Genomic DNA, 144,179 nt, shown 5'->3' with positions numbered 1-144,179 from the left:
CCGGGAACCTATGAATGTTACCTCACACGGCCAAAAAAAGGATCTTTGCAAATGCGATTAAGGGTTTTGAGATGGGGAATTATCCTGGATTATCTGGGGGGGGGGGCATAAAGGCCATCACCCGTACCCTCAGGAAGGGGAGGCAGAAGGGGATTTGACACAGACAGAAGAGGGGAAGACAGAGAGAAAAGGAGGAGGCAATGTGACCGTGGAGGCAGAGTTTGCAGCGATGTGACCACAAGTCAAAGAAAACCCACAGCTGCCAGAACTGAAAGAGGCAAGAACAGATTCTCCGCTAGAGCCTCCAGAGGGAGCACAGCCCTGTGACACCAGGGATATTCATCTCAGAATTCTGGCCTCCAGAACTGGGAGAGAGAGACTACATTTCTGTTGTTTTCAATCGTCCAGTTTGTGGTAATTTGTTGCAGCAGCCGTAGGAAACGAGGGGCAAATCTAGACAAAAGAAGAGAGGACAAACTGTCTAGATCACAGCCTGACCGTTGCTCTCCGATTTCTGATGAAGGTTTCTGGCTTTCTTTTCATTTTCAACCCCAAATATTTCTTTCGGAATCCAAGTAAACCTTCCTCTCTCACCTTGACACTTGTATTTTCAAGCTCCGCTGTTCTATACACACAGACCGATTTTGATTTACTAAGTATAAAATCCCATTTTGTTTGTTTTGCCTCCTTCCCCTTCAGTTTATATTCCCTGCCTCCAGATAATCACTTATCACTTTGGAAGAGTCCATCACTCCCTCTCTGTCTCCCTCTTCTCCCCTCCCCACTCCTCTCCTATTGTGCTGGATCTTAAAATAAAAGTTACTTACAATAAACAGCCTCTTCTTTCTTTTCTGGTTATTTCCTCCACTCAGCGGTGCAGAACTGTAGGGCTGCTTGCCCCCAAGTGTTTGAAGCCACCCACACACTTCAAAGCACAGTCCCCAGCAGCTGACGACTGCACACAGTCAAATGACAGTCACAACGCCTTCACCATTAGTTTGTCAAATGCGCTATGAAAACGGCTCTGTAGGATGTAAGGAGAAAAGAAAAATGACATTTCATGACCGAAATAACAAGTGGTTGAGAGTGAGAACTAAAAGCAAATCTACATATCAGACGATTTGAAAAACCCAAACAAGCCATATCAAGCCTTTTTGCATGAAGACCTCCCAGACCTTCAGGAAGAAATGGTACAGAGAAAACTCTATGAAAACTGCCAAGAGTTGGGGCACCAGGATCTCGGGTGAACATCATAGTGCAGGGGTCAGCAAACTATGATCCATAGGTCAAACCTGGCCCATCACTTGCTTTTGTGAATAAAGTTTTATTGGAACACAGTCACGTCCATTTGTTTACATATTGTCTGTGGCTACTTTTGCACTGTGAGAGCAGAGTCAAGTAACTATGACAGAGACTGTGTGGCATGCAAAGACTAAAATATTTAGTGGTTTTGCCCTTTACATTAAAAAATGCCAACTGCTGTTATAATAAAATTGTAGCAGCAGTACTGGGTACAGAGAGTAAACTCTAGCCACGAGGAATAGCAGAAATGACAAGTGCATTCATTTCATCAGGATGCCACAACAAATCATTATAAACTGGGTGGCTTAAACAACAGAACTTTATTCTCTCAGAGTTCAGGAGGCCACAGATCCAAAATCAAGGTATTTGTAAGGACCGATTTCTCTGGAGACTCTTTTATTTATTTATGAAAAAAAAATTTTTTTAATGTTTACTTATTTTTGAGAGAGAGAGATAGCAGGAGAGGGACAGAGAGGGAGAGGGAGACATAGAATCTGAAGCAAGCTCCAGGCTTCAAGCTGTCAGTACACAGCCTAATATGGAGCTCAAACCCATGAACTGCGAGATCAAGACCTGAGCCAAAGTGGGACCCTTAACTGACTGAGCCACCCAGGCGCCCCTCCCTGGAGGTTCTTTTTTTTTTTTTTTTTAAGTTTTTTTTTTTTTTTAATGTTTATTTATTTTTGAGACAGAGAGAGACAGAGCATGAATGGGGGAGGGTCACAGAGAGAAGGAGACACAGAATCTGAAACAGGCTCCAGGCTCTGAGCTGTCAGCACAGAGCCTGACGCGGGGCTCGAACCCATGAACCGTGAGATCATGACCTGAGCCGAAGCCGGACGCTTAACCGACTGAGCCACCCAGGCGCCCCCTTCCCTGGAAGTTCTGAAGGAGAATTGATTCCATGGTGGCTGCCTGCAGTCCATGCTATTCCTTTGCTTGTAGACTCATCATTTCAGTCTCTGCCTCCATTTTCTCATTGCCTTCTCTCTGCCTTCTCCATTTCTATCTCTTGTAGGGACACATCATTGACTTTAGAGCCCATTTTAAATCCATGATGATCTGATCTTGAGGTTTCTAACTTAATCACATCCGCCGAGACTCTTTTTCCAGATAAAGTCACACGTTCACAGGTACCGGGGGTTAGGAGTTGGACATAACTTCTGGGTGTACACAATTCAACTTACTGCACCACCACCCATAAAAAATGTTAGCCACCTTGGGGAAGAAGAGCTTGAGGGACTCGGAGATTGCTGTGAATATCACCCACCCACTCTTGAATGTGGCCTTAGGAGACAGTGATTACATAAATATTTAATTTTGACATATAGTTTTTTACATTTTGTGAACTATATTAAATCCACAGACAACTCTGACTCAGTTTGATGGTCTACATGTGGGAAATATGGGGGATGTACGCAACTCTGGCCCTAAAAGCAGCAAAGTGAACAAAAGACAGACAAGGAGGAGGAGGAGGAGGGGAAGGAGGAGGAGGAGCCCCGGAGCAGGAATGGGTTCCTGCAGCCTCTGTTGTTGACTCTGACAAGAAAGGCATCATCTTGTTGGAGCTGTTAGCAGCGCAGAGTGAATTCAGTGAAGTCCTTTCAAGTCTGCAAAAGTCTCTTTTGTCAGACAGCTTTAGTTTTTCATCCCAACTTGAGAATCAGGAGGTGTTGCTGCGCTCTGTGTGTCTCATCTTGTCCTTTGTTTCATTCTCTTCACCAGATTTGAGACTAACATTTAGCAGACAGAACCAGCGGGGGTGGGGGGTGGGGGGGTGGGGTGCAGCTCATATCTCCTTCCCTTTTCCCTCTACTCAAAATATGTAGTGTTCTGGCCAGAATTCACAAGCAGTGGGGAGAAAGAAGTCAAGTCAGCACACTTTTGGGGAAAAGACTGAGTAGAAAGGACACTTTTCTTATAAGGATTGTGCCTGAATGGCACTAAAACCAAACCAGAGAGAGTTAGGAAATCTGGACTCTTCTCCCGAGAATGGGCAACAGCATTACCTTGAGGATGTCTCAGGGCAGCCCCAGGGCAGTGAGAGACGAGACAGTCACAATAGGTGTCAAACTAGTAATTCTCTGTATTGATGTCTTTCTTCTCCATATACCTGGAACAAGTTTGATTTTCCTGTGTGAACATCTCTATTACCTTTATGAGCTAGGACAAATCAAGGCCCCGCGCTCTCTTTGAAATCCATATCACCCTGACTTCTTTCTTCATTCCTCATTCAAGACAAAATTTCCTGCGTTCATTAAATGTAACCTGCATTTGCTGAGTACCCAAAGCCTAGTTAAAAAGAGGCGCATAAATGAATAAGTCGTGAGGGAAAAAGGCACAGCATGAAGAGTACGTATAGTCAATGATATTATAATAACGATGTAATGGGGCAGATTGTAGCTACGTTTGTGGTGAACACAGCATGATGTATGAACTTGTCAAATCACTGAGTTGTGCACCTGAGACTAATGTAACTCTACTCAATTTTTTAAAAAGGTCCATAATAGTGATTTTTTTCTTTAAAGAAAAAAAAGCAATTTTTTCTCTGAACGTACGCTAAGGGAGGTAAAATTTTTCTTCTACCCTCTTAAGTTTCTTAAGTTTCTGGCTGGGACTAACCTAAGATAGGTTTAACAGGAGAAAAGCAAACACATTTTATTTACATGTACGTGAAAACCCTCATCAAAAAAAAATGAAGACCCCAAGAAACGAGGAGACCTAAGTGCTTACATACCAGATTGAACAAAGGGTAGCAATTGTGGAAAAGTAATTAAAATATATGAGGAGATGAAAGGAAGCTAAGTTATTTTAGCTGCCTAGACACCCTTCTCTGGTGATCAAGAATGTTTCTTCCTCCTGGCACAAGGAGGGCGCCTTTCTCTTGGGAATTTTCTCTCGAGCTTTCAGGGAAAAGAAAGGCAGGTCAGAGTGTTCTTCTTCCAACTGCTGTTTTCAAAGGCCTTTAACTTCAAATAATTGATACGTCAAAGCAGCATATTTTGGGGCGGCATGCCCTGAACTTTTCAGCACCCACCTGATCTGCCGGAACAATGGTCCCTTTCACGTTTCTTGTATAAAATTCCAGCGTACTGTGAATCACAGGCTAATGCACAGGCCTGGGAGGCAGGGACCCGAGTTGGGTCTCATTTCCACCACTTACGAGCTAAGCAGTTGGTTTTCCTAAGCCTCCTTTTCTCCACTGATAAGGTGGGGGTAAGAACATTCTTAAGGTACGGAAAAGAGTTCTAGGAAGCCTGAGACGGCTGTCATCAGAAAGACTTGACTGCGAGGTTGACTCTTGCCTGGCGTCTGGGAACTTGTCTGGTGTTTGGGAAGGTTCCCACTGTTCCCTAAATGATAAGTGCGGTTCATTGTGCCTACACTGTCTGTAAAATAATGTGGTTTAGGCCAAACCTCTGCTTTTCTTCCAGGAGTCTGGAATTATGTATGGAATATGATGGGCAGAGGGTGCCTACATGACCAGCCCCCCGATAAAAACACTGAGACTGAGTCTCTAATGAGATTCCCTCACACTTCACATGTATAGTCACAATTCAGTGCTGGAGGAATTAAGCACAGCCTGTGTGACTTTTGGAAGCTTACCCATGGTTTTCTCCACATTTACCCCCGGGTCTTTTCTCTTTACTGATTTTGCTTTGTATCCTTTTACTGTAATAAAGCTGAGCCTTGACTAAGATTGTATGCTGAGTCCTGTTGTCCTCCTAGTGAATCACTGAAACAGGGTGTGTCGGAGGGAGGGTGGATTTGAGGACTCCTGTCTTTGTTCAGGCTGCTATAAGAAAATACCAGAGAGGGACACCTGGGTGTCTCAATGGGTTGAGCACTGGACTCTTGATGTTGGCTTAGGTCATGGTCTCACAGTTCTTGAGTTCAAGCCCCATGTGGGGCTCTGTGCTGACAGTGCAGAGCCTGCTTGGAATTCTCTCTTTCTCCTCAATCTCTCTGCCCCAAACCCCGCTCATGCTCTCTCTCTCTAAATAAATAAATAAACTAAGAGAAAGAAAGAAAGAAAGAAAGAAAGAAAGAAAGAAAGAAAAAGGAAGAAGAAAGGAAGGAAGGGAGAGAGAGAGAAAGAAAGAAGGAAGAAAGAAAGAAAGAAAGAAAGAGAAAATACCACAGACTGGGTGGTTTATAAACAACGAGGATTTATTCCTCACAATTCTGGAGGCTGGGATGTCCAAGATCAAAGTGCCACTATGGTTATGCTCTGGTGAAGGTGCCCTTCCTGGTTCATAGCTGGTACCTTCTCTCTGTGTCCTCACATGGTGGAATGGATTAGGGATCTCTGGGGTCTCTTTTATAAGGCACTATTCCATAGGCCCTAACTAACCAACGGGCTACTTATAACCAGGCCCAGTAACCAAAAAAGGGAAAATTGCATACCCACCTCAAAATGTCCGTAGGCTCCTTTATAAGGCACTAATCTCATTCATGAGGGTTCCTTCATGACTTGAGCACATCCCTCAGGCCCCACCTGCTAACACTATCACCTTCAGGGGTTAGGACTCCCTTTTAGCAAACTCCTGGGAAAACTCCCGGGCTCCTGTTTCTCTCCTCTTCTCTCCCCTTCTCTTCCTGCTCATCAGAAAGGTCCAGGACCTGCCTCGGGGGAGGGTCAGGAAGCCAAACCCATCAGGTGAGAATTCTCTGTGATGCAGGGGGAAAGGAAGTAACAGGGATCTTCCAAACATTATTTTTGTTCTGACACACACCCGAATTAGTGTTGTCCATTTCAAAGTTGTTGACTTGAGACTCTCCCCCTGTTTATTACCAATGTCCCAAACACTTTGGGATATTCACTTTTGGAACTGGCTTACAAACCACTGAGATGGAAATCTGTATCCCTTTCTGGTCACATTCCATAGACTAGAGCTCCCACCTGGCACCCCTGCAGCTGTCAGGATTTACCTCTTTAATTGTCACTGCTCTGAGATGAGAGAACTGACTGGCTCAGGGCTGGCCTTAGGCCTACTGGTGACAGTCAACAATGCTCAGGGGTCCCTGGCTGTTGACATAGGTAGGTACAGGAGAAGAGTGAAAGAGGAAGAAAGAAAAAGAAAAAACACAGAGAGAAGAGGAAAACAAAATGGAAGAGAGGGAGGAATAAAAAAAGTAAATGCTTCTTGAAAGTGGAGGAACAGTTTATGACTCAGATTCTCCAACCTCTGAATGCAGTCAAGTCTGTTATTTTGGTTTATAGCAGGTTCCCAGCCACCTGGTGGAAGGGGCTGGGGGCAGGTGGGAGGACGAGGTGGGAGGGTGTGAAGAGGGACTGCCCAGAGACACTAGCTTTGAGTTTTATTATCCACTAAGCAGGTGCTCTGTTGAGGATTAAACTTTGCTCTCAGAAAGTGAGGCTATCAAGCAAGCTACTCAATCTATCAATAGAGAAATCAACGTGTCCTTTCTTTTCAAAGTTCTGAAGCCATTATCTGTGGTGTGACAGATGACTACAATAGAATTCATTGTCATAACACAAATGGTGGGTTAAGGGATGAATGAGGGAACTGAGTGGGTGGACAGGCCTATTATAACTAAGAATACAGTTTGATTAATAGAAGGAAAGGCTGAAGAGCAAAAAAAAAAAAAAAAAAAAAGAAAAGAAAAGAAAGAAAAGAAAAAAAAAGGAGTAGGGAGAGTACTTAAAAATAGGGAGAAAAATTGATGTAGAGAACTTTAAGAAATAGGTTAACAATGTGCATAATGATATAAAAAGGGAAAAAATTCATGCTCACTCCTTTTCTCACCCCCACTTCTAAATTTCACTGATGGAATAGGCAAAAATCCTGCCTACATGTGGCTGCAGTGTGTGTGTGTGTGTGTGTGTGTGTATGTGTGCATGTGTGTATAAAAACAATTTAGGGGTGCCTAGGTGGCTCAGTCGGTTAAGTGTCTGACTTCAACTCAGGTCATGATCTCGGGATTAGTGAGTTCAAGCCCCACATTAGGCTCTCTGCTGTCAGTGCGTAGCCGGCTTTGGATCCTCTGTCTCCATCTCTCTCTGCCCCTCCCCTGCTCTCTCTCTCTCACACTCTCTCTCAAAAAAAAAAAAAAAAAAAAAAAATTAAGTTACTGAGTTAAATATCCAGTGCTATTTCACACCATACCTTTGCCTCCAGAGTGTAAAATAAGTTAGGTGCTAATGACAGACCTCAAAGTTACTACTGAATAACTTTTGCCTTTACCTTTAATAAAAGTTTTGAAAACAAAAACATATAGTGCACCTGTATAAAATCTTGTTGGAATTTTTTTCATCTTTTCGTTCCATAACTGACCCCCAGAAGTAAGCTGTCTGAGGAATTAATGTGAATATTTTGACATCTTGCATGTTATTATTTGAGTTTTTTAAAGATAGTTTTGTTGGGGCACCTGGGTGGCTCAGTTGAGTGGCTGACTCTTGATTTTCCTTAGGTCGTGATCCCATGGTTATGGGCTTGCTGAGTGTAGAGGCTGCTTGAGATTCTCTCTTCCTCTCTCTGTCTCTGTCTCTCTCTCTCTCTCTCTCTCTCTCCCCTCCCCCCACCCTTCTCCTCTGCTCACACACACTCTTTAAAAAGTAAAATAAATAAAAAATAAAGATAGTCTTTGCTATTGAATCAGGGATGTTGAAATCCCTAGGAAAAATCAAGAGATTACTTATTATTTATAAATAGATGTGTCCTATTATTATTATATGCAACATTTTAATATAGGAGATTTGTTTTTATAGAATAGTTTGAAACCAGGGTCACTTGGCAAAAATAGATTTTACAAAAGAGTAAGAAGTGGTAATCTAATGATAATTGAAAAACAAATTGTTCTTGGTGGATATAACATGCTTGCGTTTTTTAAAATTAATCAACTAGATATCTTAAGAGGGATACAAAAGATTGCAAAAGGCTCATACATACATTAAAATGTTTATCACTGGCTTTCATTTCATAAAATTAAAATTTCTTTTTTTAATGTTTATTTTATTTTTTTTAATTTTTTTTTAACGTTTATTTATTTTTGAGACAGAGAGAGACAGAGCATGAACGGGGGAGGGTCAGAGAAAGAGGGAGACACAGAATCCGAAACAGGCTCCAGGCTCTGTGGTCAGCACAGAGCCCGACGCGGGGCTCAAACTCACGGACCGCGAGATTGTGACCTGAGCTGAAGTCGGACGCTTAGCCGACTGAGCCACCCAGGCACCCCTGTTTATTTTATTTTTGAGAGAGAGAGAGAGACAGAGAGACAGAGACAGAGACAGAGCATGAGTGGGGGAGGGGCAGAGAGAAGAGGGAGACCCAGAATTCGAAAGGAGGCTTCAGCACAGAGCCCAACTAGGGGCTTGAACCCACGAACCACGAGATCATGACCTGAGGTGAAGTCAGACGCTTGACCTACTGAGGCACCCAGGTGTCCCGAAATTAAAATTTCTAATAGAACTATTAATATGAAAATAAAATTTTAATACTTATTATCTTGGTACCATTATACAGATGGTTCTCTACTTATGTTGGTTCAACTTAATGATTTTTCAACTTTACGGTGGTGCAAAAGCAATACACATTCTGTAGAAACCATACTTTGAATTTTGATCTTTGCCCAAGCCAGCAATACTGTCTATACTATCTCATGATGCTGGACAGAGGCAGCGAGCCATACCTCCCAGTCAGATTCATGGTCATCAGGGTCAACAATTCACAACCATTCTGTCCTTATACAACCATTCTATTTTTCACTTTCAGAACAGTATTCGCTAAATTACATGAGATATCCAACACTTTATGATAAAAATGGCTTTGTGTGAGATGATTTTGCTCAACTGTAGGCTAATGTAAGAGTTCTGAGCATGTTTAAGGCAGGGTAGGCTAAGCTGTGATGTTCAGTAGGTTAAGTGCATTAAATGCATTTTTGACATATGATATTTTCAACTTATGATGGATTTATTGGGACACCAAAGAAGATCTGTACTTAGTTTTGTTATGTTTACCTATAGTATATTACAATTCTGGCTGCATATTAGAATTCTCTGGGGAGTTGTTTTTGTCTTTTGGGTTTAAAAAAAAAATCCTGATGCCCAGGCAGCGGCCCAGACCAATAAATCAAAATCTCCCAAGGATGGAACATGGTAGATTGATTTAATATTTATTTATTTTGAGAGAGAGAGAGAGAACACACAAGTAGGGAAGGGGCAGAGAGAGAGGAAGAGAGAGAGAATCCCAAGCAGGCTTTGTGTTGACAGTGGGGCTCAATCCCATGAACCTTGAGATCATGACCTGATCAGAAATCAAGAGTCTGAGACTTAACTGACGGAGCCACCCTGGCGCCCCATAAACATGCTAGTTTTAAAACATCCCAGGTGATTCCAATGTTCCAGCAAAGTTGTGATCCACTCCCTTAAGTAGTCCCTGACCAACCTCATTTTAATCATCGCCTTTGTTAAAATCATTCCCTCTACTGCACTAAAAGGAGAACACATAGCAAATTGTATCATTGCCAGTTAGGTCCTTGTTTCACAGTTTTTTAATCTTCAGTACCTGACAGGTGTTCAATAATGCAATGACAGAATGAACACACAAATTCCCAACCAGGGCTGTGGAGCCAGGTCATCACCATTTTAAAGATAGCAGATTCCTCCAGGGCCTATAGAAGGATGAGGTGACTCATTTAGTTACACTGCACAGCTTTGAGTCATCTGGCACTTGGCCAATCAAAAGTTTCGGAACCTGATGTTTCAGATTCTTATCCAATAGATATTTTTATCCTGGGAACCCGAGTGAGGATACAGCTGACAGAATCAGCCCAGGACTTCTCTTTGGGAAACAGTGGGGAGCCACTGCTGCTCCCTGCTTATGTAACCATATATCGCACAAGGCTGACCCATGGAATGCGATCTGAACATTATTTTTGTCTCCCTCCATCACTATAAACTAAATTCAGTGGAGATAAATTTCTCTTGTCCATGAATCAAGTCTTTCTTGCATCACTCTTGGTGTTAGTCACTTTTAGTTGTAAAGCAGTCTCGTTTTAGAAATTTAATACATTCAGTCTCACATAATAATGAAAAATCCAAAGTTGAAGCCGAGATTAAACCATCACCCTTGTCCAGCCCTGGCCTGCTTCACAAGCCTGCAGTGAGGCAGGGTGGGTTGTCCTTCTGGTCTCTCCTTTCTCCTAGTTCACCTGAGCTACCTGTGACTGGGGTCAAAGCAGGGAGTTCACTTGGCTGAACCTGGCACTAGTTAAGGCTGGAATCCCTGGATGGGGCTGGCAGGTGGTCACAGTTGATTCTTTACTCCTGTGGGGATTTTGTGGGTTCTTCACAGGTTTCTTGTTGAGTTCTTTGCTCTTGCAGCTCCCTTGACCTGAGATGTTTGATCTCCATTCCTGGTGACCACCACACCTGAAAAGAAGAGGCTGTTTTAGCTGAGGTCTCTGTGACCCTCCAGACAGCCTTATTGGACCAAGAAGACCCCCATACTAGTCTCCTTCGTGACCCACAGTGATCCATTCTGCCTTCATGTGGTCCTGGCCTGCCCACCATCTGGGGTCAGAACATCTCTGTACAGCAACACCCTCCTGGCTCCATTGAGTTGGTTGCCTTTAGATCTCCAAGGTGAGAGTCAGATACCATTCACAGGCCACTTGGAATTTCTCAGAGTTTAGCGAGGGACCAGTTCTCCTTGTCTCTAGATCACAGGGAACACTTCAAAGCTGTCCAAGTAGTTGCCCTGAAGGTTTCATCTTCAAAACCCACCCCCACTGTCTAGGAGGTACACCTCTGCTATCCTAGATCAATCTTTCTAGAAGCTGAGCCTGAAATGGGGATTCTTGTTCAAGTGATTTACTGAAACCTTGTTCTCATTACAAGAGGAACAAGAAAAACAGGATGAAGCTGGGGGAAGGGTGAAGGTAAGCAAGAACGTGACTCCAGCTGGAGACTAGTTTAGATCTGATCCCAGAGGAAAAACCCAAAACTATAGCTCAAAGTGTGTCACAAAGATAATCCCCCTTGAGGCAAGGAGTTCAGTTTCCATCCTCCTAGTTAGGCCAAAGTTTGCTGAGGTGCTCAGGGTGGGAGTGTACAGGCTGCAGGTGTTGTCTGGCTGAGGGCCATTCTCCAGGGAAAGAGGCAGCTGGATGTTGTTATGCGTGGGGAAGCACGGTGGGCCAGTGGCCAAGGGCATTAATAATATCCTCTACACCTACCCTAGTCCCTCTGTCTAAAGGTATTTTCCTCCTCAATCTTCATCTCCTGGAGCAGTTCAAGGATTACGGAACAGACTCTTGGAGACCTTTCCTTTTATTTTTTTTTTTTTAACTTTTTAATGTTTATTTATTTATTTTGAGAGAAAGAAAGAGTAGGCGAGGGGCAGGGAGAGGGGGAGAATCGCAAGCAGCCTCGGGCGTTATAAGCACAGAACCTACCCAGGGCTTGAACTCCCTGAGCCACTCAGGTGCCCTGAGACATTTCCTTTGAAATGTACTAATTGGGAGGGGGAGTGCCTGTTTCATTCACTTTGATATCTGATACCTACCATCTTGGCTCTCAGCTGAAATAGAACCAAGGAAAAGTTCCATTCTAACATTCTCTCCCTCCGAAGAGTGTTCAGGTGTGTGTTTTATACCAGAGACCACAGAGCTCAACACCTTCATTCTAGACGACGGGGCCCAGAATGGTGAGTGAACTCAGAACCATGTATAGCAGCTTTCCTGGTAGCTACGATGGAGTTGTGTTCTTCATATTCTTCCTCTTCACAGACCCCACTTGAGAGATGGCCGGTGAGAGTAGGGTTCTGTCCTTGAAGTAGAATACAGTCAGCTGGAACAAACCCATGACTTTCTCACAAAAGAGCAAGCACATTAAGTAAACTGGACTTACAAGCCACAGAGAACAGCTTTTAGGGTATCCATGACTATCCTGGGGCAAGAACAGTTTTTTGGAAATCTTACCGAGGCATTCAGGGACCGCAGTGAGAGTAACAGAGAGGAGAAACCTTGATCCAGGGTGGCAGTATATCACCCATATCCTGAAGAAGCCCCGGGGATAGAAAACACTCACTGCAGAGAAGCCACAAAATGGCTGAAGTTAATCAGGGGTGAGGAGAAATGTGTGGAGCTGACAGAATCAGCTGGCTTCCCATGCCCATTTCTTCCCTTTCCCCCTATTTTACAAAGAAGAGCCCCATAGTCTAGCCTGGGAATAACCAACCAGGACTGAGTGATGCTGGCAATCTAGTCCCACAGCCAGCCAGTTTGATCAATCTCACCCCCCTGGTTGGTCCCCTATAGGTAACTAACTGGATTTGTGACTTCTCAGTTATGATATTTATCCGGAGTCATATAGCTCATGACAGATTTGGGTAGAGGCCCATGTCAAAATTAAAACTTAGTAGGCACAGACAGGAAAATTATAGAGGGGCCGGGACTATACATTCCCCCACCCCCTGCCCCGGTCCATCAGTAGTGTTTGATGTTGAACTGAATTGGGATATGTATTTAGCCAGGCTGGAAAAACACAATTCCAGTGAATGTAATGAAGGGACATGAGATGGATAGTAATCCAAACTGGTCTGCAAGATGTGAGTTCAGAGTCTTGTGGCTAAACCATTGGTTGGCATTAGAACCATTTGGCATGAATTAGCAAGGCCCCAGGGCTGGTCATGAGGAGTAGGATCCATTCCCAGTTTGGAAGCATGAGGCATTGGTCAGAACAAGGCAGAACTCAATCCTGGAAGAAGAGCTGTGAGGTCAGGAAGATCGAAGGTCAGGATAATAATATGAGGACATTGCTAAGCCTGGGACCTAAAGTCAGAGAGCACCTCAGAGGTGGCTGACCTTTGTCAGAGCCACCTGAGCTCTGCAAGTTCTTCCTTGCTGAGGTCCTAGAGCTTGGGGTGGGGGCTGGAGGGGTCCACTGAGAGCTTAGCAAGGAGACAGGAGTGTTTCAGGGTCAGGCAACCAAGCCAGTGACACTCTTCCTGCCAACCTCTTTGGCATCTCACCTGCTATTTTTCATTCACCTGCAAACTCAACCTTCACAGGATTAGAAAACTGCCCTGAACCTTCACTAGGTCTCTTCTCATATTTATAAATACCACAGTCGGAACAAAACAAAGGGCGAATCCTGAGAATTCTTCAGCCTGGCAGCAGGTGGAAAAATGAGCTCTCAATGCTGTCAAATACCATGTGAAACCACAATGGCGCTTGGCAGCTGTTGCTTTCAGTGGGCACTAAATTTGATGAAATGACCCAGTTGGACAAAAAGGGGAGAAAATAAGTGACAGCTGTGGAGACTGATGGTGAAAGACTGATGGTGACACAGAGTTTTACTGAAATGCCTTTGAAGGTGACCTTCTTAGATAATCGTTTCTCACTCTGAGCTGGCGTTAGCTTCTAGGGCGTGTTTCTTTTTGTTAAGTTGTGGAAAAGACAAGTCCTTTAATCTGGGCACAAAACCCACAATAAAACACTTACAAGGTTATCCAGGCATAATAATTACCTATATTTTCTGGGTCCCTGCTACTGGCCAGGGGTCATGCTAGCCGCTTGATGTCTCACTTAATTCTCACAACCCCAGGAGCCAAGCACTATTATTATTTCTATTTGCATGTGAGGAAACTGGAAGCTTAGAAAAGTGAAGGGAGTTACCCACAGACACAGCGCAGGTGAGAAGTAGAGCCCGATTCAAAGAAGCTTGGCTTGTCCCTAGAGGCAAAGTGTGTAAGCCCTCCCCAGTGGTACAAGCCCTGATGTGGCCACGTTACTAGTTGACCCCCCCCCCCCCCCCCGGCATCCACCTCACAAGAATCTCACATTTATTCAGGGTGGCAACGCTAAAGAACTTTATCTACCAGTGTAGCTGATACATTGTATTGATGGCCCCAACTGACTGACTTCCCCGTGCCCACCCGCCTCTGCAGAGACTTGTAATAATAACCATGAAGATGGCCATGCACAATAGTAAGTAACATTCAGTCATTGCTTACTGTGTTAGGTACTATTCCAATGTGGGTTCTGACATTTAGTTGATTATCCAGTTCATTATTTATTAATAAACTGTTTACATAGAATTAATATTTTTTCCATGTAAACCAAATTATATATATAGGCACATATATATGAAATATTTCATATAAATACATCTAAAAAGCTGAAGTACCCAGCTCATCTATTAAAGCACTATTTGGAGTGCCTGGGTGACTCAGGCAGTTAAGCAACTGACTTTGGTTCACGTCATGATCTCGCTGTTCGTGAGCTCGAGCCCTGTGTCGGGCTCTGTGCTGACCGCTCAGAGCCTGGAGCCTGCTTTGGATTCTGTGTCTCCCCGCCTCTCTCTGCCCCTCCCCTGCTCATGCTCTGCCTCTCTTGCTCTCAAAAATAAATAAACATTAAAACAAACAAACAAACAACTAAAGCACTATTTAATCCCAAATATCATGAAACCAATGTGCTAGTTTGAGTCTGAGGCCTTGTGAGTAGAGAGTCCTTTGATAAAGTTGGAATAAGAGGATAGGGAATACTTTACCCTGGACAATTTTGAAATAAGCATATTAGGGGTCTTGACGGTCTTATTATCCCTCTCTGTGTCTCAGTGTTCTCTGCTGCCCCCCTTTCTCCCCCTGCACCACCCCCTCACCATCGTCTTCATGTGGAGCAGGTCTTTGGTATGGCGCAGGCCCCTGGGGGCCATACGCCACAAAAATCTATCAAACTCCTCCCACGTGCCTCACAATCCAAACCCAACTTCAATCAAAACTTGCCTTTCTCACTGTAGAAATTTTAGATTTTTTGGAGGAATATAATCTCTAAGTAGGAATTTATGGAGAGAAGCAGGAAAGCCCAAGCAGCTGGGAGAGAGATGTCACCTTGCGAATGTGAAAGCTGGAGAGAGCCGTCACCTCAGGAGTCTGGCTTCTGCCTCTCCCACATCCTCCCTGCTGACAACAGGGCTTCCCTGTCTACTTTTCCATCCAAGAACCCTCTAAATCTTCCACCCACAGTTTCTACAGTAGCATCAGTGCGAACTTGGGAGATAGGAAATCGTGGTGGTTGTTCTTCGTATTTATGAGCCAGTTTGTGTGACAGGTAGCAAAAGCTTGAAAAGCTTGAAACATTTGTCCACCCCGCAATTCCACATTTTGGAATTGTTTTTAAGCAATAAGTGAATAAACACACTAAAATGTTTGTCCAAGTGCTTTTTGAGATATGGAAAACAGGCAACAACCTAATTTTCCAAAATACAGGATCATTGGAGATGTGTCATTATTTCCTAAATTGTTATCTCAATAGAAAATTAATTTCTAGAAATTATCCTTAGAGGCTAGAGGGGAAGTTGGGGAACCTTCCATTTCTTAAATAACATATAATATTTTTGATGGGATTGATTGTTTCTTTAATTATTTGCAGTTAGAATCACAGCTTACCAAGGGCAGGTGCACGGGCAGCCTCTTTAGGTGAAGACACTAAAGTGATATGTTTTCTGCAAAGGATTTGTAAAAATAATAACTTGAATAATAAATTCAAAAGGTTGGTCTGCCCTTTGTTATCATGTGCTGGCAATTCTAAGCAATGTCAGTGATAATGTTTCCCCCACCCCCAAAATCATTTTAAGTTTTAAACAATTGCTGTGGTTACTGTGGAGTTTAAGTAAATATATGTAAGCTTCAAAGTAGCATATCTTGGTCTTATTCTTTAATAAGCCTTGTATTTTATATGGGAGTTAATTTGAAGAACTCACAATTATTCTGTCCTCCCCTGAGCCTACATCCCCATGCAGATTCAACCATAAAGAGTCTTGTGAGCATACAGTCCGAATTGTTCAGAATCCTGTGAACTCACTTCACGTGCATTTTTGTGTCTCCAAATCCTGTGGTACTACATGTATTTATTTCCTCATTTTAACAAGTAGACTTGAAATAAACAATCACAGCATGGTGACTTTAAAAACAAACAAACTGACTAAAGTTGCCTCACTTTAATTCTGACATTCTCTGTGACCACGCTGAGGTTTTTTTTTATTTGTATTTAAATTTTAAAAAGTGATAATGAGCGGAAAATGTGAAGTATGATGCTTTTGTTTAATAAGTGCAAATTTTACTTCATGCATGAGATACTTTGCTGAATTTAAAGTTTTTTTAAACTGTAAGTTATTCTTCTTTTTAAATTATTTGTTTTAAACCTTAAAAAATCAAGAAAGGAATTAACATTCCTGGTTATTACATGACTATTGCTAAAAATAACCATGTTTTATAAAACAGGAGGGTGTTAAACACTCATCTACTTTTAAGAGTCAAATATGCTAGGTGTGCCATTGCTCGGGGCAGGGAAAACTTACTAAGAACCAAGCATTACTAAGATTTCCCTGAGACTTGTGAACATTGTCAGTGGGAAAGCCATTTGCCACTATGAGTGTTAGTTCTTCCAGAAAACAAGTCCAGGGCACATTGATATGCAATAATAAACTCCTTCCTCTTGCATATTTTGTCCCCAATAGCCCACAATGACATCCATCTACCATCATGAAAGATAGAACTCCTTAGCAGTTTTCCAAACTTTCAGAAGTAATGGATATTTCAGAAGCTGAGTTAAGGATAGCAAAAGCACGGAGGGAGACATCTAACATCTACCATGGTTCATGAGTGGATAAGACTTGAAGCAAACTGTTGAGGTAGTAATATGACATCCTGGAAGAAGCACAAGTTTTGGAGAAGACCTGGACTTTGGTTGTGGCCCTACCAAAATTATTTGCTATTAATTCATTCAAGATACATACTGATTCTCTGCTGGGGAAGTGCTGGGAATACAATGATATACAAGACAGGTATGGTCCTGTCCCAAAGGAAGGGTACTCCCCACCCACCCACCAAAAAAAAAAAAAAAAAAAAAAAAAGTAAATAGACAAATGGATGAAATATTTTTTTGTTCTTGTAAGTGCCATGAAGGAAACAAACAAATGGCTTCCCATTCCTCCTAAGATAAAGACTGAAATTCTTAATATGGCCCCCACCATCCTCTCCAAATGCATCTACCACTTCTCCCTTGCTGAGTCTGTCTCCTTCAGCCACAGCCTCCTTATAGTTCTTTAAACTCACCAAAGCCTTCCTGTTTCAGGCCCTTGACACATATTGTCCACCTACACCCCTGCTTTGCCTCAGTTAATTCCTAATAATACATCCTTGGATCTCAGAACAAATATGTTGGCAGAAAAAACTCCCCTGGTGTCCACCTACCTATATATCCACTCCACATCACCCATCCCCAGTGTACACAGAATCAATCACCAGTTCATATAGTCCCCACAGCACCCTGGGCTTTTTCTTCATAACTCCATAAGTATTGATTTGTCTGTGTAATCATTTGTTTAGTATCTATGTTCTCTCCCACCACAATATACTAAGCTTCATGGGGACAAAGTTCTTCTCTGCTTGACTTGCACCATTGAATTCCCAGGTTGTGGGAAATAAGTTCGTGTGGAATGAATGAATGAATGAATGGAGGTAGGCATAGGTGCATACATAACCATACTGAAAAACCTGCCCCCAGGGATGCGCCTCAAGAGAATTCCTTTATGAGGAAAGCCTGGCTGTCCAAAGAACTTCCTTTCTATTTTCCCTTGACTAGCCTGGATGGTCAGGTTATTGTAGTTTAGAGTTTTTGTTTTTATGAGTCCCCCCAACTTTTTTTTTTACTTTCTTCTACTTCTTAAATTACATTTACCCTACTTCTTTTTCTTTTTATCATTTGGGATTTAGCCCCATCTTAATTTTATGGCTTTTCATTCCAAAACTTTAATCTCTATTTCACTAGCCATTAATCTTTTTGAAAGTTGTAAGTATGTATTTTATTGCACTTTTATCAACTAATCTTAATTTGGAATATTTGCCTCTGGTCTTAACTCTTGTTTGTTTCACCACCTTCAGTTTTTTCTATATCCCATTTCAAATCTAATTTTAAAATAGTTATTCTTTCTCTCCTAATCTGTTTTTAATTTGTTAATTTGCTTATTGCTAATTTAGTTGATTGATTGAAACATTATTTAACTAAGCTATCTTTTTTTTAAATTTTTTAAAAATCTTTGTTTATTTTTGAGAGAGAGGGACACACAATGCAAGCAACGGAGGAACAGAGAGAGAAGGAGACAGAATCCGAAGCAGGTTCCAGGCTCTGAGCTGTCAGCACAGAGCCCAATGTGGGGCTGGATCTCATGAACCTTGAGATCATGACCTGAGACAAAATCAAGAGTTGGACGGTTGACCGACTGAGCCACCCAGGGGCCCCTAACCTATCTTTTATTTGGAGTTTTACCCCATTTGTTCTCACTTCCTTCTTTCTCTCCCTTCCTCTCCTTCAACCCACTGCTTCCTTCATGCCCACCATCCTGCTTCTACTTCCCCACTTGTATTTGCTGTGACTAGAAAGTTGAAAGTCAAAGGAATATAAACAATGGAGAGAGTTTGCTTTATGAACATGGAAGGATAAAAGATATATTTTCCCTATCACCTTTCCCTGCATCAGCCTCTCAAGGCTATCTCATCAGGTTATTCCTCAGACTTGCTAAGGATGATTCTCCCAAGAACCCCATTGTGGAAGAGTTGGTGAACTCGGCTAATTCTCTTTAGAGAAACAAAACTCATTTGTAGTTGGAATATCTGATTTCCTGGAACAGTGTTGCATATTAATATCCCTTACCATCTAGTCCTTACATGAGGAATTTAGGGGGAACGGTGCCAGTTCCATGCCCAGGAGAAATTCAACCCTGGAGGGGATTCTCTAGGTAGACATTCTCCAGGCCTCATCCTGGTGAGATGCTGACAAATCTCTCAATAAATGTTCCAAAGTGGATGTTCCCAAATGGAGAATCCACAGCTTTGGTACCACTGTAAACCAGCTTGCATTCATGAGTCTACCAGGGATGTTTGCCTTCCCTTCTTGGCAGGTGGAAAGGAGGATCTTCCTGGGTTATGACTGGTCTCAACTCTCTTCCTCATCCTGAGGGCAAGAAGAAGCTAAAGAGTGTGGGCTAAGGGTAGTCTCACAAACAGAGTTTTAGCTAAAAGAGGAACACTCATTCCTTTGCTTCAGGGTTAGTTTACATTTTAAATCTTGTACCTATTAATTGAGGCATGCTTAGACGAGTGGATTTCTAGGAGGTAACAGAGAACCCCCTCACAATCTGCTCACAGGACATGGGTTCTTCCACCATTCTAAAACAAGTCCTCACACCAGGGATTAGGCAGAATTAATAGGATCTTCTGAGTTAAGAGGAGAGTTAGATGGTACTCTGGGAGATCAGGATCCCTGAAGGACATCTTGACCATGCATTCACATCCCATCCTCCCTCCTCAAATCTAACACTGGTTTCCTTTGTAGGCTTCTATTCTCTTTTTCTCACTGAGATCTGCTTCACTCCACACTAGTTGAATAGACTAAATCCCTTCCTACTCAGTTTCAGGAAGAGAAGCACTTCTATGGTGTAGACACTCATGTTCTCACTGTCTTGTGATTCTTAAGAACTTTCCTTTGAAAATCTTCCTTTGACCAACTTACCAGCCAGTCCCATTCCAACACCAGTGATCTGGAACCACAGAATCACCTGAGTTTCCTCAATTGTAAAATGGGGATAAGATCTACCTCTTAAGGGTTCTCCTAAGGACTGTATGATATATTTATACAAAACAGCTGATGTGTATATATGCCAGTGTCTGGCACATATGAGAGGTGGTTAATAAAAGTTAGCTATTTTTATTATTGGATTTATCTTCTTTCCTTTTAGAAATAGATCTGATTCATCAAATCCATAGATCTATAGTTTCTGGCACAGAAAAATACATTCAATACCTCAATCTAGACTCTTTCCAGGAGACCGAGCCCTGTCTTAAAATAATTTGTTGGGTTAGTCCTGAATTTTATTTTTTAAAGAATTGAGTTTTAATCCCAGTTTGAGCAAATAGGAATTGCTCTTACTTCCCACTTCTTGAGTCTACGTTGGGATAGTGTATCCATTGGCTCTCAGACCATCCAAATGCTATGATAGGACTTGGGTTATAAACACAAAGCACTCCCCATGAGAAAAATGAGTTAATATTTGTATCATGGGCACATTTGTATATGCAAAATTAACCCATCATCTGATTTACTCCAGAAGATACCCCCAGTTTCTTCCTCAACCTAAAATCAGATCAATCATTACAAAAATCTATAACTTTAATTTGACAGAATTTTATTTTAATAGGGAAGTAGACATTTAGTGTTTTGGGGTATGGATTAGATGCATACTTTTAGAGAACAAATCACAGGGAAGCTCACAACCACTTATCTTGATGTAAGTCTAAAACCAATTCAGGTCAGTTTGAATAGAGTAGGCCTGGGAGAAAAGGTCATTTCTAGAAGACTGAGATGGCTTTAGAATTAGGGTTATTACTATTTTTTATTATTTATAGTAAACTTTATTTTCATTGGTATTTCATTTGACATAATTCCAAAGTAGGTCTGTGCTCTAAGATGAACCAAAGAACAGAGCGTCTAAGCTCTACAAAGAGTTTTTCACACTGTTCTGAGTAGAACATGGGGTTTCAGGGGCCCCCAATGTTGATGCTTAACATTTTACCCCTTGACACTTTACCTATAGATACAGAAAGAAGAGATGACATCAACATACAAGAATCAAACTGTATGAGCGTATAATCAAAAGCTCTTGGGTTATACACTGCCCATCTCTTTAAGGTTGTAATGATAATAACTGATTTCTTTTCCTGGGAAGTTCAATGTCATTTGTCTTGTTTTGTTGTGTTTTAAGTAAAATGTCAGAATATGTGAAAATGCTGAACTTCTTTCTCTTAATACAGTAAAAATAGTGGAAGTTTTTAAATTCTTCATGAATTCAAGCTGGGACATGACAAGTACTGATGGGGTCTATTCAACATACTAATCCCAAGTTTGGTGACAGTCGGCAAACTGGTACATGTGACTAAGCCTGTAGGCATAAATTTTCCAGAGTGATAGAAGCTCATTCCCAAAATGCCGGCTAAGGTTCCGGATGTAGCTAGGAAAACCCAAATGCTCCTCGGATCCTCAGGCAGCTGATGAGCACCCAGGCCGGCTAAACTACCAAAAAGAACCCAGCAACCAGTGACCAGATTCTACCTGCTTTTGCCTAGCAATGATCCCACCAGAAGTGACAAGCACTTCATAGTAAAAGCCAGTCCAGTGTATAGGCTCAAGTGGGCCAGAGACCTTCTGCACTGTTCTCTTTTACTCTGACCAGACAGAAAAGTACATCAGGCCTGCCCTGAAGCACTTTGCCATAGGTCTTCTCTGGTCAACAGGGCACACCTAGAATTATGGCTATTAATTATGTTGGTTATTACAGTGATAGCAACAGATACATTTACGAGAACTTACTCAGCACCAGTTCAGTTGCTTCCTGGTTAGCTAAGCTGACAGTTTTGGAATTGTGAGTTTAGGAGATTATGGAAAATGATTCCATTTTATCAAATATTATCTGGGCACAGTGAAAGAAACAGATTTCAAAACCCAGTTCCTTGCTCTGAGCTGACCAAATGTTTGGGAAGGCTCAGGCAGATACACTTTTGCTATAAGGGCTTAGGCCACTTAAAAAGTGGACTTTTAAAGACAAGGCCCTAATCCACATATGTAGGATCACTGATTTATGACAAGTATGACACCTAGTTCAGTGGGGAAAGGATAAACTTCTCAGTAAGTAGTCTGGTCAACTAACCATTCGTGTGGAAATAATGAATGTTGGCTCCTACGTCACACCATATATAAAAGTCATTTGGGTTGTAGATCTAAATATGAAAGGTGAAACACTAATGATCTTAGAAGAAAACATAAGATGTCATTACAGCCTTGGGGCAAACTAGCACTTTATAAACATGACACAAAAATGTTAACCATAAGAGGACAAAATGAATGAATTAGGTTTTATTAAAATTTAATGAACTTTTGGTTCATTAACAGACACCATTAAGAGAGCGAAAGGCGGGTCACATACTGGGAGAAAGTATTTGCTATACTTACATCCTGCAAATGACTAGTGAAGAACTACCAACAAGCAGATAATCCAATAGAAAATGGGGAAAAGATTTGGACAGATATTCACAAAAGAAAGCAATCAATTGTTCAATAGGCATAAGAGAAGACATTAGAGAAAAGCAATTTGCACTGTGATGAAATACATCTCACCTGAATTGTTAAAGAGCTAAGAAATATTAAGTGCTGGGGAGGCTGTGGGGAAGTTGGAATTCTCTTGGGAATGTAAACTGGTACAACTACTATGGAAAACTATTTGGCAGGATCTACTAAACACTGAACATAGACATACTCTGTAACTCAGCAATGCTACTCGTAGGCATAAACCCAACAAAAATGCATATGTATGTGCACTAAAAACATGGTCAGGAATACTCACAACAACACTATTTATAATAGTCAAAAGTTGGAAACAACCCAAATGTCCATCAATAGTACAGTGGATTAACACATTGTAGTATATTCATAAAATCTGATGCCACCTGAGAACAAACTCTTTACAAGTATCTGCAGCAACATGACTGAATCTCATAAACTTACTATTGAGTGGGGGCACCTGGGTGGCTCAGTCAGTTGAGCGTCCAACTTCGGCTCAGGTCATGATCTCACGGTTCATGGGTTCGGGCCCCACATCGGACTCTGTGCTGAATGCTTGCCCAGAGCCTGTTTCAGATTCTGTGTCTCCTTCTCTGCCTGCCCCTCCTCTGCTCGCACTCTGTCTCACTCTGTCTCTCAAAAATAAATAAATGTAAAAAAAACAAAAAACAAAAAAAACCTTACTATTGAGTGAAAGACCAGCATACAAAAAAGTGCATACTGGATGCTTACATCTATGTAGAGTTCCAAAACAGGCAAAACATAATCTAGTGTGAGAAGTAGGCGTGGTGGTTGCCTTTGGGGGAAGAGTAATAACTAGAACAGGGCCCAAAGGGGGCTTCTAGGGCATTGGTAAAAAAACTATTTTTTGCTGGTTGCATGGGTGTGTTTATATTGTAGAAACTCATCAAGCTGTACCCTTGATTCATGTGTGAATTTCCCTGTATACATGCTACACTGCAATAAAAACTTAACTAAGAAAAGGCAAGGGCCAATGAGTTTGGCTGAGGTGACCTCAGGAATAAATAGAAACAAAATGTATGTAGACACATACATTCAAAACAAAACACAAAGATATTCACTTAATGTCAATAAAGGTTATCACTGGATAATTGGATCGAGGGTAATTTTTTCCCCCTGTTTTCTAGCCTTTCCAAATCCTCTTCAAGGTGTCTGTATTCGTCTTGCCACTGAGGGAAAAGCAGAACCCTGGAAGACGTTGTTTCATCTGTAAGGCATTGGATCAAACTGTTCATAGTCCTCTCTTCCCTCTTTGTTGCAAGAAATTAGTCCTCTCCTCTTTCCTAATTGCAAGAAGTGTGGATTTCACTCAAGACCTCTACATGCCTTCCAGGACTATTAGGTAAGATGGTTTAGAGTTAACTATATTTAGAAATATAGATATAACTATAAATATAACTATATTTAGAAATTGGAGAGTTATAACAAATAAATAGATATTAACCTTCAAAGAAGTAGTGTGGGAAAATCCAGAAAGGCTTCCTGATGACATTTGTTCTGGGTGTAAAAGAATGGGCAAGGATTTGTAAAGTATAATGGGAGAAGATGGATGAAGGATAGGAGGGTCATCGTAGACCAAGGAGATAGCACATGCAAGGCATGGAAAACAATGACGTGTTTGCAGAGCAAGAACAAGTTTGGCATCTTTGGGGAAGCATGGAGGGCTAGGAAACAGGGAAGGAATTGGAGCCCCAACCTTTGTGTCCTTGTACGTATGCCATACATTGTGTTTATAGATATAGTTGTAATAGATGCCAAGCCTGGAGTGCCTGGGTGGCTCAGTTGGTTGAGCACCTGACTCTTGATTCCGGATCAGGTCATGATCCCAGGGTCACGGTATTGAGCCCCATGTCGCATCTGTACTGAGTATCAAGCCTGCACTGAGTGTCAAGTCTCCCTCTGCCCTTCACCCCACTCACACACACACACACTCTCTCTCTTTCTAAAATAACAAAAAATAAAAAACAAAAACCACAACAGATGCCAAGCACGGTTCATTGCATCAGACCATGAAAATGCATTATACAAGTCCTAAATTCTTAAATTGTTTTTTAAAAATATGTTTTGTATCAATAACTTAATAACAAAAATAATGGTTCCTGCATTAGCATTTATATTGGAAGCCCTGAAGTAGTCAGCTGGAATGAAACCAGTCTTTATAGCATATTCTTGAACTTTAAATTATTTAAGTTGATGAAAATCCAAGCATGAATATAACAGGTGTTATGCCAAGTACAGAGGATTCTCAAAACCTCTTCCCCTAGAATTATAGAATAACTTGGTACTAATATCAGCATCCCCGCATGAAATGAATTTTCAAGGGGATGATGTTACGTTTGGGCATATCGATACTGTGGGAATGCCTATTACGATTATGAATGGCTGCAGACACGATGTCTGTGGCCTGTCATAGAACACCTCTCCAGTTTGCCAAAGAACCACTTTAAAATGCATAAATGCGCTCTTCATGCTAATGGAACAGACCTCTTTAGCGATTTCCAAAGAGGAGAGAGAAGGGACAGAGAGAGGGTGGCCCTTCCCCCACTTCCCATGGTTCCACAGCAACATAACCAAAGGAGGAAAGGCAGCTTGCTCTCTGGGCGACACCAAGCTAGGAGGGAAGACTCAGACCAGCCTCCACTCTTCCATCTCACTTTTAAATTACACCAGAAAAGCAGAGGCAATGAGGTCTGCATTCAAACGCGCCAGCTTGGGATCGCGATGCTCCAGGGATGAATTGAGCAGAATAGGCGGTGGCTGTGTCCACCTGGTTCCCACACTCCGCTAACTGACCACTGGCAACTGTGATACCAAGGCTGCCCCAAACACTGTGGGGCAACAGGCAGTCTCTGCTTTCAGATTTCATTCCTGGTAAAGAAGTCGCCAAATGAACCACCTTGGAGCGCGTTCCCGACTGCACAACAGCTATAAACTGAACGGTACAACACTTTGCTGCTTTCACTGGCTCTGACATTAGCAGAAACGTCAGAGTAATCAGACAATAGGCATTGGAGAAAGAAAAGGAAAGGAAACTAATCTTGTACATCTGCCCTGTGCCAGGCATAAACTAGGAGTCTTCACATGTGTTATGGAGGCAGCACAGGGTTATGATTCTGTGTTTACCACTTGCTGGCTGTGTGAACTTGGACAAGCTCCTTAACCTCTGTGAACCTGTTTCCTCATATCTACCTCCCAAGGCTGTGTGGGAAGGAAAAGAGAATCCACGTTCACATGGTACACAGTATGTGCCCTGAAAAAGTAGGTATTTGGGGTTGTTGTTTTCACTATCATTGTCATTTAATCCTCAAACCAGCATCCTTACCCATTTTACAGATGTGGACACTAAGGCTCAGAGAGGTGAAAGACTTACCTGGGAGATACAACCTTGCTACTGTGATTCCAACCCAATCTCACACCAGAGTTCATACTCCTTATCCCTCTAGATCACACTATATTATTCAACTTTGACTAAATGCATTACAGAAATGAGAAGCAGCAAAAATAGGCTTATTTGCAAATATCCATGAGCCAAAAGAAGGTATGGTGTATTAGGGTTCTCTAGAGAAAAAGAACCAATAGGGTGTGTGTGTGTGTGAGAGAGAGAGAGAGAGAGAGAGAGAGAGAGAGAGAGATCACCTATCTATTGAGAGAGTTTAAGAATTTGGCTCACACGCTTATGGAGGTTGACAAGTCTGAAATCTGCAAGGAAGGCCAGTATGCTGGAAGGCTGGAGACTGGGGCAGAGCTGATGTCACAGCTGTGAATCTGAAGGCTCTGGAGGCGATGTTCATTCTTTCTCAGGCCACCTTGGTCTTTTTCTCTTAAGGCTTTCAACTGATTGGGTGAGGCCCACCCACATCATGGAGGGTTATCTGTTTTACTTGAAGTTTACTGATTTTAATATTAATCTTACCTAAAAAATACCTGCATGTTGACATCTAGACTGGTCTTTAACCAAATATTTGAGTATTGTGGCCTAGCCATGTTGGCACATAAAATTAATCATCATAGGTGGTGAGGAAGGATCTGTGGAAAATATGAACCCAGAACCAAAATATTTGAGCTGAAGTACTATCCTTAACTGACCTGAGCTATTTGACTGCTTAGGTTTTGACCATATTTTGTTTATAATTTCTTAAAACCCACATATCCTTTAGGCAGGTTGACTAGTCGTATGAACTAAGATTATTAAAACAAAACAAAACCATAGTGAAAAATGTAGCCTGTGGTTTCTTAGCAGCTTAGAAGCAAACAGCTTCAGGAAGTGAGATCCTTTTGCCTGAGTGACTATTTCACCTAATCCAAGCTCAAGGGTGAGCTATTATTTTAAAAATAAAGAAAAGCTTTGTATGTTTCCCTTCTGTTCCCTGTTGCTAACTGTGGAACTTACTCATAGCAAGAACAGAGTTATTTAAAACAGTTGTTGGGATATTTTTTGGAAGGTGGAAATTAACTTACTTCCTAAACAAAATTGGAAATCACTTTTATTATAATAAATCAAAAATATCAATTTCCCCAAGAGGCATCTGCAATAGAATAAATTTGCTGTCTTTCACCTGTGAAAATAGTCCTCCCAGATCCTCAATCAGGAAGACATGTCTCCCTGCCCAGGTTCATCTCATAGTTTTAAGGCATTGGAAAACAGAGAGGTTTGTTTAGAACCCTGGACCTCACCCACCAGGCCTGGTATTTGAGGGAAAGCTGTGCTAGGCTGAGGAGATGATGTTTAGTTAAGGAATCCAGCAGAGATATTTGCCTGTGACAGAGCCTGCCGGTTGGTCCCCTTTCTCCTTAGTAACAGGACCCCAATTTTATTTGGGGCGGCAAAGTGCTCAGCTAAAGAACAACACTTTTAGTCAAAAGATGAGCTCTCCTTTTTCTATTTCCTCTTGCCCCTGGAATGTAGATATAATGGTTGGCATCCTAGCAGCCATATTATATTAGGAGGTAATCTTCAGGTTAGCAGTCACATACAATGGAACTTCTTCATAAAATTTCTTCATAAGGTCACAACACCTGCTGTGGATTTCCTACCTCCCAGGTCTTCTTTGTCAGAGAAGAAACTTTTGTGTTTTTAAACCACAGAAGGCAGATCTGTTTCTTGCAGCACGATTTTTTTTTTAAATTTTTTAAATGTGTATTTATCTTTGAGAAAGAGAGAGTGACAGAGTGCAAGCAGGGCAGGGGCAGACAGAGACAAACACACAGAATCTGAAGCAGGCTCCAGGCACTCAGCTGTCAGCCCAATGTGGGGCTTGAACTCATAGACTGCGAGATCATGACCTGAGCTGAAGTCAGATGCTTAACCGACTGAGACACCCAGGCACCCCGTGATTTTGTCTTTTTTAAATCACTAGTCCTGCAAGCGATCAAACACTCAGCTTCCTTAACATGCTTCATTGAGGGTTAGAGACCACAGAATCAATATAATTTTTTTAAAGATTTTATTTTTAACTAATCTCTGTGCCCAACATGGGGCTTAAATTTACAACACTGAGATCAAGAGTCAACATGCTCCACTGACAGAGCCAGCCAGGCACCCCAGAATCAATATAATTTAAAAATCCATTGGAATTTGATATATAGGACAATTTAAATAACCCAAAGAAAGAAAGATGTTGGTCCTTATTACCTTTAGCTATAAAAATAAGAAGCTGTTAGAACTGAAAAGTACTTTAGAAAGCTTAATCTCGCTTTCTACTCCACTATTTATTTCACAGATGAGGAAACAGAGACCCAAAGTTTAATCCAGCAAAGATACCCAATAACTGGGCCAGAACCTGAACATGGATCTCCTTACTCCAGTCCATTGCCCCATGGTTATCTTCCGCTCTTGATCTATAAATGGAGGCATAATCTGGCAGAAACTGGATGTTTTACATAATAGTGAAAGAAACTAGAAGCCATTGCACACAGTAGAGTAGTGTTCATCTGGATACCATTTTGCCTACTTTGTAACATGGCTTTGCCCAATTTACTGATAAAATAATCTGATCTCACACCACAGTGATCACTCCCCATTTGAGCAACACGGAACAGTCCTCACCCAGTGTCTAAAGCCTTTTGATGGCCCACTTTTGGCTTTTAGCGCTAGTTCTTGTTAGCTGGAGACAAATTATCTACAGGCCCAGCAAAGAAAGGGGCCCATTTGGCAACGATTCAGCCTTGTCAGATTCGAAGCCATTCCACGAAGGCATTTTAATTAGGCAGTGGGAGAACTGCCACATTTAGAAGCAGCTCCTAGATGGGAAGCAGAAAATTTCAAGACCAACTGAAGTTCTTGGTGCTTGTGTTGCTTACCATTTACAAGACAAATCCAGTGATCCTTTTCCACCCCTCCTTTCGTACTCAAGGCTTTGTAAGATTCAGAACGGTTCAGCGATTTCTTGAGGCTCATTCCTTAGCAGTTCTCGTGCATGGTTTTCAGACAGAACATAGGTCCTTTGATCATGCTTTAATGAACTCAAGCTATGTACCGTATAAATGGCGATTGTTTTGATTATTACCTTTGGTTCTTTCAAAAGTGCTAAGAGACAATGCATTTTAATAGAGGCCTTTACAATTCATGAATTTTTAAATGGTTTTTGTTCAAGGAAAGCATCAAACCAATATCAACAATGTTGTACATTAGCTATCTGCTTGCTTACAAAAAGCTGAACAGTAGCTCAGTTGTTGAGCATTATTATCTCTATTTCACAGTGAGGAAGCTGCAAGAGAGAAAGATTAAGTCACCCAGCTTGTGAAAGGCAGAGTAAGAACTCAAAGCCAGAACCCCGGTCATATTGTAGCAATTGTTCAAATGAGAGATAGCAATTCTCTTCGGATTGATATCAAACATTTTGGCAGTATTTGTGGTAGCTTGTGAGTGAGCATCTATCGAAAAGAAGTTGCTTGACTTAGACAAGGAGAAGTGGAAGATGGCCAGTGATAGAACAAAGAACAGTGGACTAGAAATCGGGACTTGATTTCTGCCCTGAGCTCTGCACCTGACAACAAGCTGTGACCTTGAGCAAGTCGCCCCCCGTCCCTGGGCCTCTAGTTCCTCACCCACAAAATGAGGTCTTATCAGAAGAAATATTTTGCAAATCCCAATGTACAAAACCCATAAGAGCAGAGTGCTCTGGTGGAGGAGGGGCCGAGGGCCTCATGTCCGAAGCTCTTGGTCATGCTTTTCCTGGGCGGGGGTTGGGGGGGGGGGGACAATAGCTCACAAGGGCCCCTTTCAAAGCCTAGGAAATTGATCTGCATAACTGTAAATTCCCTTCCAATACTATATTTTACTGTTTATTTCCTCTCTACCAGACTTTTCTGAAACCAGAGGAAAACAGAGATATATGGAAAATTCAGGCAACACTGTTATTTGCCCATCACTTAAACCTTGCTTTGTTTCAAAAGACAAGAAGAAAGCCAAATCTGGTTGCATGTCAGAAAGGGAAATACATCTTCAATGCCCATCTGGGGGCCTTTACCAAGAGTAAAGAGTGTTGACAGCTGACAGCTAATGTCTATTTTCACTTCAATGGCTTATGGCAAGAGATAACTTTGTGAGCAGGCCATGTGGGGAAGAACCATAATCCCTAGAACCTGTTTGTGGGTGAGATGGGGATGGGGAGGGAGAGAAGATCCCAAGTACAACCTGATTCTCCCTCATTATAAACAAGGAACCTAAAAAGGCCATGTCGCAGTGATGCCCAGGCTAAGAGAATTACCACCTTCCTCAGATAGAAGGGTTCTCAGACATCACATGGAGCACGAGCCCACCTTTGCTCCTGGAGTTTTTGTTTCACTTTCTGTCTCTCACCTAGGGACAGAGTCATGGTTAAATGTCCTTTCTTTCAGTCACCAGGTGTGCTCCCTCACTAAATCATGTGCACATATATTTTGCCCAGTGAGGCCACATCTATTGGCTCTCGTCAGACAATAGCGATATTACTATTTTCCTCCATTTCTGTCACCTTTTAGTCCATGGAGGCCTCATGGAAGGTGAAAGGCTTACCTGACTACCTTGAGACACCTACTCTGACAGAACATGGGCAGGTTTTCTTCACCACACACGTCAACCATATCACCACACTTCTGTCCAACTGCAGCTGCTGTGTGTAGCAGCTAGTTCCACAGGTAATTGGAAAACTAACGTTGTGAAAGAGAAGTAGTGATTGGTATTGCTGAATGGGATTTTTTTTTTCTGGACTTGCCTGACTTGCAACTCAATCAGAACAAAAGGCTCAAATAAGATATAAACGACAGCCATTTAACCATGGCAGATGACTTACCTACATTTTTTAGACGTTCAGCTTTCTACAAAACGAGGCACTTGTGCTGGATTGCAAAATGGCCACAATTCTTCCCATCGCTGTAGCCACATCCCTTTATAATGTGAATTCGAAGTTTCTTCCATCAAGCGGTAGATTCCATTTCACCATACCTTGAATCTGGGCTTGGCCCTGTGACTTGATTTAGACAATGAGAGTAGCAAGTATGAAGCAAGCAAGGAGAGACTTGTGCATTAGGCCTGGTTATCTTTTCCTGTGGTTAGAACGCTGAGCTCATCGCTTAAAGGAGTCTAAGCTGGCCTGCTGCAAGACGAAGGGCACAAGGAAATTTGAAGTATCCTAGGCAGCCAGGCCCCAGTGCCCGAGATGGGAGTGAGGCCATCTTAGACCAGCCAGCCTCTGGTTAAACTGCCAGCTGACCACAGACAATATAAGTAAGCCCGGCAAAGGACGGCAAAACCAGCCGAGGGAGAACCAAAGCCCACAGGATTATGGGCTAAGTAAGTGTGGGCTGCCTCCCCGCCCTGGTGCCCCATGCAAGCCAGGAGAATACTAGCAAACTCTTGTTCGGAAGGAATCCAGGGCTCCTAGGATGACATAGGAAGGACAAGGAATTATTGCCTTGTTAGAAACAAGTTAGAAACAGTTAGAAACAGCCTCAATGGCTTCTGCATTAATATGGAGCAGGAGGGAAGTATGTTTAGGAAAGGGGATATGCTGGAACTGCAGCCAGGGATAGAAACTTGAGAAAGCTGTGGGTGGGTTCAGGAAGTATGGGGAGTGGTATGTGTGAATTTCAAACACGTTCCTATTTTTAATGTTGGGGAGGCAATCTCTATATTTTAGTCTGTTCAAAGAGTATACCTTCTCAGGAAACGGTGAGGGTATAAACATAGGTATAGCATTTGCATCCCAAATTGCAACCTTCCCTAAAGATTTGACTTTTCCAGCATCCTGTCTGCTAACAGTTTACGGTGGACAGCCAGGCAAACGATGTGATGTAATGGTTTTGCTGCGAGTAAAATGTTTTACTTATTTGAAAAGATTTCTCAAGTCAGAAAAGCTTAGAAAATAAATGGGTGCTTTTATACATTTTCATAACTCAAAACTGGAATTTTTTGGAAAAAAAATAGTCAATGTTTTTCTCCCCAAATCGGATTTCATTGTTAAATATCCCTTTAGTGTGTACCAGTAGGACCCAAACTCTTTGATCATCAGGGTTCCTAAAGTCTTTTCCAAAATACAGAAACCTCGATCTCACTCACAGATGTTCTGAACCAGTGGGACCTAGGATTGTGTATTTCACAAAAGATGACTCCCTAGATAAGCCAGAAATCACTATGAGAAAAGGCAACTAAAGGATGTAATCATTTGATTTCTGTATAGCTATCATAAAGAGATGCATCTCAAAACAGCATTTTTTTTACAGTCTTACGTGAGTATCTACTCACTGTTAGCAACTGAACTGTTTCTAAAGCAAAAATACTGCTTCTTTGCTGAAAAATAAGAATAAACATCTGTTGCAGAAGGGAGTTTTTGGGGCAAATGCTTTCTGTGTCTACTTGCACCTTGTAGCAGACACAATCACTTGAGCTCACACACACAGATCAATTCTTAACTGCATATCTAACTTCTAATGTTACCCATTGACGTTTTTATGCCCCTGGCCTTTCCACCACCTGGCTTTTCTCCCCAGGGAAGGGGGAATGGCTAAGACTGATTAAGATTTTGGATGGGGGAAACTGGGTGTGCTGAGCCCCACCCCTTCCTTGCATCTTCCCCTTGAAAGAAAGTTTCCTGGCTGACTCGCTTGTTATTCCTCTGTGCTCTCAGGCCTCACCTGGGTAGTGCGTCCTGTAGTGTAAATCTACTTATTCTGGAATTCGGTATTGTAAACCACTTGACTGAAGGTAAAAGTCATGTGGTTCTTTATAGGTTTTAGCAGTCTAATGGAAATGCTTCGGCAAGGGAAAGAATATTAGCTATGAGATCCTTTTCAAACATACCAACATGTCCCTGCAAAATCATTATTTTTATTATTTCCATTTCAGAGATGAGTAAAGATTCTATAGACCATTTGAGTCATAAAAGCTTAGGTAGCCCTGAGTCTTGCACATAGTTCTGCTGATTCTCAATAATGTACCTGGAAAAAAAAAGATTACATGTGTACTTTAGTTAATAATGAGTCAGTATTGGTTCATTGATTATTTTTAAGATTTTATTTTTTAAAGTAATCTCTACACACAACGTGAGGCTTGAACTCACAACCCTGAGATCAAGAGTCTCATGTTCTACTGGCTGAGCCAGCCAGGCACCCCAATTGGTTCATTAATAGTAATAAATATACCATAATGTTAGATGTTAATAATAGAAGAAATTGGGTATCGGGTATATGGGAGTTCTCTGTACTATGTTCACAATTTTTCTGAAAATCTAAAAACTGTTCTAAAAATGAAAGTTTATTTTTTAAAAAGATCACATATGAAATGAATAACATCATAAGAAAGGATACTATTTCTGAATTTTTTCTGGGTGCCAAACAAAAATAATACAACTTCTAGTTTGAGAGTATCTGCATTGCCTCACTTCCAGATCTGGCAGAGTGCAGTGGTTAAGAAGGTTCCAGAAGCAGACCTTGTTTTGATTCACAACTTTCTGACTTGCTGCCAGTTACTTAACCTCTCAGAACTTCAGCTTCCTTACCTGTAAAAAGGGACTGACACCTGACTAATGAGATGGCTGAATGAATTAAATAATATTATAATGTCTATTCTAATAGTGCCTAAAATAATAAATGAAAAGAACAGTGCTTGGCAGAGAGTAAGCACCCCATCCTTTATCCACCCACGCCCATTCTGATTCAGGGTACCTGGGGTGGAACCAAGAGTCTCCTTTTTTTTTTTTTTTAAAGAAAAATTATATTTGTATTAGTTAACATCTGACTCACCTCCATAATGTTTTTCTTCTACAAAGCAACTAGGTATTTTTTGCCTCTTGCATGACAGTTACTCTGTAATATCACTTTTCTATAGAGAGATAAGAAAAATTATTCCAATTTTTCCCTTAGGAACACTCTTCACGTTTGACTTTATTATTATTAGTTTAGGAAAATACATTTCAGCATACACATTTATTAATGGTTTTGTACTGAAAATATTTTAGAATTGCTATCAAATTTGGAAAAAGGGCTAATAATTTTATATCAGCTGTGATCTGAGATCAAGTCTTTACCACAAGTCTGCTTTCTAAATGCTCCCCAGGTGATTCTGATGGTTCGGGAACTATGAGTGAAGCTACAGTAGTTTACCTGACTTCCTGGACTATCAAATGTCAGCTCACTGACTAGATTTCAAAACTCCCTCTCCTCCTGTTTTCTCCCAAGTTCCTCTGTGGGGTCCTCATCTGGCACCATTCCCTTTTCAAACTAGGGATGCTGGCCAGAGCTTAAGAAAGAGTTTATCAGCTCAGATTACTTCCTTATTCTCTTCTCTCTGTTCTCTTTGAACTCTGATTCCTGAAAAATTCTAGAGAGACAAGAATTCTTTCCATAGTACTGAGATTACATACTTGCAGCATATACTATTTTCAATATTATGACCATACAACAAGTAATTTCTAGCAAACGCATAGAGAGCTATGCCATTACCAAAGAAAATAATAGACATTCCAAATACACCAATATTCTCCTTCCTTGAATTCTACCCATATCCTATGGCTTCTCCTGGTCTAAGGGTGCTTAAGAATCCATTATTTCAGGGGTGCCTGGGTGGCTCAGTCGGTTAAGCATTTGACTTTGGCTCAGGTCATGATCTCACGGTTCCTGGGGGTTTGAGCCCCACATCCGGCTCTGTGCTGACAGCTCAGAGCCTGGAGTCTGTTTCAGATTCTGTGTCCCTTGCTCTTTGCCCTTCCCCCACTCATGCTCTCTCTCAAAAATAAATAAACATTAAAAAAATTGTTAAAAGAATCTATTATTTCATAGAAACTTCTGCCATGGTGACTATCTTTTCTCCATGACAGCTTTTTTTTTCCCCAAAGATTTTATTTTTAAGTAATCTCTACACCCAACATGGGGCTCACACAAACCCAAAATCAAGAGTCACATTCTCTACTGACTGAGCCAGCCAGGCACCCCTTCCATGAGACCCTTCTTATCACACATTGAATATATCAGAGTCTTGGGAAAATAGATGGAGATATGAGGAGTAAAGATAAGAAGTTAAGAAAAAAAAAAAGAGATCTATGCTTCAGAGGGAGAAAATTCTGTCAGCTGCCTTGAAAAATATTTATGCTTCATTTGGAGAGACTTTAAAAAAAATCTTCCTATTATAATAGCATAAATAAAAATAAATACAAAGGTAAAACACAAAACAGGAAATGCTGAAGAAACCTAGAAAAATATTCATTATAATGATGGATATAATTGGCTAGGTTTCGATGGTATATTGATACATCTTCTCTTTAAGATTATCATGAAATAGATAGCTATGTAATGCTCATTACAAAGTGCCTTTCACAACATTGTGGGTCAAATCCTATTTTTTATGTACTTGTGGTTCATAAAGGCTTTTGTATCCTTGTCATTGTCCTCTAACACCAGTGTCATCCAGGGATTTTGTAGATGTCTGTGTTTTGCCTATATAGTATCTATTTCCCATTTTTCTGCTGTAACATTCTAATTTTTTATAGGGTCACCCCCCTTCCACACTCACGTATTATGGATGAGTCACCTCACTGTAGTTCTAGGGGTGGGCATGTGTCCCAGGCTTTGCCAGTTAGAGTATTCCACTGTTCTAGCCCATGAGTTGGTTTAGTGATATGTATATGACTCATTCAGAGCCAATGAGGCTCAAATTTGGGACTTTAGTGAGAACCATTAGGAGAAGGTCTCTGTCTCTTCAGTATGAAGTTTGGGCAAGCTAAGCCTGATAGTTGCAGTGATCGCCACATGAAGAGGGTCAGCCTGATGCCAAATCCAACAGAGGATAACAGAACTGAGAGATGATAAAATAGAGATTATTGACAGTTTTTAGTTCATGGATCCAATCAGATTGAAGGCTCCTGGTCTTTTTACTTATTAGGACCAATAAATTTCCTTTTCTACTTAAGGCTGTTTAAGTTGGGCTTTCTGTTACTTGCAACCCAAAGAGTCCTGACTAATAAAATGTTGGACAATAGTTGTCTATCATATAAAACTATATTTTTAATAAAAAAGTAATTCTTCTTTTTTTGATAGTGTGAATATCTACACAAAAGGGCCCTTCCAATGTTTCAGGACTGGATCAAAAGAGTATTTCTCATGAGCTCATTTAAAGCGATAATAATGATTTCCATTATTGAACTACCTTGCACCAAACACATGCTCAGTGCTGAGCTTAGAGTCTCTCATTCCACCTTCACAAGTATTCCACATATTGTGGATGAGGAAACTGAGGCCAAGAACCAGAATTTGAAAGTCTGTTTCAATTCAAAGTCCATGCCCTCATTACCTCTTCTCTTGGATATTTTCATATTAAAAACATGCATAGTTTAGATACAATTTAAGAGTAATCTGTTAAAAATTTAATAATTCATTCTAAAACATAAGCAGAAATATTTCAAAGGGTTCCTGTTCCTTGTAAATATTAATATTAATGTTGTCAAATAAACCCGATTCTCAGCCCTCCCTCCCCTGCTCCTGCCTCTAGATACTGTCTTCTTAATATCACCTCCCTTTGCTTGTGGACATACCTCCCTCCCTCCCTCCCTCCATCAGCTGCTAAGAACCACTCACACAGGCCTGCTATGTGCACAGCAAATGAATTTTAGCTACCACAATTCTTGAATTTCTTTAACCACCCCCCTCCCCCAAAAAGCTCCCACTGATCATCTTGCCTTACGCCAGTACATACAGTAGTCTGGAACCCTGCTCTCATCTCTTCTTCAAATCCTAAGACTTTCAAGCCTCCCATCTCAGGCTGTCCTGAGGAAAAAGAACATCCCAGTATTTAAATACGTGGTACAATTTAGACCTCCTGTATTAATCTTTCTCATTTAGATTAACTCAGGGCTCTTCCAAAAAAAAAATCCATGAAGATGTTTTCTTAAACAAAATAACCCCGCTGGAAGGTTTCTACCATAAGTAATACAGAGATCAAGGAGAAGCTCAAACAAATTTTCTTAGTACCTTATTTTATAATTGCAGTTGTTTAAAGGTAGGTGATCATCTGAGTTTCCTTTCCTTTTTCAGAGTACCAGTTGTAATCTGGAACATACAGTAAGAAGTTAAAAAATGATTGTTAATGGAATGTCCACTGAATAACCAACTTCCTTTTCTCTCCAATGCTGTTGCATAGACTTAACATCTTGGAAAACTGCTCTTTGGGGTGTTTAACTTGGAGAATAGCTATTCTGAATTCAACATTACAACATATCTGACGTTTCAAGAGATTTAAGCTTAGTGTCCCAAAGAACACTGAGAACACAAGCCAACCCAAACATGATAAATCTACAAAGACCAAAGAATAATCTCAATCCTATCTTTACTAAACAAGCCGCAGACCATGCCTCTTCATCTCCACCATGTCTGAACACACGGTTGGTTGACAGGTGATGCCTGGGCATCCCTATTTTGTAAAGTTTCCTTTGAAAAGATTCTGATCATCAGTGAATTTTCAAATAGCATTTTAAGGGTTCAAATGGGGATAAAGTAAGACGTATGTACAAATACCTTGATTTCTCTATGTAGGAAATGGACACACTTTAGTATCTTCTTTATATCTATTGAGTCAGGCATTCTAAGGAGGAACCAGAATTTGACTACTTACTGCTTTGGGCTTTTGAGAGGAAAAACATTTTTAGATATCATCATTAATAATTCATAAATGAAAGAACTTTAGCAGGTCACAGGAATTCAATATTTCTGTTTGTAACTTATCTTTAAATTTCGTCAATGCCTTTAAAATGCGTGCCTACTGTGAATCACTTTGAACGGTTTTTTTAAATGATTAATGGCATCTCACTGCTCTGTAATATGAAGACTGATGGTTGTACCCCAGCCCCAAGTCAAAGCATTCCTCAGCAGACCGCATCTGAAAGCTTATGATAAATATGAAATAACTCTTTTCTTTCAGTATGAAATAACTCTTTTAAGTTTATTTATTTGAGAGAGACAGAGAAGGTACATGAGCAGGGGAGGGGCAGAGAGAGAAAGGGAGAGAGAGAGATAATCCCAAGCAGTCTCCACACTGTCAACATGGAGCCCTGAGGTAGGGCTCCATTCCACCAACTTTGAGATCATGACCTGAGTCTAAACTAAGACTCACATGGCCGCTTAACCAACTGAGCCACCCCAGTGCCCCTGGAATAACTCTTTTTTTTTTTTAATGATTTTTTAATGTTTATTTATTTTTGAGAGAGAGAGAGAGAGAGAGAGGGAGAAAGAGAGGAGGGAGGGGCTGAGAGAGAGGGAGACACAGAATCTGAAGCAGGCTCCAGTCTCCAAGCTGTCAGCACAGAGCCAGATGTGGAGCTCAAACTCACAAACTGGGAAATCATGACCTGAAGTTCCACGCTTAACTGACTGAGCCACCCCTGCGCCCCACCTGGAATAACTCTTTAAACAAATCATGTCAATTGTTGACTTGGGGATGTGTACACTAACATTTAACATCTTTTTGACTTTAATTTGGATTATTTTATCTGAGGATAAGAAAAAACAAAGAACAATTTTAGCCTACAGCTTCTCCATCACGGTGATAGAAATTCAGGAAGAACAATTTCATTTTTCTCTGCTATTGATGACAAGGTCCCCTGCCTCAGAACCTGAAGGAATGACAAATGAAAGGATCCCCTCCCTCCCCGTAAGCTTTACAAATCAGAAGTGACATGCCTTTCCTGGAGTGTGATGCTTCTGTAAATGTGAGTTTACAATTTCTGAAAGCTACGGTTTCTTGATCCTGTAGTGTATTTTGGGGAGGTCAGAATTATCTGGGGGAACCTTTTCAAATATGTGTACACACACACACACACACACACGCACGCACGCACCTCACTCCCTAGGCAGAATGCTAAATCACCCTGCCTGGATGTCCTTCAGAAAAATAAGGCCCGTTGAGCCTTGATAGAGCACTGGGGCCACTCTCTGCTCTGTGTTGTAATGGAAGGGCCATACATATGAGATGGTTTGGTCTCATGATGTAACCAAATCTGTAGAAGAATAATGTATAATAGGGCTTCACTTTGCTTTCCCCGTTTCTCCTCCACTCTTGTGGGAGATCTGCAGAAAGAACTGTTTTGGCTTTATGTCCAGTTTATTTGATTAGTAACAAAAATCCCTGCTTCATGAATGGTCATAGGAAAGGAGAAGAGTTTAAGGAGGGAGTATTTCACAGAGAGGATGATGACACCCCTAGGACCAAGGTATTCCATCATGGCTTTTTGTTACTATTGGCTGTTGAATCCCAAGGAAGGCAATCCCTTTGGGCACGTAGCTTAATCTCTTTGTGTCCTAGTTTCCTTTTCTGTAAATGGGAATAAAAATGTAGGTAGTGTTATGATGATGATGATATCGTAGAAAAACTAGTGCAATAAAAACAAGGTAAAAATTGCCAGCTGAAATTTTCTGAGTGCTTGCTGTGGACCAGGCACAGTTTCAAGGAACTGACACATACAAACTCATTTAACCCTCACAGTATGAAACGAGTGAATACATAAAAGGTACTCAAAGCAAGACCGGGCACTTGGCGAGGACTCTTTAATTGTTAGCTGTGATTCTGAGTAACTGCTAAAAAAATAATCCATGTGATTAAACCCATTCCCCATTCTGATAGGCACAAGTCTCTCCATTTTTCCTCTTAAACACAGTGCTTCCGTGAGTATCACTATGCATGTCTCCTGCAGACATGGGTAAGAGCTTCCGGGTGAGAAGCAGGGGTGGGAGAGGTAAGTCTACAAACACTTGGCTGTCACGCATCTAGCTGGTTTCCTTCTTTCTTTAAAAATAAAAAAAATAAGTGGCATATATTTCCTTACCTCTCAACATAGGTATCCAAAAAACAAAATAAATAAAATAAAAGATCACTTTTTTTTCTCTTTAAACATTGATTTGTAGAGAATATCCTGCCAATGTGCTACACTAGACAGAGTCTGTCTTCTGCCACCAGAAGAAGTAAAGGTACTTTTTAATTTGCAATTTGAGTTAGAGGGTAAACTCAATTTAAAAATTGACCAAGCAGACAGAATTACTTTGGGAAGTTCATGAAGAGTAGTTAGTGATTGTGGTTCTCTGTCTCTGTTTTGTTATTGGCATGAATCTTCGACAAGGCAAAGAAGGAATCAGGTTAGACTTTCTGTGGGCAAGATTTAAGTAAAGAATAAAAGTGTTGGTCATTGAATTATTTTTATTTTCAGTCTGTTGTTAGTGCATAAGCATGATGTATCCTTTGATCGTTATCATTTGATGATGCCTATTAATTCATAAGTAAGACATTACTTTTTGAGACGTTATTGAAAGTAGATTTGCTGTAGAGATTAAAAGTTAAAAAAAGTCATTTGTTTTAGATGAGGTAAGAAATGCATGCAAAGCCTGGTAAATTAACTTAGTATTACCTATATAGATTTTATTTAATCTCTCCATTTTTTTTTTTTTGTAGCTTAGGTGATAGATCATGAAAATAGAAACACGTTTTAAAATAGCTCAATGATTAATTCTTTACTAAAGGAAAACTAGCTCAAAATTAAAACCAAAATTTTATATTGATTTATTTTCAAAAAGCTAAAAACCTACACAGGTATAATTTTTGGCAAAGTTACTGTATAAGTATACATTTGGCACAAAATACTGTTTTAGAATCCATCGCGTAGACTTTGTGAAATGCAATGTATTATTTCATCTTAAATTTCAAGTTAATGTTGCAAATTTAGAAACCTAAGGAATTTTTGTATATGTGGTAGCATAACAGCTGTATGATCCTGATTTTAAATACTGTGTAAGAAACCAAGCAAGTCTGTTAGAGGTGGGGGAATTAGGTGGATGGTCTGTAAGTCAAAGGGGACCAACCAGTAAATAATACTGTTATTTGCTCTGTTCAGAAAATTTGAAATTTTGGCATTGACATCACTGCTCATAGGAATTACACATTTATGCTTCAGATCCCTCCTGATATAGCTTTGAACCCTATTTAAGGGAGATCATGTCTCAGCAAATCTTAGTCTAAGACATTGAGTTCAAAAATGCGAGTTTTGTCTTAGATCCACTAAACTAAAAGTATATTTGCATATTAAGTTCCCCTATTTTCATGGATTCAAATAAAGTTAGCTAGAGTGAACTTTCTCAGACACAAATATAATTGTGACACGCTGCTTAAAAACCTTTCAAGGGGCGCCTGGGTGGCTCGGTCGGTTAAGCGTCCGACTTCGGCTCAGGTCATGATCTCACGGTCCGTGAGTTCGAGCCCCGCGTCGGGCTCTGTGCTGACAGCTCAGAGCCTGGAGCCTGTTTCAGATTCTGTGTCTCCCTCTCTCTCTGCCCCTCCCCTGTTCATGCTCTGTCTCTCTCTGTCTCAAAAATAAATAAACATTAAAAAAAAAAAACCTTTCAAGAAAGTCCATGGCCCAGCCCACACTCTGTTCCTACTCCCGATACCTCCCTATGTACATCTCGTTTAGCTTCTCCTTTTATCCCAAGATACCATGTTTAATCATCCCTCTTTGCCATTACTCTTTGCCATGAATACTCTTCTCTATCTCAGTGTGATTATCTGTTTTTATCTTTCAAGATATAGCTCAAATTTTAATGCCTGTAAGAAGTCTTTTTGGACCCCCTCCCCCAACTAATCAAGTACTTTTTCTCTCCATAGCACAACATTTAAGTATGTCTCTCTTTTTAGATCATTAGTCTTCTTTCAGTAGACTGTGAGCTTTTTAAAAGAAATGGCAATGTCTTATTCATCTCTATAATCCCATCCCTCTCACTGTCCCCTCATACTACTGCCTGCAATGTCCTGCCTAATACATCTTTAATGGATGGGTGAATGCTAAATCAATGTGATCCCTGATTGCTCCAACGTGCAGTCTAAAGGAGATGTCATTTGTGTGGCTAGGCAAGAAACAACAAATTTTTACAATTTAAACAAAATACTATGTACAAATTCTACAATTTAAACCAAAAATTGTATTCAAGGAATAAAATCAGAAAGCTAAGTGTCCATGACAGGTACAGAAATTAAATGTAAGTCACTTAGAATTTGCATAGGAGACAGTGCTCAGAGGTGGAGGGAGCATCCAAATCTTGTTTCATAAATGCCAAGTCTCTAAATAGAGTGTGAATTATTATGACCCAAATAGCTCATTTCAATATGCATTATGGCTTTGTTTTTCACCAGTGGTTTTCCTATATGCTTCTGATGTTTCTTTAGCCCAATTTTTTGTGATGTCTAACTGCAATACTTTGTTAACAACGACAGCAATATTCATCCCAACAGGTGTTGATCCAGATTTTGTGGAGCCTGAATCTTATACAATTTAATAGGGAAACACTTTTTAAGAAAAAGAATACAAAAGCAAAAATATGACGTTATGTATGAAAGCAAGTATTTATTTAGAACAAGATAAGAAATCGTAACAAACTGTAATTTTCAAATGGTGGCAAATATCACAAATATCACAAAACCCAGAAAAGTAACATAATGTTTTCATTAACTAATTGCCTCTATAATTTTTTCCCTACACTTTTGGCTGTCTGCCCATTGATTGCCTCTTTATCTGACAATAGTTTTTTTTATATCATTTTCTATACAAAAATAATTCATTCTTATCTCTGGAATGTTTTTCTTGATCTACCCATATCCTTCCAGTGCTGGTCAAATTTTTTTCTTTCCTTCAGAGAAAGAGGTAGAGAGAGAATCCCAAGCAGGCTCCATGCTGTCAGTGCAGAGCCCAACACAGGGCTTGATCTCACAAATCGTGAGATCCCGACCTGAGCAGAAATCAAGAGTTGGATGCTCAACTGACTGAGCCACCCGGGCAATTTTTAATTTATCCGAATTTTCTGATTTTTTTTTTGAAAAGGACATGTATCATCTAATTTGTATAAGAACAAGAAATGTTTTTTATTTTTTTAATGTTTATTTATCTTTGAGAGAGAGACAGAGTGCGAGTGGGGGGAGGGCAGAAAGAGAGGGGGACACAGAATCTGAAGCAGGCTCCAGGCTCTGAGCTGTCAGCACAGAGCCGGATGCAGGGCTCAAACCCATGAACTGTGAGATCATGACCTGAGCTGAAGTCTGGCGCTTAACCGTCTCAGCCACCCAGGTGCTTAGAACAAAAAATTTTTAAAAGGTGAAGATTTTTTTAAAATGTTTATTTATTTATTTTGAGAAAGAGAGAGAGAGAGCATGCATGCACGTGAGCGAGTAGAGGGGCAGAGAGAAAGAGAATTCTAAGCAGGCTCTATGCTCAGCCCACAGCCCCACTCTGGGCTCAGTCTCATGATTGAGAGATCATGATCTGAGCTGATATCAAGAGTCTGATGCTTAACTGACTGAGCTACCCAGGCACCCTTAAAAGATGAAGATTATTTAATCAAAAAGATGACTATTTAATTTTTTTTTATGTTTATTTATTTTTGAAGGAGAGAGAGAGACAGACCTTGAGCAGGGGAGGGGCAGAGAGAGAGGGAGACCCAGAATCCGCAGCAGGCTCCAGGCTTTGAGCTGTCAGCATAGAGCCCGACGCGGGGCTTGAACTCACAAACCGTGAGATCATGACCTGAGCTGACGTTGGATACTTAACCAACTGAGCCACGCAGGCACCCCAAAAAGATGCCTATTTAAAAATAAATGAAGATCCACAGGCACTGGGCTGGCTCAGTTGGAAAACCATGAAACACTTGATCTTAGAGTCGTGAATTCTAGCCCCATGTTGGGTGAAAAGATTTCTTAAATGAGTGAATGAATAGATAGATACATACATACATACATACATACATACAAATAGATGAAGATCCAAATTGGTCATCAGCAGGCTGTTGGAAAAATGTATAGGAGAAAAAATTTTCTTACTTTTCGAAAAAATGTAATGAATATCTAAAAAAATTTAAAGAAGATTAAAAAAAATTGATAGAAAATATTACAAAGAAAAGGACAATTAGATACAATTTAATAATATCAAGTGAAGAGGCATTTGAGTAGTCTGTTTATAATAATAATTACTATATGGTTGAAAATAATTTACATTTGTAAAAATGTCTTTTGAAATTTTTACCACTTATAAGGAAAATAGTCACAGATGGCAAATTAATGCATAAACACACACACATATTCACAAATTAAAAATAGAAGTTTTTATAGACTCCAGATCCAAATATTTTTGTAAAGAAATTTATCTCCACTTTCCAATGTCAGCCTTTCAGTCACTGTAGTTTTGTTAAAGAGAGGAAAAGGTAATTATCCTCAGAGATGGCTAATTGCTCAGGGAAATGAATCTCTCTAAAGGAATGCTAAAAAGGAAATTGCTTAGTAATAGAATATCGAGTACCTAAAGTCCGCCATGCTGGGAGGGAAAAGGTGGCCACTGGCCAGGCATTGTTCCATCACTCCATGTCGTCATCTTAAATCCACAGTACGGGAAATACTTTGATAATAAGCATGTCCTCTAAGATGCTGCATGCAGTATTAATAAACGGATATAAATAGGATTAAGATCACTTTATTATATCTTCAAGCAAGTTTTGAATGTCTGCTGCACCGTGCTCATTATGGAGAATGCAAAAAATGTGGGGCACAGCCTAGACTCCAGAGAAGCTCTTAGATCCAGGAGGAGACCAAAAAGGCAGGTATAAGGATGGTCTACAACAGCTGTGGTATCATCTGAGTGACAGATGAGTAGACCAGGTAGTCACTGAAGGGAAAGAAGGATCTGGAAGCTGGTTTTATGGATGACGTGGACTTGGTTTGGGCCTTAACGGAAGGATTGCCACAGAGTGACAGATGAAGAGGGAAAATTTGCAGAAGCCCTTCCCAGCATAAGTAAAACTGAGTTTAGGCAGGGATGGATAGGGTGAGTTGTAAGCACCATAGCAAATGTAACCACACAAGTTAAGTAACTTTATGATCACAATTAATTCCACATGAAAACAGTAGACAGCGATTTAGAAGACTTTAATCTGACCTCACCTGGGGTTTTGGATAAATTTCTTTTTTCTTTCTGTACTTTGTAAACTTTTTGCAATATTTTTAGTTATATGGACACTACCTGCTCAATGGAAAAAAACAGAAACAAAATAAACACAAATAACAATAAAAATTGGTAAAAATGTCAACACTAAAGTTACTGCAATTAATATTTTCATAGATAATATTGCTAGATTGTTCCTCAATGCCCTCAATGCCCATCACCCACTTCCCCCTCTCTCCCACCCCCCATCAACCCTCAGTTTATTCTCAGTTTTTAAGAGTCTCTTATGGTTTAGTTCCCTCACTCTCTAACTTTTTTTCCCTTCCCCTCCCCTATGGTCTTCTGTTAAATTTCTCAGGAATCCACATAAGAGTGAAAACATATGGTATGTGTCTTTCTCTGTATGACTTATTTCACTTAGAATAACACTCTCCAGTTCCATCCACACTGCTACAAAAGGCCATATTTCATTCTTTCTCATTGCCACGTAGTATTCCATTGTGTATATAAACCACAATTTCTTTATCCACTCGTCAGTTGATGGACATTTAGGCTCTTTCCATAATTTGGCTATTGTTGAAAGTGCTACTATAAACATTGGGGTACAAGTGCCCCTATGCATCAGCACTCCTGTATCCCTTGGGTAAATTCCTAGCAGTGCTATTGCTGGGTCATAGGGTAGATCTATTTTTAATTTTTTGAGGAACTTCCACACTGTTTTCCAGGGTGGCTGCACCAATTTGCATTCCTACCAACAGTGCAAGAGGGTTCCCGTTTCTCCACACCCTCTCCAGCATCTAGTCTCCTGATTTGTTCATTTTAGCCACTCTAACTGGCGTAAGGTGATATCTGAGTGTGGTTTTGATTTGTATTTCCCTGATGAGGAGTGATGTTGAGTATCTTTTCATGTGCCTGTTGGCCATCTGTATGTGTTCTTTAGAGAAGAATCTATTCATGTTTTCTGCCCATTTCTTCACTGGATTATTTGGTTTTCAGGTGTGGAGTTTGGTGAGCTCTTTATAGATTTTGGATACTAGCCCTTTGTCTGATATGTCATTTGCAAATATCTTTTCCCATTCCGTTGGTTGCCTTTTAGTTTTGTTGATTGTTCAGAAGCTTTTCATCTTCATGAGGTCCCAATAGTTCATTTTTGCTTTTAATTCCCTTGCCTTTGGAGATGTGTCAAGTAAGAAATTACTTATTTGTCTTTATTTTTAATTAAAAATGTTTTTAACGTTTTTATTCATTTTTGAGAGATGGAGAGAGACAGGGCATAAGCAGGGCAGGGGCAAACAGAGAGGGAGACACAGAATCCAAAGCAGGCTTCAGGCTCTGAGCCATCAGCATAGAGCCCCATACAGGGCTGGAACCCAGGAACCGTGTGATCATGACCTGAGCCGAAGTTGGATGCTTAACCAACTGAGTCACACAGGCTCCCATATTTTTAGATGAGGGGCCAGGAAGACAATGAAAAGAGATGTGGTAATGTTTGCCTGTGTTTGGGTCTGAACCCTTGGGATAAAAGAAGAAACAACCAAAAATTAATGGTAGTGTTTTCATGACACTTGATGAAATTCTGAGCAAGATCTGAAGGTCTAACTCGAACTGATGGAACTAACCTCTTTTGAGACTTTGAAACTCTGGCCAAACCAGAACTGCTTTGATTCCTGGTAGGCAAAGTGTAGCATGGAGTTAGATAGGAGGCCACTCAAGTTGTTTTCCGGCTGAAAACCAGCACTCCTCAGGTGCCTGGATGACCAGTGAAGACCACATGCAGCCCAGCCCTTAGCTTTATTCCTCCTTGGGTGTCCAGACAATTGGTGAAGACTATACCTGACACTGACCTTGGCGTTCTTACTACTAACACCATCAGGAGGGCCCATGGTGATGCTTTTGTGAGTGCCATCAGGTGGGAGGTGGAGGAGGGGCAGACAGGGCAGGTGACTGCTGTGACCACAACCGGCAGGGCCCTTGGAGACTCCCAGAAATATCTGTGGGATACTTTGAGAAGGACTGGTTGCTATCTGAGTCTGGTGGGCAGGGGTGGGGGAAGGGAGGACAGGTGGTTGGAGAAGGACTCAGGCTGCTGTATGAGCAGTAAAAGCGAGGGTGACTGAGTTTTGTAGTCAAGCTGGTGAGGTCTGGTTCTATGAGCTACATAGAAGAGAATATTCAGCATAAATTTTGGTGTGCTTTTATAAGTAGAAAAAAATGGAAGGAAGGGAGGGAAAAAATGATGACACAAGAATTCTCCTTCTATCTCAAAAATTATATATATATATTTAATATTTTATTAATTTTTAAGTTTATTTATTTTGAGAGAGAGAGAGAGTGAGGAGGGTGGGGGGGGAGAGAGAGAGAGAGAGAGAGAGAGAGAGGGAGAGAGAGAGAGAGAGAGAGAGAGAGAGAATCCCAAGCAGGCTCTACGCTGCCAGCACAGAGCCTGACGTGGGGCTTGAACTCACCAACTTCAAGATCATGACCTGAAATCAAGAGTTGGTCGCTTAACCCACTAAGCCACCCAGGCACACCCTCAAAAATTATGTTTTTAAAGAGCTTTCTGCTTCCTCCCAAAACACACACACAAACACACGTACACAACCCAGGGTAATAAGATATACGTGTGTGTGTGTGTGTGTGTGTGTGTGTGTGTGTATCCTGTTGTCCTGGGTTTTCATCAGGAATACCCAGAACTGGCCTGCAGACCAGTCACACTATAGCATAGTGCCTCAGAATATACTGCTTATGACAAGACAGTGCTATGTTATACTTAATTTTTCTGCCTTCTTTGCAAATGTAATATGTTGGGCTGCAAATATAGCCTCTGTTGGTTTGCATGCAAAATTATCTAGTACTTTGAACAATTCCTGACTACACTTCATCATCTAGAGGCTTGGCAGGGGAGTTCCCTAAAGGAGAGTTAGCTACTTTTCCACGTAGTAACTAAGGGAAGGAAAGAGACTATTAAGTGAGCACCTATTATTTATTCTTTACAAATTGCCCTGAGACGTTTGTGTTTCTCATCCAAGCCTTTTATTGTTGAACATCATGAGGTTCAGAGAAAGTAAATAAACTGCTCAAGTTTCCCAGGGCAGTACTGGAGGGGCTCTTCTGTAAGCTAACAGCTCCTAAACGCTAGCCATTCACACATCAGCTTTAGAAACTTGGGTACCTCTGAATGTCATACTAATAAGCATTTTTACCTTAAATCAATTTGCTTTTTAAATGTAAAACAGTTATTTAAAAAGGAAAGCATATTACTATTGTGAATGGCAATCTGGTATCAATGAGTATAAACAGAAGGTAACCATAAAAATCTCCACAGGCAGAGGTGTCTGGGTGGCTCAGCTGGTTGCGTGGCCAACTTGGGCTCAGGACATGACTTCACAGTTGGTAAGTTAGAGCCCTGCATCAGGCTCACAGCAGTCAGAGCAGAGCCCGTTTCAGATCCTTCGTTCCTCTCTCTGCTCCTTTCCTGTTCGTGTGCATGTGCGCGTTCTTTCTCTCTTAAAAACATTGGGGTGCCTGGGTGGCTCAGTCGATTGGGCATCTGACTTCAGCTCAGGTCATGATTTTTACAGTTCGTGGGTTCGAGCCCCACATCGGGCTCCATACTGACAGCTCTGAGCCTGGGGCCTGCTTCAGATTCTGTGCTTCCCTCTCTTTCTGTCCCTCCCTGCTCATGCTCTCTCTCTCTCTCTCAAAAATAAATATAAAAAAGGGTTTTTTTAACTTAAAAAAATTCACAGGCAAAATACGTGTCCTTCAGCCCATCCTAAGGCTGTTTCCAACTCATCATGATTTTTAAAAGGTCTTTCTTTCTATATCTGGTACAATAGGTCTTAGTCAAAGCTTATTTCCCACCCTGCCCCAATCCTTTCTCAGAACTGAAGGCTACTTAGCAAATCATTTGGAGGACATATGTCTCCACGATTGGCCTAAGAGGTCCTCCTTGCCTCACCTCCAGGAATATAATACTCATCCTCTTGTGTGCAACCATTAAGCATGAATATTCGGGAAACTCTGAAACAGGCTGTTTCCTATCCCTCCCTTCTAAGAAAAAAGTACTAAAATCCAAATACTGCTGAGGGATCAAAATACAAGTAAACAGTGCTGTTCTGAGGCATATGAATTACCCTAGTCATTCAGTAATGACTTTGGAAAAACACAAAGGACTAATGTATCCTTTTTAGTAAATAACATTTCTCTTCTAAAGTTCTCTACGGTGACATTTATTTATTTTTAGAGTCCTGTGGCTAGCAAATTGGACTGGGGCATGATTGATCTATTCATTTATGCTCTCGTTAGTGTCGAAGGCAATTGCCACAGCTGAATCGATTGTGTCATGAACCAAACTGGTAGTTATGGCCACCAACACAAATGGGTTAGTGGTGCCTTGGGCTTTTATTTTATAGGCAGTCATCATCTCTCTCTGGTTCCATTCAGAATCTGGGAGGAAAAATTATTTGTCGCTGCAATGCATTTTCTTTGGAACATAAATTGTCACAAACGTTGATTCTCTCTGACTAAAAACTTCTTTGGGTGATGACATTTTGTTTGCTGGATACAGCTTGTTCTATTGGGATTTGCAGGTTTCTAATTCCTGTTCTGTGTACATGTGCCCTTATTAAAGAGTTCTTAGAGGGACACCTGGGTGGATGGCTCAGTCAGTTAGGTGTCCGACTTCTGCTCAGGTCATGATCTCACGGTTCCCAAGTTCAAGCCCCATGTCAGGCTCTGGGTTGACAACTAAGAGCCTGTAGCCTGCTTCAAATTCTGTGTTCCCTTTCTCTCTTCTCCTGCCTTGCTCTCCCTCTGTCTTTCTCTGTCTCTCAAAAATGAATAAATGTGTGGGTTTTTTTAAAAGAGTTCTTAGATTGTATCCCCATGGAATCTACCTTTCAGGATGGCCAAATTTCCAAGTTTCTTCTTTCAGGTTTCTTTCTTTTTCTTTCTTTCTTTCTTTTGTTCTTTCTTTCTTTCTTTCTTTCTTTCTTTTTATTACGTGGAATCTTGTTAGGGTTAAATAAAAAGATACTTTGCAAGTGAAAAGAGAACCAGAAAGCAAAGAGAGCAAGACTTAATTCTGGGAGGAATAGGTCTCAAAATGTTGGGCTAGGGATAAGGAAGGAATTCTTCAGGAGACTAGAAGAAAGGAAAACATTAAACACCCTTTGTAAGCAGTACATTTTACAATTATTATTGCTCAAGGTGATGTCAACACATAAATCATGTAAACAAAAGAAAATAGTCTATTTTGCACAACTTAATCTCCCTGGATGTTTTCTTTTCTTTTCTTTTAAAAATTTTTTAATGTTTATTTATTTTTGAGAGACAGAGTGTGAACAGGGGAGGAGCAGAGAGAGAGGGAGACACAGAATATGAAGCAGGTTCCAGGCTCTGAGCGGTCAGCAGAGAGCCGGATGTGGGGCTTGAACCCATAAACTATGAGATCATGACCTGAGCTGAAGTCAGACGCTTAACTGACTGAGCCACCCAGGTGTCCCTGCCTGGATGTTTTCTGACCTATTTGGTTGCTCTTTGCAGAATTTAAAATTTTTGAGAGCTTTTTTTCTTTTTTGACCAGATTGGGATGTGGTAGAGAGGGGAGACTGCTAATGAGAAAAACAAGGACACTTTATGATTCATGACATGAACGAAGTCAAACTATGAGCAAGTGTAGGACAAGTGAAATGAAAATGGTTGGATAGAGTCATCTCTGGAGAAGGCAGAAGAGAAACTGTTGAGAAGTCTTTGGTGGACAGCACCCAAATGGCAAAAGGAACTTTATTGTGGACAGTACCATAGGTATGATATAAAGAGCTATTTAGTCACTTTATGAGAAAAGCAGCAACTATTCAGACTGTGCTTTGGAAATAACAGCTGGAAAATATTGTTCAAGGGCCTTTTATTTTGAGAACTCGAACTCCTACTAACAAAGTAACTTTTAGCCATCTTGGGAGTTGAAAAGGATAGATCTTTTTTTAAAATTTTTTAATGTTCATTTGTTTTTGAGACAGAGAGATGGAGCATGAGTGGGGGAGGGTCAGAGAGCGGGAGACAGAATCCGAAGCAGGCTCCAGGCTCTGAGCTGTCAGCACTGAGCCTGACTTAAACTCACAAAACATGAGATCACGACCTGAACTGAGGTTGGACGCTTAACCAATTGAGCCACCCAGGCACTCCTGGATAGATCTTTTTCTTAACAGTTGTTTTCATACTTACGTTTTTAGTGTCCTTGTAAACACATTTATCTCACTTCAATTTAGATTATAAGAGCATTCACTGGTTAACATTCCCAACATAGAGCTCTCTTCCAGTTTAACCAATCAGTGATTATTTACTGAATTTCCTGAATGTTTCCTATGTCCTGACACTCTTCTTAGATGAAACTAACTATACCTTTGGTTCTGATGCTCAACCTTTGCCACATGTCTATAGACTTGACTCAGGGACTGATTATGAAGCCAAATCATGTTGCATTTATGAGATCCCTACGCATCTGTTGGCTTCTGGATGCCTACCCCAAGCACAGCTCCCAATCCATTAATCACCATAGGTTGTAATAATATTGACTCTTGTCTACCCCAAGGCAGGTGGGTCATGAAAAAGCAGGTTAGGTCTATTTACAGTTTGGGTTCCAGCCCTGTTACTCGGCACACCCTCTCTCCTCTTTGCACCCTTCTCTTCTCTGCTCCCTCTGTCACAGGAACAGCAACAATAAAACCTATGGGCACTTTTCATTTTCCTCCACTGAGCAATTTAACTCATTCAGGTCTCTTTGTCCAGGTTCTGCCCCAGGCCCCCAAACCTCTCTGTAATAGCCTTTCTAATTCTATTTTTAGAAAAGGGGCATCCTTCTCCAGCTTGTCCAAGATGAGGATGTTTAATTCTTTCACTTTCAATAGAAAATATTGTTAATTTAACTAAAACCACAAACTTCAATACAGTTGCCAGTTGCTCACAAACTCTTCTTGTTCATCCTAAAGAGGTAAATAAAAATACCTCTAACACATTGGGAGCCCTCAACAATTCCCAAAGTACACATGTTGGTTGTTTGGAAAACTACCAGGGAGGAAAAAAAATTCTCTTTACTCTGCTAGGCTCTTTCGTTCGGGCCCTGTAAATCAGACTGACAAAAGACAAATTAACAAGAACAAAAGCATACAAGTTCATTTAATATAAGTTTTATATTATTGTTATGGTGGCCTTAGTAATGAAATGAAGACCTGGGGAAACAGTTAAATCTGAGTATTTTTATACTAGGGTTGATGAAGAGTGGAAGGTCATAGGAAAATGTGAACACACAAAAAGGCCTGAACTAAAGGTATAATCTAATAAACTGGCAGAACTTAGCAAGGCCTGCTCATTCAGATACCTCTCTGGGTCTGTCTGTCTGTCTGTCTGCCAGTCTGTCTTAGGTCTTAGAGAGATAGGGATTCTCCTTCCGTCTGAACATAGGAAGGGCACCTCTCACAGGAAGGTCTAATGACTTGTTCCAGGGGAAGGTCAGAGAGTCTTTCCTGTACTTGCTGTCTCTCAAATTCCTTCAACTTAAAATATTCAATATGTCAAGACACCATATTTTGGGGTAGCATGTTCTGAACCCCATCGAGTAAACATTTTCCTGCTTAAACATTAGTTGACAGCCTGCTCTGCTCTAAATGCTCTTTCAATCGACACAATAGAATCAATACTGTCTAGGTTTCAGGGCTAGCTCTCTAAAGTCTTTTTCACCTAATATGGAACTAAACCGTATTAGGAATTTTACAAGTCATATCTCTGAGCTCTGGGAACAGGAAACGTGATAATATAGGAGGAGGGAGGAGAAGGAGACAGAATGGGACTTTATCTCTCTGTTGTGGGAACTGACAAACCCTAACAACAATAACTAGTAAATACTTATTATTCTTATATTATTTGGGGCTAGGCACTATTCTAACTGCTTTACATAAAGTAACTCAATGAAACAAACATGTTTTGGTTTATGTTGTCATCCATCTTCCTTCTGTACCCCTTGTTGACTCTCTGAGTACCTCTTTCCACATTATCAGGGCACACGTGTTGTCCTATGTTCTTTGCTCTGTCTCTTGCCCTGGCCAGTTCTACAGCCCAAGCTGCTCCATGCTCCGAAATCCTCTATTTTCATCACTTAACATAGAACACCCAGTGCTCATCCCAACAACTGCCCTCCTTAGTGCCCATCACCCTTTTAGCCCATCCTACCACTCACCTCCCCTCCAGCAACCCTCGGTTTGTTCTCTGTATGGTTTCCCTTATGGTTTGCCTCCCTCTCCGTTTTTATCTTATTTTTGCTTCCCTTCCCCTATGTTCATCCTTTGTGTTTCTTAAATTCCACATGAGCAAAATCATATGATATTTGTCTTTCTCTGACTTGTTTTGCTTAGCATAACACGCTCTAGTTCCTTTCACGTTGCAAGTGGCAAGATTTCCATTCTTTTTGATTGCTGAGTAGTATTCCATTGTATACCACAACTTCTTTAGCCATTCATCAGTCGATGGACACTTGGGCTCTTTCCATAATTTGGCTATCATTGATAGCAGTGCTATCTCTTACATTCCACAGAACATATCAAGGCAGGAGCATCAAAGGCAGTGATATGGAAAGCATGAGAGTCTTCTTTGGGTCCACGTGTCCTATTACTGTGGTTATGTAGTAACAGTCATATCTGCTGATCATTGGCTGATCCATGTGAAGATTAATTTACATTTACCCTTATTCAGGCAAGCTCTAAGTAGAAAAGAAAATTCTAAAATTGATTTCTAGGACTATTTACCCATGATATTTTTTATCTCAGTTCTTCATGATGATAGTGGACTAAAAAAGCCTTCAATGGAAGAAGATGTTGGTTTTTCTTAGTCATCTTTTGGATATAACTATCTGAAGTAAAAATTAATTATTTCACAAAGGCATGGTCTTTGTCATTCTTAACTTCTGAGCAGAAGGCTAAGACCCTATTAATCTTTGTCTTCTCCAAATTAATAACACAGATGCCAAAAGCAATGACATCATTGCAACTCAATTTCCATTTTTATTACTGCAAATTGCTTTGTATACTTTCCAGAAGAATTTTTAATTCTTCAAATTTTAAAAGTGGAGTTCTACTGAAAGAAAAATACATGCAAGAATAATTGCTAGACAAGCAAAAAGGATGTTTATGCATTTTATTTTTGTGGGTTATCTAATGTATCGATTATTAAATTATATACAGTGAAATAGTGCATAATAGAGTTACTGACTAATGATCACAAAGTTTACTTTTAAACGTCCCTCTTATTAAGTAGCCCATTAAATCAGACCTATTGCCTGGCCGGGTTATGCCACCATTCATTTATCTTTGGCAGCTCTTGTCACAATTATAATTATTTATTTGTGTTGTTGTTTATGTTTATGTTCTTTCTTCCCTATTCAACTGTGGGCTGCCTGAGGAACTCAACGTCACCACCGTATTTTACATCCCCACTATGATTATAGCCCCTGACACTTAACAGTTGTCATTAATACAATAATTATATACTGAGTAAACAAATGATATCACTAGGCACCTGAGATAAGTTCACTGTGATAGCTGAGCAATGAATTTGGCAAAGTTTATTGGTAGTTAAGGCCCAAGTGAAACACATTGGGCTTTTGTCCTAACTAAAAATAGTATGCACATGAAGAAACAATGTTCCTTGAGATGAACTCAAAGACACCAAATAACAGAAATGACCACACCTGTGTTTTGCAGAACAACCAAATACTATTCGAATGGATGATCTCATGGAAACTTCCTGAAAGCTTATATTACATTTAATTGATGAGAATGTTTTTTTGTAGATAACAGATTGCATGGGCCAGGTACGTTGATATCAGTTAACAAAGACAAAATACAGTTTGGTGTTTAATTGTTCAAATTTTGGAGACAGAAAGATCTGGGTTTGCCTGCTGGCTGTATCCTATACATGAGCTGTGTGATCTGGGCAATTTACTCACTTTCTCTGAACCATGGTTTCTGTATCTGTAAGATGCGACACTATTCCCTGTTCACAAATTTGTTGTGGGAATTAAATGAGATAACTTATGTAATCCTGACAAAGAGCAAATGCTCAGTAAATGATGGCGAGTATTATTAGCTAACAATATTGAAGCAAAACTAGGGGAATCTAAAAGAACAAATTGTGACCATAATGATAAAACAATTTCTCCCAATCTCAGAGGCGTAAGTAAGCATTATGAAGTGACAAATCTCAAACAATTCTTGACTGGATTCTTCTAGTAAGTGTGGGAAATGAAGAAATTTTATGTTGATGGTTAAAGGGACAGTCATATTTTAATTTTTTATGGTTTTTATTTATTTTTTGAGAGAGAGAGTGAGGAGGGGAGGGCAGTGGGGGCGGGGGGTGGAGAGAGGATCCGAAGCAGTCTCTGCACGGACAGGCTGACAGCATTGAGCCTGATGCAGGGCTCGAACTCACAAACCCCAAGATCTTGACCTGAAGTTGGAAGTTCAACTGACTGAGCCACCCAGGCGCCCCAAGGGACAGTCATATTTTAGATACCACGTTGCAGGGAGCAAATTTGTTCTGTCAAGAAAGAATAAGATCCCAACTCCTATTCTGACCCAGACAGAATTTTTACTGAACTGATGAGAAGTGCAGATAGCAAGAATGCTTGTGGACATTACCAAACTCTTATCAAAAACATCAGTAAGTACTTGATTAAGGTTCCCGCTTTTTTTTTTTTTTAACGTTTATTTATTTTTGAGACAGAGAGAGACAGAGCATGAACCAGGGACGGGCAGAGAGAGAGGGAGACACAGAATCGGAAGCAGGCTCCAGGCTCTGAGCCATCAGCCCAGAGCCCGATGCGGGGCTGGAACTCACGGACCGCGAGATCGTGACCTGAGCTGAAGTCGGACGCCCAACCGACTGAGCCACCCAGGTGCCCCAAGGTTCCCGCTTTTTATGCCACATAAAAAGAGCAGGAGGGGCGCCTGGGTGGCTCAGTCAGTTAAGCGTCCAACTTCGGTACAGGTCATGATCTCGTGGTCCATGGGTTCAGCCAGTGTCAGATTCACTGCTGTTAGTGCGGAGACTGCTTGGGATTCTCTGTATCCCTCTTTCTCTGGCCCTCCCCACCTCTCTCAAAAATAAAGAAATAAACATTTAAAAAAAAAAAAAAAGAGCAGGAGAATACATATCATCCTGGACTGCCAAATCAGTCGGGTAAAAGCTGCACCTCCCAATCCACTGAATGAATTTAGATCTATATATAATTTATATATATATATAAATAATGCAACCGCCTACCGGTATAGCCCGTTGAGTTCCTGGTTAAAAACCACCAAGGCCTTTGACATCAACTGCCCAGTAGGTGTGATCATTTCTTAGAATGGTTTTAGCTACCAGAAACAAAGTATTACCAATGACATAGAGGAGAGCACTCAGCTTCCTGTTTTCTATAGCAGGAAAGCATTTATTCAAATCACCTATTAATCATTAAAATGAAATGGCTCTATGATATAGTTTTCATTCCTACCTTTATGTCCAGTAAGATGGAATAAAGCATTATAGTGATAATACAGGCATAAATGTTTCTTAGACTTGCAAGCAGATTATGGAAGAAAGCTGATGGAGTTCAAAACACTGATCGATCTACGATTTAGATCCAGGCTATGTCTGTATCACTCATTAGGGTAAATAGTCACATAATTTTATTTCCTAACCTGCATTTAGGACAGAAAATAAAAAATTCTGATGCCTAGAGACTTTGCTAGGGTTTTTCCTCCAAAGAAAGTGATTGATGACATCATCTAGCACTCTAGCCTTCTAATTCAGTAACCACCAGCCACAGGTGACTATCTAAATTAAAAGCAATTAAAATGAGTTAAAACTAAATAAAATGACAGTGTCAGTTCCTCAATCACACTGCCATATTTCCCATGCTCAAGAGCTACCCTGTGGCTACTGTCTGCCATGTTGAACAGTGCAGGTACAGACCATTTCCATCATTACAGGAAGTTTTATTGGACAATACTGCCTTAGAATGATTAAAAGTACTGGCTGTCAATTTGGGAAGGTGCCTAGAACTTTACAAAATACCAAGATAATTCTAAGGTGGTAGAATTGAAAGAAGTCATTTGTGCAGCTGTCAATAGCAATGGATACTTTTGTAACACCCCTTGCAGGTGTCATGCTACAAATAATTCTGTCCTGACAGCGGAGGATAGTTTCTCATTCCAAAAATAATGCTATGCTACTGGTGTCTCTATGAAGAATAAGTTTTTTTTTTAAATCTACATGGCAGTTCTGTGAGAAAGGTGTTATTTTCAAAATGTAGATGTGAAGCTAAGAGTGATTCATTGAGTTCTCCCAAATAATTTGGCTGGTAAGGGAATAATACATATTCAAGCCCCATGCTCAGCCTCTTTAGATTCTAGAGCTAGATTCTGACACTTAGTAGCTGTGTGACCTTGAGCAAGCAACTCAACCTCTTTATGTCTCAGTTTCTTCATCTGTAAGGCAAGAGGGATAATAATAGCAGCCGGCTTGTAGGCATGTGCGAGGCATTTGGAACAGTGCCTGGCACATAGTAAGCTCAATAATTGTTTGCCATTATTATATAATTCAGTGTTTTCAAAAAAGAGATTGAGAAAAGGGTTTTAATCATTTCAATTGCTAATTATTTATAACCAGGTTTAAAAACTCTTTTCAGGGGCGCCTGGGTGGCTCAGTCGGTTAAGCGTCCGACTTTGGCTCAGGTGGTGATCTCGCGGTCTGTGAGTTCGAGCCCCGCGTCGGGCTCTGTGCTGACAGCTCAGAGCCCGGAGCCTGTTTCAGATTCTGTGTCTCCCTCTCTCTCTGACCCTCCCCCATTCATGCTGTGTCTCTCTCTGTCTCAAAAATAAATAAATGTTAAAAATAAAAAGTTTTAAAAAATAAATAAAATAAATAAAAACTCTTTTCAATGGTGTCTGTTTTTCAAGATATCAAAGAGATTGGATGGCCAGGATTATCCCTCATGTCCACCCTGAAAAGGTGGCCAGCTGCAGCCAATATACTGAGGTATCACAAAAAGAGCATCTTCTCTGAAAAACCTGAGCACAATAGCAGAAAATGCTCAGAGTTCAGGAGTTTATCCAAAACCTAGACAGAGTCTCCTTTCATTTAACCTTCTTTTTGGAGAACTCAAGAAAGGGACACAGGATGGGGGACTTTGGGTGGAAAGAGTATTACCAGATAAGGGGCCATGTGAATACTGCTGTGAAATGCAGAGCTTTACTTTGGGTATTAATTTTGCAGTTCTGAATCTCACAAGATTCTAGGAGAGCTTTTCTCATTGGCTCCTGAGAGGTGGGATTCAGAATTCATAAACATAAGGAAACTGATGGATTTGGGGGCTAATATTTTTCATGAACCGGGACAGAAAAACAGAATGTCAAAGCTGAGTACCCCTTTATCACTCAGGACAGAAGACTGCATTGTATGCCTGCTGAGAAGATTGACACACACTGTGCCTGCATGGTTCTAACAGTGATGGATACACACACACACACACACACACACCCCACATACACAAGCATAGCAATAGCCTCAGCCTCAGGGAAGAGGGTTCCAAACCATTTAACTAGAAACAGGAAACAAATCAAGTTCCAATAGCAGGAAAACAACCTCCCCCAAAACCCAAAACATACACAACAAAATAAATATCCGGGCCACCTCTTTTTCTTCTCCTTGGAAGTACTGTAGTTGTGACCTTCTGGAGTCAATTATATGGTTCAACTCTTGGAATAATTCTAGAGAAGGGGAATGGTTGTAGATTTCAGGCTCAGCAGAAATGAAATAGCCTCTCACAGCAGGCTGGTGAAAGAGAGAATTTCACAGGTGGAAATCTTCTGGCAAAACTAAAGCAGCATTTCATTTTCATGTAGGGCTAGTCCCCATCAGATTGTCCTTTCTGCAGACCTATGTGTTTGTTGCAGGCAAGAGGACCGGAAAACAGGATCAAAAGCATCAGCCATTAGCAAAGAAAGTGTTTATTATTCAACAGCCTCATTTAATTTATTAAGTCAGATGGAACTTAGGAACAAACACCAAACTGTATTTTCTCCTTATTGCGTTTCTAGTTTTCTTTAAAACTCTTACCATTTAAAAAAAAATTGTTTATGTTTATTTATTTTAGAGAGAGACAGGAGGGCGTGAGCAGGGGAGGGGCAGAGAGAGAGAGAGAGGGAGGGGGGCACAGAATCTGAAGCAGGCTCCAGGCTCTGAGCTGCCAGCACAGAGCCAGAGGAGGGGCTCCAACCCACAGACCTCGAGATCATGACCTGAAGTCTGACCCTGAACTGACTGAGCCACCCAGGCGCCCCATCACTTTTAAAAAGTAAGACTATTTCTACTTTCTCTCTAAATTGACCTGCATTTTGTTCATAAAAGAAAACAGTAGTAAACTTCTAAATGCTTGATATGTGCCAAGCACTATGCACGCCACTTAGGCAAGATTTCAATTTATCTTCACAGCCCTTGAGCACAACTGCTAGTAAGTGGCAGAACCAGGGTTATAAACCCACATCTCTCCACCCTTTACACAGGTGTTGCCTTTGGCATACCCTTCTGTCCTGTGTGCAGTGTTCATCTGTCACCCCACCCCTGATGACGAGCCACACTGGGCCCTCTGCTACAAAGAATAGAAAGTTTGCTTTTGGGGGTTTTCTCTTGAACTCTTTGTTACTGTGGGGTCACTCCCTATCGTTTTCAGTTCAAACAGAACACACACACACACACACACACACACACACACACACTTTGATCTTGATCTCTACCTAAAATTCCTTGATAGGGTACAGCTGCCTCTGTGCACATGCCTGCAGAAGGATGAATAGGGGGTGGAAATCACATTTTCTATTGTCTTCACTTTATTTTTCCCTACATCTCATTGCAGCCTATATAGTTTCTTCAGGTTTTACTTAAAGTTGGAGTTACTAAAATTATAGGAGTCAAGGGAATTTTTTTTTTAAGTTTACTTATTTATTTTGAGAGAGAGAGAGTGAGTGAGCAGGGAGGGGCAGAGAGAGAGAGAGAAGGAGACAGAATCTCAAGCAGGCTCTGCAGTGCCAGCACAAAGCCCGATGAGGGGCTGGAGCACACGAACTGTGAGATCAAGACCTGAGCTGATGCTTAACTGAGCCTCCCAGTCGCCCCCCAGGAAAAAATAATTTAAAAAAATTTTAAATACATTTTTTAAAGTTTATTCATTTATTTTGAGAGAGAGAGCAAGTGGGGTAGGTGCAGAGAGAGTGGAGAGAGAGAATCCCAAGCAGTCTCCACATTGTCAGCTCAGAGCCCGATGTGGGGCTCAAACCCACAAACTGTGGGATCATGACCTGAACCAAAATCAAAAGTCAGACACCCAACCAACTGAGCCACCCAGGTGCCCCGAGAGAAAATAATTTTAAACTGTATGCTAAATATAACTTTTCCTGTAGTCTAGACTAGAGGCTGGAGAACTTTTTCTGTAAATGGCCGGGTAGTAAGTAGTTTAGGCTTTGAATAGTTTGTTTCTTTTACAACAATTCAACTCTGCTATTTCAAAGAAAACAGCCATAAATGATATGCAAACAAATAGACTTGGCTGTGTTCCAATAAAACTTTATTGACAAAAACAGGCTTTGGGCTGGGTTTGGCCTGTGAGCTAACATTTGCTGACCCCCAGTCTAGTGCAATACTGTCCAATAGAAATGCAATGCAAACCACAAATGGGATTTTAAAGTTTCTAATAGTCACATTTAAAAAAGTAAAAAGAAACAGGAGAAATTAATTTTAATAATGTATTTTATTCAACCCGATATAGCCAAAACATTATCATTTCAACAGATAATTAGCATGAAAAATATTAATAACATATCTTCAATTCTTTCTTCGTGTTGTCTTTGGAATCTGATGTGTATTTTCACATCTACAGCACATCTTAGTTCGGACTAGCCAAATTTTGGTGCTCAGTAACATGTAAATAGTAGCTACTGCATTGGATGGGGCAGTTCTAGACTCTACACGTATCTCTAATTTCTCATCTGATTTCCCTCTTCTGAGCTTTATCTATCTGCATACACATTCCTTTTAATGTTTATTTATTTATTTAGAGAGAGAGAGGGAGAGAGAGAACGAGCGGGAAGGGTAGAGAGAAAGGGAGAGAGAGAATCCCAAGCAGGCTCTGTGCTATCGGTGCAGAGCCTGACTCAGGGCTCAATCCCATGAACCAGGAGATCATGACCTGAGGCAAGATCAAGAGTCCAAGCTCGACGGTTCAACTGACTGCCCCACCCCCACCCCGCCGCCCAAGTGCCCCACTGCATACTCATTCTTTATCCACACAGCCTGCCCCAGGGTTATCCTTTAATCCTTCTCCTGAGTCATTTGAGTTATTTACTATAGAGTAGCATTTGCCAATGGTAAATTTGCTCACTGCAAGTCCCACAGAACTGTTGTATGTCTGTAGGGCGAGGTTGGTGTCTGTCTTAGTCTGTTTAGGCTGCTATGACAAAAATATCATATGCCATGGGACCTAAGTAGCAAACAGTCATGTCTCACAGTTCTGGAGACTGAGAAGTCCAAGACAAGGTGCCAACAGATTTAATGCCTGATGAGGACTAGCTTCCTGATTGATAGACTGCCATTTTGCTTCTGTGTTCTAACAGGGCAGAGGGGGTGAGGGATCTCTCTGAGGTCTCTTTTCTAAGGGCATTAATCTCCTTCTTGAGAGCTCCACCCTCATGACCTAATCACCTCCCAAAAGCCCCACCTCCAAACATCATCACAGTAGGGGTTAGGTTTCAACACCTAAATTTCAGAGGGATGCAAACAGCCTTCAGTGGTATCCCCAGAGAATCACCCAGCAATCCAAGTTCTGTAGGACAGCCAGAATATGTGTGTATGCTTCAAATCTGATACCTTGTGAGGTTTCCCACCGGAATGAGTTCTAGATCCTCCTCTTTACTTTTTTGTCTAATGATCTAGAAAGTAACTATTGGATCCGGAGTCCCTCTGTCTCTCTGTCTCTCCTCTCTTTTTCTATCTTTTTTTTCTCCCTCTCTTTCTGTCTTGGTCTTACTGTGTCTCTGTGCCTCTGTGTTTCTGTTTCTGTCTGTCTCTCTCATATACATGTGCATGCACAAACACACGCAAATCACAAATACTGCTGCCCTGCCCCCGTATATACACACAAATACACGAAGGGAATATATTAGCAAATTAGTTACCAGACTGTAACATCCGATAAATTTGTAAGGAGGAATAGAAACATTTTTTTCTTAATTGTCCCATAATTTGCAATGCTGCCTTCCTTACTTTGGAATGAATGCTTCATGATAGCTTAAAGAGTTGTATTAATTTCTTTGGGGCATCCTTTTGCCTCTCAGCTTCCCATTTTATCTGCTTAGGCCTGCCAGAAATAAGAAGCAGATTCAATACTGAGCCATTTACTTCTTATGGCCGTACTCTTAGTTATACAAAAACACATCTGAGAATTTCTAGGGGCTCAGCTGTAACCTTAGACCAGGTTGTACTGGTTCAGATGATGCCAAACTGCGGTGATAGAGACCCCATGCTGCAGCAGCTTGGAGAACGAGTTTATTTCTTTGTCACATGACCCTTGTGAAGAGGGTGGTCCAAGTCAGCAAGGTGGCTGTTAGGTTTTTCCATCGCCCCCTGGGGCACGTCCTCAGCTACATTCTTGAAGACCCTTAGCCACCAAACCAGGCTCTCTAACCGGAAGCACCATGCGAACCCAGAGAAGGCATATCATTCACAGCCCAGTCGTAGCACGTTAGTCTTTCTTATGTGCTACTGGCAAGAACTTAGTAACACTGTCACACCTCAAGGTGCAGAAGGCTAAGGAATTTAGTCTAGGAAGGCAGCCATCTACCTCGGAAGGAAAGAAGAATGGATTTTAGTGGGTAAATAATAGTCTCCACCAAGGGATATTCTCCTTCCCAGGCTGACTGGGCTGTGAATGTGGGGATCACTCTTCTAATTTCAACTTATATAATGATTTTAACACTCCTGTGGGATCAAAATTGTTATTTCTGTTCTACAGATTAGAAAATTAAGGCATGAGGTTTTATAACTTTCATGGGTTATTGTTCCTTGTTATACTACATTCTTCCTTTTATTATGTTTATTTGGGATATATCCTGAACTATTCCAACTAGATCACAAAATCATGTTCCCAACATTACAAAATTTGACATCTAGATCCAGCAATTGCTTAACAGAACTTTGCTAATTGAGTGACTAAATTAATGATGAACATATATTTATGTGCTGATGCTAGAAAGTAACAGAAGCAGACTTCTTAATACGTAAATTATTTTGGTAAGAGCTAGAGTTTTAGGGGTGCCTGGGTACTCAGTTAAGCATCTGACTTTGGGCTCAGGTCATGATCTCATGGTTCTTGGGTTCAACCCCCACATGGGCTCTGTGCTGACACCTCAGAGCTTGCAGCCTGCTTCAGATTCTGTGTCTCCCTCTTCTTTCTGCCCCTCCCCACTCATGCTCTGTCTTTCTCTCTCTCAAAAATAAATAAACAGTAAAAAAAAAAAAAAAAAACTAGTGTTTTAAAATTCAGGTACTAAGGACAGCTACTAAGGGGTATCAAGGATGGTCGCTAATTTCTTCGACAAGGCTGAGTCATGGAATCGTGTTTATTTAATTAGTCATCAGTCCAACAATAAAAAAAAAAAGCTACTCAAAAAACTACCTTTTTAATGGTTCAGTTAAATGGTTTATACACATAAAATTCACTCGATAAAAAGGCAAATTCTGTTGTAGATAAGGTCAATCTTAGAGTAGAACAAGAAAAAGGAAGAAAACTAACACTTATTGAGAAAATTGTGTGACAGGCCCTTTATATAATCTGCACAAAACCCTATTAGGTAAAAAAGATATAAGCATTCACATATTCAGAAGAAGAGGAAAAACTTTTGTTGGGGATGAAAAACTTTTCCTCTGCTCTCGTAGATTCAGTGCATGATGGCCTGTGAATTAAACTAACAAAAGACAGATTAACAGGGGAAAAGGCAGACAATTTTTATTAATACTACATGCACAGGAGTTTACAGAAAACAAGCAAAACTCAAACAGTTATACTCAGGAACTTTTATACCCTTCTTAACTAAGGAAAGAGAATTTGGACTTCAAGGGATGATAAACTGCGGGGAAGTGACCAGGGAATATATGGGGGAAATAATGGAGATAGAGGCTATTTTAGGAAGGTCTGTTTATGCAAGCTCATCTTGATATTGACTCCCCATCTCTGATATCTTTGATGGTAGGAGTCACTCCTCTTTCCTTGGTACAGGAGGGGGACCTTCCTCAAAGGGAAAGTTATGTCCTGGTATATGAGGCAACAAGGGAAGGGCAGATAGTTCTTCTGATATCTGTTGGCTTTCAGTTGTCTTTGGTTCAAAATAATCCTTATGCCAAAGTGGAATATGATGGGGTAATATATTCTGATCCCCTTCAAGATTCAGAAAGATTAAATTAGTTCTCCAGGTTACTCAGATAGCATATGGAGGACTCTGGCATTTAAATCTGCTGCCTGACTCTATAGCATCTGCTTTTCATTTTTTTATGATTTATTTATTTATTTATTTTTTAAAGGTTATTTATTTAATGGCGGAAAGAGGGAAAGAGAGAGAGGGAGACAGAGAATCCTGAGGCCGGGCTTGCTCCCACAACCTTGAGATCATGACCTGAGCTAAAATCAAGAGTCAGATGCTTAACCAACTGAGCCACCCAGGTGCCCCTAGCATTTGCTTTTTAAATGTAAACATTCAGAAAAAGAGTCTGGTTTCCTATTTTACTTAATATTATTGAAATAGTAGCTTTATCCGAAGCAACTACTGTATCTTTTAATATAGCATGATGCTGTTCAAAGGACTCTTATGAAATATCTTATTTGCTCCTCTACGTTGGTAGAAAGGCAGGACTTGCCGAACTGGTTTTACAGATGAAAAATCTAGGCTATAAAGAACTTAAGTGACTTGACCATGGCCAAGCAACCAGTTGGTAACTTTGTTGCAATCATATTCCAGGTCTCCTGGATCCCCATACACTGCCTTTTTTGGCTATTTCATTATTGCCTCTTTCCTAACTGCCCATTCAATGAATTTAAATGGGATTATTAAATGGAATAATATTTAACCACAGACCCTGGGGACATAGTCTCCCAAGGGTATTTGAAGGTCACTGTTCTGAAATCATACGATCTGGGTCTGAGTTCAGGTTTAGTCATTTGCTAGCTATGTGAGAAGAGGAGATGCCTTGTAGGCTGAACTTGAAAGGACATAAGGCAGTAAGGAGTATTACAAGGGCCTCCATTTCTCTGGCCTCAGGCTTCAGTGTGGAAGAACCTCCACCAGGAAAACCTGCTTTACTCTTTCCTTTGGGTTGTTTATCCCAGGGCAGAAGGAGTGATGTATCTGACTGAGGAGTTTGGGAGGAAGAACTGGGCAAGCAGAGCCCAGTCTCCTCTCGGGCTCCCTGTTCTTCAGACCTTGTCTGTCCAGGTCTGAGTTCTGCCTCGCTAAGGGTACAGAGGGCCTTCAAGGCCAGTGAGGCCTGTGGGAGTCACAGGTGAAGTGTGAGCAAAGCCTGTCCACTGCAGGTAGAAAACTATGTTCTCCAGCCTACCTTCTCATAAGAAGGGAACTATTTTCATCCCACTTGCTTGCCTCCTCCATTTCTCTTTCAGTTGGTTCTAACTCAGGCAGGGAAAATAGGTTTTATTTATTGGCTCCCTGGAAACCCAACAGGTCGATAGGTTCCTTTACTTTCCTTGTTCATAGACAAAGCGGTCCTAAATTCACTGTAAAATCATGCCTGAGCAAAGGTATAAATAATTCGTGACGTGTGAACCAAGTTTTAACTTGTAGGTGTGAAAAATGCTTTTATGTAATTGTTGAATCTAAATGGGTGTCGCTTTCCCACAAAAATCACAGTTTTTTGTTATTGGTGGTTCCGGTGAAATTTGGTAAGCATTTCAGAAGTCTCCGAATGTCTTAAGAGCAAACCAGATAAAGGAAAGAACCCCTGAAGACACGGAACTGTAATGATTGCTCTAATAAAATATCACAGAAATTGGAGAACATGGAAGCAAAATACTTCTGCCTTTTAAATTAGAGTTTTTTTTAAAGTTATGCTTTGACCTTGGTAATCATATCTCTTCTGACCGGTGTCTGAGATCCCTCTCCCCAGGGAAATCAGTACACGGACCCTTAACAAGATTAGACTGGGAGATATTGCCTGATTCACCTTCTTCCTTTGGCATCTCAGATACTAGTCTCCTCTGCCTCATCTTCTGCCAACTTTTTTAAATGCTGGAGTTCCTGGCTCCCTTATTTTCTTCCTACCTTTTCCACGGCCATCCTCATCTGCACTTTGTGTTGAAGATTTCTAAATCCATACTTGCCCCCGAAATTGTTCTCCTGAACTGCACATTCAGGGCTCTGGCTGCTGGAGTCATCTCACAACCATCTCAAAGACAGCACGTCCAGAACTGAACTCACTTCATGCCGTGCTCCACCCAAATTGGAAGATTTCATGTAAAGTCAGTTTCTCTTGAAAAACTGGAAAATCTGATAATACCGAAGTCACGTGACAACAACTGGCTAGAGCTGAGGAGTAGCTGCCTGCTTTAAACGAAGCCTATGGTCTCCTGTTGTCCACAGTCCCTACCACTCCTTGCTGTCCTACACCTGGCTGACTTCACACAATCCACTCCTGGCCTGGCAGCGGGGTTGGAGACCATTTGTTGAATCGAGAAATGAATTACAGAAATAGCATCACTCTTTTCTGTTCAGGCTGGGATTACCTGAGTTTATTGAATGCTGGCTCCACCAGTTACTAAACTAATTGCAACTTTGTGTAAGTTACTTAACCTCTCTGTATCTCAGTGACCTCATCTATAAAATAGTGATAATAAGTAGCCACTTCACAGGGTTGTCGTGAGAGGTAAATGAGCTGAAACATGGAGGCAACTGAGAACAATGCCCAACACATATAAGTCATAGTGCTTGCTGCCTCAGCCCCTACTGTTTGTTACTCTCTCTTGGATTTTTGTGACATATTTTTTTTGAAATTGTTTAAAAAAATAGGTTGTTGTTTTTTTTTTACATTTATTTATTTTTAAAATTTTTTTTTCAACGTTTTTTATTTATTTTTGGGACAGAGAGAGACAGAGCATGAACGGGGGAGGGGCAGAGAGAGAGGGAGACACAGAATCGGAAACAGGCTCCAGGCTCCGAGCCATCAGCCCAGAGCCTGACGCGGGGCTCGAACTCACGGACCGCGAGATCGTGACCTGGCTGAAGTCGGACGCTCAACCGACTGCGCCACCCAGGCGCCCCTACATTTATTTATTTTTGAGAGAAAGAGTGAGACAGAGCACGAGCAGGGGAGGGGCAGAGAGAGAAGGAGACACAGACTCTGAAGCAGGCTCCAGGCTCTGAGCTGTCAACACAGAGCCCGATGCAGGGCTTGAACCCAAGAACCATGAGATCATGATCTGAGCCAAAGTCGGATGCTCAACTGACTGAGTCACCCAGGCGCCCCTTTTTGAAATTGTTTTTAAAAGAGATTGTTTGATAAGATTTTGGAAAATAGATTTAATCTGGCTCATGACCAATAAAGAATACAATCTTGGGGTGCCTGCGTGGCTCAATCAGTTGAGCATCCGACTCTTGTTTTTGGCTCAGGTCGTGATCTCACAATCCATAGGTTTGAGCCCCATGTTGGGCTCTGTGCTGGCATGGAGCCCACTTGGGATTCTCTCTCTCTCTCTCTCTCTCTCTCTCTCTCTCTCTCTCTCTCTCTCCCTTTCTCTCTGTTCCTCCCCTGCTCACGCTCTTTCTCTTTCCCTCTTCAAATAGATAAATAAACATTAAAAAAAAAAGAATACAACCTTGATCATGTGAAACTATGTAAATGTACCGTCTTCATTACTAAGATGTCATGTTTCTGGAATAATAGAGGTTTGGTTTGACGCCTGACATATGTGAGAGTGATACACCCAAACTGAACTGACAAATACTTGGTACCAACACATGACAAGATTTGGCTAGAATTTTTCTGTATATGAAACCCATGCTCAAAGGTGGAAGTCATTGAGTGGTTTTGTATTCCCCACTGTATTTCTCACATGACCTTGAACAACTAGACCAAAACTTTTTCGATATATTTTTTCTCTAGCCAGAAATGCTGTCCTGCTCTTATCACACAGCAAATCCTTACTCCTCTTCAAGATTTGGTTTCAGTGTCACTTCTGTGATGTCTTCTCTAATACCTACTTCTCCATTATTAGCACTTACATTGAGTTGTAACTGCTTGTTTACATGTCTGTTTCTCTTGGAGTGAATTCCTTGAATTCTGGGACATCTTATTCATTTAACTAGAAAAGAGATCGTTACAGGCTCAGCTTTGGTGCCAGGTTCCACAAATGTAAATCCAGACTCTGCCATTGATGGGCTGTGTGGGCTAGGGGCAGGGCCCAGATCTCTCTGGACCTCAATTTCCTCACCTACAATGTGGGGATAATCATAGTAGTATCTCATAGTGTTGTTGTGACGATTAAGTGAGCTAGTATTTGTAAAACGTTATAGGACAGTGTGTGACACAAAGAAGGTATTTAATAAATATTAGTGATTACTATTATTGTTACTGTTGACTTTAAATTTATTTCAATACTTTATCTCTAGTATCCTGTAATTGCTCAAATTTACTCTGCTACAACTGACGACAAATCTAATTTCACTGCTCGTTGCTTCTTCTAGCTTTAAGAACTAACTTTTCAAAATATGAATCACAATCTGATTTTGCAGAGATAGAATATTGAGAAATGAAAGATGCTGAATGTCCAGTATTGGCAAAAGATGCATAACCACATTCCACTTCTTCTTTTCTTCTTTTTTAAACTTATCTTGCAACTCCTCCTAAGTCCCTGATACGACCTTTCTAGATCAAGAAATTGATCCCCTTTTACTTCTATACTTCATTCTCATTCCCTTCTACCCCTCCCCCACCCCACCCCCTACAATGTGTTTAATACTAATTCCTGCTTCATCCCATCAGGGAGTTCTTGATATTAACACGACTTATAACTGATGATGTTAACCTTGATCGTTTTAGTTAAGGTGATATTTGTCATGTTTCTCTACTATAAAGTTAAAATTTTTCCCTTTCTTTATTCTTCTTTGGAAGTGAGTCATTAAATCCAATCCATAACCAAGGGGGAGAGAATTAATCTTCACCTCCTGGAGTGGGAAGTATCTACATGGATTCTTTGGAATTCTTCTGTAAGGAAGATTTGTCCCTTCTCCACTATTTACTTTTCTTTCATTCAATAGTTTCTGTATCATTATGGACTCATGGATGTTTATTTTATTCTTTGAGTTATAATCCAATACTATCATTAATTTGGTGCTGAATTGTTCCAGCTTGGGCCATTGGGAACTCTTTCAAATTGACTCCTGTGTCCTTCTGATATGCCCCCATCACTTTTATTTTATGTTTATTCAGACTTATAATGGTGTAAGGATGTTCCAGACTTATCTTGTATTTTCCCTCCCTGGTCCTAGAATCAGCTATATCTCCTTCTCTTGGAAAAATGGTATTTAGAAATCAAAATCTGGGTGATGGGCATGTTTATTGTTACTAGAATGCTTCTAGGCCCTCTAAATGGACAGAGCTAGGAAATACATGCATATATACTAAACCTATTATGCACACATCTTTTTGTCTGTCTATGTATGTATGTATGTATGTATATATGTATCTGTCTATAAACATGAACTCATACTGATATCTCTGGCCCCAGTCCACCACCACAGGGCTCATATTAGCCTTCTGTACTTGCTTATTTATGATCTTTTTCTCTGATAATGACAGACCTAACTGCCATCATCTACGATTATTTACGTATTTGTTTGACCCTAATAAGTACAAGTTGAGTTGTGTCCTCCTAAAGTTTATATGTTGAAGTCCTAGCCCCCAGTACCTCACGCTGGGAGGTAATCTTTATAGAGGTTAAGAGAAGGCAAGGTAAAATGAGGTCATTAGGATGAGCCCTAATCCAATATGACTGGCGTCCTTATAAAAAAGGGGGAATTTGGGGGCGCCTGGGTGGCGCAGTCGGTTAAGCGTCCGACTTCAGCCAGGTCAGGATCTCGCGGTCTGTGAGTTCGAGCCCCGCGTCAGGCTCTGGGCTGATGGCTCGGAGCCTGGAGCCTGTTTCTGATTCTGTGTCTCCCTCTCTCTCTGCCCCTCCCCCGTTCATGCTCTGTCTCTCTCTGTCCCAAAAATAAATAAAAAACGTTGAAAAAAAAATTTAAAAAAAAAAAAAAAAAGGGGGAATTTGGACCCAAACATATGCATAGAGGGAACACAATGTGGAGCTCCTGGTAGAAAAAGGCCATCTATGAGCCAAAGAGAAAGGCCTGGAACAGATCAGATCCTTCCCTCACGGCACTCAGAAGGGACCAACTCTGTCAAACCCTTGGTTTCAGACGTCTAGTCTCCAAAACTGTAAGACAGTAAAATTTCTGTTGCTTTGGCACCCGGTTTTGTACTTGGTTACCGCACCCCTGGCAAATGAATACAAACACCTCATATACAGATAAATTAGTTTTGCAATTTCTAATAATTAGCTCTATAAGAAACACATTTATCAAACAGAATACAGTGTTTATGTACAGCTGTTTTTGCCTTTATTTAGCCTTATTTAGTCAAAATTCTGTTTTTTCAAAGTCAGTTCCTTTTTTACCTGTACTGTTAATGGTACTATATTATGTATTTGTAATACAGTTAGATTTAGTCAGTCTGAATACCATCCTAGGATTCATCACCCTCAACATCTTGGTTGATTTTTTAAAATTTGAACCCAGTAAATAGATTTTGAGAAATGTGTAAAGTCTGTAAGTATTCACGACTAAAAGAGTACCGAGCAGTTCCATTCCCGTAAAAAAATCTCTTCCTGCGTGGCACCTTCGGAATCAATTCTTCACGCCTCCTCAACCCCCGGCAACCACTTATATGTTTTCGATCCCTGTAATGTCACCTCTCCCGTGTGTCATATAAATGGAATCATATCCTATGTAACCTTTTAAATATGGCTTCCTTCACTTAGCAAAAATGTATTTGAGATTCATCCATGTTGTCGAGTAAATTACTAGCTTGTTCCTTCCTATTTCTGAGTGGTATTCCATTGTACATTGTTTGTTTATTTGTTCATCTGTGGAAAATACCTTCATTGCTTCCAGTTTTGGGCAGTTAGGAATAAAGTTGCTATAAATATTCACCTCCATGTGCGTGCGTGTGTGTGTGTGTGTGTGTACATAAGTTTTCAATTCACTTGGGTAAATCCCCAGGAGTGAAATTGCTGGATCAAATGGTAAGTGTATATCTAACTTTATACGGAATTTCCAACCTGTCTTCCAAGATGACTGTACCATTTCTTTTTAATGTTTATTTATTTTTGAGAGAGAGAGAGAGAGAGAGAGAGAGAGAACATGAGCAGGAGAGGAGCAGAGAGAAAGGGAGACACAGAATCCGAAGGTTCTGAGCTGTCAGCACAGAGCCCAAAACGGGACTGGAACCCATGAGCTGTGAGATCATGACCTGAGCTGAATCTAGACATTTGACTGAGCCATGCTGGTACCCTTGCCTGTACCATTTTGTATGCACCCCAGCAATGATTGAGAGTTTTTATTATTCCACATCTTTACTGGCATTTTGTACCATTTGTTTTAATTTGAGCAATTCTAAGAGGTGTGTAATAGTACCTAATTGTAGTTTTATTCTGCAAGCGCTGCATTTCACAGATCTATCCCTGTTGCCATATTACATTTGACATTTTGCTGCCTAATATTCTATGATATGCATCCACCACATTTCACTAGTCTCCCAATAATGGACACCACCATTATCTCCAAACAATACCATATAATTTATTTTCTTTATTCATTATGATCTCAAAAATTTCTATATTTCCTATTTTTACTAACAAGTTGTTTTATAGATAAGGAAAAATAGTATCTCAACAAATATCCACACAACACCTAAACCATATCCAAAAATCTTCTTGCATAGACTAGATTCAAATTTTCTTACATGGACCCTATCATAAATGTAGAATTGATACAATTTTCTTCAAAAAAAGATCACTTAATAAAGTATTATGATTTCCAGTTTGATTTCAATGACTTTTTTCTTTCCTTTCTCCCTCCTTCACGTGCTTTCTTCTTTGCTTCTTTCCTTTCTTTCACTTCATTCTATCAAACAAATATTTATTGAAGGCCTTTGTCCTTCTAGTCATTATACACAAACAAGGACACTGCCCTATAGAAACTAATTATCTAGTATAGTGTGTGTTGGGGAAGAAGGTAACATGGGAACATACATACAAAAAAGCTGTCTGAAAACAAACGAGAATGTGCAACCAGATCTGCCTTGGTGAGTTAGGGAAGGTTCCCCAAGATAAACACTTGGGCTTGATTTTGAAAGAAAAGTTGAAGAGAAGAGCAGAAGGTATAAAAACACTTGGCATGTTGAGGGTCTTGTGAGTAGTTCAAAGTCATCATGTATGGAGTTCATGACAGTGGGTAGTGGGAGGTATGGCTAGAAAAATAGGATGGATTCAGATTAAGATGGGCTTTGTTGGCATTATTTTGTCATGTAGACATCAAAGAGCCATTGCAGGGTTTATGACAAAGTAGATTAGATTGGACTTGTATTTGGAACCATAACTTGGGCAATGTGAATCAGAGAAGAATGAGAGGTCAGTATTAGGGAGCCCAATTGCAAAGCTATTGCAAATAGTTAAGGTAAAAACTATTGAAGACCCACACAAAGGAATGGCCTATTTTCTGCCTAATTTGTCTATTTGTGAAGCAGGTGGGGGAAAAAAGTAAAATCTGGGAAGGTAGAACCATATTTGTCACGTAAATTAGGAAAAAAACTATCATCAAAGGGCAACATAAGAGATCCATGTTTGTGGTGACTGAGCTATTCTGTATCTTGCCTGTGATAATAGATACACATACTTACACACTGTAACATTGTATAGAGCTAAGGGCAGAAACACACACAAGTGGATCCAGGTGAAACTGGGGAAATCTGAGTAAGATTGTGAATTGTTGTTACCATTGTGGTAAACGGGATGAAATTTACATAAATCTTTCTGTGTTATTTTGTACAATTGCATGTGAATTTACAGTCATTTTTATACAATCTTCAATTAGAAATGATAGCAAAATACATTTTCAAATGAAAATTTATTCATCTTTTTTTGGAAGGAGATAGAAAAATTTAAGACAACTTGTCCAAAATTCTCCACTGGAATTTTGATCGATTTTATGTTGCATTTACAGAATAATTTGGGGGAAAAAATGAAAAACGACCCAGATTCAAAACTAAAATAAGTTATTTATATATATCTTGTGCAGTTTTTACATGCTAATTATTATTGGTGCCATTAGACACTTTACATACTGATTAATTGGTGACAATAAATGTTCATTGAGTACTTAAAGTACAAGTTGTTGCTCTGGGGACTTACATATATTTCTCTATCTCATGCTAATGAAGAGGCTGATTTTGTTAGAATTATTATTTTTTTAAATATTTATTTTTGAGAGAGAGAGAGAGAGAGACAAAGCATGAGCAGGGGAGGGGCAGAGAGAGACACACAGCATCTGACGCAGGCTCCAGGCTCTGAGCTGGCAGCACAGAGCCTGATGTGGGGCTTGAACTCATGGACCGTGACATCATGACCCGAGCCAACGTTAGACGCTTAACTGACTGAGCCACCCAGACGCCCCTGATTTTATTAGAATTATTATTGCACTTTATGGGGTGTCTGGATGGCTTAGTCGGTTAAGCATCTGACTATTGATTTCAGCTCAGGTCATGATCTCACAGTTTGTGAGTTCTAGCCCTGCATCGGGCTCTGCACTGGAGGTACAGAGTCTGTTTGGGATTCTCTGCCTCTGTCTCTGCCCTTCCTCTGCTTGTTCTCTCTCTCTCTCAAAAATAAATAAACTTAAAAAAATAGAATTATTAATGCATTTTACAGACGGAGAAGCCTAGGAGTCAGAAAGTGTAAATACTTTTGCAAGGTCACAGAATGTTGGGTTGAACTAATGCCTGTCTTTCAAGCTTGTGCACTTTTCCATTATTTAGGGGTTGAAATACAGACATAAGCACATTTAAGAAATTATCTCTGTCATCGGTTTTTCAGGTTGATTTCTATAGTGTCTGTATCCAGTATTTTAAAATGTGGAGTATAGTACTTTTGTGGTAATTCGTGTGGATTATTTCAGTTCAGGAAAACATGTTTTAAGATTTGTGACAAGATAGCTTTTGATAAAATATTTCACAGAAATAGTGTCAGATATTATTAGAGGGAGCTTCAGGGGAGTTCTCTCAACCTTTAAATAAAATAAAAACAAAACAAAAGCTCAGTAAGAAGTTTATGATGGTTAACTTTTATTGGGTGTTAACTCTGTCAAATATCATGTTAAGCAACTTACATGTTGTTTAAACTTTCACAACAAAATCGAGATGAAAATTGGGCTATTTGACTCCAAAGCCGCACTTCTTCTAAACCACTGGGCTACAATGATGTAAAAATCTACCAGATGAAAATAATGGGGGATAAAGCAAAAAGGAACTTTATTATTTTTTTAAATGTTTATTTATTTTTGACAGAGAGAGACAGAGCATGAGTGGGGGAGGGGCAGAGAGAGAGGGAGACACAGAATCCCAAACAGGCTCCAGGCTCTGAGCTGTCAGCACAGAGCCCGAAGTGGGGCTCGAACTCACAGACCGCGAGATCATGACCTGAGCTGAAGTCGGACGCTCAACCGGCTGAGCCACCCAGGCACCCCATAACAAGGAACTTTAAATGAAAGATTAAGCATGGTTCAAGATCAGTGACCAGGGCCACCATTTATTGTAATTAAATTAGATGAGTTAACTGCATTACGTGTTTTGGGAGTCTAAGAGGAGTCAATGTGAAAAGTTCAACAGTATCTACAAGTCAGTCACCTTCTACCCCTTTGTCTCATTTTATTTTCTTCATAGCTCTTTTACTTACTTACATCTAAAATTATTTCATTTCTTGTCTGTTACTTGCCCTACCTCACTCGAACATAAGTTCAGTAAAACCAAGAACCTTGTCTTTCTTCTGCAATGCTGTATTTCCAGTCTCAAGTTGTTTCTAACATATTTGTTGAATGAATGTATAAATGATTGACCTTCACTTGACTTAAATGGTAGAGTTTTAGATTTACAAACTATGGTGCAAAAGATCATGTTAAAAGGCATGCATTATTAGCAATATAATAGTGTTTCATTTCTTAGGCTAAGATACACTGGAAGAAGGGAAGGAAAAAGCTGGAGGAAGAGCTGGAGGAGGTGGCTGGAGAAAAGGGGAAAGAATATAAAGTGGGGTGAGAAGTGAAGCATCATAAATTAGGAGCCTTAGACCAGTGACAGAAATTGGTGGGGCTTCCTGGAGCAGGATGGAAAACCAGCTAACTTCTCAATTTGGTCTCAGAAGTTCTACCACCACAAAGATTTAAGGAACGGAGGTGAAAGTTATCTAGTTCATTTTCAATAAGCTAATTACCTTGCATCGTGCATAGCTTCAATTGGAATGCAATGCTCTTGAGGCTTCCATTGAAATTAGAGCCAAGTATATGTACATATTGGGCCCTGGTCTACCTAGTTTATGTATTGCGGATTCTTCATGAGGAGTCATTACTGATATCGTTATAATACTTGTTAACCTTACATCATTGTTGAATAGGATCTTTATGAAGAAAGAAGATCGAGAAAAAAACAAAAAGGATCGCATATGAAGAACCAAAATGAAAGGGTAAACCGAGGCATGTGTAGCACAGAGTGAGAAAGGCAAGTAATTTTAATGAGGCTGGGGATGCCAAGAAGAAAAACTGTACCCTCTAAAATGGAATAGACACAGTTGCTAAACGTAAACATTACAATAGATGACTCCAGGCAGTTTGAAATGTAAAGGAATGAAGCATTTGAGGTTCCCAAACTTTTTCATCTCATGACCCCTTTATAGGCTAAAACCTGGGGACCCCGAATAACTATTCTGTGCATCCTAGATACTGATATTTATCATATCAGAAATTAAGAAACTTTAAAAGTATTCATTATTTCATCTAAAAACAATAAACCAGTTAAGTATTAACATGAAAGAACGTTTTATATATAAAGTAACTACGTTACAAAACAAAAAAATGGAGGGGCATTGTTTTCGGTTTTTTGCAAACCTCCTTAATGTCTGATTTAACTGCAGGTGACTGGATTTTATTATCTGCTTCCTTTTTCAATGTTTCCATGTCACATGTCATGTAGTTTCTGGAAAACTCCACTGGACACTTATGAGAGAATGAGAACGCAAAAGGAAAAAAAATGACGTTTTCGCATTATTATGGAAATACTTTTGACTTCCCCCCCCTCGAAAGGGTCTGGGGACCACACTTTTGAGAACCACTGGTTTAAGAGTTAACGTTAGTCAATCCAGCACCAATTGAAAAACAGCCATGATGTTTCACAGGCCTGAGGATTTACATCAAATTTACTTTTCTCAGCAAGATGAAACAACAGTGTCCTCATTATAAAGCACACGGACACGGACACTAAACAAATAATCCATTTTCATCCGTCACAAGAACGAGCTACCTAACGCGCCGCACGTTAGGGAAAAGGATGGAGGGGTAGGGATGAGGAGGCAGCCTCGGAAGCCACTGAGACCCACCGACTTAGGAGAAGCAAAACCGGCAGAAGACGCCGCCAAGGTGGTCAGGAGGAAAGAACTCTTGTTCTTAGAGGGGGGGGAAAAAAAAAAAAAAAAAAAAGAGCGGGGAGAGAAAATGGTTGCCGGGGACCGGGGAGGTGCGAGAATCAGGCCGGGCCAGGGGCGGGCGGCAGCTGGCCCCGCAACGGGCCGAGGAAAGCGAGGCGCGCCAGGGGCTAGCGTGCGGGTCACGGCCCTTCCCAGCAGCCGAAGGCGTTGCGGGTTCTTTCCCAGCGCAGCGGGGAGAAAAGAGATGGCGCGGCGCGCGGCAGGGGGCGGAGGCGGGCAGCCGGGGACCCCAAGCGAGCCGCGGAGGGTGCGGAGGTCGTCGGGGAAGAAGGACAGCTCTGTTGCTAGGCAACCCGTCCTGGGCCCGCCTCCCGCCCGCGTTGCTAAGAGACGGCGAGGCCTGGGGGGGCGGCGGAGCGGGCCCTACGTGCTGACGCTAATTGTATATGAGCGCGAGCGGCGGGCTCTCGGGTCTTTTTTAGCGCCATCTGCTCGCGGCGCCGCCTCCTGCTCCTCCCGCCGCCGCCCTGAGTCACTGCCTGCGCAGCTCCGGCCGCCTGGCTCCCCGTGCTAACCACCGGTAACGGATGGGGGCCTGAAAGGGAAAGGGGGGGGGCGCAGAAGTGGTGCGGCGGCCCGCGCGGAGGGGAGGGACGCGGAGCCGACAGCGGGGGGCCGCTGGCCTCTGGGGCCTCCCGGGTCGTCCCGTGAGGCCGGAGCCCGAGCGGTCCGCAGAGTTTGGTGCCCGTAGCCCGCGAGGGCCTCCGGGGCGGCCGGCGCTACGCTCGGGAGCGGCCGGGGAGGCGCGGGCGTCGGTGCGGCCTGGGAAGCCCGAGGGCCGTGCTGGGCTGCGCCGCGGCCCCCTCAGCCCCACCGGCTTCTCCGCGCGGACGCGAGCGAGGCCGCGGTTTCGCTCAGGCGCTCCGAGCGGCGGCCGTGCCGCTGGGGGCCGGGCGACGGCCGGCGTGCCGGCCGGGTTCGGGTGCTGAGCCCACCGCCTCCTCGACTCCCCCGCTTCCTCAAAAATAATCCCCGGAGGGAGGCCGCTGGGGGATGGAAAGAACGGCGGAGGCTGCGAATTCCGATGGGAGGGAGGGGATGTGAAGGGACGAGGCCCGGAGGGGGCGGGGAGGCTGCGAGGCTGCTGGGCTCTCCGCCCACTGGAGGCGGCGACAGTGCTGGGAGGGGAAACCCCGGGCGGCTTCCCTCGACACGTGGCCGCCGCCTGGGCTCGACTGGAGACCCCCGGGTGGCTTGTCCTTGCTTTCCGGAGAGCTGTCGGGAGATGGTGGGATGTGGGAACTAGTAGTGAGTAAATAAGTCCGGCAGCCCTTGGCTTTCAAACTTCTACCTGCTGATCCTTGGTCTTTATCTTTTTATTGGTGTGGTAGGTGATGGATGATGAAGTAGGGCCTCCACTGCTAGGATCTTAAAGAATTAACGCATGTAGAGGGTTCATGGTAGCTGTTACTATCAAAAATTTTGTGTGTGTGTGTGTGTGTACCTCCAGTACAGTTAGAATTTGGATGGGTGTCTTGACCACGGTTTCATATTAGGGGAGAACTTATCCTAATTAATCTAATCCTGTAAACGGTTCTAAGATGGAAATAAAGGATTTGGCCTGCACTCTTCTTAATTCTGTTAGGACTTCTTTTGCATTCTTACAAATTAGTTCCTTTACTGAAGTTCCCAAAATAGGTTACTTATCTAGCTGTGTTGTTTTTAAGGTGTATGGGGGCCGGGTGGAGGAAGTATGGGGTGGAAAGGAGGCATTAATGTAAACTTAAATGGGCCAAGTTAGTAGCTTGCTGTCTTGTCTATGCCTCTATTTCCCATAAATGGAGGCAGTGAAAGGAGGCGGGGAATGCGGTCTGTCTGGGAGGTCTAGGCTTTCAGAGTACATAAAGAATGAATCCGGCTCAAGAAGCCCCTAGTTTAGATCATCACTGCCTGATAAATGATTAGTAACTAGTTCTGTAATGACTGCACTTTAAAAGCTCGTAACACTTTGCCTGGTTTCAGAAGAGCTATAAAACAAAATTTGCTGTTTTTTGCAAATAGTTAGCATCAAAATACCTTTTAAGATTAATATTTAAGGGGCGCCCGGGTGGCTTGGTTGGTTAAGCGTCGGACTTCAGCTCAGGTCATGATCTCACAGTCCGTGAGTTCGAGCCCCGCATCGGGCTCTGTGCTGACAGCTCAGAGCCTGGAGCCTGTTTCAGATTCTGTGTCTCCCTCTCTCTCTGCCCCTCCCCTGTTCATGCTCTGTCTCTGTCTCAAAAATAAATAAACGTTAAAAAAAAAAAAGATTAATATTTAAGTCCTGTTCTCTTGTCAGGTTACATTAACACTCTTGTACTTATTTTACTTAGGAAGTAGTAACATTGTACCTTTGGGTAAGGGGGAAAACCTTACCTATAGAGTAACTTGTTTCAAACTATTGGGAGGTAAATAAGCTTTCCAGTTACCATCTGGGACTAAGTCTCATGCTTGTTTGAAGTTATTCAAATTCATAAAATAACAATTTTTTAAAATTAAGAGTTCAAATTAATGGTCAAAATCTAAAATGGGCAATTTACTTCTAGTAAGACTGGTCCTTTGGAGGATAGATGGAACTAAACATTTGTTATGAAAGCTTGACTTTATGGATTATCATATCAGGTCAACATTGTGTTAATTTGATAAATGTAATTTTAAATTCGTATCAGTTTGAAAAATACGTAATTTTATCTGTTGCAAAATACTTATATTTGATATTGGGCTTATTGACAATATTAAGCTAATGCTAAATGTGGCACATGACTGTTCTTGTTCTCTAGAGATTAAAAAAACAACTCAAACCCAACACTTGTCCAGAATTAATTTAATCCAAAATGCTATTGCTCATTATTGTGTCCAGGTAACTGATTGGATTCTCAACTCCCCAGATTACATTAAAAACAGCCCTTTGGGGGGCACCTGGGTGGCTCAGTCGGTTAATTGTCTGACTTTGGCTCAGGTCCCATGATCTCGTGGTTCATGAGTTCAAGCCCTGCGTCGGGCTCTATACTGACAGCTCAGAGCCTGGAGCCTGCTTTGGATTCTGTGTCTCCATCTCTCTGCGCCTCCCCTCCTTGCACGCTGTCTCCCCCCCCCCCCCCGCCAAAATAAACATTAAAAAAAGTAAAAAACAGATCTTTTGTAGGAAAAGGGGCTAAAAGAGGCAAAATCTATTTGACTTTAAGGTATGAAGAAGTCAAAATGAACTACGACTTTGTTCATTTTTTGGTTATAAATTTGAAATGTTAATGAAAATAAGATTAGGAAGAATCCTGATCAGTTGTGAAAACTGATCAGTCTATTCAGATTCTCAAGTCTGATCAAAGCTGTAATTGTTTTTATTTGATTCCTAGAGTAAATATTTTAGCATCTATGTGGGCATAATATCTTAACACATGAGAAAAAGAATCCTAGATATACAATGTTGAATTGTGATGAAGGCTACAAAGAAAAAGTGGGGGACGGTATTTATAACATTCTTTTTATGGAAGACCTGTTTAATAGTTAATATTAAGCGCCATTTCATACTAATTTCATCTGAATAAAAAGTTCTCCTTGTTGGGCAGAGTAGGGGTTAGAAGGTGAACGTTGTTGCTTTTGCCCGTCCTTGTAAGTTATTTAGTACATTGATATGAGACCACTAGATCACATTATTGCACTTGCCGTAGAAAGTGGTCCCTGTACTTTTGGTTACCAACACTGCACTTTTACTGCTACACACTTTGATACATTTTTACTTGTTCAGAAATTTTGTACATTTTGACTTTTATTGGGGAAGGGGGCTGTAATTTTGAAGAGCTTATTAATTACATTTAATTACCGATTACATTTAATTAATTACGTTTAATTTTCTAAGGTAAAGAGGGTACAGAAAAACACAACAGGGATAAATAATGTAACAGCACAAATTACTGTGTATTATTAACTAATTTAATGATCCTAGAGGTAGGTAGTATCAACATTTTAATGTGGAAACTGAAGTACAGAGCAGTCAAAGATCTTATCCAAGGTTACATAACCGAGCAGTGATGACTTATGAGGCTTTTGTATTGGTTTTTAAAGTGGGTTCCCTTGATTTAAACTGTTAGCTATATATCAGCTTGGAATTCATAAAGCACACTTGCTTGAGTTCCACTCTGCTCCAGTAGAAAAGCTACAGTATTTATGGTCATGGAATCATCCAACATGAAATTTGTTTTCATATAGTAAAGTGATGGCTCCTAAGCTTTTTGTCTGCCGTGTGTGTGTGTGTGTGTGTGTGTGTGTGTGTGTATTTCCCCCCACCATGTAAATAAATTGGTTTTATTAATAATGCTGGGTGAATTTTTAGCAAGTTTTTAGTCCAGCCCAGGTATGTTTCTCTGCTGTTGGATCAGATGATACTCTAGATAATGAGCTCCCTTGGACAGAAGGTATGCAGTGTTCTCAAATAGAAGTCCTTTTTGCTTGGGTCTCAAAGACAAGTCCGTTCTAAGTCAGCTGTTGACCTCCCAGAATTGAAAAACTGAGCCTAAAGAATATGGTACTCAAACTATAAGATTGTGTTGGAGTCAAATAAAGTTATTGAGCCTCGGGACCACTAAAAATAGTATTAATAGGACAACAGTGTCTTAAATATAGATTTGTTTAAAGTGTATTTGGAGGGAGATGTGAGGTCTCAGGTAAAGGGAAATCTCTTTGGGATATTACCAGTTCCCTTCAACTCTTGCTTTCAGACATTTGTAATCTTTAGTGATTGGCTGTTTCCACATGAAATAGTCATTTTCTGTAAAGGAATAACAACTAGTATATTACTGTATAATGTATGTAACGTAGGCTTTGATAGAGCAGGCACTTTGGTTTTTGGAATAGTGGACTGGGCATGGGTTTCAGGAGTCACATTTGTTGCTGAGCAAGTTGCTTAGTACTCTACCTGCAGGTAAAGGGAAGCCTGTAATCCTTACAGAGTAGGCTTCATAAAGGTTAGCTCTCTTACTGAAAGTAAAGAGGACTTAATTCAGAATTCAGATTTCTGGAATGGTGAGAAGTTATTTGACAACACGTCTCTGGACGTCTAGCTACTACAAGGCCACAAAATAATCAGTTAGCGGTCTAATTCACTCACTTGTTTTCCCTCTTTGTTCAGTGGAATATTTTCTTTGTGTACAAGTTCTCAGGTTAAGATTTGCCTTCAGTCACGATATCATGAGCTATGTCTTTCAATTGAGATCTTCCAAATACTACATATATTGGGTAGTGAATTCATTCAATCTTTTGTTAGAGTGACCTTTTCATTTCTAGTAATGCTATTCCTTGAAGTTTATTTTTCTTGATGTTAATGCAGTGATACCAGCTTCCTTTTGGTTAGGATTATATTTCACTTGGCAACTCTATATCCTATGTTATAGATGTGTTTCTTATAAATGGGATGTAGTTGGATTTTCTTAAATCCTCCCTGACAATTTTTAATGGGAGTTTTAGTTGATTTACATTGAACATTATTATGATGTTTAGGTTTAAATATTTTTTATGTGCTTTCTGTTTGTCCAGACTATCTTTTTTTTCTTTTAGGTTGGTATAAAAATACACTTATAAATTTAAATTATTTTTCTTCTACTTTGGAAATTGCATGTTTGGTTTCTAATTTTTTGTAAGTCATCCCGGAAATTATAGCATGCCTGCTGAGGGATGTAAGAATACTTTAATCCATTACCCCCACCCTCTCCCCACCCCAACTTAGTGTTGTGATAGTTTTCATTTTTAACACACTAGGCAGTGGTGGTATTTGAAAATGTTTATTTAGATAAATGCAATCATCCTTTTTACTCCTTATTTCTTGCAAATTACATCTGTTTGGGATCATTTGCCTTCTGCCTGAAGAATATACTTAACAGAGTGTTATTAGTGAAAGTGCTAGAGGTGTTTTTTCCAGAAAGTATCTGTTTCACTTTCATTCTTAGAGGATGTTTTAGTTGGGTATAATATTCTAAGATCCTTGGCTGTTTTCAGCAAATTGAGGATTCTGTTGTCTTTTGGTGTCTATTGAAGAGAAGACAGCTGTCTTTTTGTGGGTTTAAAATTAATCTGAATGTTTTCTCTTTGTGCTTTTGAGGTGACTAAAAGACTCCTTTGTCTTTAATGTCTTGCTTTTTCACATATCTAAGTGTGGGTTTCTTTTTTATGTATCCTGATTGGGATTTGTAGGGCTGTCTTTGATCAGTTCTGGAAAATTCTTGCCTATTAATTTTTTCAAATATTTTCTGCATTCTCTTCTCTACTCCTAGAGCTTGTATTAAATATTTGTTAGACTTTATTGTATTCTCAAATATCATTTAACATCAGTATTTTGTATCCTTTAGTGTCTGCCATATTTTGGAAGATTGCTTCTAAGCTTGCTTCCCTCAATTATCTTTCTAGCTTGGTTTTGTCTACTGATAAACCTGTTCCCCCCCTCCCCCCCCATTTTTTTCCCCAAGATTTTATTTAAATTCAAGTTAACATATAGTGTAGTGTAGTAGTATTCAGGGGTAGAATTTAGTGATTCATCAGTTATATGTAACACACAGTGCTCCTCACAAGTACCCTCCTTAATGTCCATCACCCATTTAGTTCACTCTCCCTCCAGCAATCCTCAGTTTGTTCCCTATAGTTAAGAGTCTCTTATGGTTTGCCTCCCTCTCTGTTTTTATCTTGTTTTATTTTTTCCTTCCCTTCCCCTATGTTTATACTTCTTATTTCTTAAATTCCACATATGAATGAAATCATAATAGTATTTTTCTCTGATTTATTTTCCTTAGCATAGTACACTCTAGCTCCATCCATATTGCAAATTGCAAGATTTCATTCTTTTTGATGGCTGAGTAATATTCCTGTGTGTGTGTGTGTGTGTGTGTGTGTGTGTGTGTGTACACACACCTTCTTTATCCATTTATCAGTCGATGGACATATGGGCTCTTTCCATAATTTGGCTGTTGATAGTGCTGCTGTAAACACTGGGGTGCATGTACCCCTTCAAATCAGTATTTATCCTTTGGATAAATACCTAGTAGTGCAGTTGCTAGGTGGTAGGGTAGTTCTATTTTTTAACTTTTTGAGGATCCTCCATACTGGTTTCCAAAGTGGCTGTGCCAGTTTGCATTCCCACTAACAGTGCAAGAGGGTTTCCCTTTCTCCTCATCATTACCAGCAATTATTTCCTGAGTTGTTAATTTTAGCCATACCGACAGGTGTGAGGTGGTATCTCATTGTGGTTTTGATTTGTATTTCTCCGATGATAAGTGATGATAAACCTGTTCGTTTAGTTTGATTTCCATTATTTCTATTTCTAGAAGTTCTATTTAGTTCTTTGCCAAATTTGCCATATCATGTTTAATAGATGGCCGTTCTTTGCAGATACTGAGCCTAGTTATTTGTCTATGATAGTTATAAGTTTGTTTACCGTCCTTTTGACAACATTTAGGTCTTTATAAGGACAGATTTCTGTTGTATTCTTTTCTCTTGCCCTTACTGCTCTTGAAAACTTGTATGAATTATTTGAGGTCTAGGATGAAGGTGCCTTTCACTTAACATTTGGATATGTGGGTGCTTAGGAACACTATCAGGCAGAGACTGCTTTAAGCTCAGGGCTTTAGGTTTTGGGACCACACTGATAAAGTGAATCTGGGCTTTTGTCCAAGAGAACTGGTTTATTATCCCTGATAATACAGCACTTTTTGGCACCTGCTTGTTATGGAGGGTTACTATAAAGATTTCTTCCCATCTTGAATAGGTCTAGGGCTTTTGATTTCACCTGTCAGTAGTTAAAACTGAAATTCAGATTTGAGATTGGCATTTGTTCTCAGTGTCTTTTTCTGATTATCATTTTGCTTTTAGTTTGGGGTTAGTAATTCCTTGCTGTTTTATTGGAATTTTCCTTGGTTTTAAGATTTCAATAGATACTTATTCTGTACTTTCAATTATTTTTTATTGGTAGAGTTGGTCTGCAAAATATAGCTTGTCACTACTAGAGATGGAAATTCTTCAGATCTTTTAGAGAGCAATTTTATGTCTGATAAATAAAATTCTCATTGATTATTTAATATTGAGTGCAGTGAAAAAACTAATGTAGGTATTGACTGAAACCTGTGTTCTTTTTTTTTTTATTAAATTTTTTTTTTTTTAATGTTTATTTATTTTTGAGACAGAGAGAGACAGAGCATGAACGGGGGAGGGTCAGAGAGAGGGAGACACAGAATCTGAAACAGGCTTCAGGCTCTGAGCTGTCAGCACAGAGCCCGACACGGGGCTCGAACTCACGGACCGCGAGATCATGACCTGAGCTGAAGTTGGTCACTTAGCCCACTGAGCCACCCAGGCGCCCCGAAACCTGTGTTCTTCAATGTGATCTGATTATCTGAGAACCACCTGCCTCAGAAGCTGGGTTTCTTGTTTATAATGCAGATTTTTGGGTCCACGGTCTCAGACCTGTTGGTTCAGAATCTGGGCATGGGAATCAATCTTTTTTCTTTTAAATGAACTTATTTGTAATTTTAGATTTACAAAAAAGTTGTAGAGATACTCCCGAGAGTTCCTATATGCCCCTTACCCAGTTTTCCTTAATGTTAACATCTTACGTTACCACGGTGCATTCACTGGTCAGTCTGTACATTTTAACAATCATCTCCGCAGTTAATTTTGCAGAATACTGACCCTGTGCTAAGATAATTAAAACTGGACAGAATTCAAAAGTAGCTTGTGTTTATTGAGTGTTTAGTGGATACCAAACACAAGTCATTTATGAATTTGCATCTTTATAAGAGCAGTTCAGTGAAGGAACAATTTTTTTTTCCTATTTTTTTGTAGATGGTGAATAAGACCAGAAGTTGTTTGCCTGAGCTAGATTTTCACGAAGCTGGTGTCAACCCAAATGGTCTGAGTACAAAATTAGGCCTGCTTTAAAAAACAAGAATGTGTACAACCAAGAAATCTAATTTAGCTAGAGTGGGCAGATTGGAGAAGGCCTCTCCGAAGAAGTAAATGCCATCCTGTTCTGTCTTGAATCATCTTTAATAAAGAATCAAAAGAATTTCATTTTAAGAGTTACAATTCTAAATCTAACTCCACAAAGCAGTGTAGCCATTCTTCTGAGTACATGTTAAAATGTTACACAAATTTGAATTTAGAAGTTTTGAGGAGTTTCATATTCTTGATAATTGCTGGATTTATTAGGCTATATATTCAACCCAGCAAGTTCGAAAATTTTAGCAAAATGTATTTGTATATGGGAAAAGCAAGTAATGGAGAATGAAACATAAGTTCTCATTTTCTCCTGGTCTTAATAGGTAACTACTCTTAGGTTTCTGGTAGATCTTTACAGAAATGTTTTATTCATAAACTATGTGCAAGAGTATGCATATTCATATAAATATATGTGCGGGCGCACACACACACACACAACATATATTCCCGTCCAGGTTGGATTTTGCCATAGACCCTATGCTCTTTCCATATCAGCTCATATCTGCTTCAGTTTGGCTGCAGAGCATTTCATTGTATGCACATTCCATGCTAATACTAAGTTTATTTTTGATGAGGTAAGTGATTGCAACTGCTGTGCCTGTAAGCTGTATGTGCTTGCTGTCTTGAAGGATGCAGTGATTGGCAAAAGCACATATAATCCCTTAAATACGAATCTTGTGCTCTGGTTAGTTGGGAGAGATAGACGTTAGTCAAATAATAACACTAATCTGTAATTACAAACTTGAGACATTTTATTTAAAAAAAATTATTTTTTAAGGTTTATTATTGAGAAACTGAGGGAGACAGAGCATGAGCATGGGAGGGGCAGAGAGAAGGGAGACATAGAATCTGAAGCAAGCTCCAGGCTCTGAGCTGTCAGCACAGACACGGGGCTCGAACTCACAAACCGTGAGATCATAACCTGAGCCAAAGTTGGATGCCACCCAGGCGCTCCAAGGCATTTTATGATGGAAAGAAATAGAGCTTTATAGGAGTCTGTACAACCAAGAAATTATTTAACCAGAATGTACAGGTTGGAGAAGTCTCTCTGAAGCATAAAACTTTGAGCTAAGAGCCAAAAGATGTGTTAACCGAAGTTGTGAAAGAACCTTCTAGGCCAGCATGAAAAGCACAGGCCCTTAGGTTCATAAGGTTTTTTTCATGTTAGGGTCTCAAATTAAGGCTGGAGATGGATATTTTAAGGTTTTTTATATTCCTATGGCCACATTACTCTCCAGAAAGAAAATAGTTCATGGTAACACTAGCCACATTTAAGAATGCATATTCACGGGGCTCCTGAGTGGCTCAGTTGGTTAAGCCTCCAGTTCAGGTCATGAACTTGTGGTTCATGAGTTTGAGCCTGGTGTCTCTCTCGCTCGCTTGCTCGTTTGCTCTCTCAAAAATAAACATAAAAAAAATGCATATATTCGCCACCATTTTCCCTGCATTAAAAGAAAATCCTTGCTGATTTGATAGACAAACTAGAATCCCACTTGTATTTCTTTGACTGATATTCTATATTTTTCTTTTTGAATTAGTATTTCTTCCTTACTGTTTGCTAAGTATTTTGTTAATGTTGGCTAATTACCCAGCATCACTAGAGAAATATATTAATGCTAGTAGAAATTATTTAAAACAAAAAATAGAGTAGGATACATTATTAGGAAGAAATATTTTCTTCATAATTTGTCTAAAGTCTGAATATTAGATCAGTAATAATACTCCAAATATTAACACTTGACTGCTAAAATCAATAACTCTTCTTAACTCTGTAAGTAATAAGCATATAAAACATGCTGATACGAGGAATCACGTCTTGTAGCATTTTGAGAGTTAAAGTCTGTGGTTTGATTTTTAAAAGATTAAAAACTTGATTTTAATGTGGGATCCTAAGCTTGGTTTAGATTATTTTTTTTGTAATTTGTGCATTACCTCTGGCATTCAGCCATTTTTCTGCCTGAATATAACACATTTTACCTTAAGTTTTATTTTTCTAAAACCCATATTCTCTAAGTTAATACAGTACTTATCTATAGTAAGAAACAATTTAGGATATGCCCTGATTAGTTCTAACAGTGTTGACATCAGGTAACCAAGAGTTTGTTGACAATATGCCAGCATATCCAGGATAGCCTTGGGGGTATGGTGGTTATCAGTGATAAGACTTGAGGTGCATTTGAAGGGATGGGGAAGGTTTACTTGATATAGGTTGGGACTCAGGGCTTTATAACTGCCATTAAGTTGTTTAAAGGGCTGACATTTGATACAAGAATTATTAAACTTTTAAAAGAGATCTCCAGGAGGGCATAATGAGTACAATAGGTGGCAGATTTTGGCATATGTATATATATATATATATATATATATTTTGTTGTTGGTATTATTGTTAACATTGACCTTTCTCTCCTTAGATACTTGGAGTTCTTGCAACATGGCAGACATTGACAAGTAAGTGCCAGATAATTGGTTTTTTGTTGTTTTTTTTCTCCTTTTCCAGAGATAGGCTTCACTTTGTACTGTGGTATGGTTAACAGCAGTATTAATAACATTATGCAAATGTATGGTAATATCTGCTATTATAAAAGTTGGGTATGGCATATCTAAGACAAAATAGAGTATATATAATCATTGTCATAAATACGGTAAACCATTTGCTAGTGTTTATTCTTAGGAAAGTGCTGAGCACAATAATCATAAATACTTACGAAATTCATTTTTACCATGGATGTATTTCCCAGAGATTTTACTTTACAGTGTAATGTATCATACATACAAGATAAAAAGTTTATAAAATGTATGCATAGAGTTTAAGAATAATAGGATATTTACATTCAAGTTTTTAAAAGTACAGCATTACTATTAGAGGAAACCCAGTATCCATCTTCTCAATTGCATCCTCCCACCTTTCCAGACACGTAAATACTGTCTTGGCTTTTGTCTAATTCATTTCTTTGTTTTTCTTTGGATTTTTAACACCTATGCAATCTTAACCAGTTTAATTTTTAACACCTACACATTCTTAATCAGTGTTTAATTTTGAAAATCTGAAAAGCAGTCACAAACTTAGCTGCATAAAGAGAAAAGCAGTATTACTACTATTAGTTGAAGTTTCCAAGGTAGGAAAACAAAAAGCAAAAAGATTATCTGGGTCATACTCTGGCTTCAAGTTTCCTCAAGACTTCATTGGGCAAGGCCATGCACTCTAGAAACAAGTTTAATGAAGTTGGCTTCTGGCAGGGTTCTAGTGTGGATGGGTATCTTGAAGAAATATGGTAAGGGAGAATGGGTGAACTGCACCGTTTGTTGCTTATGATTTCCCATAACTTAGCAATGGATTAAAACTGTACACTTCTGGATGGAGGACATATGCTATGACGATATATCCACAAGGTGCAGGCAGCAGATCATGGAGGTAGGAAGGCAGAAAATTTAGCACAAGGGCATCAAATTCAAGTACATTTAAGAATCTGGCCAGTCCTTCCACACATAAAAAGAATGGCAGCAGGTATTTTAGTGATAATGGCTTTCAAAGTGATTGCCCTCCTGTATTGCCCTGCTCCAATTTGAATTGCTTAACCTTGGTTATACAGTTGTCATTGTGGATCTGTTTTATTATCTTCCTGGGGTTTTGTTCCTTTCCTTTGGTTCCTTCTCTCAGGTTTGCTGTTTGCTGTATCCCATGTTGTTTTCTTTTGGTTCTTTAGTACTTTCTTGGACAAGTACAAAGGAAGTAAATTATTTTGAGATCTGACATGACTGAAAATAACTATTTTATCCTTACGTTTGATAGTTTGAGTATAGAATTCTGATTCGAGAATCCTGTTTCTTCAGAAATTTGAAGGCATTGCTCCATTGTTACTTTGCTTCCAGTATTGCTGTGTTGAAGTTCAAAGTCAATTCTTGATCATTGTAATGTGACACTTTTTGTCTTAAATATATACATATATATTTATTTCTGGAAGCTACGCTGGCTTCAGAGTTCTGAAATTTTCACATTGTTATATCTATTTTTTTAATTTCTCGTGTTAGGCATTCACTGGTGGACCCTTTCAGTCTGGCAACTTGATGGCTTTCAGTTCTGGGGAATATTCTCGACTTACTTTGTTGATTGTCTTGTTTCTGTTTTCTCTTTCTGGAGCTTCTATTATGTTGTATTGTTGAACTGCTTCTTCTAATTATCTTTTGTCTTATTTTCCATCTTTATCTCTTTGCTCTTCTTTCTGGGCAAAGCTGAAGAAACTTTATCTTTCAACTCTTGAATTGAGTTTCTAAATTTCTGTTATTTTAGTTTTCAGGAGTGTCTTTGCTCTCTGTTCCTGTTTTTATAGTATCTTGTTCCTATTTCATTGATTGTAATATCTTTTTTCTGGATTGTCATATCTTTTCTCTGGATGTTTTTCCTCTTTATAGTATGTTTACTCTTAAATTTTTCTTTCCCCTATTTGTTTTTGTCTCCATGTTAGAGCCTTTCTCAAATAGGAGGTAATACTTGATTGTCTGCTAAGATTGGGGTGGGGAGAACATGCAATTGAGGGAGGTTTAAAAAAAAGTTGTTTGGAAAATTTGACTTGGAGTGGGGGAGGCTTTTAATTTAGATTGTAATGTAAGGTCATCAGGGTAGGCGTTTGTTGTAAGAATCCGCATTATCAGAATGATGGGGTTTTTTTTGTTTTTTGTTTTTTTGTTTTTTTTTTTTTTTTTCTGGGCTGGTCAGATACCCCAGTGAAGAGTGTCTGGGTAAAGATCTGGCTTTCAGTGTTGTGGAACCCAAATTAGGGAAAGGTTGCTAGGGAAGGGTTGCTACATTCAGCATTCTAGAGTGATACAGTCCTATATCTGAGATACTCTTAGCTGTACCTGTGGTTTTGGAGGCTGAGCTCTCAGTTTAACCCTTTCCAGAGAAGAAACTGCCATGCTTCTGCTAGATAGAAGGGGAGGATCTGGGGATTTAACTACTTACCTGTTTTTGTTTAGTTCTCCCTATTTTCTCCACTGTCAGTCCCCCAGCTCTAGTTCTAGAAGTGTCCTTTTTAAGATTCTGTGTTTGGGCTGGTTTTCAGCTTTGCCTATTGCTAACTTAAGGATTTCATTTCTCAGTGAAGTTGCTGCTCTTGTCTCCTTGTCCTTCAATGTTTTTTTGTTTTAAAACCCCTTTATCATAATTGTAGTAGGGATTTGGGGAGGATTAAGATCAGAGGAGTATGTGCAATCTGCCATCTTAACCTTGCAACCCTCATTCTGTTTTAAACTTAAAAAAAAAAAAGAAATTGGTTGTGACAGCTTGATACCCCACCGTCCCCTTATTTAATTTTGGATGCCTGTGAGCCCTAGGAGGATGGGAGGAAAGGAGAATTAAAGCAGGCGTCAGCAAACTTTCTCTGTAAAGGACCTGATTTATAAATATTTAGGCCCCTTGGGCCATATGGTCTAGTTGTAGTTACTCAACTCTGCTGTTGTAGCGTGAAAGCAGCCATAGACCATGCATAAACGAATTAATGTGGTTGTGTTCTGGTAACGTTTTATTTACAAAGATAATGGGCTGTATTTGACCCATGTTTGTGGACCCCTGTTTTAAAGCCTTAAAATGTAGATGTTCAGTAAATTAATAAAATCACACTGGAGGAATAGTTTTGTGGTTTACTGACCTTAAGTCTGAGTATGTTTAAGTTTATAATAAAAGATAATTTCAGAATAATCTGTATAATTTCAGAATAATCTGTATATTTGATGAGAAGGCTGGAATTTTTTCCTTAGTTACAGGAACATAAATCTTGCTGGCAGAACACAGTTGACCTTTTCTATATTTGTCTCTATATGAAAATTAATTTTCCAAATGCTCTTTCTAAACATGAAAGTAACTAAATCTCTAAACCAGATATTAAAATGTAAAATCACACAAGGAATTATATGAAGACCTATACATTAACTTAGATATCCTTATTTCCCTTTTTAATTCCTGTTGAAATTGCATGTTCAAAAACTAGATTTTTAAGATGAAGTGGGGAGAATTTTATCTTCCTACTTTTTCCTTTTCTTTCAATGGTGCCATCCTCCTGGCTTTGCTCCAAGCATGCAGTAGACTCGGGTCTTCTCTTTAACTTTTTGCCCATCTCTACTGTGAAGTAAAGAAAAAGGAGGAAAGTCCAAAGATAATGAGTACAGGCTGATGTGATTGCTCCATAGCCATCAAGGATCCAGTTCCTTAATCTTCTAAATTCCCTCATTCTGTTGACTTTTATTCTCTCTCTAGGATGCCCCATGGTCCAACATGGCTGTTGGAACTCTAGTCATCACATCCCTATTCTAGGGAGGCAGCAAGATGAGGCCTCCCAGCTGTCTACCATCCTATGTAGGAGGCTTACTTAGTTCTATACGACTTTTTAACCCATTGCCCAAACAGAGCCACATAACCCACCTAGCTAAGAGGTAGGCTGAGAAATGTAGGATTTTAAAGCTTGGTGTATTGCATCTCCTATAAAATAAGGGTGCTGTTACTCAGAGTGATATCAGTGGATATTGGGTAGAGAGCACATACTTCCTGACCTCTCATTGCCTGTACCAAAACCTACCAAACCACATTTTTAAAGCTTGAAATAGAGGGATGCCTCGCTGGCCCAGTTGGTAGAGCATGCGACTTTTGATCTCAGGTTGTGAGTTCGAACCCCAGGATGGGTGTAGAGATTACTTAAAAGTAAAATCTTAAAAAAAAAAGTGTGAAATACAAACTTTATATTTGACCATGTGCTTTTAAATGAAATTTTATGTACTTCCAGTTTGTGCTTGTTTACATATGAAGTTAGAGAACTGAATTACCTTTTGAATTTCCTATTTTATATTTTTGAAAGAGGCATATTAACCTAGAAAATAAATTGAAGTTTTTCTATAATTTTTTATTTATTTTTTGGTAATTGGTACATTTGAACCTTGGTGTGATACTATGATATTGTAGCAAAGAACAGTCTGAACTTGATCAAGATTTGGATGATGTTGAAGAAGTAGAAGAAGAAGAAACTGGTGAAGAAACAAAAATCAAAGGTATTATTTTAAATTACTTCAGGAGCCAGTGATTGCTGGCACATGTCTTCTAGAGGGTACTAACAAATACTGTTCCCTTTTGAATCCTTGTTTGCCTTACCCACATAGCCCATACCTCTAGTTCACACAGTTTGTATGTGTATATTCGGGTGGGGAAGAAAGGAGGGGAAGAGAGGGGTTGAGATGGAATGGTAGTAAGGGAGGGGAAGGTATAGATACAGTTAGTGACCCATCAGAAGTCACTCTGTGTACCCTCTTGCTGCTGCAGTGACATGGCCTAACTGTCAGACAGCTGCCCAGGAGTTTTGTCTGAATTTAGAAATGTTACAGGTTGTTTTTGGTGGTACTTCTAAACAAACAACACTAGCTTAGAGTGATTTGAAAATGTTCAGTATTTAATGGTAGAAAACCTATAGTTGTATGTCAGTCTTTTTTAAACCCATTTCAACCAAACAACCAAAAAAGAGATAAGTATTAAATGTAAACAAAAATCAATCACAGTTTTCTTGAGCAAGTAATTCGAGAAGGAAGAGGAGTAGCAATGGTAGTGGAGGTTATGCCTGCAGGTTATGCCTGCATACCATATGTGGGTATGGGCCAAGAATATTGAAGTACCAGATGACTCAACTTTTCATTGTTAAGCCAGATGGAGGTTAATTGTGAGAAGACCACTGCAGGTTAGTTTCAGCTTTCATCTTACAACGTTTTCTTGAAAGATATATAGGTCGGTATCCTTAGTGACCCGTATTAACATTTCTAAAGGCATGTTGGTTATCACAACTGGACATCATCCAATAATCAAATTAGTATTAGGAATTGACCTTTAAAAACACAACTGGGAAGGCTAATATCAATTTTGTGTAATGTCTGTTTATGAAGAAGAGAGGATATAGCAAAATAACTTGTTTCACCTAAATCTGGTATTTTTGGTTTAAGTATGATTTTAGACACCATTAATGAATCATGTTTTGTTTGGCTTTAGTTACAACCTTGATTGTTTCAACTGTTAACATTCTCTATTCAGACATACACAAGCACACTATACTATTAAGCATCAAACAAAACATTTAGGTTACTCACTCCACAGTCTTTGTCCCAGGATTGAAACTGTATTTGCAGTTTTCTAATAGTTTGTGTTGTCTGCTTCAAAGCATTATCTACAGTTAGATAGGCATCCAGATGAAGCTTTGAGCTTCTCAAAAATGGAAGGTGTGTGAAACACAATGTAGTAGGAAGAGAAAGGATATTATTCACAGGAGTTGTAGCAATGGCCTTGAGAGGTGGTGATGTATTAGATCATTAGGAATCTGAACTTTTCCTAGAGTGGATTTTCCTCCGCTTGCTGCCCGTCTCTGTTCAGACCAATGATTTATGGGCTAGTCAGGAAAATTTCATGATTGGATTGTCCTATTAAAATAGCATAATACATTTTCATAAAATCCTTCTTTCGATGCCCTTTTTTTTTTTTTTTTTTTTTTTTTTTTAAAGCGCGTCAGCTGACTGTTCAGATGATGCAAAATCCTCAGATTCTTGCAGCCCTTCAAGAAAGACTTGATGGTCTGGTAGAAACACCAACAGGATACATTGAAAGGTACAAGTTCTTCTTTTCCATAGTCCTTATTTATCCTTCTATAATCAACATTGCAAGTGTACCTATTTTTAAGACCATCTAGGACTTACATTAGTAATAGTGGAAAGCTAATGTCTGTTAGTATCTATTATAGGATTATTGGGAGTTTAAAATTTTGCCGAGTACCACCAATTTAGAGTTGGTCTTTTCAAAGTTTGACTCTTCTCCACAGGAAATACACTGATCTTAACCATTTCTGAGATTTGTTTGGAGGTTTGCTAGAAGTGCACAGGATTACAAGAAATAATGATTTCTTATTTATTTCACTGGTCCTATAAATCATTAACAATAGCACATATATCTTATTTTGCTTATAATTGTTTTTTTATACTTGGCTTTATGGTTTTAGGATCCATCCACATTGCTTTCTGTATGTAATCTCTAGTCAGTAGTTTCTAGCTTCTAAATGTTGTCACTTGCGGTGATTTGTGTCCACCATGTTCTATTATAAGCTTATTCTTTGATGGATATCTAGATTGCCTCCAAGCTCCATCAACACAAATTCCATTGTAATGGTCATCTTTGTGCATGCCCTCCTAAAAAACTGTGTAAGAATTATTTTGGGTTATGTACTTACCTCATAGGGATTGTTATATGAGGTATGCAAACTTTAAATACTTCCAGCTTGCTTTCTAGAGCTGGTGCATGAAGGTTGCTCTATCCTTGTGTCCCTGCCAGCAGTTGGTATCATTCACCTTTATGGGTGTTTTGTTTTTTACCAATCGAAGAGGTACAGGCATATTTTGTTTTGTTTGTATTTTCTGTTGTCTACTGAGTTTTGAGCTTTTTTTCATGATTGTGAGCTTTTTAGGTTGCTCATTTGTTGTTCCCTCTGTCCATTTTCCTATTGGGGTTTACTGTCTTTTGCAGGAGTTTCTGTGTATTCTAGGTGTTCATCTGTCATCAGTTTTAGACTTGTAAATCTTTCATGTCATTTCTATTAACTTTATCCATAGCATTCTCCATTAAACAGAAATCCTTAATTTTTATATTTTAAGGTTTTGACCTGTGTGGCTCATTCTTTTCAAGTTTTAACAAGTCCTTCCTAGTTCCTTCTGTAGTTCCTATTGACTAGTTTTACCTTTCATCTTTAGGTCTTTAATAATCCCTCTAGAGTTCACCTTTGTATTTAGCTAGGCGTCCAGATTTTTTTGTTTTTTTGTTTTGTTTTGATGAGCTTGTTTTTATCACACTTCACCATGAACAGATGATTATTCGCCCATTTATTTGTGATACCACCTTTATTACATACCAGTTTCTTATAAACATCTGTGTTTGTCTTTGAACAGCACTCTTCTGTTTTAATACCGGTTTTAATTAATATGGCTTTTTAGTATGTTTTAATATCTAGCAGGGTGATGATTTAATCTTTCTCCCTGTAGTATCTTCTTCCACCCTTTCCCCTCCCCCTCATTCCCTGTGGAACACACTCTTAAGATTGGCTTAACGGTAGGTAGACCTTCATCCCACATATGGTTGCTAGTAAGTTTCTAGGGATTTTCATAAAACAAAACAGAAAACAGCCCCTCTCAACACACTAAAGTTTTTGATAGGAGTTACATTGAGTGTACATATTAACATGGTAGGGAATTATCCTTTTAATGTTACGTTGTCTCATCCACATCTTTGTATTTATTGAGATCATATTCTCTTACTCTAAATTTTTTTTTCAAAGTCTATTCTTGGTTAATTCCTGTGTACTTTAGTTGTGTTGCTTTTGTGAATATAGTATCTTTTATTGTATCTCCATGTTAGCTGTTGATGTCAAGAAGAGTGCTATTGATTTATTTTTATTTATTTTTTTGCTGTTGATCTTGTATCCAGAAATCTTGCTACACTTTGGTAGTAATTTGTTCTTTGTTCTTTGTTCTCCTCCCATAGGCAAAAGATCTTGTCTGCGAGTAATGGCAGTTTTAGCTCTAATCTTTATGTTATGTCACACCACGTTTATTTTTCTTTCATTACAGTATTGGCCAGGACTTGCAGTACTGTGTTAAATGTTAGCATTAAACATGAGCATCTTTGTCTTATTTCCAGTCTGGAATGGATATAAAATCTCTCCATTACATTTGGTGTCTACGTAGGATTTTTTGTGACCTTTTTTTCTGTATTCAGATGGTCTTTTGACTTTTTCTTTGAATCTATTAAGTACATATTAAATACAGTTTGGAAATATATTTCAGATACTGAACTCACCTTACTTTCTTGGAATAAACCTACACTGTTGAGTTTAGTTTAATAATTTTATGTAAGGTCGTTATTCATTAGTGAATTGAACTTGTGTGTGTATGTACATATGTATGTATGTACAATACAGAAACTTTCAATGGGATGGTAATTCCAAGCCCTGGTTTTAGAGTGAAGATTTCGATTGCTTAATGAAATAGACACGGCTGCTTTTACTTTTTTCCCTGTTTTCAAAGCAATTTGAATAAGATAGGAATTAACTGTTCCTTGAACAGTTGGTAGAACTCTTCTAAAAATGGACTTTGGCCTTAGGGGTTTGAGAACCCTTCTTATTTGAGTTTGCTCTTTTCCTCTTTCCAGTTTCTTGAATTGAATGCTTGAATTGATTTTTTTTTTTTAAATCTATCTTTTATGGTCTTAATACTTTGTTTTAATAAATGTTCTATGAATGTAGAGTGAAGATCTATATGCTGGAATTAGTAGTGCAAATTTATTAATTGTGTTGTTCAAGTTCTCTTTATTTCTGCTTATTGATTATCTGCCTGAACTAACAGTTTCTGGGAAGGATGTGTTAAAATTTTCTATTTAATCTCTATTGGTTGTGGATTAGTATATTTTGAAGCTGTATTATTAGCTATATGTTTGTGACGTATACATCTTGTCCTTATGTTCTAGTTTACAAGACTAAAATGTCCTCTTTTGTATTTTGTGATATTTTTGTTGTTGTTGTTATGAATTCAGTTTTGTCTGATATTAAGATAGCTATTCCAGCTTGCTTTCTTTCTCTTTCTTTCTTTCTTTCTTCCTTCCTTCCTTCCTTCCTTTGCCTGGCATGTCTTTTTCCATCCTTGTATCTTATCTCTGGTAAGAAAGTTTGCTCGCTTCATTATTAGTGGTTTCAAACTCTTTGCATTTCTTGAAGGTGGTATTGTTTTTGGACTGAATTGCTATTATTTTATTTTATAATTTATCGTACTTTCTTTTTTCCTCCTTTTTTCTGCTTTCCATTAAATAATTCCGGTTGTCTTCTGCTGGCTTCAAAGTTACTGCATTCTACTTTTTGTTATTATGGTAAAGAGGCTCAAAACCTAATACCCCTATTGATTTCTTAAATTTACCAATGTCTGTATTGTTTATAAATATACATCTTCTAGTCCTCTTTTTGTTCATCAAAACATCAGTAAAATATACCAAGATATTTGGCTGCCCATATCTTATATAGTGTTCCCGAGTTGTTTTTTTTTTTTTTTTTTAACTTTTTCAAAAATTACTTTTAATGAATGTAACGAGTATCTGTGGCATATTTCCTGAAGCCTGATAAGCCTCATAAAAAGTTTTTATTTTGTTTTATATCTGAATAATAGTTTGGTTTATAAAATTGTAAGTTCAGAATTCTTAAATATCTTAAAAATGCATTTCTTGCATATGGTGTTTTCTTTTGAAGCCTGATGGTCTGATTCCTTTTTCTTCATATGTTATTTGCTTTTTCATTGAATACATTTAGAATTTTCTTTGGTCTTTGATATTCATAAATTTCATTAGCCTGTTTAGGGGTGAGAGTGAGGATTTCCATATTACTTTGACTCTGAGAAATTTATTATTCATTTCTTGAGCTATCCACCTCCCTTCTGTCTTTTAGCTGTTGTTACTTTTGTTGTCCAAATCATAACTGTATGTCTTTCCTGCTGCCTTCTGGAGACCTTTTCAACTTTAATGGACTTCTTTCACTTGAACCTATCCAGTTTATCCTATTTGTTGGTTATATAATTTAGCTACTATATTTTTCATACTTAATATTTCCACTTTTAGATTTCTTGGTCTTGTTTCTTCCCTCATTTCCTTAAATACATTTACATTGTTCTGTCTAATAATACGGCTTCAGATGATAAATATTTCATTCTTTCATTAGAGATTGTACTCCTCAAGTGTTTAGTTATTTGGACTTAGAGCTTAGGCTCGTTGGCTGATAACAGTTACTCCTCGGTAATGATTATTAAAGATCAAGCTTTGGTTTGTGATAGTCCCGTGGAGTTTGAGGTGAGGGGATGGGATGAACCTAAGGAGAGCTCCAGTTAACTTAGACTCAAAAGTTGGCTGTCAATTCTAGGCAATTGTTTTTGGCTGCTTTGGGAAGAGTACCTGGAGTGGAGGGGTGGAGGAATGAGTGCTTGTAGGCTTTCAGCCAGTCCAGCTTTTATCACCTCCTAAAAATGTTGGCACTGGGCTCTGTGAAGGGTGAAGGGGACAGGCACTGACTGTTGTAAGGAAAGTGCAGAATTTAAAAAGCTTTCTTCTAGCCTGTCCTCACTGCTACCCATTCAGGCCATTTCCTCCTTTTTCGAGGTTGCAGTTCACCCTGTGCAGTTGTTAGTCTCAGAAGTTGCCCATGGTGTGTGTGTGTGCAAGTGCCTGAAATAGTTGTTTCCTTCTTAGTTCTAAAGTTTCTAGGGTTGAATTTTTTTTTTTAATTTTTTATTTCTTTAAGATAGGCTGTGGGGGTGGGCAGCACACCATGCTGTTTCACTACCTTGACTAAACATTAAGCTTTTTACTTTTAATTGTAAGAAATAAAAAAATGGTATCTGTAGATAATTTGTTTTCTACTTCTGATTATCATAACTAAAATAGTGGTTAAGTAAGAGAATTGTTTGATTTACAACAATCTGCCTATGGCAGGAAATTCTAATCTGGATTCTGGATCTTTTGTACGATTCCCTGAAGTTAGATAAATTTTGAGTGAAATGTTTTGGGTGGTAGGGGATTCCTAAGTTTAATCATACTTCGGGAGGCTTATACCCACCCCATAGTAAATTGTATGATATATGAATTATATCTTACTAAAGTCCCTTCATGGAACATAACAGTCATATTTTTAATAAAATTTCAAATTCCAAATTAAATACACTAAAATAAGAAATAATAGTGTAGGATACCATCCGTTTTTCTAATATACATATGTTCTCCTTTTCCCTAAAAATAGCTGGTATGGGTGAGATACACATACTTTTTTTTTTCTTTTTAAAATCAAGGTTACTGTCCTTATTCTCAGAGTTAAGATGATCAGTCCATGACTTTTGAACTCAAAAAATAGTCTGTTTTACAGCGTAGATGCCAGCATTGACAAGTCTACTGCTGAACTTGATTAGAATGAAAGATTTAGGGTTGATACGATTTACATTCTCTTATCAACTTACTGTATCTATTTAAATGTTCGTTTTTGAAATATTTCAGTCAAGAAGTCCATGTATTTATTTTAGTTACTTTGAGTATACCTTTTGCTTCAAATAGGAAACTATCATTCACTGACTTTTATGCTTTATTTTCAATATGATAGAAGTATGACTTGTATTTTACTATGATGCTGTGTAACTGGTGCATTCCAACCTTTCAGCTTGCCTAGGGTAGTTAAGAGACGAGTGAATGCTCTCAAAAACCTTCAAGTTAAATGTGCACAGATAGAAGCCAAATTCTATGAGGAAGTTCATGATCTTGAAAGAAAGTATGCTGTTCTCTATCAGCCTCTATTTGATAAGGTAATGCTTTCTATTATTTATCTAAAATATGACATTATAATAAAGCTCTGGAAATATAAACAAACTTACAGGTGGTTAAGTCTTTAGGCCTCTCAGCCAGATGGTTATTAAGAGGTATTTGGGAAATCAATTATAACAATTCAGGTTGTGGTATGCATTCATTAAAACTATAAGCGTCTTTAACGAGAAACAGCTAGTTTCTGTCTTGGATATCAGTGTTTTTATGTAAGCTTTTCTTTTTAAATCATTTTAGCGATTTGAGATCATTAATGCAATTTATGAACCTACAGAAGAGGAATGTGAATGGAAACCAGATGAGGAGGATGAAATTTCGGTTGGTACCAACTTTGTGTTTTTATCCCTTGAAAATATTTTATTGTAAAATGGATAGTGAGTGCAGATGAGCCACTGTTAGACCTGGCACCATCTGTACCCAAATTCATCTGAATACAAAATTCATTTTTCCCTTACATTTTTATAGTATTTAAGTTTTATAGATTCATATAAAATTTTCCTTTGAACTTCATGATGACATGCAAAGGATGTTCTTTTCAAGTGATGAAATGGAGGCTTTTTTTTTTTAAAGTTTATATGTTTATTTTGAGAGAGAGTGTGTGCACGCATGTGCGGGGAGGGGAAGGGGGTGGGGGGAGAGAGAGAGAATTCCCAGGCAGGCTCCACACAGGGCTTATCCCATGACCGCGAGATCATGGCCTGAGCTGAAATCAAGAGGAACTTCCCAGGCACCCCTGAAATGGAAGCTTCTAAGTGACCTGCCTACAGCTAATAAATGGCAGGGTTGTGACACAAATGCAGAGTTCTGTTACATGACCCTGTTTCTCCAACATTGCTGTTTTAATGTTGGTTGATAAAGCAAATATAGTGTTTTGATCAAGAACAAGGGGTGAGGCATTGGGTAAGGTATTTATTTATTTACTTATCCCCTGAAGCTTTAAAATTTTTTTCTCTAAAACTATTTCCCTATGGTTTATAATAAGGTTCTCTCCTAGTGGTTCTCTTTTTTGGAGGAGTATGGTAATTAGCAATATTTATAGAAGTAAGGTTTGGTATGGTAAACAGCAGTGTTTATACAATTGGACCAGAACTTATAATTTGATTGAAAGTTACAATTGGTGATTGAAGATTTTTTGGTTTCTGTACTTCACCACTGGATGTAAGTTAAGGGGATGGGTAATATTTTATCAGAGGTCTGATCTAGGTATTCAGTAATGTATGCTGTCATTTATCAAGGAGGAGCTGAAAGAAAAAGCCAAGATCGAAGATGAGAAAAAAGATGAAGAAAAAGAAGACCCCAAGGGAATTCCTGAATTCTGGTTGACTGTTTTTAAGAATGTTGACTTGCTCAGTGATATGGTTCAGGTAATTTTATTTATAATAACACCAGTTTACTTTTGAAGTGTAAATGGCTGTGATGACACTAGTCTCTCTGTTATTGACCTTTATGGAATGGTTGTGGTCTTCTGAAACCTGTGTTATCTGTAGAAGGGAAATGTGTCTTTGATGAATGTAATCAAATAAATTTTAATTCATTTTCAAAAATTAGATAATGAAATGGTCCCTTTGACAATTGTTTATCATTGAGCAATGTTTTGTTACAGTCTTGTGCCTTCTGTGTTTAGGTGCTTGGTATTGGAGATAGGAAGGAGGAGACTTAAAATTCCATTTGTCTTACCCAAAATGACTTTCTCAGTCTGAAACAAATATTCTAAGGAACACTTGCATTTTAAAAGAATAACATACAGATCTTTAACTCTTACAATTGTCACTTTTTCTGGGAAACCAACCTAAATGTCTCCTTCTCTGGGAAACTTTTCCTGTCTTAATCAGAAGCGTTTCTTGAGCCACTACCACCTGCGTGGTAGTATTTGTTGCCATGTAGTGTGATTGTTGGAAGTTAATGTCAAGAAAAAGAAATCTTGGAACAATGACTACTTCATTTCTACTTTGGCGAAGTAGAAAAGGACCCAGCAGAATGAAAGGAAAAAGAAGCTGCTGGAAAAGGAAGCGTTTTTAAAGCAAACATGCCTAAGACTTGGTTTTGTATTCTTTAGCCCATTCAGTCTGATGATGATGATGATGATGATGATGATGTAGTTTTCTGTTGAGTCACTTTTTTTCTACCAATGGCAGTAGAAATAAGTAGAGCTTGTAAGTAAACTAGCTTTAGTATAAGCCATAATCTGGAGAGTAGGTCTTATGGTTCACAATTGTTATGTAAAACCTCCCTATAAATGTCTTAGTTAGCTAAGTGTTTTTGTCCAGTAACAACACTAATCCTAAAATGCCATGTTAGATATTCACTTTAATATTTTCCTAATTTGCAGGAACATGATGAACCTATTCTGAAGCACTTAAAAGATATTAAAGTGAAGTTCTCAGATGCTGGCCAGCCCATGGTAAAAGAACTTTGAAATAGTTTCAGTCTTGTAACATTAGATGTTTATAGGTAGATATACGGAAGTTTCTGAAAAGAGGTGGTACTCAAAGCTTGGAGGTGGGGGTGAGAAAGAAGCTAAAACTTATACTTGGTACTCTTAATTGTTGGTAGGAAATAAATGTTTGGATGTTGATAATTGAAATGCAGTGTTTATTTCTTTTCCTCCCTCTGATCACAAAACTATTGTTGAAATCTCGTAAATCTTTGATATTAGATTAAAAGTAGGTAAAAAATAATAGCAAGGTAACAGAATTTAAAAAAATACTTCACATTAAAAGGCATGTGTCTGGGGGACATCTGGGTGGTTCAGTTAGTTGAGCATCTGACTCTTGATTTTGGCTCAGGTCATGATCCCAGGGTTGTAGGATTGAGCGCCACGTTGGGCTCTGAGCTGAGCATGGATCCTGTTTGGGATTATTTCTATCTCCCCCTCTACCCCATTCTCCTTCTCTTCTGTCTCTCTTTCTCTCCCTCCCTCCCTCCCTCCCTCTCTCTCTCTCTCTCTGCTTCTCTTTTCCACTTGGTCTCATGTGCACGGTTTCTCTCTCTCTCTCTCTCTCTCTCTCTCTGTCTCAAATAATAAATGAATGAAGATAAATGGCATGTGTTTGAGAATTACATAAAACAGAAGATGTTAAAGGGCCCTCACTTCCCCCAAAACCAACAGGATTATGTGAAGTATGGGCAGAGCTACTACAGGCTATAGATTTCTTTTATTGTGTGTGGTACAGTTGGGCTTTTTCGTCTGTCAAATTCAGGTTAGAGTAAGATTTAAAGTCCACTTCGTGGGGATGGAAGGAGGGAGTATTTGGTCAGTTTATTCAGCTGTTTTAACCTGTTTTGTAAACATGTTACTAAATAGAAGTTATAAGCTGAACTTTATCCAGTTTTATTTTGTACCTTGTTTTGCTTTTTAAACAGAATTTGGGGTTTATCTGACCCTTTCCCAGAGTGGGAAAAGCATTATCACCTAGAAGTTTATATGTTTATACAAATCAATCAACAGATTAAGTTTTATTTACTAAAGCACTGATATTTATGAGGTAGGAATTTCATTAGTTTTTATTTTTTTATTTTTTTTAAGAGTTTTGTCTTAGAATTTCACTTTGAACCCAATGAATATTTCACAAATGAAGTGTTGACAAAGACATACAGGATGAGGTCAGAACCAGATGACTCTGATCCCTTTTCTTTTGATGGACCAGAAATTATGGGTTGTACAGGGTGAGTTTAATTTTACTACTTTCACAGAATTTATCTATTTTACTTAGAATTTGTGATGCTTGGTATTTCCTAGTGTGTGTGTGATACATAGAGACATACATAGTTTATCACTAAACATTTCAGTAAAATGTTTTCTGAGAAGAGCTTACCTATTTTCCTAGAATTCTCCTTGGCTTTCGGTATTGCAGATAGTTGTCCAAAGGAGTGCATGTTTAAATTTATTGTACTGTGAATTTGTGCTAATTGTCAATATCTTATTGAAAAAATTTGTTGAAATAAAATTTTCTCTTTATATGCTACTAAAAACATTTGAGCCAATTTTTCCCCTCTAAAATTTGTAATTAAATATAATATTTAATTAGATAAATCATAGCTCTTCTATCAATTAAATGTAATATGTTAATTGTGATAGATTTTTTTTTTCTCCTTTGTTTTGCAAGGTGCCAGATAGATTGGAAAAAAGGAAAGAATGTCACTTTGAAAACCATTAAGAAGAAGCAGAAACACAAGGGACGTGGGACAGTTCGTACTGTGACCAAAACAGTTTCCAACGACTCTTTCTTTAATTTTTTTGCCCCTCCTGAAGGTAAACAGTGTTTTAGTTTGGGTATTGATGGTTGTTTTATTACAAGCTTTCTTTAATTTCTTACTCACTTGAATTTCTTTTCTCAATTTTGCAGTTCCCGAGAGTGGAGACCTGGTAAGTTAAATTGTTATTTATTTATTGAATTGTTAATTACATATGAAATTAGAGAATTGGTTCTCAAACGTGGGGAGTTGGATAGTTGCTACTTGAATTTTGTTCTGAGGCTTGCAGTGCATGGAAAAGACCATTATGCATCTGAAATTATTTCATTCAAAATGCTTATTGTGCTTCCACTGAAAAATGGAAAGGCTAAAGGCTTTCTTTTCTTTGGAGACTTGCAAATATTGTGTAGGGGATTCAAGTTGTTAAGATTGTAGTTTTCTTACTGAAACTAGAAGGTATTAAACCATTTGTACTGTTTACTAAACTCCTAACCATTCTGGTCAGAACTCTTTCTGTGTTATTCCAGTGGAAATATGGTTTCTTATTGTGGCCATGTATTATGTGACCATATGCCAAGAGCTGTGATTGTGCCTGTGTATGGCCTAGAAAGAGGAACAACCTCTGAGAGGTCTATACAGGCAGGGTAGGCTAAGTATGTTGTGAATTTGCTCTTCTGTTGGCCACATCTTTGAACTTAAATTAACTCAGGTAGTTTAAATAGTTTTATACATATGGAATTAGAAAGTATGTTTTATTTTGAATACTTTCGAATTAGAATGGTTTTAGCCAGGGTTTGGACCAGATGTGTAAAAGGCAAGTATATCTGCCTGAAAAGAGTAGTAAGTGGCTTGGCTCAAAATACCTTTTATAGGACAAAAAAGGGGGCTATAAAGCAGCACCCGAATTTTAGGTTGAAAGACCTACCTGTGAGCATTGAGATAGTTTCATGTTATTTTCATGTCAGCAAATGGGTTGGAGTTTGTGTTGAAGTGATTTTTTTTTTTTTTTAATTTCTATTTCCAAATATTGATGGTAACAAAACAATCTTGTGTAGTTACAGACAGACTACCACCTGTGATTAGAAGTCTTTCCTTCAAAGTCCACTGGCCCTTTTGTGTGTTTTTGGATGTTCATTATAGTGGATTATGTTGATGAATCAAAATGAACATTCATGGAATGTTTACTCATTGTTTGGTATCGTAGAATAATGGAATTATTTTAATTTTGAAGAATGTCAGCACCAATTTTGTGTTGTGCTTTGTCATTAAATAGAAATCCTGGATTGACTTTGTATTTATTAAGTAGGATTCTTTCTCATTTGGCATTATGTACCTGCTAGGGTACTACTTTTAGGAAGTGTGTAGTGATTCTCCATGTTGTTTCATTATGTGTCATACACCTACTGTTATAAATCCTTAGATTCTTAGTATCTTAGTATTATTCCGTTGGGTGTTTTCAGTAATTAATATTTTAAAAGGAAAATTACAGTCCCATAACAAAGTTGCTTTTGTATTTTAATTTTAAGCCAGAAAAAAAACTAAACAATAACCAATTCTAATTTTTATTTCCCAAATTTCTCTGAGTATGTACACTGCATTGCTTACTTTTCTTTTTATTAAAAATCTGTAGACCTAAGGTATATGTAGATGACTACTGAATCACACACAGAAGCTAATTTTAAAATGACGAAAAGTGAAGTTGAGTGTTGCTTCGTAGGATTTAAACCCAAGAGTCTTGCATGTGCCTAATTAAATAGCAGTTATTAAATTTTGTGCTTGTTTTTGTTTTGTTTTTAAAGGATGATGATGCTGAAGCTATCCTTGCCGCAGACTTTGAAATTGGTCACTTTTTACGTGAGCGTATAATCCCAAGATCAGTGTTATACTTTACTGGAGAAGCTATTGAAGACGATGATGATGATGTGAGTGAATCTGAATCCTGCAGTGAAATAATTTGGTGAGGGTGTGATTGTCACAATTGATGAGAGGTTTAATGAATAGTTGTGATTTTTTAAAAGACAGAATAATTCAAAGGCTAATTACTGATGTCCTGTAGATAACTTTCCTGAATTGCTTTAAATATGTCCTCCTAGGATCTTAGACTTCTCCGAATTAGTAAAACTTTATTGTGTTTGGTTATTGTTGGAGGTCTATAATGCCCTTGTCTTTGACCAAACAAAAAACATGCCTAAGATGTTTTTTATTACTTAACATAAAAATATTAGGAAACATAGAATTTTTATCCAAAGGAGTATTAAACAACAATTAAGGTAAAATTAGGCTCCCCTCAAATATTTTGGATATCTTTATTGCTAAATGACAATCATTCCATTAGGCTTTAGGTCCTTTTTGTGCAGTGTGTTCACATAAGTACAGGCAGGTAATATTTATAGTAATAGTTGTCTGACCACACCCACAATTGTACTGTGTTCTTTTTTTAGATTGTCAGATTTAGATAATGGCACTGAACTGATTCCTACAGCTATGTAATTTGTAATTAGTCACCTTAGGGGAAAGTATTTTCCTCTTTTTAGATCTTAGTGGAGACAGTGATGGCTGTAAGTAATGCTACTCTCAAATGGTTGTTAGCTACATTCACACTTCATCCTTTTTTCCCTTTTTAGTATGATGAAGAAGGTGAAGAAGCGGATGAGGTAATGTTTACCAAATGAGCAAATAATTCTGTTTAACACATTGAGAAGCGAATTGAGTGACTTATGTATTCCTTTGCTATAATCATTATTCTGTGATACGGGATAAACACTTTTTGGAAAAAAAATACGGTTTTAGAATTCTACAGCCAAACAATGTATGTATAAGGTTTCAATAAATAAATTGCAAAACTCAGAACATTTTTTTTATTTCAAATAATTCTGTTCTGCTGCAGGGTTATCAGCTCTTTGAAGAAGTCAAAAGCTGCAGTAAACTTTTTCAACGTTGGCTGCAGTAAATCTTTTCAATAAAAGCTGTCTGGATGTCTCAAGTTGTGTTGGGAAATTTTTCATATTAGAAGCTTTCAAATTAAATTGCATTGTCACCAAACTCTGTAATCATGAAAATCTTTTGACCTATAGAGTAACTTATATTAAAATTTCTCCATACATTATGAGCCATTTCTTCCTACTGTGTACCTACTTCATGGATGCATTTTGAACTTTAATATAGGAAGGGGAAGAAGAAGGAGATGAGGAAAATGATCCAGACTATGACTCAAAGGTGAGCAAAATTAGTGCTGCTTTCTATTAAATTTAAGGCAAGTTACATAAGAGTTGATGTTTCTTAATATAAAGTTTATTTTGTAAGTCTTACTGACTGGAGATATATATATATATATATATACATACATACATACATACATACATTTTTTTTTTAATCTTCACTGGTATTTCAATAGTACATGATATGCCAGTGTACCTTTCCTAAGAAACTTTTATTTTTGGTTCTGACTTTGTATTTTTCATAGTTTCAGGCTAAATAAACCCTAAGATTCTACTTCTAATGCACTTTATGTTGGGCTTTTTTTTCTTCTTCTTCTTCTTCACAATTTTAAAGCATTTAAAATTACTTATTAGTGTTCTTAGGTTGTTTTTCCTCCAAAGGATAGGTTATAAACAAAGGTCAGTTTTTAAATAACCTGAATGCAAAAGTGCTTGGGAATAGGGAAGCAATACTGTGTTAGATTCTCCCAACCACCTTTTTTCTGAGAGTCCCAATCTGTTATTGAGAGTTTGTCATATCAGGGCTAGTAAAGCCCATTGTCTCCCCCAAAATACAAAATACCTTATCAGGATTCATTTGAAACTTAAGGTTTCTGTTAAATGTATTCATTCATTTGCTAAATTCTGTAAAATATCCAGAAGATACTTTAGTGAGCAGGTAAGAGAGGGGGTAGTTAAAAATAATCTTAAATATTCTAATAGGTATGAATTACTCTTGAAAGTTAATATTAATGGAATTAGGATTTATCAATAATTGATCTATAAGAAGGAAAATATTGATAATATGGCTAACATAAATTGCATGGTTATTTTATTTTTTAAGATTATGGCTTAGTGTGTTTTATTTTATGGAATTCATTCTACAATGTAAAATTTGGGCTTTATTTTAGCATTTTTGTGACTTGCTGATATTTGAATAAATAACTTTCCATCATTGCTATATACTATTTCTTTAATTTGGCACAAGTTTTGGTAGAACAGTGAGATAATATAATTAAGATAGTTTAATTACTGTTGAAAATTAACTGAAGCAGGTAGAAAAAGATAGATTGACTTGTTGTTTTCCTTTAACAGAAGGATCAAAACCCAGCAGAGTGCAAGCAGCAGTGAAGCAGGATGTATGTGGCCTTGAGGATAACCTGCACTGTAATAGCCTAAACACAACTATTATTTTCTTACAGCCTTATGTTTTTGTATTTTCTTGGTAGACTCAGTACTTTTTTTTAAAGGAAAGGAACTGATAATTTTAAAGACCAATTTGTTCTACTTAGCATTTTAACTGTAGTTTTTCTGCCAGCTCTATCTATTGCATAAATTCTTTCATGCATGTTCATTCATCACTACATGGTTTGGTTCTTCTGGAGTAATTTTTATCATGTAACAAAGAATTTAGATTATAGCTGTGAAAGTGAACAGCCCTGTTAAAAGAACAGTTTTTTTTGATTCGCTTATTTTTTTTCCCTGAAGAACCAAAATATTTTTTCAGCTGGTAATTGAATTGGGTTTAAGTTTGCTTGCACTAGCTGTGCCTTTCATTACTTTGTTGCAGAAATGCAGTGACTTAGACTAAGACAATTCATCATTTAAAGAACAAAAAACAGAACTTGTCAAGACAAATATGGTTAAGAATTTCCAGTAAGACCACAACTGATAACTTAGATTATTAATGGATTTTGTATTCTAGGTGACATAGCTAGAGATACCTAGTAAGGAAACCACAGTAAAGAAACCTAACTCATAGTGTGGTTATTGGTTACTATAGGGAGGTGAATAAAACCTATTTTCAAAAGTTAAGCCTCATTATTTTAACTGTACTTTTAAATTTAACCTCCATTAACTCAGCATCTTTTCTTTATGGTAGGGTCTACCTTCCGCTTCCCTGGAAAGGATGAATTTACATCATTTGACAAGCCTATTTCAAGTTTTTTTGTTGTTATTTGTTTGTTTGCTTGTTTTTGGTTTTGCAGCCTAAAATAAAAATGTCATATAATTTTAGTTCTCACAAGATAATGTCTTAATTTTGTACTAATTCAGGTAGAAACAGAGGCCTAGCTTGAATTAATAAGCATTGTACCCAGCTTACCATATTATGGAAGAAGAGAGTGTCAACTTTGGGAGAGATACTACATCTGCTAATATGAGAGGATAGAAAAGAAAGAGAAAATCTTAAATGATGTAATGTTTTTTTTAAAAAAAAGATTAAAAGATTAAAATTTTATTTCATTTGGTTAGAACTAGAGAGAAGGCCCCACGCCTCTATAGTTAATTCCAATTCTTACTGCTTAAAGTATGAGTATGTCATTTACCCATGCTTCTGTTTACTGTGTATTAAAATGGGTAGTACTGTTTACCTAACTACCTCACAGATATGTTAAGGCATATTAAGTTAAGTTTTATGAAATGTTTCTCAATCTCATTAAAAGCTCAAAAATATGAACCTATTTGTACCACAAGTATAATATTCAGCGTTTTATTCATACCAGGGTTTGATAATTCAACTGGAAAACAAAGGTTTAAGTACCTCTATTTTGGATCTGGTCAGGCAACAAACACTCTTATAGATCTTTGTGTGGCTCCTGTCTTAATATAAGTGGATGGATGAACAACTCTTTCAAAAGGTCCAACGATTGCTTTTAGGTAGTTTAGTTTATGACCATATTGTAGTGAAATACTACAGAGATCATGGGACTGAAGTAGAAAGAAGACCATTTTTAGGGAGGAAAATGCCATTAAATTTGAGACTTACAGAGCCACATTTAAAATACCTCAGGCTAATTACTGTTAATTTTTTGTGACAAGCTTAAAAGCTTTGACATGAGGGTGGATTAAATGGATTATGACTAGAGGATGGCCTAGAGTTCCTGCTCTTAATAAAACTATATTGAGTTTGTTTTTAGAGGTGACAGAGCTTCCTTTTTGAAAATCTAGTATTAAGATCTTGGAATGTGAATACATTTTGTTATTTGTATAATACTGTTCATTCCTCTCCTGAGAATTTAATTAACTACTGGAAATCCTTAACCAGTTGCAATAGTTTGTAGGAGAAAAAAATGCCATGAAAACATCCTGTGTTTTTCCTCTTTATTTTCAAAATGCTTTTGGTTGCTTTAATTAGACATTCTTTGCTGAATTTTTTTTTGTACCCATAGCTCATCTGATCACAGCCTTTTCTGAACTCAGCCAATTTTAATCTAAAGATAGAATCCCATTTTTAATGAACTTAAGTAGCAAAACCACTTTTTTTTTTTTCTTTCACTCTTTTAGGTAATAGCTATTGCCAAAGTGAAGGGGCAGATATGATTTCATCTTGTTATATAAAGGGGATGTGGTTTGCAGAGGAATTGTTTTCTCATTAAAGTTGGCATTGCAAGGGGTATCAGTGTTCATCTGTGCCATCTCTCCAGTTCCAAAAGGGTTCTATTCCATTCTAGAAATTTGAAATATGTAATTTGAAATCCTTAATAAAATTTGCATTTAATTTTATAAAATGTACTGGTGATATTTTGGGTGGTTTTTAAAAATATGAGTATATTTATATATACTTTTTTTGGAAGAGCAGAGAGTAGAGATGTTTAGAGTATGCTATTCTGTGCTTAGGCCAGGATGACCTGTGAATTTGTTTATTTCAAGAGCAACCTCCCAAACCTTGCTAAATGGAGTTTGTTATTTGACGACTAGAAAGATTTTTACCCTTAGTTAACTACAGACATTTTTGAGACACTTTGAATTTTGTCCTTACAGTTTCAGTTTATAGTTCCCCCTGGCTCAGGCACTGATTACCAAGAAGTTCTATTTTTCCTGTCTAGAAATGGCAAAATCTTATATATATATATATATATAATACTTTGAAAAATTTTTTTCTGTCATTTTGTGGTCATTCAAAATATGGTAAGTAAACAACAGTTTCATAAATCACTTAGTTTTTTAGTTTAACACGGATGTCCGAAAGTTAAATTTATGTAATTTTCCAGAATTCTTTTCTCTAGTTCACTGAAGCAGTTATTAGTATTTCTTAATAGTGTGGAACTGGCTTACAGAGTAATACTTAAGAAAAATGGGATTCTACCTCTATTTCCTTTTTAGCTCATTTAATAACAAACCTGAAAGGGGGGAGATACTAGCTTTGATAGAAACATTTTCATTATTCTGTGAATAGGTTAATGATACTGATTGGTATATGATAAGGCCCCTACGATAATTGAATTAACTGTTCTTATTGCTGCTGCTTGTCAGACAGTATGAATTGGTGGGTTTCTCTGAGTTGTAGGCCATTTCCATTATTAAAAATAAAAATAAAACTTTGAATTATTGTTTAAAAACCTTATACAATGCAGAAATATTAAGCTAATATTCAGATATCCTTTGAATGCTTGATTTCAGGGCTTGGGTTAGAATTTGAGTCCATTTTTATGGGTTAGTCTTATAAAAATTTTAGTCTATATTTTTGACTAAGTCAAGCCAAATGTTAATTTTAAATGTATAGAGTAAGTGGATAGGTTAGAAGAAGCATATGTTCTTAATAGGAACCTTAGGAAAGAGAAATCATAAGCTACTTTAGTTGTTTTTTTTAATCTTCTGCACTGTGTGTGTGTGTATGTGTGTATATATATATATACATACATATATATATACACACATACACACACACACTTCGTAATTGTGAACTGGATTTTGTTTTGAAAATATGTGTTCATAATTTAGGTAATTTACTACTTAAAGCACTAAGTCTCATAGCTGAAAAGTAAATGTAAATGATAATGGTGAAATTAACTAACTTATAGATGTATAGTGGTGATTTTGTATACTGGTTTAAAAATCCAGGTATCAGAATATAACTTGGGAAAAGCCAAGTTCTTGGACTAATTTAGGGATCACTTATGTGACTTGTGAGAAATGGAAACATCTTTGGAGTATGAAATTACTTTAAGGATGAGTGTTTATCCATGAGAAATTTTTAATTGATGTATTAATTATATTTAAAAAAAACAATACACTTTGTATCTTGTGTTTCTTCCATTTGACATTCTGTACTTTTAGGTTTTTCCGTTAAAAAATTAAGGTATTGACTAAGTGTAAAATAGATGAGAAATGGAGCATAACAATTTAGAAATAATAAATTGCCAGCAGGAAATAAGTCATTAATCCAGTTGCTTAATTTTCATTTTGGAAATTGAAAATTTGTAGCTTTTGTAGATTTCTTAACTGCTTGTTTTATTATATTGAAATTCAGGAGAAGATGTTAAAAGTAGTTTTTAGTTCTTCGTGTATTTTAAACTTAAGCCAAGAAGAAGGAAATGGAGATAAATGACCAAAAATGGAAGTGCCAGAAGTTGACAGACCTCATATCAAGAGTTTAATGGTATTGCTATTCATAATGAAGTTAAGCAATTGTGGCTCTTACACATTTTTCACGGAGTGGTAAAGTTTCTACCAGAAGACCAAAACTTAACGTGACAGCTTTTAGCTGGGATTTCATTTGTGTAGTGAGACAAGGAGCCTTTGAGCAGAGCAGTTCAGGGGAAGGTACTGGAGGAAATACACTGAAGGTCCTGAAATAGGACAACCTAGGGCACATTCAAGGTGTTGAAAGAATGGATGGAGATAGAAGGGGCCAAGCCATGGAAGGCTGGGCCATAGAAGTCCTTGTAAGCGATTTAAAAACACTAAAAACCACCTGTTGAGTACTTCCATGTGAGGATGACCTTTCCATGAAGGTAGTGTTTAAACTAAGACATGATAGATCATGCAACTCTTACTCTGAAAATATAGTTGAAAGAATTCTTGCGTATTCTTACATCACCGTTTATTGATTTTGCTCCATAGCTCCATATTCTTACGCACACGTATACACATTTTTTCCTAAACTATTTGACAGAGTTTGTAGACATCCTGTCCTTTACATCCTCCAAATGCTGTATCTTCTTAGTATGAAGACATTCTTGCAGAATCACAGTACAAGTAATCAAAATCCGGAAATGTTACTGTGCAGTAAAATTTGTTTTGGCCAGTGAAAATAGATTTAAAAACTGCACACTGAATACTTGTAAGGTATTCCAACACAGTATTTTTTCCTACCCTTTCTCCAGTCCATATTTGTAATTACCGTCATCAAATAGGTGGACCTAGGAATGAGAATTGTAGGTGAGGTTGCTTTGTAGGAATAAGAAACTATGGATAAAAATGGAAAAGGTCTAATTTTAGAGTAAAGCCTTATAAGCCCCTAATCTAGTGACTCATTTTTAAATAAATGTAGGAATAAAATAGTTTTAAATTGGGTAGTAGAATGGTTAAATACAGGCTTTGAGGTTCATCTATCACTGTTCAGCCAGCTTCATTGTTTTGATTTGTGAAGATTGTGGTGAGCACTAATAACGTGTTTGTGCTTGGAGTGCTCGATGTCTATCTACATATACATACGTATGTAATAAGCATTTAGTAAATTTTCTTCCTAAACAAGAAAATCTAGGACTTACAGTTGGGATCACCTTTTACATTGATTTTTGGCATTTAATTTTAGAAATAGTTGATGTGTTTTTGTTTTTCTAAAGGCAAAATGGCTCTTGGCTAAGAAGTGCCCTACTTGGTATACAAAAGAACAGGGAGGCTAAGACTGGATGATAGATAATAAACCTATTCCCCCGTTTTAAAATTTTCGATGTAAAAATTAAAATAGAAAATTTGTTTTCTGAAATCAGCTAGGTTTAAAAAAAATCTCATTACCTATATTTTGTTTTCATATGCTGATTTTTTTGCCTTGGCCTGCATCCAGGAAACTAGGGTAAAATTTATGAAGTCTGATAGTATTTAGATAATGCTCTAAAACACCCAAGTTGTCACTGTTCAGCCCTGACTTTTACCTGGGACTCTGGACATTGCAACAGAGGACTTAAAGGTGGACAATGAGACAGGTGTCTGTTTTGAAATCAGATGTGATTTTAGACTTCAGTTAAGCTAGTCAATATAAGTTTCAAAACTAAAAGCAAAAACTCCTTGCTGTTCACTTGGCTTGGTGAGTGGGCCTACAACCTTTAGGATAACTTAGATATCAACAGCCCAGCCTATGTAACCTGCATTTGCACAGTCTTGTCAGCCCTGCTTGGCTACCTTTTCTTTCACCTTTTTCCTGGCACTAGTCTTGTGCATGTATCTTACTCAACATAGAGTCTCTTTGCATTGATTTAATACCTACTGTGGTTGTCCTTCAGTTCTGAATTGGTTCTCCCGGTTTAAGAAATTTAGGGATGCATGCTCACTGTTGAATTTCCTAACTTGTAGTACTGGGCCTGGAAGATGGTAGGTGTACAGTAAGTTTTTGTACATGTAGATCAAGTAGGATTTATCAGGATGCTTTTCCATTATACCAAGCCATTCTATTGTATGAGGTCATATAGCAAGATAATGATGGGTTCTCATTAGTTCAGTCTCCCTAAGTCAATCAAGATACTCCCAAGTTCCTTTTTAGTGAAATTCCTACATGCTGGGTGGCTTATATTGAGAAAACAGACAAAGTTGGGTTGTATATATTGTTTTAGGAGATCCTGGAGAGTATCGGTAGTTGCAGTTAACCTAGTACTGCATAACAAACCACTCTCAAAACTTTAAACATTGAGATTTATTTTGTTGACTCTGCTTGATAGTTCACGTCTGCTGTACTGAGCAACATTAGGGGCAGCTTTTGAAGGATAGCGACTGGAATCATCTGAAGGCTCTTCATGCACAGGTGCAGGTGGTTGATGCTGGATGAGCCCTCAGCTGGGATGTGGCTGGATCAGTGCTTTCTAGTACCATATCTGGGTTCCAAGAGTTGCATCTTTTTTATGATCTACTCTGGGAGGTCATCACTTCTGTACGCTATTGGTTATAGAATCAGTCACAAAGCCACCCAGGTTTAATTCTGGAGGGGGACTCTACACCTTGCTGAAAGAATGATAAAATTTTGAGTAAATGAACAAATCTTTTAATGGCCATTTTTTTTTTTTTATGTTTTGAAAATAGAGTTGGCTACAACAGTTTTCCAAAATGACCAGAAACCTAGAAAGTGTAAATTACATACTGTATGCCTGTTAATGGAGAAAATGTTTTATTCTATCATATTAGAATCTTTTATCATTTGACTTTATTCTTGATAATTGAGGTTCCCAAACATACACATAATTAGCTCTTTTAAAAAGAAAAAAAATTTTTTTTTAAATTTTTGAGAGAGGGACAGGGTGTGAGTGGGGGAGGCATAGAGGGAGGGGAGACCTAGAACTCTCAGCCTCCAGGCTTGGACCTGGAGCACACAGCCCAATACGGGGCTCAAACTCACGAGCTGTGAGATCATGACTTGAGCCAAAGTCGGATGCTTAACTGATTGAGCCACCCAGGTGCCCCATAATTAGCTTATTCTTAATTATAAAATTGTCGAGGTTGATTAGTAAAGAAACCTTAAATGGCAAGTATAAGGTGACTATTAAGTATAGATTTCTAAAGGTTAGGTGTAATATATTGTGAGGAGTTCAGAGAAGAACATTGCTATACTGTTTTAAAACTAGGTGCGACTGTTTTTATAGCATCAATCTTAATCATTTTTGAAAGATCCAAAACCAAGATAATAGAAATAATGCTTTATTTACTCTTTATACTTGATCGAGGATGGTTAAGTAATTTTAACAAGTTCTCACCATTGGGCTATTTTGGAGCCAGTAATTGATGTCCACTTGTTTGGCCTCTGTCTATGCTCCTACCCACACTGAGAAGCCTTCACTGGCTTCCTTGCAGATATTATGTGTGCACTAGTGGTTATGTAGCACTTTAATTAAGCTGGAGATTTCAGGATAGGTACTTTAGAGATTAATCCAGACTTAATTTTAAACAGCATTCAGATATGTACCTGGTTTGCATAGACATGTTGGCCAAACAACAAACCAAATGCGATGAGAGTTAAAAAGCGTTTTCTCCTAGGTGTAAACATAGACGCTGGGGCTGGTTTGGGAGCTTCATAGCTCTCAGGCTTCTGCTTTCCTGTCCTTGGCATATGGCTTCCATCTTTTTTGTTTGTTTTATTGTTTTATTGGCTGAAATGGCTGCTGAGGCTCTTATCCATCATGTCCAGGTTTCAGGCAAAAGTGGGGCTAAAGTAGGCAAAAGATTTTCAGCAGTTATCTTCAAAGAAGAGCCTGTGATTCCTGGTTTAGAGCTCCAGAGGGAGACTGGTAAATAGGGTAGACCTGGACATCTAGAGCCAAAGCTGAGTTTGTGAGGAATTGGGAGGAGGGAGGTTAAGATAGCCACATTGGTCACATACACTAAAGAGTTTCAGGTTTAAAAAAGGATTGTTTGATCATGTATATCCTGAGCACGTGAGGCAAGTGACTACTACATAAGTAAATGGGCCCTGGTAAGGTTAAAATTTAGGAATACAGTCCAAAGAATTGAGTTCTGACCAGAGTCCTATACTTCATCTGAGGCTTTTCACTTGATCTCACATGATGCTTTCCTTGGAACTGGGTACACAAATGGGGTTGAGACAATGACTTTAGCAGAAGTGTAAATGGGATCTCATTAAAAAAAAACTTGACGATCTAGATTCTGACCTGTTAAAAACTCAAATGTAGTTTCTCATGTAGTTAGGAGTTGGGTAGCAATTTTGTTTTCCTCTAACAATGAGGTTTGCTTTTAGGTTTAATGGTAATGTGAAAGCTTGCCATAAAAAGATTTCTTGGGTTCTGTCTGGTAAAAGCACCTCCATTTTGGGGGGGCTTGGCTACCCCACAGAATTCATTTCATCCCTTTCACTCACCTGTCTTCCATCGGTTATCCTGTCAATCCTGTCATCTGTGACACAACCTCTGCCCTCCAAGTCTTGGCCTATAGCCTGAGTTCCTCTTCTAAAGTAACCCTGCCATTTACAGCACTCAAGTTTATCATATCAGTTTTCCTTCATCCTTCAATTTTTGGAAAGCATTATCTATACTGTTCTTTTCCTCTAATGCCCAACAAAGGCCTTTGCTCATTTACTAAATGTGTTTTTTTAATGGATAATCGATAATGGTCAAATTGAATATTCTCTCAGACTATGTGCTGTGTTGTAATAGAAGACTGCAAAAGAAGGAGTCATCTTCAGAATCTAGTCCAAGTGACTATGAGATAAATATTTGAGTTGCGAACAAGAGTGTTTACCTCCTTTGAATAGAAGCAGACTTCGGAAAGGATATTAGGTGCTAATGGAGGGCAGAGACTTGAATGCTATTCAGCTAGGGCAATGCTTAAAGTAAATTTAAAACAAGTTCACCAGAGCTCTCACTGTCAATCATTAGAGTACCCGATGCTTCCCTACTACCACCCTAAAGGCTAGAGTATCAATACTTTTGAGTAGTAGCAGTTTTCTGACAGTATTTACAGTACCCAAGCAAGTTTATCATATCCTCTTAGACTTCATTGGGCTACTTCCCTCTCTGCTCAGATTTAATATCTCCTACATTCTGGATTCAGGATAAAAAGGAGAGCTGGATCCCTGCTCCATGTCATCCACTCATATTTTCATTTGTCGCTTCAAAGCTAAAATTAATAAGTAAATTAGTCCTGAACTCAGTTATTTGTTGGACCTCGTCAATAGTGTCTTCAGCCTGCTTTCTCTATTTTGAATAATATATTTTCCACCAGATCTAACGTTTAGAGTCCTTTGGTGCCAGTGCTGTCAATCAGCACCATCACCAACCTCTAGCATGATCCATTGTGCTACTAGGTCCAATTAAAAAACACTCATTTGAGATGTTAGCTACTGATTAGAAGTAGAGGGGTCTGATTAGGAAGGAATCAACTCAGCCTAAAGAAATCTAAGATGTGGGATTTGAATTGGGCTTTGGAGAACAAAGGACTTGACAAGGTTGGAAAAGATTTGAAGTAAGACGGCACGAGTAAGTGACGACCTAATGTAGGGTTGATTGGAAGGAAACTAAATTGTAAAGGCAGGTAGGACTTAGTCTGAGAAAGCCTGGCTTTCCATGCCAGGGTAAGGAGTTGGAATGTTCTATACAGTGGGAGGCGATTAAAAGTTTTCTATCATTTTAGGAATGGAACTAGTAGCAGTGTAACATCAGGAATGGTATAGATTCAAGTGGTTAGGCTATTACGAGAGTAGATGAGAGGAAAAACCTGAATTGGGCTATTGGCAGAAAGGACAGAGACAGCTGATTGGCAATGTTTTAGCCACAAATGGGTTGTAATAGTTTTTAAAACCCTTGTGTATAGGGCACCAAACACCCTTTTCAAATTCCCACTTGTCCTAAGCTGTGTTATACAAATTGATCACTAGGAGGCATCAGTTCATCAACTAAGAAGCTGAAAAAGGCAGGTAGGCAGATGCACCCATGAAGTCTGGATAGTCCTGTTTCTAATTGAGAATACTTAACATTTCCAACTGCATTTTGGAGATTAGAGTCTTCAATAAAGGATTTCTGCTGAGTAGTATCTTAAAATGAACTGAATGGCTAAAAAGTGTTAAATTACAGACAGTGTAAGACCTTCAGGTGTTAGAGTGACCAGACATTTTCATAGATCATTGAACTTTTAGCTATTTTTTGAAAGATACTTGAACTTTGCTGTATCCAAATCTTTAATCATTGCTGAGAGTCTACTGTGTGTTGCAAATTAGGAAGTTCATAGATTTTATAACCTAATCACGTTGTAAGTGAAAGTAAGTAGTTTTTGTTATTAAATTACCAAGTTCTGTTAAATGGCTTTAAGTCAATATTGATTAATGGACTTTTTAAAAAAAATTTTTTAAATGTTTATGTTTGAGAGACAGAGACAGAGTGTGAGCAGGGAAGGGGCAGAGAGAGAGGAAGACACAGTATCTGAAGCAGGCTCCAGGCTCCAAGCTGTCAGCACAGACCCCAATGCGGGGCTTGAACCCACGAACTGTGAGATCATGACCTGAGCGAAGTCGGACACTTAACCAACTGAGCCACCCTGGTGCCCCTAATAGACTTTTAAACAAGTAGTTGGCTATATACCAAATAGGAGAAACTGCTACAACTCAGTTCCATTATTTTTCCCTCTTTTTGATTACTCTTATTAGAAACCAGTAGGATGACAGTTTGTATAAATACCTCTCATAATGTTAAATTGCATGTTGCTCAGAAAAGTTTGTAGGACTTCTAGATAGCGCCTATAGAATATAAAAGCATGTAAGATCTAGAGAGAGGCCCAGTGTGTGTAGTAGTTATCCATTTTAAAAGATTATACCAAGTACATATTGTTATGGAAAGTTTTGGAAATTTTTCCATAAAGTCTTTTACAGTTTGAAAGCTTTTGAAGGGATGCATTATGAAAAATCCGTTACAAGCCTTTGAAGAGCTTGATTTTCCTTTTATATTTCTTTTTTAATGTTTTATTTATTTATTTATTTATTTATTTATTTATTTATTTATTTATTTATTTAAGAGAGAGGGAGACAGAATCCAAAGCAGGCTCCAGGTTCTGAGCTATCAGCACAGAGCCCAATGCGGGGCTGGAACCCACGAACCATGAGATCACAACCTCAGCCAAAGTCAGACACTTAACCGACTGAGCTACCCAGGCACCCCTGATTTTCTTTTTAGGACAGATAGGGGCTTCTGATTCAGTTTAAATTGTACATATACTGAGCTCCTATTTGCCAAGAATTGTATGAGGTGATTGAGACACATTAAAACAATGATCCTTACTCTATTGAAGAACTTACATTCTATAGGAAGGGGAACTGAAGTTATAGGCATAATAAATTATTCAGTAGATGTTAGGAGGTAATACATACTGTGGAGAAAATTAAGGGGAATGGGGTGGTGGCAATTTTAGAGTGATAGATAGGCCTCATTGAGATGATACTTGAGCAGACTTGGAGGAAGTGAGATGACCCTGACTGCTTTGTTGAAAACTATAAGACAGTAATGAAAGAAGTGGAGAGATACGGACAGAGTATATAGTTTGAAAGCCTAGTTGATGGAATTTCCTGACTAAATTTGTGGATTGAGTATCAATCCACATGAGTGAAGGATATACTACAAGGGAGGCACGCTTCTATATATTTGCAGTCCTGGGGCGAGACTGCAATGGAGACACAAATGGTTAAATACTTAAAAGCTTCATTGAATGAAAATATATTCAATGCACATATCTTGACAATTATATCTACATAAGCACCTGAAAAGCCAGGTCTGATTTATTAAAGTCCAGTGCCACAACATTACTTGAGAGTAGAGCGGATCCCCAGTCCTTCCTTCTCTTCCTATCCCTGTCTCTGAATTGTGTGGCAAGGGGCCTCCTACACATCTGTTTGGATATACTAGCCTGCATGTTCAAAATCTGTCCACCCCTTTTACACACCAGTGCACACACTGGTGATGTAATGCATTCTCCGCAATAGTTGAGGCCATTTAGGAAGGGTATTTGGGATCCTGAGTACCTGGAGTTGGTCTAAAATGAGTATGAACTCCAGATACGCATGTCATTTTGACTCGTCTAAAGCTCAGGGCTCTGGATAAGGGGCTCTCAACTTTTAAGGGCAATACTGCTTCAAGGGTTTTGGCCTGAGCCACTGTACTGGTGGAATTGCCATCAGCTGAGAAAAGGGCTGCAGGTAGAGCAGATCAGGGTGAGGAGACAAGTTTGGGAGGACATATATTTGAGTCCTTTACTAGACATCCAAATGATACTGTACAGAAGAGTAAAAACAAAAAAAAATTCAATTTACAGTAGCCATGGCCTGAACATATCAAAACTGAAGGCTGTTAAAAATGAAACAAAACAGGGGCGCCTGGGTGGCTCGGTCGGTTGAGCGTCTGACTTCAGCCCAGGTCATGATCTCACAGTTCGTGAGTTTGAGCCCCGCATTGGGCTCTGTGCTGACAGCTCAGAGCCTGGAGCCTGCTTCTGATTCTGGGTCTCCCTCCCTCTCTGCCCCTTCCCCACTCATGCTCTGTCTCTGTCTGTCTTAAATAAAACATTAAAAAATTTTAAATGAAACAAAACAAACTATTAAACACACCATGGCTTTAACCCCAGATCCTTGCTGAATCAGTTCCATCCAGGAATTTGTTTTAACCAGTTGTATATAAACCTATGGTGGACTCCATCCTACCCAGAGATTTTTCGATTTTTTTTTTATTAGCAAAAGCTCTGTGAACCCTACTTTCTATGGCCTAAAAATCCCCTTAGACTCTTCCTTCTAGTGAACTCTTGTGAATGTGTTCACCAGTATTTGTTCTCTTGCCTGGCATGTTAGTATTATTATTATTTTTTTAAGTGTGGTGGCCTTTGTTTTATTCTTTAGCAACAAGTAGTTGGATACAGATTGGGGAGTCTGGCATGTCACCGAAAATGATGAGACTGGTCGAGACCAATAAGTGAGTAGAGATAAGGAGAAGCAAGGACTGTGCTCTGGAGCATTCCAAGACTAAAAGATGGGGGAAGAGGAGGAAGCTGCAGAGGATCCAGAGACAGTGACCAGGGAGGTAGAAGGGAAACTAGAGCAATGTCCTGGAAGCCAGGTGAAGAGCTATCCAAGAGGGGAAAACCATCAACTGGGTCAGGTGTTGCTGATGTACAACCTGATGTAGACAGTTTAAATCCGCCATTTCAAATTGGTTACCAAAGCAATGATTTCATTAGTGTGCTTTCTCAACTTTAGTAACTTGTAAGTGACAGTTGTAGAGTCTCATTATATCTATGGCTAAAGTTGCAGTATTTGGGTTACAGTTATTTCCTGTAATTTATTTTTGTATGTGTGTGTGAATTTATTTCATGGTCTTTTTAAAAAATGGCCAAGGGGGCCATTTTTGTGAATTGGTAGTGACTTTTTTTTTTTTTTAACGTTTATTTATTTTTGAGACAGAGAGACAGAGCATGAACGGGGGAGGGTCAGAGAGAGGGAGACAGAATCTGAAACAGGCTCCAGGCTCTGAGCTGTCAGCACAGAGCCCGACGCGGGGCTTGAACTCACGGACCTCGAGATCATGACCTGAGCCGAAGTCAGCCGCTCAACCGACTGAGCCACCCAGGCGCCCCTGGTAGTGACTTTTGAAGTAAACTAAGAGCAAAGTTGTCACTGAGCTCCAAGATTCCTACACACTTGCGATTTCCAGTAATCGATGCACTGTGGTCAGAGAAGGCACATTGTACACTGACTAAATCATTGTGAAATACCCAGCTGGAAATGGAGTGGTAAAGTATCTGGTTAAAGTAAGTGCTTTTGAAAACCATGCTGGTTTTCAGACATTTTGAAGTAATTTAGAATGCATCTGCCCCATCCTGATTAGCTGCGTAAGGTTAGATAACACCAAACATCCCTTCTAAGAAAATGGCTTGCCACTTCAAGATTACATCTTAGTTTTTTACCCAAGGTTTGTATTGTATCATTTCTCCACATGAAACGTCTTCCTCAACTACACCTTCTCTCAGAGACTCTAAATTGCACACTATCCTTCCCAAATGAGCAGAAGAATGGCATTCTGTTAAAAAGATGAACAGCTGGTCATGTAGAAATTCCCTGGAATGTTCACTTGTCCTGCGAAGGCAGGCAGAGAAGCGAGCTGTGAGGTGCAGGGTTTGTCACTGGTACACGGAATTGTTCATTTTTAAACAATGTTACTAGAAATCTTTATATGATTCAAATACTTGCCTTTCTCCATTAACAATTGGAAGGCGCTGAGAACCTGCCAAATGCAATTCAGTGGGACTAAGGACGGCGCTGGAATTGTCTCATTTGCTAAGACACTGTTTCTTACGTTAAGATTCAGGACCCTCCCGTGTTTAAAAGTTATCCTGTGTTTTCAATTACCTTGGGATTCAGTTGGAAATTTTTCGCATGACATAAAGGATTTGACTCTTCCTCCCACAAGCTCATCTCTCATTTCTTCCCTTGTTGAATTCTTTGTTTCAGCCGTAGGAAACTAGCTGATGAGCTAACTCCTCCCGTCTTTCTTGGGCACAAGGAGCAGTCTTTCCTCTTACTTTGGCCAACTCGGGTTTGTCCATTCTTCATTTCTTCGTGTGTTTCTTCTTTGTATCCTCAGGGTCGATTCACAGTTGGGTCTGTTTACTTAATGGATGAATTTCCCCACCAAGAGGTTTGGTTTCGGTTTGTGCTCTATTTTGTTTTGTTTTCCAGAATTTCTATAGAATTTTTTGAAAATGAGTGTAGTAGGAGGGAGCTACGGGCGAGTACAGCATTACCTCCCCCAGGTCACAGATAAGTGAGATTGCAAAAACAGATCTGGCCCGTTAGGCGTTCCCAAAGAGAGAGACCCGTGGAAGCCAACCGGCTGTTTGGAGGGCTAAGCTGTGCCTTAAAGTGTGAGGTGTCTCAGCCCTGGACAGTCCCCGGATTTGTAACTGGAGTTGAGTTAATGTTGTGAGATGTTGCAGGCCCGTACGGATGGGTCAAGAAGGAATCCGGAGAGCTTGTGTCCCGGGTAAAGATTGGCTAGTGCCGGAGGTCCCGGGTCGAGAAAAGGAAGGCCAGACGTCCTGTGAAGTGAGTCCCCCTTCTCTAACCCTTCCAAACCAGACATACGTAGCGCTATGGCCTTGATCGCCCTCTCTGCTCCAAGAAGAGCTAGTTAATGACTGTGAGCAAATAGGAGTGTGAAGACAGCGTGTCCTCTGGGGCCTTTGTGCCCTGAGCTGTTTACGTAGGGTCCGGGGGACTCACACTTCCGCGGGACTCCGCGGCTCGCGAGCCTTACCCCCAGCCTCCTCCCTCGGACACTGGCTTTGCGAGATCTCCGGGCTCATCGCGAATGCCTGGGTTTGGTCCCCGAGGGCAGCGAGACAGCTCGGCATTCCAGGCACTGTCTGGTAGCCGTACCCACCCTCGCAGCCCTATGCTCATTTTCTGAGGCTGTTAGCACAGAGCCCCGCCGGCCGGGATAGGCGGGACGGTAGGATGGCCTCTCGGCGCCCTCTGGGTGTCGGCACTCGTCGCCGGGCAGCTGGGGCGCCCAGGGCCGTCGCCCTACGCACAGACGAGGAGTTTCCGGGGCTGGAGTCCCTGCAGCCAGCGCAGGGAACGAGCGCGGAAGAGAGTGGGCGGCGGGAGGCGGAGCAAGAGATGCGGGGGGCGTGGACGCGGCCCGCTTTGGAAAGGCCCCAAGTTAATGAGGCGTGCGCCGGCAGCAGAGCGCCTTTCCGAGCTGGGCTTTCCCCCGCGGTGCGGGCGCCAGGAGCCGCCTTTTCCGCTGGGTGTCACTCGGGGGTGGGGGGGATGGCCCATTCAAAAGCGCCGCGAGGGGGCCCGGCCAGTGCCTTTCAGTGAGCGCTCGCAAGAGGACGGCAGAGGCCCGGAGGCTCGCTGCTCCGGGACCTTGTGGCGCATCAGGACGCGGCTGCCCTCCTGCCCGGACCCCGAGCCGCCTCCGCCGCCGTCGCTCTGCTTCCTGCGCGTTAGCCTTCTCTGCGCGCTCCGGGCAGGCGGCCGCGGGAGCCGCTGGGGCGAGGACGGCGCGCGGCTGCTGCTGCTGCCCCCGGCCCGGGCGGCTGGAAGTAGAGAGGCCGAGCCGATCGGCGCCCCTCCCTATGCCGGGAGGATGTTGGAGAGCAGCGGCTGCAAAGCGCTGAAGGAGGGTGTGTTGGAGAAGCGCAGCGACGGGTTGCTGCAGCTCTGGAAGAAAAAGTGCTGCATCCTCACTGAGGAGGGGCTGCTGCTCATCCCGCCCAAGCAGCTCCAACACCAGCAGCAGCAGCAGCAACAGCCCGGGCAGGGGCCGGCCGAACCGTCCCAACCCGGAGGGCCCGCCGTGGCCAGCCTCGAGCCGCCGGTCAAGCTCAAGGAATTGCACTTTTCCAACATGAAGACCGTGGACTGCGTGGAGCGCAAGGGCAAGTATATGTACTTCACTGTGGTGATGGCCGAGGGCAAGGAGATCGACTTTCGGTGCCCGCAGGACCAGGGCTGGAACGCCGAGATCACGCTGCAGATGGTGCAGTACAAGAACCGTCAGGCTATCCTGGCGGTCAAGTCCACGCGGCAGAAGCAGCAGCACCTGGTCCAGCAGCAGCCCCCGCAGCCGCAGCCCCAGCCCCAACCCCAGCCCCAGCCCCAGCCCCAGCCTCAGCCTCAGCCCCAGCCTCAGCCTCAGCCCCAGACACAATCTCAGCCGCAGCCCCAACCCAAGCCCCAGCCGCTCCACCCATATCCGCATCCGCACCCTCACCCGCACCCGCACCAACTACCGCACTCGCACCAACAACCGCTCTCACAACCGCTCTCGCAGCCGCACGGCCACCGGCTCCTCCGCAGCACCTCCAACTCTGCCTGAAGGGGGCAGCACCCGGGCCAGACAAGGTAAGGTCCCGGCAACGCGGGCTACTCAGGGCCTTTCCGAGGAGTAGGTCTCGGGGCGGGCGGGGGGAGTAGGTCTTATGCGGAGGAGTAGGAAGCCTAAGTCACGGGTTTGGCGCTTGAAGAGGAAAATGAGAAATTATTACAAGTTTCTGCAGATGTGGAAAGAAGGGAAGCAAGCTGGAGCCTGGAAAGGCCGGGCAGAGAGGGGAGGATGGGGAACTCGGGCCAGGCTGGGAGGCCTCGCGGACCGGCCTCCTCCCGACCCTGGCCCGCGCGGGGGTCCGTGGTGCGCTTCCCAGCCACGCCGCGGGCTCCCTCCGTCGCTTCCCACGTGCGCCGCTTCGCTGTGTCTGGGCACTCGAGGGAGAGACCCCGATGTCTTTCCGAGCACGCTCTGTGCACCGGACTGGCCCGAAGAGAACTGGGTCGTGGAGGATTCTGAGCCACTTACTTCATTGCCTGTCATTTCTTTCCAGGTTTTGAGGACTTGAAGTGGGACGAACACCTGTCTATTGTCTTCACTTGAATCGAAAACAAAAGTCTCCCCGCCCTGCACGAGATCGAGTAGTTTGGACCTCACCCGACTGATAACTTGAGATTCCTCTTAGTTTTCTGCATACTCTTCATCACAATGCAGGAGACGGTTTCAGTCCAGAAGGCTTTATTTATGAACCTTTGAAAGGCTCTTCCAGTATGGTGGACCTTCTAGGAGCGATGATGTACTGTAATTTTATTTTAATGTATTTTGATTTATGATTATTTATTAGTTTTTTTTTTAATGCTTGTTTTAAGACATTTCTGAATGTAGGCCGTTTTCCAAAAGAGAAACTTTTATTTTCAAAAACCTATTCCCTAGTAAGTTCTGATCCTGGAAAAGAAAAAAGTAGAAGGGCGGTGGAGGGGAAAACCATTAAGAACTCATTCGTTATTCCTAGGCATTTTCAGAAGGTCTGACACTTTCATTGTTATGCCAGGTGGTTGAAATTAAACTCTGATATTACTTCATTTTTTTTTTGAGATTTTTTCTTTAGACATATATTTTCTGTAGAAGTTTAAGAAAGCTAAGTGTTCAAAATTGTGTAATTATGAAAATCTAACCGCTTTTCTAAAAGGAAATTCATAGTAGTGATATCTAATTCCAAATATTTAAACCATAACCCAAGGTGACAGCAGGATGAGCATATCTTGAATGTACGGTAGGGCTGGGTGTAATGTAGGAAAAGCTTTGCTTGTATCATCCATCCGTTTGAAGGGCTTAGTAAGGAGATTTCCATGGTTTCTGAGTATGACTGCCTTAGGTGTTTCCTTTCAAAAAACACAGTGCGGGGGAAAGAAAACCATTCAGCTTGCTTAAGAGAACATTTGTGCTCTTATCCACACGAGAGATTTCCCTTCTCCAAGATCTTCGCATGCTCCGCTTGAACCACGTTTTCTGACCCTTTTACCCTAGGGTCTAGAAATACACCCTAGAATCTCATAGCTTAAAATACAGTTTGTAAATATTTCAAAGGACCAGGGGTCATTGCTTTTAGGTATTCATACTGAAAATAACGTTGGTCAGAGAAACCCACTGTTTTACTTTTCATGGCTCTGTGAGAAATTTGAGGGTTCTATGTTTTGTAGTTAGGTTAGCTAAACTCAGAAATTGAAAAAGGAAGGACAGGATAAACACTGGATTTTCAGTGAGAAAACAACCCAGTCTTGTTTTAGCAGCCACTTGTTCAGGAGTCTGAGGGGCGGGGTGGAGGGGGGAGGATGTGCTTTTAAAGGTAGAACAAGCCCTCCTCTGTGTCAAATCAAAAGGATGGTCAGAATCCACAAGGGCAGATGCTACTTAAGCTTAAAAAGAGCATAGTTGATACCAAATCTTCCTGGGGCTGAAAATCACTTCCTATCTGCATGGCTTTACTGACAGTCTCTGTTTCCCATTACCTTTTCCGCAAAGTCTTGATCAGTATTTTTCCAGCACTCAAATTGGAATGGTCAGGATTAGGCGATTGCTATGTTATGTGGTCAAGAAATGAAAATAGAATTTTATGCTAGAGATGTCTTTATTCTCCTTCCATCTAGAAAGGAGTCTCAAGATCAGATTCCTGTTTAGCGCAATATTGAAATGATGAAACTTTGAGATCACAACCCGAATCTGAAAAGTTGTGGGGCAAGACTACAAGTCAGGCAAATGGCAAGCAGAACTGAATTGGGCTCTCGCTTTCAGTGGCTAAGGCACGGTTGTGAAAATACGCTGTAAAGATTTTATATATACAGGATACAGGCAACTCAGACAGCATTTCTGAAGAGTTCTTAAGTGTGATTTGGCTTCTGAGAAACTACTGCTGTGCATTTTAGAGAATGCCTCTTTTTACTGTCATTTTAATACATGCAGATCATATAACCCCCAATTAAACCGCAGTTTTTTATGTCAAGTTTTGTGCTATAAAAATAGTAAAGTCCATACCAAATATTTTTAAAATTGAGATTCACGTGGGCTTTTAAAAGACATTTGTTATGTTGTTAGATTACATATAGGCCAGGTAGTATTGTTGAAAAAAAATCTGCCTGGGCTCCCTCCCGGCTGCTGGAATCCTCTGGCACTCCCTCCCCTCCCCCACCACAATGGCTATGGTTGTTAATGGGGCCACCAGAATCATGGTTCTTTATCTTGTCTTTCCACAGCCCTTATTCCTTGGTCTGCTGTGATATTTACATTGAGTTGGCCCTCTTAGTGGCTCTCTCGTCTGAACCCCTCTTAGCATTTACCTGTGAAACCTCAGAAATTAGGAAGGAGAGGAATAGGATGTTTTTTGTTGTTTGACACTTTGAAATGATTGTGGCTGAATAATTTTTTCAGAATAACAACAACAAAAAAAGCACGCTTACCAAAACAAAACAAATGCAAATCACCTAATGTGATTTGCAGTGGCAGAATTCTACCATATTCTCTAAGAAAATGATACAAACCACTTAAGGTATTCTGAGGCCTGACAAATCACCTTCATGGGAAAAGGTAAAAATGATTCTTTCAATCCAAGACAAGGAAAGGGGAAGGGGCAGGTCCATAGAAGACGCACCCCTTAAATAAACACAATGTAAAAAGTTGGAAAAACTAAAAGGAATGTCCCCATCTGGAAACTGAACTTTTGTCCTTGAACTTGGGTTGACACCGAGGCCTTGTACACAGCGAGCTCAGTAACTATTTGTGGAGACAAATTAATGAAAGAAGGAAAAAATATGTAACTCCCAGTATCCAGGAGGTGGTTTCTCTTGCCTCACACAGTGCTTCCTTCACTTGCTTTCTTGTCGTTCCCCAAGAACAAGTAATACCAGGCAGGCTAAGCCTCATGACGAAGCTCCTTAGACATACTTTCTTAGCAGAAATGCACGTAGATCTGTCTGCCTATGCCCTACAGGGAGTGCTGAGGTCAGGGAGTAAACGGTTATAAAGGACCCTTTCAAAGTGAACATTTTCGTCATAGAGGAAGTTGGGATTCTCTCATCATGGCAGAAACCAAACTAACTGTATAATTTCACTTCACATGTTTTTTTTCCAATGGAGGTTTAAACAACAACAAAAAACTCAACCTCAACTCATTGCTTAAAGGAGATCCCTTTCCACGTAAACACCGTGAGGAAATCTGGCTTAAACCCAAAGGCCCGCTTTAACTCCTTCCTGCTCTGGTGTACTAATGCTGTATTTCTCTTACAGACCCCTCACTTTAAATCTGACGCTCCGCGAGCGTGTTGCCAGTGTGTGGGTGGGAGCACACTGCTTGTTTTCTGTTCCCCGGGGAAAGCGACTTGGTTTTAGCTTGGCTCCAATCATTTGCAGGCTGAGAAGAGGGTCTGAGGCTTGAGTGAAGCTGGAGCCAGCAATCCCATGGATCCCAGAGCTCTGTAGGTGAAACCAGGCCTGTGAACATCCCTTCTCTCTTCGTTGGGTCAAACTAATTTGCTTTTGCTTTACCAATAAACTGCCTTCAGCGGCAGAATCATATTTAAATTTGGGGATTACAGAGCTTGATATTGAGTATATCAGCGATTCTCCCGAGAGAAATATACCTGTTCACTTAAAGCAACCTAAGATGTATTAATTGTGGAATTCTGGTGAATGGGTTTTAGAGAACTGTTTTCTAAATTCTTGACACAATTCGAAGGGTGACTTTTTCATCTGCGGTGTTGAACAGCCAATCTAGATTTACAGGAGATTGGATGACAAAGTGGTCTGTGACTTTGTTGGCAGGACATTTGCCGAATGGAGGATAGGAGCCAACAGGGTTTTCCTGCCAGGACATTATTGTCCAGTGAGGGCAGCGGAAGGGCTCTGGAAACATCCGCAGAAAAGCAGAAAAGCTGTGAGACCTTCCCCAGCCTGCTCTTCAGCCGACCTGTCGGTGATCAGTTAGGCTTTGAGGAAGATTTTAATAATAGGTGGTTCTTCGAGATCACTGTATTTATTTTGAGAAGAGGACGCGATGGTCCGTTACATGCCGCTGTCGATCTTAAAGTCTTAGAATATGCAGATGTCAGCTTCTGAAAACCAAGCATCACCAGGTACCAAATGCTTTAGAAAGTATCCCATTTGTGAACTCAATAGTGTGGTCATAGTTTGTATAAATATGTCTCAAATGATTTTGGAGAGATGTGATTTATTTTTCATATTTTCAAAATGCATTCCATTTCAAATAAAGTATCTATGGAGATGACCAATCTGTGCATCTTTTGGCGGCCTTACGTGGTGCATACAGTGTGGTCCCCCTAGGAGAAAAGTTCTAAAGGCCTTGGCTGTTATGAAGGCCATGGCCATTCTGGGAAGGAAAGGACCATTTTCAAGGTTGGGAATTCTTTTTGAAAAATTACCTGGGAGTTTTTAATAAAGAAGATAGTAATTCCCTAAGATCTTTTGATGAAACAACTAGCTTCCAGAATGCTAATGAATATGTGTTGGATTTTCCATAGCCCCCCGGAGGATGAGAAATGGTACCTAGTGATTAGCTTGAAGGCAATTTTCTCTGAAAATTCTATAGCTCCCTATAGAATTGGTTTTTGGTGTTTATTCTTTTAATGTTTAAAATTTTTTCTTGAGAGAGAGTGTGCAGGAACAGGGTGGGAGGGGCAGAGGGAGAGAGAGAGAGAGCGAGAGAGGAAAGAGAGAGGGAATGTTAAGCAGGCTCCATTCTCAGCATGGGACTCTATCCCGAGACCCTGGGATCATGACCTGAACTGAAATCAAAAGTTGGACACTCAGCCAACTGAGCCACCTGGGTGCACCCCTATAGAATTGTTGGGGCCTGTCTCAACAGTGAATTTGCACTGCAGTTCAACTCTCCCTCTGCCCAATCTTGTTTCCTTTGTTCCCTCACAGCTGAGGTTCCCAGGAACACTGACCCCCCTCCCCTTCTTCCCCCCAAAATCTCCTGCAATCAAATCTGAGAGTCTCAGAACCTATTTCTCAGGGAACCCCATCTATGACTATGTCTGTGCATGAAGATATATAGGAAGAATGTATGAATACACATATTTATATATGTATGTATATATATATGTGTGTATTTATAAATGTATATACATAACATAATGGTTAGGCCTATACTTTAGAGTGGAAGCTCTCAACCTGGGGAGATTTCATTCCCCGGGAGACATTTGACAATATTTGGAGACATTTTTGGTTTTCACAACTGGTGGTTTTCCAGAACTGTTTTCAAAACGCTTTGGTTTTCACAACTGGTTGGGTATCAGTGTTCACAGTACTCAGGACAGACCTTCACAACAAAGAATTATTTAGCTCAAAATGTCAATAGTGCCAAAGTTGAGAAACCATGCTTTAGAATCAGATCGTCTCGTTCTTATTAGTTGAGTCCCCTTTGGCAAGTAATTTATTTTAGCTTCAGTTTTCATGTGTAAAATGCAGACAATGATAGTACCTGTCTCGCAGAGTTGTGAACCCAATACTAGGTGGTTCACATAAAGGGCTATTGCTATTCCTGTCACAAAGTAAGCATTCAACAAATAAGCATGGTAACTGTCATCCTAATTATTATTATTTAAAGTCATATGGCAACATAGTATCCCATTGTTTTGATATATTATTTCATCAATTTTCCTACTGTCATCTAGTGAGTTCCTGTTTTCCTTTTTAAAGTTTATTTATTTATTTTGAGAAAGAGAGAGAGAGAGAGAGAGAGCACTTGCATGAGAGGGGGAGGAGCAGAGAGAAAGGGAGAAAGAATCCCAAGCAGGTTCCATGCTGTCAGTGCGGAGCCCAACTTGGGCCTCAACCCACGAACCATGAGATCATGACCTGAGCCATAATCAAGAGTCAGATGCTCAACCGATTGAGCCACCCAGGTGCCCCATTAGTTCCTGTTTGTTTGCTATTATCAATATTGCTGCGATAAATATCTTCACGTGTTCATCATATTGAAAAGAGCAAGGACGTGGATTCTAGTTCTGACTCTGCTCAGTCATGTGACATTAGGCAGCTCATTTCATCTCTCTGAGCCCTAGTCTGCTCATTTTAAGTCGGAATAGTAGCCCTGCCCTTGAGGAGATATTATGGACACACTATGAAGTGTAAGTGAAATCTGCATGAGTTCGAGTCCCAGAGCCATCACTTAACCACTTTACTTACAGGAAAGTTTTATGCAAATGAAAACATTGTTACTATCTGGATACCATTTTAAGAGAGATTAGATACTATATCTATAAATCTGCTATACCTATAGATATTAAATATATATATATATATATATATATATATATATAATACACATATGTGTTTTCCAATCCAAATAATTTGGATTTAAGAAGTAGAAGGTTATTGCAACTAAAAAAAAATAGCATCAAGTAATTCTTAGGTTTCTTTTTGTAGAATTTGAGCCAAATTTATACTTACATTAGAGTCAAAAGAATCATGTGAACATAATACTGAGACTATCCAGAATTATTGACAGAGGAAAACCTGAGGAATGAACTCACTGGCCATTGAACAGGTGTTATTACTTGCTTTGCTTCTTTTTCGGAACCTTGTTGGAAACTCTTGCCACATAGAAAGGCAAACAAGTGTCATGGTATGAGTGTTCTAGATCCTGGGTCCTGATTGCCTACAAAGTGAGTCTGGGTCTCAAAGATGGCATAGGTGGGGGCCAGAGGACTTTGGAGATTTCAGGGATGTGGGTGGATTGGGGATGTAGGCAGGTCTTCTTGGTCTGAGAAGGGTTGTTTCGAATCTGACTTTAGTTTGAAGAGATCGTTAGCACCTGAGGACAGAGGGAGGTCCACTTTGTTACCTGATAGGTCACAATTAACTGCTCCGAGATAGAGTAGATGTGGAAGTGGCTTATTCCCTGCCAGGGCATTTACCTGAAGCATTTGATGTTTGCTTAGACTCCAGAAATGAAAACTTGAAAAATAGTCCATGTGGTTATGTTGCATACTCTCAAAACCCTGCCAGAGTCATTTATAAGAGAGTGAGCAAACACGGACTGCCATCCCGTAGGGCCACACAGCCCGATGAATGAGTATTCGACTGTTGTGCAGAAAGAAACAGGAAATGACTCTTGAGGAGGCTCAACGTTTTAATTATGTCATTGTCCTCCGCTGGCTCTCGCCCGACGCTCATAGTTCACACAGGTCAGTTATTTTGCAATTATTTTGAACGTTGCTGTAGCAAATTCTACCAAGTAGTGCAGCTTGACTCCGTCAGGGCTGACTCATCACCTCAAAAGAGCAGACCGGCTTTGTGACTAATCACAGTCAAGGAAGCCAAACTTGTAACAGTTTTAGGTATATTCTCTTTCTAGTTTTTCACTGTTGAAGAAATGCTCATTTCTACAAAGCTTGGCTGCAGTTGTCAACGCATACCTACCTTTAAAGATCCTTCTAAGTAATTCCCATTATTTATGTGCACGTGTGTGTGTGTGTGTGTGTGTGTGTGTGTGTGTATGTGGTTCACTTTTCTTGCTGGTAACTTTCATGGCTAATGAAGGCAGGTCGGTCAGTTTTTTGTTGTGGAATGTGACATCTGAAACAGTACTGGGCAGACTTAACTTCCTCCAAGCTTTGAGGTTTAGCCTCACCCTGCCTGAACTCGTATTACAAAGCAGTGGTCTGTGGTAGAGACAGATCCCTCTGCAATTTCCTGTTGCCCTGTTCTAACACCACCACTGGAGGGAATGGCTAGGTCTCAGTAACTGTACCCTTAGTTTGTGACAACAAAGGAGACTCTTTTTTTTTTTTTAATGATTATTTTTGAGAGAGAGAGAGAGAGGGAGGGAGACAGAGAGAGACTGGGTGTGAGTTGGGGTAGGGCAGAGAAAGAGAGGGAGACACAGAATCTGAAGCAGGCTCCAAGCTGTGAGCTGTCAGCACAGAGCCCGATGCCGGGCTCGAACTCACCAACTGCGAGATCATGACCTGAGCAGAAGTTGGCTGCTTAACTGACTGAACCACCCAGGCGCCCCAACAAAGGAGACTCTTAAGGTCGATATCAATATATGAGTTGTGTGAGAGTGAATGTGATCCTTCTACAAGGCAGAGGCTCACTATTCAATAATTGTAAATATTGCCAGAAGTTCTAGTTCGATCCTGATGCCTAGAAAAAGTGCCCGGCAGCTACTGGAAGCTGCATGGCTGTCTCAATAGCTAGTGGACCCTCCTTTGTATTTGCCTTCTATACAGTGGTAGGCAATAATACCTCTCCTAGAGGAGAAGTGAGTTTGACACCAGGGGGGAAAATGGAATTTTAGGAGTTTAGACAGAGTCTCCTTAATCTTTCCCTTTTTTGCAGATGAAAAAATGAAGCTAAGAGGGGTCAATGGCCTGCCCACGGTCACACAGCCAGTTAAAGTCAATGTCAGATTAGAATCCAGTTCCCTGATGTTTTTTTTTTTGTTTTGTTTTTTGTTTTTTGTTTTTTTTTTTTTTTGAGGGGCAATGAGAGAGAGAGGGGAAAGGGAACAGAGAGAGATGCCAGGCTCGAGCTCACCAACTGTGAGATCATGACCTGAGTTTAACCACTGAGCCACCCAGGCACCCAACTTCCCTGATTCTTAATTAATGCTTTTCCCACTGTACCACTACTTTGTGAGGTATGGAAGATAATTTATGTAAATTCAAGGTGTTGTCCTTCTTGTGGATTGTCACTTGAAGAATTCAGACGTCATATCTTTTCCCCCCAAAAGTACACATTTTTGTTTAAATTACATAGACCATCTTAAGAAGTTTATAGATATTGAAAATAAACACTTAATTTAATTCCACAATTTTAAAAAATGAGTTGTGACTTAAACCTTTCAAATATAATCCATATGGGTTAACAGAAACCTTAAGCAAGAGGAAAATTCACAAAAGGTATATCTACATAATATATTTTTATGTATATATTTAATTTATTGAAAATCATTTATTTAGACATTGGGTTAAAAAGCTATTTGGAATTTATTTTATCATACGACTTCTGAACTATTCATGGAATGTTTCCAGTATTACTAGTCACCCCTGAGGTCTTGAAATTATCTGCGAAGCTGAGAATGTTGAAGTGATTTGAATGTTTATACAGTTACTTGAGGAGGTAGCTGACTGGTTTTTCTAGCCTGGCCGTGTAGGTGTCAGAAGCAGTACTCCCTGAAAAGTTTGCTGAGGGTGATGGATCCTTGGGCATCCGTGAAATCCTAATAGGTAGAATGGCAAGACTTGTCGCTGCCCTTTTAGGGAACTAGGTGAGTGTAATCCACATAGCCCCAAGTTCAATCATAAGTAAGAGTGTCTGACCTAACATAGGACATTAAATACCCAAACCAGATAACTTAGAGATTTCAGAATCCTACCTTTTGGTGAGAGGACTGGGGAGAGAAAAGAAGAGGGATCGTTAACAAGTATACTACTTCAGCATCCAGTAAAAAGGTTTTTGATTAAAAAGTTGTGTATGCGCCCTGGGTGACACCGTTATTTCCTCTTACATAAAATGACCTTTTAGAGGGCTTCATTCATAGCACTTGGCTCCCTCCCGGAGTCACAGAGCTTGTCACAAGGCAGCGGGCTGCCGGCTTGTCCTTCTGCAAGTGATGACTGGAAGGGCTTGATAGGAGGATGCTGACAGCCGCTCTCTGACAGCAGATTGTCAGCATTCTTGACCCGGGCACTTCAAGAGCCTGGGAAAACACTTTGATTTCAACGTGGCTTTTCAAAACAGTATCGAGTTGAACGGCGTGTCTGTGTCAAATCGGTCCACAGAGTAGTTTTTGCAGGATCAGCTGGTCCTTGGTGCCCCCAAACAAATTTATGGTGATGCCAGTGTCATAATCAGGGTATTGGCTTATTTGTATGCGTTTAACTTGACACAGAAAATCAGTATTCTTACTTCAAAGTTATTGCATGGAAGCTAACATGCAGAAAAGGCACAAGAGACAAAGAGTGTGTCTGAATTAGAAATATGGAAAGAGCCAGGTGTGGAATGGAGGGCTGTGAATTGTAAGGGTGGACGCAGGCATGCCTGGGGAGTGAGGAGATCTTGCAAGAAAATGGACGGGGAAGGAAGATATTTTTCTAAAGCCTTCCTCAATTCATGCTTTCCTCAAGTATCATGAATATTTCCCTCTTACTCAGGATGTAAAGTTCCTACGGACCCTTAAGGGTTTGGTTTGTTTCTAACAAGTGATTATGAACCTCATTTTTGAAAAATAGAGTTTATTTTGGAGGAAAAAGGAAATGAATTAAGCCTCCTTCTCTCTTTTGAAAACTGTTTCTTCTCTACATAAGTCTCCGAAAACGGACGTAAATACAGAAGAAAGGGAAACTTCTGTGAGTTTTCTATAGGCTCAAATCTTTTAAGAAACATCTTCTGTAATTAGGCTTGAGTTTGGAAAGCTGACATTCATTATACTAAACTACAGGAAGGGGTGAAGGCAATCATACTTTCTCCCACAGGACTGATATCAGCAGTTGATTCAGACAAGGTACATAAAAGGCTTAGCCTCATGCCAAGTTCATAGTTAGTGCTCAATAAACAATAGCTACAATAACAGTGAGATTGCTAGACATGGGTGAAGGGGCGTGGCAGATGGTTTTGGGGTCCAACAGGCAGACTTGCCATGATTTTTTGCACATTTTTTTGGTAAATAAAGATAATGTTTTGTTAACAACACACCTCAACGAAACCGGTAGCTAATTCACATGTAAAGAAGACAATACATACTTTAAAACGAGAATTAGGAAATACAGACACCTATATAAAAATTGGACCTTTCGCTCCAGGTTTTGTTATCAATGATTGATAAGCTGGATTCTCCTCAGCTGATTTAGCTAAAAAATAAACTGAAGTAGAAGATGGCTTTAAGAAAATTTGCGTGCAGGGCCTAGCTGGCAGGCCTATGGGGGATACAAACGGAAATATAATATAAGGTTTGCTCTCAAGAAAACTGCATCTGAAGCACGGGGAAGATAAGACAATGCGATTGGTGGTCTAGTACTAATCATAGTTAATGGAGCATTAGTAATAGCAGTAGCAGCAACTAACATTTACTGGGTAATTACTAAATGTCAGGCCCGACACTACATGCTTTATATGAATTATCTTATTTATTTAGCATAAAGGTCTTTGATGTAGATACTTCGATCAGCATTAGATTTGACTGTATACAAGTGTCTCTAAATAAGCACATTAAGATTTAAAGATTCACTTCTCCTTTATATAAAAGAAATCTGGAGGTGGGTGGTTGGGGCTGGTATAGTGATTTCTTGACCATCATGGAACCAGGCTCCTTTTTCTTTCTCTTCCACCACCCAGTTGGTAGAGGGCTTAAATCCTCATGATCCAAGACGGTTGCTGAAGTTCCAGACACATTATTTGAGTTCTAGGCAAGAAGAGAAATGGGGAGCAGATCAAAAGGAACACCTTCCAGATAAGTATTTCTTTTTAGAGAAATTTTGGAATCCCCATATGACGACTTTCACTTACATCTTATTTTCCATCCAAAGTTGCAAGGAAGGCCACAAATGTATTCATTCAAGGCACACTGCCATCCCCACTAAAGTTCTTTCAGCAAAGAAGAGGGTAAAGAATGATTTTGGGGAGGAGAACTAGCAGTTTCAACCATGGTTCTTCTTTTTTTTTTTTAAGTTTATTTATTTACTTTGAGAGAGAGAAAGAGAGAGAGAGAGAGAGCCAGGGAGGGGCAGAGAGAGAGTTAGAAAGAGAATCCTAAGCAGGCTCTGCACTACCTTGAAGCCCGATGGGGGGCTCAGTGCCACGAATTGTGAAATCATGACCTGAGCCGAAATCAAGAGTCGGACACTTACCCAATTGAGTCACCCAGATGCCTTCTCAGCCATGGTTCTTATCACCCTCCAGTTAGTAGTTGAGAAACTGAGGATTAAGAGTTGAAGACATTTGCCAGCAAAGAGTGGGACCAAGATTGTCATTCAAGCATCTAACTCTATTGTCTTTGTGTTTAAGCCCTATGAAAACCACGCTCATGTGCTGTACTGCCATGAAAATATAAGCCAGATCTCTGGCAGACAGGGGTGGGTGGGGAGGGTGTTGCTTAGAGACATCAACATGTAGTCTTTCACGTATTGCTACAATTCCTTCTAAGATCTTACATTTTTCTTTCAAATATGGTAGTGTTGTAATGATGTTTAATTGGTTCTTTTTTACATTTGATTTTTAAAACAAATGTAGTCACTTTCCATGCCTTCGTGTCAGAGTCCTAGAGACATAAGAGAGATACAAGAAAGATCTAAGTTTCTCAGAGGAGTCTGGAGCTCTAAAGAATGGTGCTTGGTGATTTTACAGCAGCCAGCCCTTTTAGAGACCTCATGTCCACCACCATTTATAGTTTCCATGACAAGATCCTAATCAGGGAAACAGGAGAAGACATGAATGGTTTTCATTCATGCTCAACAAGAGTTTATTATATCTTGAGAACTTCTTATTCTTTTTTAAAATTTTATTTAGTTTTAAGAGAGAGAAAGAGAGAACATGAGTGGGGAATGAGCAGAGACAGAAAGAGACACAGAATCCCAAGCAGGCTCCGTGCTGTCAGAGCAAAGCCCAACGTGGGGCTTGAAACCACGAACTGTGAGATCATGACCCAAACTGAAGTCAGATGCCCAACTGACTGAGCCACCCAGAAGCCCCGAGAATTTCTTATTCTTTAAGGAGTTCCTTCAAGGGTCAGCAGAGTAGTACAAAGAATCCTGGATTCGAGACTTGGCTTTGCTGCTAATGAGCTGTGTGATACTAAGCAAATGATTTTGCCTAAAGATTTGTCTTCAGTTGCTCCCTTTCAATGATAATATTTTACAATTATTAGTTACTTCTAAACTCGATTTCCTTTTTATGAAAAGGCAAAGCTTTGAATTTGGAGGACCTGGGTTCTACTCCTAGCTCTGCCTCTCACAAGCTGTGTGACTTTGCACAAATCACCTAATGTTCTTGAACTTCAGTTTCCTACCTGTAAAATGGGAATAATGAAACCTGTTCTATAAGGCTGTTATGAAGATTAAAAAAATATATGTGAAACTGCTTTGTATAGCAGTACATGATTAGTAAAAGCGATCAATAAGTATGTTACTAACCCAACCTAGCGCTTCTTTTTTAGTACTTAATGCATTATACCTATTTTATACCCAAATAAAAGAGAGAGATTTTATGTCAATTCTGTGCATTGGGAGAGACAGGAAAGGAAAGTGTTTATAGCTTACACCTATAGTTCAAAATACAGTCTCTTCTGTTCATCTAGTATGTTTAGATACAATGCCAAATATCTCTTTCCCTGCTGGGAAGCCTGTGTCTATTCAGGCAAAACATCTAAGAAGAGCTTGTCTCCAGCGTATGCCAAAGAGCATCCCCAGCTCATGACCTCTTTATTTCTTTTTTTTTTTTTTTTAATTTTTTTTCAACGTTTTTTTTATTTATTTTTGGGACAGAGAGAGACAGAGCATGAACAGGGGAGGGGCAGAGAGAGAGGGAGACACAGAATCGGAAACAGGCTCCAGGCTCTGAGCCATCAGCCCAGAGCCCAACGCGGGGCTCGAACTCACGGACCGCGAGATCGTGACCTGGCTGAAGTCGGACGCTTAACCGACTGCGCCACCCAGGCGCCCCCCTCTTTATTTCAATCCACTGGAGGCACAGACAGCAAAAACCTCCATCAACTTTCAAAACCATCTGTCTTTATTCTGTGCTTTTCCCTCCTCCTTCCTTTAGGAAAGAGAAGGAATCTACAAAAGACATGCTACTTTGTAGGGTTTTGTTGTTGTTGTTTTGACAGCCCAATCCTTCAGCTCAACCTTCTTCAATGCCTATCTGATGAAAACCCAGCTGTATAATGAGACCTGCTGACCAGAATGATGAAAGATGCTCTGTGACCCAAGTGCCCAATTATTCCCTAGAGCAAGAATGCACCTACCATGATCTAGAATGATTTTCTACACAATGGCCTGAAATGAAAATGGGTACTTCTGAAAGGTTTGATTCAGGCAGGAAATTAATTTGAGCTAAATCCTCTATTACCTGAACACTCTAGTGAGAAGTGTTTACCTTCAACAATGTAACCAGACAGAGTAATGATTGAGGAAATAATAAAAATCTAACAATAGTAGTTTCTATTTTTTCCCTGCATTTACTTTATGACAGGTCCTTTATCTTAACAGTGCTACTAGGTAGGTATTGTTATCTCCCCTTTTCTGATAAGAAAATAGAAGCTTATAGAAGTTAAATAAGTTCCCAAGATCAGAAGGCAATTACACAGATCTGGGAGACCTCAGAAGTCCTGTTCCTTCCACAGTGGGAGGCCGACTTCCAGCCCTTCAGACTTATCAGGAATGGGGGTGACCAAGCACAGCTGGGCACACCTTTTTCTGGGCAAAGAAGAGCTTGGCAGCAGTGTGACCGGTATGGCTTTCCAGAGAAGAGTGTGGTGTCAGAGGTCATCACGCAGTCTGCGGATTCTCTTCCCAGACCACCCTGCTAAGCAGTCTGTGTGCTTTGGAGTTATCACTTTATTTATGGAATGATGGGGTTGTGGATCAAGGGGAAAAAACATAAAGACTAGTTTCATGTAGCATTTATTAAAGAAAAAAACATGTCTTTATAAGGAATGGAATGGAAGCCTTGTCTCCCAACTGCAATGACAGGCATGACTTCCTGGGGAATTAAGGAGAACATCTTGTCATCCCAGAACCCAATCCTTGTCAGGATTGAAACTTTGGCCTTATCTGAGGAAGACACATAATTCATGTGTCAAGCAAAGGCTTAGGAGGACTGTCTGTCCAGCCAGTGGGGTGAGGGCACCTGCATTGAACACAAGTGGAAAGAGCTAAAATCTAGAGAAGGTTATGAGGACTCAAGACCTGACCCATTCAGCACTCTGCCTTCACCCTGTTCTCGCCATCCCTTGCTTTCATTTGAGTTTTTAGTAATTTATCAAAGCCTCTTCTGGCCCTCTTGCTTCTCCCCCCACTCTGTTTTTTTAAATAAGCATTTTGGGGGTCTGTGCCATATCACAGAAATGATGCTCTTCTGAGGTCTGCCTGCAGCCTGTCCTTCTCTGCTTCTCCCATCTGACTGCATCCCACCTCTGTGGGTGCTCTGGAAATAATGATACTACTATGAGACCCCTTATGTTGGTTTCTTCCAGCTCCTGCCTCATTTCTGGGGGATTACTGGGTCCCATCCAAATCTTCAGGGCCCCGGGAAGTGAAGGCAGGATGGAGCTGAGGCTCAGTGTGGGAGCACAGAAGGAGGAGCTACCCTGAACTTCTCCTCCCAGCTTTGTGTCTCATTTGCTTTTAGAGACTCTGCAGAGCCCCAGAGCGGAGCTGCCTCCCTCAGTCTGCTGATCAAAGGCTTTGGAATCCATGTTGCTCTTCAGGTGTGAGAGGCACCTCCTTGTCATAAGAGGCCCCCTCTATCTCCCATTGGGAGGAAGTGTGAGTGTGTGGAAGACGAGTTCTTAGGATGACTAGTTTTCCAGGGAATGTGCAAGTTACAGAAAGGGCAGAGATGTAAACAGCAAGACAGGCTTTGCCAGGAAGCAGAAAGGGGAAAGATTTTGAGCACAGATGCAAATTCCAGCTCTTACAGAGAGAAGATTAAGGGTGAATAGCCTAGAAGAGTAATGAGGCTCTCACATTTTTACCTGATTCCATCCATGCCCTTTATGGCAGGTGGTTACGTTGCCCAGAAGTGAGCATCTTTCCAAGAGTTGCATTCTGTACTCCCCTCTCTGCCCCCACATTGGTCTGCCTGCAATCTCATCTCTCCAAGGTCCCTGCACTTGACATCTAAACAATCTGCCTACTATGTGGATGGGGACGTTCCTTTTTGACTCCTGCCCACTCCTTTCCACATGATCAGTGCACATCAAACCACTTAACATGAGGGTGCTTTCTAGAAAGCCTCTTTCATGGAATACCTGGTCCTGAGAAGCTAAGGATTCCAGGAATGGAGCAGCTCCAGTCTCCATGGTGGTGAGCATGTGCAGTCAAAGTGTGTAATAGCATATCACCAGTGAAGGAAAGTAGCTGGAGATGGAAATGGGGTTCAATGGAGCATCAGAATCGCAAATGGCAGAGAAAAGAATGGGGTTGTGTGAAAACCTGCGGGTGGGAGGCAAGCATGGGTGGCACAAATAGGAAAGGGGCTGATCCAGTCTCCATGAGAATTATTGTATGGTTAAGAAATCCAAATGTCCCCAGGCCCCCTGACCATGGAGATAAATGCGTGGACAGGACTGACAGTGGCATTTGGTATGACCCACTCACCTTTGCCTCCTCACCTTTTTTCCCTAGACGGTCTGGACAGTTCGCTGAATGCTTGGTGTTAACCGTTTAGTCAAAGCTATTATCAGTGTGACTGCTGGCATGTCCTCTGTGAAGGCCGTCTCGGTTTGTCCCTCCAGTGACCACAGGGCCTTTGAGATCCTGGAGTTGAGTCTGGCTTTTTCATTTTATACCCTTGTCCACTGAGGAGCTTTGAGAGGCCTGCCTGGCCTAGGCCAGATGTCATTTGTGACCCCAGCATGTGTGATAATTGCAAAGTGCCCTCAGCAGAGGTCCCCACACAGGACCTGCCCTTAGTTGCTTCCTCCTGGGTGGCCCTGGAAAATCAGTTTATCTTTCTTATGTCCCTCCTGCTCTTCCAGGAAATCAGGGCAGCATTTGCTCAGGAGTGTTAATCCCAGTCTACCAAGTGTCTGACTGTCAAGACCGAAGTCCCTTTGCTGTTTCTTCTGGGTGGCTAAGGGCTTCCCCACACAGATAGAGGACTCTTGGTAGCCTGTCTCATTTTGCAGTTTCCAAAATAAGCATACAAATTAGTACCGACAGTGACATACATTTAAAAAGTAGCAAAATAATTCTTTATGGATGACTTGTAGAGACCAGGCCAGACTTGTGTTTTTACGCAAAAACAGAGACTATTTCAATGAGGTCTTATTAGGCCCTGAGCTATTTTTGAGGTTGAGTGCTGGGAATCCTTTTGAGTAATACAAGGCAGAATCCCTTTGGGCACATTGGACCACCCCCAGAGTTACAAAGTGGATTGCAGAGGCATTCCAAAGAGAGGCTGGGAAAAACCTGACAGGAAGTATTCCCAGAACACTCTACTCCCCAAGTCCCTGTTGGCTAATGACTGGGGCATAACTGTAAACACAGCAGAAGAACTTCAAAGAATAGCAATTTGTATAAGTGAACATATGCTACTCAGCAGACAGAGAGAAATGCCCTCCTGGTTTTGCCAACTCATACACCCCTTCTGCCAGGACATTCTGACTTTAACCAAGCAAACATACATGTCTATTACCCGTGGCCACGTTTAAGCCCTGCCTCCAGCCCCCCAAACACACCACCCAGTGTATTCCATCTTTCAGCCAGATTTTCCTGGAGCTAGAAAGAAGAGTGATGGCGGAGGCATGAGAAAAGGGGACAAGGAGGCCAAGATGGTTACTGGATCTCATTCGATGTCCACACAGGGTGAGTTTCTGGTGGTCACAATCTTGACACACCTGACCTTGCTGATCTCCCAGTTAATCCTGCTCAGCACCGCCTGGCCTCACAAAGCAAGGCATACAGGAGCTTTGGGATTAGATAAGCCTTGCGCCAAAACTCTGCTCTATCACTCAGCAGCCTTGAGAGCTTACTGGACCTATTTTCTCATCTGTACAATGGGATAAATCATTCCTGATCCATAGATAGGGCTCCTTTTGAAATTATAAATATATATAAATGAATGTATTTTAGTGCTTGGCAGACAGGAATAAATCCTGCTATT

At 39.9% G+C, this 144,179-nt stretch overlaps 2 protein-coding genes across 8 annotated transcripts; both read left to right on the top strand.

Moving 5' to 3' along the window:
* Positions 1 to 76,752: 76,752 nt before the first annotated feature.
* On the top strand, positions 76,753 to 110,044 carry NAP1L1 (nucleosome assembly protein 1 like 1). 7 transcript variants are annotated; one of them, XM_042992779.1, is made up of 17 exons: positions 77,233 to 77,359; positions 85,639 to 85,705; positions 88,206 to 88,242; positions 92,744 to 92,829; positions 94,318 to 94,420; positions 100,038 to 100,179; positions 100,433 to 100,513; positions 101,431 to 101,559; positions 102,525 to 102,596; positions 103,722 to 103,861; positions 104,302 to 104,447; positions 104,542 to 104,561; positions 106,189 to 106,311; positions 107,014 to 107,043; positions 107,555 to 107,605; positions 108,682 to 108,753; positions 109,469 to 110,044. In XM_042992779.1, the coding sequence occupies exons 2-16, from the start codon at positions 85,639 to 85,641 to the stop codon at positions 108,715 to 108,717; spliced, it is 1,263 nt and encodes a 420-aa protein (XP_042848713.1). In that variant the 5' UTR covers positions 77,233 to 77,359; the 3' UTR covers positions 108,718 to 108,753; positions 109,469 to 110,044. The 7 variants fall into 7 exon arrangements, with proteins under 7 accessions (XP_042848715.1, XP_042848713.1, XP_042848714.1 ...); XM_042992781.1 differs by lacking the exons at positions 77,233 to 77,359; positions 85,639 to 85,705 and adding an exon at positions 76,753 to 76,771; XM_042992780.1 differs by lacking the exon at positions 85,639 to 85,705.
* A 14,324-nt stretch (positions 110,045 to 124,368) lies between these two features.
* PHLDA1 (pleckstrin homology like domain family A member 1) lies at positions 124,369 to 128,334 on the top strand. The gene is made up of 2 exons (XM_042992778.1): positions 124,369 to 125,911; positions 126,388 to 128,334. Exon 1 carries the CDS (start codon positions 124,725 to 124,727, stop codon positions 125,883 to 125,885), a length of 1,161 nt encoding a protein of 386 aa, XP_042848712.1. The 5' UTR covers positions 124,369 to 124,724; the 3' UTR covers positions 125,886 to 125,911; positions 126,388 to 128,334.
* The last annotated feature ends 15,845 nt before the right edge of the window (positions 128,335 to 144,179 follow it).

This window comes from Panthera tigris, chromosome B4 (genome assembly GCF_018350195.1).
Source record: "Panthera tigris isolate Pti1 chromosome B4, P.tigris_Pti1_mat1.1, whole genome shotgun sequence".
NCBI classification, from domain to species: Eukaryota; Metazoa; Chordata; class Mammalia; order Carnivora; family Felidae; genus Panthera; species Panthera tigris.
The sequence above is the reverse complement of the archived record's forward strand: the minus strand, read 5'-3'. Positions and strand labels throughout refer to the sequence as shown.

Excerpts from the sequence above, each read along its gene's own strand:
- NAP1L1 (XM_042992779.1), top strand. The coding sequence starts at position 85,639 with ATGGTGAATAAGACCAGAAGTTGTTTGCCTGAGCTAGATTTTCACGAA. Across the intron at positions 85,706-88,205 it reads AGCTGGTGTCAACCCAAATG|ATACTTGGAGTTCTTGCAAC; the intron begins GTCTGAGTACAA and ends TTCTCTCCTTAG. Across the intron at positions 92,830-94,317 it reads TGAAGAAACAAAAATCAAAG|CGCGTCAGCTGACTGTTCAG; the intron begins GTATTATTTTAA and ends TTTTTTTTAAAG.
- PHLDA1 (XM_042992778.1), top strand. The coding sequence starts at position 124,725 with ATGAGGCGTGCGCCGGCAGCAGAGCGCCTTTCCGAGCTGGGCTTTCCC.